The sequence below is a fragment of the Boleophthalmus pectinirostris genome, unplaced genomic scaffold, assembly GCF_026225935.1.
Source record: "Boleophthalmus pectinirostris isolate CB_2022bp ecotype Guang Dong unplaced genomic scaffold, ASM2622593v1 HiC_scaffold_10, whole genome shotgun sequence".
In the NCBI taxonomy this organism is placed as follows: domain Eukaryota; kingdom Metazoa; phylum Chordata; class Actinopteri; order Gobiiformes; family Gobiidae; genus Boleophthalmus; species Boleophthalmus pectinirostris.
In genome coordinates, this window is record NW_026570971.1 from 11,295,058 (window position 1) to 11,424,541 (window position 129,484).

The window sequence follows — 129,484 nt, forward strand, 5'->3', positions numbered from 1 at the left end:
CAACAGAACAGAACAAGTTTAACAAACTTTCCATCTAACCCTAACCATAAAGTCATTGAATTCTTCATCCTCGGTGGAACTCTGTGACCTCTGGAGCGCTGCTTTCTCTTCTGTGTAGCTGTCGTCAGACTCAGTATCAGTTCCAGTTGGAATTATTCCGGCCTTTCTGAATCCTGACAGGATGGTTTCAGTGTCACTGAAGTCCAGGCTTTGTCGATCCATCCAGTGGATTCCAGGAAAGTTTCATGGTGCATCCTCCCGGTGTCACAAGTTTCTCGCTCACTTTCGTTTCTCTCGATTATCGCTTTAGGCTGCAGATTTCGCTACTTGCAGCTTGTAACCTGCAAAATATGGTTTTCTTTTTGGGGGCATTTGTGTTTAGTGGTACAGAAGTAAATTTTCAGTGATACAGAAGTAATGGTGTGATCGACTGACATGATACAGACAGGACAGAGGCTCTTCCTGAAGGAGACATGCGCAGTAGAGCCAAGTGACAGTGGTACAGGAGGAACAGGAGCAGCAGATTCTGACACACAAGACTAGAGCCTCTCACGGATTCAGTGTGAAAATTTTAATATAAAAGTCGCACCGGAGTATGTTGCAGGACCACACAAACCATGAACAATAGTGCGACTTATAGTCAGAAAAATACAGTACTGAGAATGAGACAAACTTATATGTGTCCTCTGTCTGCTGAATACTAGACCTTAAAGGAATTCATTTTGTACCATAGTTTAAGAAACATTAAACCTAACACTTCTCTTACCCCTCTCTTCTCTCCAGTTATGTTTTACCAAACTTAATGGGCAGCCAAGTCCCCCACAAACCATCCAGTGCCAGTTTTTCCTTCTCGGGCCGGAGGGGGGTGGGAGCCCCCTCTGAGGACCTGTCCAAGAGCCCGGGGCCCGCCAAATACAGCAGCACTCACCCCGACGTCATGCACCGCCGCCAGCCCTCCTTCTCCATGCAGCCGCGCACCCAAAGGCCCAGCTACACCTCTGGCGTGCCCGGCCCCGGAGCCTACAGCCCAGAGAAGTTCTACCTGCACCTCCCCAAGAGGCCCGCGTTCACCATGGGTATACGACACTCCGAGTTTGTCACGCCCCTAGTGGTGGACGTGGTGAAATGACGATATATGCAAGTTACTGTAGTATTTTTACATTTTGTTGTATGTATGGCTGGAATAAAGTTGTTTTAAGTAAAGTGTAAGGAATCTTTCAATATTTTAAAGGTCTTATAGTAATTTACTGTTTTTGGGTCATCAAATACAGAGGTGGGTAGAGTAAACAAAGATTTTACTCAAGAAAGACAAACGTTACTTCAAAACAATAGCAGAAGTGCAAAGTAGCGGTCCAAGAAATTACTGAAGTAAGAGTAAAAAAGTACTACTGAAGGGGAACGAAAAGTACAGTAATTTCCAGACTCTAAGCCGCTACTTTTTTCTCACACTTTGAACCCTGCGGCTAATAAAACGGTGTGGCAAATATATGGACGGATTCTTTGTTTGGCACATTGTCCATTCATAAATACGGTCTATGGTTTGGTAACACAGCGGATACGTGCAGAAAATGCTGCTGTGTGTGAAGGTGCAGCGTTTGCTAGTGATAATATCAGTGCACTCAAACAGTTTATCGCTTGTGATAAAATAAGTTATGATGCTAAATGAACATTAGTGAGTGGGATACGTCTTACCCGTTTGCGTAAATGACGAGAAGAAATGTCTCAAACTTCAGTAGCTGGACGACCACTCAAACCTGATCGACACAACTAACCGAGACCTTTGGGAGAGTCTGAAATCTGCTGAAATCCTCCAAGACACTGACAGATACAGACAGGACAGAGACTCTTTCTACAGGAGACATGCGCAGTAGAGCATGGAGAGAGACGGGGGTGATATGCGGAGGAAAATGTTCGTTTGATTGTGTTTGAACAGTTATTTTGCGCTTCATACACACACCCTTCTCATGGAAAACACACGAAGAAAGAAGAAATGCAGCTTTTAAGTTGAAGGCGATTGATGTGGCTGTCGAAGCAGGAAACAGAGCTGCTGTACGTGAGCTTAACATCAGTGAGGCGATGGTTAGATTTTGGTGACAGCAGCGTGACGAACTGACTCAAAGCAAAAAAACTACAAAAACTTTCAGAGGCGATAAAAGCAGACGGCCCGAACTTGAAATCGTTCTTTAGTTAAAATTTTGTTGATGTGGAGTATATTCAGGTGCACTCAATAGTCCTGAAATTACGGTACTACTCAAGTAAGACTAATTTGAAGAGTAACTATCGGGCATAACATCCGATTTATAATTTTGCTTAAGTTAATGTAATTGGAAGGAAAAAGCATATTAAATAAGTCTCAAAATCTGATGTTTTCAAAGGACAGATGCAAAAATTGAGACAAACTAAATCATATGTGAAGGAGCTGCAAGAAACACAAATGTTCAAATCATTTCCTATTGTCACATAAAGATTTTGTCACTTTCTCAGAGTGGGAAGAGGAACCAAAACTTTTTTCAAGTTGAAGTACTGCTACTTCATAAAAAAAAAATACCTCTGCTAGAAAGTACTCTGTATTCTTTAAAAAGTTACTGCAGTAAATGTAAATGAGTACTATCCACCTCTAATCAAATATAGACCTGGAGTTGCGTGTTGTTTCTTTCATATGTTCGATAGATAATTCAGTTTTTTGTTGAGTCTCTGTCTCCAGAACCAAAAACTGTCTGTTCCACCTTGTGACATCACCAAGTGGTTTCCCAGGAAATGGCTAATCTGTATTTTTAAAGCACATTTAACTTCTTTAACTTATTCAACGCTGAAGTTATCTTGACTAAAATGCAACTTTGAAGATAGCAGCTATTGTTGTTAGCTTGATTTAAACAGCTTTTTATTTTATTTTTATTATTTTGTTTTTCTTTATTTGGACTTTGGGTTATAAGCTCACAAATCACAATTTATTAGCTTTTACTAGTTTTCCATCTGCATGCATTTAAACCAATTATGTTTTCCTTTTAATACGCACAGTAAATAAAAATAAAATTTGACACTCAACAAAATGTATTAAAATAGATTTATTATTTTAAAAAATCTAAAATAAATAATACATTAAATATTAAATAACAACAGTGGATTTCGTTATAGCTGGTCTAGACAAGTCAAGTTCACAGGTTTCAATTTGAGCACTTTTAACATTCGGAAATCAGAATAGTCATGTGTAATGTCACCAACTACTTGAAATTACAGAGAACACTGAAGGCAGCACAAACTTAGACACCTAAAATCGGACCTGAAAGCTGCAGATGTACCGAGCTTGCACCAAAATTGCCAAAAAATAAATAAATAAAAATAAGTAGGGGAAGCCACGTGCAACCACGGACCCACTGCAAGTAACAGTGGCGAAGGCCAGAGGTCTTTATAGAACTTCAACTGGTAACTCACAAATCAAAATAGTTTTATAACTACTTGGAAAAGATGTTAAATGTTAGTAAACACATAAGTAAGTTAGACAGTACAATTTAGTACAAATATAGTAGTACAGTAAAAGCAGCCAGTAGTAGTAATACAGTTAGTCAGTAGTAAGAGACAGTTGTAGTATAGTAAGTAGTATAGTAATATAATAGAAGTAAGTAAGTAGTAGTAGTAGTAGTAGTTAAGTAGCAGCTTCACAGTAGTAGTCAGTAGTAGTAGTAATAGTATACAGTAGTACCAGTTTAAAGTAGAGTTAGTCACAGTAGTAGTAGGGTAGTTAGTAGGTATGCAGTAGCAGCTGCAGTGTAGCCCAGCAAGCAGCAGTAGTAGTAGTAGTAGTAGTAGTAAAGTAGTAAGTAAAGTAGTAACAAGTAAAGTAAGTCTAGTAATAGTAAGTAGTAAGTAGTACCAGTAGCAGACAGGAAGTAGTAGTTAGTAGTAGTAGTAGTAGTAGTAGTAGTAGTAGTAGTAGTAGTACAAGTAGTAGTAGTATAGTAGTAGTAGCAGTAGTATACAAGTTGTACAATAAGTAGTTAGTAGTAGATAGTAAGTAGTAATAGTAGTAGTAGTAGTAGTAGTAGTAGAGTAGTTAGTAGAAGTAAGCAGTATAGTAGTAGTAGTAGTAAGTAGTAGTAGTAGTAGAATAGTAGTATACATAGTAAGTGTAGTTAGTATAGTATAGAGTAGTAGTAGTAAGTAGTAGTAGTAGTAGTAGTAAGTAGTAGTAGAAGTAGTAAGTAGCAGTAGTAGTAGTAGTATAGTAGTAGTAGAAGTAGTAGTACTAGTAGTAGTAATATAGTAGCAGTAGTAGTAGTGTGTAGTAGTAGCGTAGTAGTATTAGAGAAGTTAGTAGTAGTAGTAGTAGTAGTAGTAGTAGTATACATTTTGGTAGTACAGTAGGATATTGATGACATCAGTATTATCGATAATAGTTGTAAACTAAAGAGAAAATTTCAGTAGTAGTTGCAGTATCAGTATAAGCAGTACTATAAGTAGTAGTGCATGGTGGTAAATAGAGTAAGTAGTAGTATAAGTAGTAGTAAAAGTATGTCTTGTTCTTACATGGTTGGACCTGATCTGTCCTCTGCTCCTCCACTGGTACAGCAGCTCGTACTTCAGGGGGAAGATGTCCCTGTGAGCCCAGGTGGACGGGGGCTCCCACTGCACCAGCACGGTCCCGGGGTTCAGACATGACACCTGCACGGACTCTGGAGGGTCCGGCTTCACTGCACACGGGGAAGAGACGTTAGGACGGTTTGGATCATACAGTTATGTCCAAAATACAGAAAAACTGTTTTTCACTGGATGGAAGTATCAAAAGCAGATGAAACCAGACATGTTAACAGTTTAGGAGACCAGATTCTAAACTGGGACACACCTGGCTTGGTATAAATAAAGTTGTGAAAAGAGCGAAAAACATTGTGCATTCTTGTATCAGTCATGATTCTGACTCTTTGTTTGCTTTATGTTCATTCGCAAACACGTTTTTCTGTATTTTGGCAAAACAAATGACAATTTATGCTCCTCTTTACTGTTGGCAGGGATCAGATTAGTCAAAAATTGTGATAGTCCTGTTTTAGTCCTGGTTTAGACTACCTTGATTCATCAGCCAGTTTCACTTTGTGGAAACCATCTGACCTCGCAGCATTAGGATTCGTTCGCTCGACAGTAGGCGGGTACTTTTTTATTTAACCAATCGCTGCTATTTGACGTATGTGACGGAGCTAACTACTATATTAAGCTTTTTCCCCAAATCCTGTAGGAAGAAGGGCAATAACGTCTTTCCCCTTGATAAAATTCACCAAATATTCTCTTTGTTCCGGCTTTAAATCCTCGATCTCGGGAATCGTTGCCAACACAGAATGTCTGTCTTCGTCTACATCCATCTCGACCGCTTTGTTTAATGTTGTGCTTCACAGCTCTTCACTGATTGGCCAATGCATGCTCTACAACTTCCGGGGTTCTTGCAAACCGTCTAGTGTATTCCGATTCCTGACCTAGTCACTGGAGAGAAATGAAATTGAGTGGAGGCACTAGATGGCACCAGTCTGGCTAGGTTTAGATGTGGTGGTCAAATTGAAATTGGTCAAAATGGGAAAACCTGGGACATTTCTTGGATAAAAAAAACTAGGACAGTGGACACAGGGCTCAAAACTGGGACTGTCCCGGTAAATAGGAACGTCTGGTCACCCTATACACAGAGTATCTTTAATAACAGGGAGATAGTTTCAAATGTTGGTTTTGTATTTTTATTCTGTACATTTCTAAAAACATTCATGCTTCTTTTTGGGGAATTAAAATGTTCAACAATTTGGGGATTCAAACTCATCTTTTAGTAAAAACCTTCAAAATGATGTTAACATGATAATATGTAACAGGGGGTGGAAGGTCAGCTGCATCATTCCATGGAAATAGAAAGTTAAAGCCATAATTCGGAACATCCTCCATGGAAATAAATATGTTTTATGTCGTGCTGTGGAATATTATGGCCAAAGGAACAACACTGGAAACACGCAGGATAAGTAAGAGTCAGATTTGTGGAGATGAAAGTCCACTCACAGTAACAAGTGCAATAAATATAACTATAATGAAAAATCAAGCTGTTATTTTAGTTTAGTTTAGGGCAAAAAAGTAACAAACTGGAGCTTTAAGTCAAAGTCAAAGTTTGTAGGAGAGTGTGAAGTGAAGATGTCCCACATAGATTTTAGGGTGACTGTTGTGTAAACGTAGCACAGAAATAAAAGAGTATTTATTGTTGTTTAATGTTATTTACCGATGTCCTCCATCATGAAGGTGGAGAGGTGAGAGCTGCTGCCTCCTGGATAAACCGCCGTCACGTTCATGATGTAATCTGTGAGCAGCTTCATCTCGGGCAGGTGACAGTGCCACAGCTAAAACACACAAACACACACAAACACACACACAAAACACACACAAACACACACACACACACAGGGTTATATTAGTGCTTATGACAGATTTTCATCATTCTCTAACTTTGATAAAACCTGCTGTAAATGAGTTTTACACCAAACAAGAAGCTGTTTGAGAAGTGAATCCTAGTATACAATATAGTAATAGTAATAGTGATACTATACATTGGAGCAGTAGTAGTAGTTTACAATATAGCAGTATAGAAGTAGTAGTAGTAGTAGTACTAGTAGTAGTAGTAGCAGTATTAGTAGTAGTATTAGTAGTAGCAGTATACAATATAGCAGTATAGAAGTAGTAGTAGTAGTAGTAGTACTAGTAGTAGTAGTAGCAGTAGTAGTAGTACTAGTAGTAGTAGCAGTATACAATATAGCAGTATAGAAGTAGTAGAGTAGTAGTAGTAGTAGTAGAACTAGTAGTGGTAGTAGTGGTAATAGTAGTGTACAATATAGTAGTAGTAGTATACAATATAGTAATCGTAGTGATAGTATACGTTGGAGTAGTAGTATGCAATATAGCAGTATAGAAGTAGTAGTAGTAGTAGTAGTAGTAGTAGTAGTAGTAGCAGTACTAGTAGTGGTAGTAGTGGTAATAGTAGTGTACAATATAGTAATCGTAGTGACAGTATACGTTGGAGTAGTAGTAGTAGTATGCAATATAGCAGTATAGAAGTAGTAGTAGTGGCAGTAGTAGTAGTAGTGATAGTCGTAGTGTACAATATAGTAGTGTAGAAGTAGTAGAAGTAGTAGTGGTAGTAGTGGTAATAGTAGTGTACAATATAGTAGTAGTATACAATATAGTAACCGTAGTGATAGTATACGTTGGAGTAGTAGTAGTAGTATGCAATATAGCAGTATAGAAGTAGAAGTAGTGGTAGAAGTAATAGTAGTAGTAGTAGTAGTGATAGTCGTAGTGTCCAATATAGTAGTATAGAAGTAGTAGAAGTAGTAGTGGTATTAGTAGTAGTAGTAGTAGTAGTAGTAGTGATAGTCGTAGTGTCCAATATAGTAGTATAGAAGTAGTAGAAGTAGTAGTGGTATTAGTAGTAGTAGTAGTAGTAGTAGTAGTAGTAGTGATAGTCGTAGTGTCCAATATAGCAGTATAGAAGTAGTAGTAGTGGTAGTAGTAGTAGTAGTGATAGTCGTAGTGTCCAATATAGTAGTATAGAAGTAGTAGAAGTAGTAGTGGTATTAGTAGTAGTAGTAGTAGTAGTAGTACTGATAGTCGTAGTGTCCAATATAGTAGTATAGAAGTAGTAGAAGTAGTAGTGGTATTAGTAGTAGTAGTAGTAGTAGTAGTACTGATAGTCGTAGTGTCCAATATAGTAGTATAGAAGTAGTAGAAGTAGTAGTGGTATTAGTAGTAGTAGTAGTAGTAGTGATAGTCGTAGTGTACAATATAGTAGTATAGAAGTAGTAGAAGTAGTAGAAGTAGTAGTGGTAGAAGTAGTAGTAGTAGTAGTAGTATACAATATTGTAATAGTAATAGTAGTAGTGATAGTAGTAGTAGTAGTAGTACTAGTAGTAGTAGTAGTAGTAGTAGTAGTCGTATATACACAATATAGAAATAGTAGTAGTAGTAGTATACAGTAATAATAGTAGTAGTAGTAGTATGCAGTAATAGTAGTAGTAGTATACAGTAATAGTAGTAGTAGTATACAGTAGTAGTATATAGTAATAGTAGTAGTGATAGTAGTAGTAGTAGTATACAATATTGTAATAGTAATAGTAGTAGTGATAGTAGTAGTAGTAGTAGTAGTAGTAGTAGCAGTAGTAGTAGTAGTCGTATATACACAATATAGAAATGGTAGTAGTAGTATACAGTAATAATAGTAGTAGTAGTATATAGTATATAGTAATAGTAGTAGTGGTATACAGTAGTAGTATGCAGTAATAGTAGTAGTAGTATACAGTAATAGTAGTAGTAGTATACAGTGGTAGTATACAGTAATAGTAGTAGTAGTATACAGTAGTAGTATATAGTAATAGTAGTAGTGGTATACAGTAGTAGTATACAGTAATAGTAGTAGTAGTATACAGTAATAGTAGTAGTAGTATACAGTGGTAGTATACAGTAATAGTAGTAGTAGTATACAGTAGTAGTATATAGTAATAGTAGTAGTGGTATACAGTAGTAGTATGCAGTAATAGTAGTAGTAGTATACAGTAATAGTAGTAGTAGGATACAGTGGTAGTATACAGTAATAGTAGTAGTAGTATACAGTAGTAGTATACAGTAATAGTAGTAGTGGTATACAGTAGTAGTATACAGTAATAGTAGTAGTGGTATACAGTAGTAGTATACAGTAATAGTAGTAGTGGTATACAGTAGTAGTATACAGTAATAGTAGTAGTGGTATACAGTAGTAGTATACAGTAATAGTAGTAGTGGTGGTTGTTGTAGTTTTACATCAGGTCAAGAAGCAGTTTGTGACGAAGTGTTGAAAAAAAGTGTTGAAAATGACAGTATGTGGAAAGTTCTAAACACACTGCTGACATCACACTGGGGAGATTTCAGATTTATTTTTTATTTTTTTCGATACTTAAAACATGGTTTCATCAAGTGTTTTGTTATATTTGTATTTGTCACTTAATCATTTCTGTACACAGTAAAGGAGTTTTGCTCGGAAATGGTTAAGTTATGAAATTCCCTACTGTGTCATGATTTCCAAATAAGAAGTACAATTTTAAAATGTTAATTTGCAAATTTGCAAAAATGTTAAATGTAAACTTTTATCTTAACTGTGTCAAATGAGTCGACCTGGGTCTGGGTGTATTTGCAGCTATGTGGTCAAACGTGTGAAAATGTGTGGCCATTTACAAAAAAATAAAATAAAAAAATAAAAAGAACATAAAATCATGTGCCACTTTTTGTATTTTCTGTACAAATATTTACATAAATAATTTGAAAAAAGTAAAATAAAATTAAATCAATCAATAAATCAATTATAACACCTTTAATTTATTTTAATTCTAGTGTTAGTCTGCGTTAACTATAAATTCATTTCAGTCTGTGAATATATTGAGATTTCTGATCTCTGGAAATGTTTTTTCTGGAATATTCTGCATTTTGGCTTTAAACATATCTATGCAAGGTCAAGTTACAAGTCAGATCTGTGGAGAGTCCCGCTCACAGTTACATAAGGCATGTTTTTTTATGGGACTCGCCACCAGAAAAGTTACAATTTTGTGCAAAAACAGTGGTTCATAGATAAAAATGCATTCAATTTGAGTTTTAATTTAAATTGTTGACTGAAATCCCCAACTCCAAAACTCCAAAATAAGTTTTGCAGGTCACTTGCGGATAAAAAATGACAAAATATTTTATCGGAATTGCATTTTTAGATCAGGGGTGGGCAAACTTTTTGACTCGTGGGCCACAAAGGGTTTTAAAATTTGACAGAAGGGCCAGACCAGGGGTAGATGGATGGAATTTTTTGGTAATCCACCTCATAAGAGAAAAAATATATCCCATAACTGAAAATCGTTACAAAGCATTACAACAAAATATCTGTCTTTCAAGTCCCACGGTATTTACTGTTTACTGAAATGACTTTTAAAACACTGAAAATTATTATTATTCGAGTTTGGCAGGCCGGATTATAAAGATTAAAGGGCCGCATATGGTCCCAGGGCCTTAGTTTGCCCACCCCTAGTTTAGACGGTGACGGTGTTTCTGGGTCTTAAAAACGCAAAAATCTGAAACCACCCGCCATAGTGAGCTCTTACCTCGCGAGCAGAGGGCGGCAGGGTGACGTTGAGTTGCGAGTGGGGGTCTCCAGGGGGGATGAGGACACACGGTCGGGTCTCTGCCTGCCTCTGCCTCTCACTGAAAAAGAACCCAATAAAGAGCACGTATTAGAAGTGCTCCACCGTGTTATTTAAACTCCACACACCTTCACTGGAATCATTTGGATCATTTCAGCCGAGAAATTGACGATCTTTACTGAATTAACTGTAAAAAGGTAACATTTTGAGCTTTGGAAATGTAGACAGACTAATAAAAATGAAACAAAACACAAGTCCAGGTTTGTTTTTGATGAAGTAAGAGCATTATAACATGACTTAAAGCTCACAAGAGTCAATTTTCAAATAATATAGCACTACAAATAGGGCTGCTCGATTATGGAAAAAAAATTATTTTGGTCAATATTAAAATCACAATTATTCAAACGATTATTTTTTAGTTATACAATGCATTTTTTTCAGCATTTCTCTCAAAAAACAACACTTTGTTATCAATAATTTACGCATAACTTTCAAATTAAAAATAAATATAAGCTACAAATATGAAACTTAGAGCAGTTTTGCGATGTTTAAAATGAATAAAATATACTTTGAACATGAAATAAGGCATAGAAAAAACATAAATAAACTATATATCCAGCTGTTCTACAAATAAAATACTTGTTTATATAAAAAATATCACAAAATAAACTTTGTTAAGCTTTTTCGTTTCAACTTGATTATATGAGTTTTGAGATTGATTGACACACAAATCAAAATTGTAATCAAAATTCAATTAATTGCACAGCCTTAACTACAACACTGTTATATTATTCTGTTATAAAGTATTTGGGTTTAGACAGGTACGCGCAGGTACAGAGGACATGACTGTACCTGTACGTGGCGATGTAATGCAGGGGCGTGGCTTGTGGAGGCTCCGCCCACGAGCACAGGGTCTGGTTGGGGACGCTGGAGCACACGCACTGGACGACGGGAGCGGGACGAGCAACTGAAAGAACCAAGGAAAACAATAATGTACCGCAGAGTTTAGTATAGTTTAGAGCAGCGGTCTCCAACTTTTTTCTTCTATTGAACTAGATTTATAAAACAAAAACGCCCGAGAACTGAGACGATTAAGAAAGAGGGTGAGCCTTGGGGTACAGTTAGATGCCAATAAAACATAAACCACTGTCCTTTTATTAGTGCACAAAGTTGGGATTCAAATTGATACATTTACAATAACAATAAGCATGTAATTAAGCACATTTTTGTTATTCAGCACAATGGTATAATCCCGAAACCCCTTGATGTGCTGTTTGTAAGGGGGTGGAGAGTTCCAGAGCAATAACAGACAAAGATCACTCTCGTTAACGCTAGGAACAGGTCACACATTGACAGCGTTGCTAGGGCCCGCTCCCTGTTTAATGAGCCTCACTACGGACTGGATCTTTGGTTGCCACTAGCAGAACCACCAGCCTCACTGAGCCGCATTTGACTGGAGCTGAACACTATGGGGGCTCCCTTAGTCCGCGTCTTTATACAGTCTATGGTTTACATGAGGGGTGTCAAACTTAAATTCACAGAAGCCAAAATTAAAAACTGGGACTAAGTCGTGGGCCAAACTAAATATTTATTGAAAAATTTCAACCAAATCTGCATGTTTTCTCTTCTTTTGAGATATGTAATGTTAAACCTTTTCTCATTAAAATAAATGTTTAATAATAGTTTTGCTTAAACATTGAATCCAGAACAAGTATAATATAAAATAATAACAATATTTTAAATATATAATGTCTCTGTAGTTGGTGGGCAGCTCTAAAACATATTTGACATGATCTCGTGGGTCAAATATAATTATATCGATGACCAAATTTGGAACCTGGGCCTGAGTTTGACATGTCTGATCTACACTAACTATGAAGAGTAATCAAACTGAAATGAAACAAAACACAACTCAAAGTATGTTTTTTTATGCACAAGCAACTAATGATATAGTATAAAGTTAGTTTATCAGAATATATCGCCTCTCAAAGCCAGTGGTCTAGTGGTTAATAATGGAAACAGTAATTGGTCACATTTTTACACAGTGCTTTTCTACTTTCAAGGCACTCAAAGCATTTTATGTCAAGGAACCACTCACCAGGAGCTGGAATTGTACCGTCAACCTGTACGTCAGTGGATCTAAGTGCTCAACTAATGATGTTTATGTCGAATTGCCAACCTTCGGATCAGTGGCCAAACAAAAATGGAAGATAATTTAGAATTTTAAATGCTGTTGAATTTCTCACTTTGAAATGTTCTACTCTGAAAAAGCATGTTTGAATTATTTTTATTATGAATTTTTTGTTTGCTGAAATTTTAAGTGTACATTTTCAGTGTATAAAATTCAATATTAAAAAAAATCACCTTTTACATATTCAGCACAAATATTTTCAAGCCTTCAAATTCTACAGTCAAAATTCAGAGTGTAAAATTCACAGTGAAGAAAATTCACAGTAATTGCTTGCCAAGGCAGAAGCAATCGATCCAAAGTGATCCGATCTAACTTAGTAAGAAACAGAAGATCTGATTGGTCAAAATTAGCCTCATCGAAACCTCATCTTTTTGACTTCTTAAGTGTAAACCCCGCCCACAGACGAGAACAACCAATAGGAAACAGCCTCCGTCCTCCTCGCTCACACGATCGATTGCTTCTGCCTTGGCAATTTGGATTTTTGCGAACTTTACAAGCTGAATTTCGACTGGTGAATTTGAGGGCTTGAAAATATCAGTGGTGATTTATTTATTTTTATTTTTTTGTTTATTTTGAATTGAAAGTAAACAAAAATTCAGGATAAAAATAATTCAAACATCTTTTTTGCAGAGTTAAACGATTCAAAGTGAGAAATTCAGTCGTATTTAAAATTCTAAATCTGACGGAACAAATGATCTTCCATAAACAAACACCCTGCCAACTGAGCTACTGTCGCCCCAATAATAATAATAATACTAACATTACTTCAAGCTACTACTACTACTTCAGTTCAGATAGTTACCTGTGGATGTGGTGTGGCCGACTCTGTGCAGCTCTACGGCCTGAGCTCCCAACACACACAAAAGAGTCACTACATGGACAAACATGACGGCAGCAGACGAGCAAACGACGACCAAACCTGCACATACGTAAATACAACGATACAGTGACAGATTCTGACTCATTTACAATCAGAAAATGTAGAAGAAACATTGTATATTACGCCAAAAAATCTGACTCTTGTGAGATATAAGCAGTGTTGGGGAGTAACAGATTACATGTACGGGAGTTATGTAATCAGAGTACAAATTATGAGTAACTGTATTCAGTTACAGTTACTGTTTCAGTGAGTGGTAATTGGATTACAGTTACTTTGTTGAAATAAATGGATTACACAGAGGTATTTTCCTGTTTTCACATTTTGGGCTAAACCAGGAATAAAACCATAACTAAGACCAGGACTAAAGCAGGACTAAAACCAGGATTAAAGCAGGTCTAAACCAGGACTAAAGCAGGACTTAACCAGGACTAAAACCAGGACTAAACCAGGTCTAAACCAGGACTAAACCAGGACTAAAACCAGGACTAAAACCAGGACTAAACCAGGACTAAAGCAGGACTAACCAGGACTAAAACCAGGACTAAAGCAGGACTAAAACAGGTTAAACCAGGACTAAAGCAGGACTTAACCAGGACTAAAACCAGGACTAAACCAGGTCTAAACCAGGACTAAACCAGGACTAAAACCAGGACTAAAACCAGGACTAAACCAGGACTAAAGCAGGACTAAACCAGGACTAAAACCAGGACTAAAGCAGGACTAAAATCAGGTTTAAACCAGGACTAAACCAGGACTAAACCAGGACTAAAACCAGGACTAAAGCAGGACTAAAACCAGGATTAAAGCAGGTCTAAACCAGGACTAAACCAGGACTAAAACCAGGACTAAAACCAGGACTAAACCAGGTCTAAAACCAGGACTAAAGCAGGACTTAACCAGGACTAAAACCAGGACTAAAGCCAGGACTAAACCAGGTCTAAACCAGGACTAAAACCAGGACTAAACCAGGATTAAAGCAGCACTAAACCAGGACTAAAACCAGGACTAAAGCAGGACTAAACCAGGACTAAAACCAGGACTAAACCAGGACTAAACCAGGTCTAAACCAGGACTAAAACCAGGACTAAACCAGGACTAAACCAGGACTAAAACCAGGACTAAACCAGGACTAAACCAGGACTAAAACCAGCACTAAACCAGGACTAAACCAGGACTAAAACCAGGATTAAACCAGGTCTAAACTAATACAATATGACACTTAACAGTCAGATGGACATAAAAGTGAGTTGTGATCTCATATAAAAATAATTTCTCTATTAATAATATTTTTATATGGTCAAATAAAGACTGAACAAACATGAATTTTCAGGATGTGGTTGATACATTCATGTAGTTTTAAAAAGCATGACAATATCAAGTAATCCAAAGTATTCAGATTACATTACTCACTTTATCTGTAGGGGAATACATTTTAAAAGTAACCTTCCCAACACTGGATTTTAGCCATGTTATAATGTCATTAATGCCTCAAAAACAGACCTGGACTTGTGTTTTGTTTCATTCACATGTTTCAGCAAGTCTTTATTATTAGTCTGTCTACATCTCCAAAGCTCAAAACGCTCTGATCCACCTTGTGATGTCATGAAGCGGTAGTTTTCAAGTTAAAATCATCTTTTTTTACTTTTAATACAGAACAGATTGGCAATTCCTGTGCTCAAATAATCCAAATTATTCAAGTTAAAGTGTACGGAGTTTGGGAGAAATACTCAAATAAATAAGTAACATGTGAATGAAACAAAGCACAACCCAGGTCACTATAACAAAAATCAGAAAATAGGAAAATATGGGCCCTTTAAATACATTTTTCATTTGTGTAAAAAAAATATACATAGTGCAGCTTTATTGTTTTGTATCTTTAAGTTAACTTTGAGTAAAAAAACTACCAACAGTCTAACTAAACCAAACCACAACAAACAAAAATAATAATAAAAATACATGACTTATTGAATATTTGATACCACATTTTCGTTGTAAGCTCTGATATAAAATATAAATACACATTTTTGTCAGCTTTAGCCACACTTACCTTAAAGTACCAGCTGCTTCTGTCTGAAAATAATCCGCTGATACCTCCCCTTGCTCCTCAAGACAAAGTTCAGAGATAAGACTGAGGAAACACCTGCTTCCATTTCTGCCTTTAAACTGTCTGAATGTGTCAAAGTGAAACAGGAATCTCCTTGAACCACAACACAATTACCTCAATTTCCCCCAGTGTGATCCTCTGCCTTCTCTCTCTCTACGTCACATCCTCCAAGATCTCATGTCGTCTACGCTAAGGAAAGTGGGGCAGACGAAAAAAGTACTTGGTACTTGGAAGTAAAAATAAAGACGTAGTAAGGGACAGTACAGGTTTTCAAAGTTTCGGTGGTTGAAGTATTTCCTGCTTATCGATTAACCCCAGATAAGGAGAAGTAGATAGTAGAAGTAAGACGGGAAATGAGCAAAATAATATATCTCAAGTAGAAAAGTAGTACCAAAAAGGTGGTCCAAGAAATTAAGAGTAAAAAGTATTTGGAAAGAAGATTTTTGTCACTTATAGACTTACTCACAGTGGGTAAAAGGAAACAAAACTCAAGTAAGAGGACAAATGTGCAGCAGAAAAGTAACATTTCTTTAAAAAGTACTGCAGTAAATAAAGTACTTGCTGTTGTACTTTAGGAGTGTGAAAAGATAATCATAAAAAACTACAAAAATGGCGGTTTTGTCTTGATACTACATGAGCAGCGGAACTTATTTCAAAACTCCTGACACCTGAAATGATGGGTTTTTCAACAAAATTATGTAAAATCTGAACGTAATAAAACAGTTTCACACGTTTTTGGAAGTTTGAATGAAGTTCTGAAGTTTTGTATTAATAAAACAACATTTAAAAATTCTGATTAAACACAGTACAGTTGGAAAACGTTCCCAAAAAAGACACAATGTACTTCTAAAAATAGACAAAAAAGATGATGACACACTAGTTTCGAGACACACTTGCCCGTCCGTGCTGTAATAACGGACTTCTACTTTTCGTCCTCGGATCTTTTTTCGAGACGTTTCCACATCTCTGGGCAGTTGTTGTACAAGAGAAGAGATAGATGACGTAGGCTTGGGACAGAATCGTACTCCTAACCGTAAGGAGAGTTTACAAAGAAGATGAATAACCTCTAAAACCAGTTCAGACATGTTTTTGATGCGGGAACAGCTTTATAACACGGTCAAAAAATCTAAAAAAAAAACAGATTTCGCATGGTATATTGAACTGAAATAAAAACTACAATTGAGCAACTACAAAATGTGTTTAATTTTGTAACAACCCGCATAACTTTAAAGTACAATGGAACCTCCAAACATTACGAAGTATCATTAACACACACTTATTTACATAGCTTGCCTTACATCATGTTGTTCATTCAGTTGATCCTAGAACTATGGTTTAGAGTCTTTACAATCAAATAAATATCATGCCTCTTTTCTTGGTCCAAAAACAAATATAACAACATTCACAAATATAGTTCATGACTTACAAATAACTAATTAACTGTACATGTAACAGATAATACTCCCTACAACTGTACAACACCCTTATGTAACAGATAACGTTCTGTTAATCATCATATCTTTGTTGTACCATTTACATTTTTACTCTTTGTTGTTATATTATATGATTATTGTGATGTGAGAGCTGCTGTGTCCAAATAATTTCCCTTGTGGATCAATAAAGTTTGTCTGAGTAAGTCAAAGTTTAAGTAAATGGAACAACATTCACAAAAAGTATTTCTCGACTCAAAAGAAAATGTTACGCGATCCACAAATGTCAGTGCAGTTACATTTATTTGCAAATGTTTAACCTGCATTTACAAACCACTGTACCCTGTTTGTGGGTTTTTGAGACCTTCCTGACAGCGTTCGATTTGAGTTTGTTGTTTTTTTTTGGGTTTTTTTTAACAGTCAATCACGTCTGCTGAAGTTCTAGCACATTGCGCTACTACTGTGCAGAGTAGTAGTAGTAGTAGTAAATTGCTTCATAGGTTCCAGATAATTTTCAGGTTGAGTGGCGAGAAAGGCAGAGGAAGGTTGTTTATCTCCTTGTAATTTAACATGTTTAAAGTCCTTTATTCGTGACTGAATTTAAAAGGGAAAATTATCTTTCAGGTCCTGTCATTTTGACTTTGCATTGACCATTAACCAATTTAATTAAATCATTTCCCTTATGGATCAATAAAGTTCATCTAAGTCCAGGTCTAGCTGGGTTTAACTGCTTCATAGTTTTATACATCCATGGCTGTTCAAAGGAGTTACCGATTTTGTTTATCAATTTAAGACTACAGCCCCTGTTATAAGTTTGTTGTTACCAGAATGACAATAACCAAGTCATAATGTATTACTAAAGACTTTCAAACACTGTGTCCTGTTTGTAAGTCCATTCATCCATACATTTTCTTCTGTTTATCCGGGGCCTGGATTGTGGGAGCAGCAGTCTAAGCAGGGACTCCCAGACTTCCTTCACCCCAGACACTTCCGCCAGCTCCTCCAGGGGGACCCCAAGGTGTTCCCAGGCCAGCCCAGAGACATAGTCCCTCCATCGCGGCCTTCCTTTCGGTAAGTCATACATTATATTTGTGAATGCTGTTATTAGGGGTGTGCAAAAATATCAAAATATTAATAGTATTGTTTAATGTGATGATGCATTATCGATATGAGTCACTGCTGTATCGATATATCACCAAGAGTATTTTTTGGTGTATTTTACTGTGTTATTTTGTTATAGCACTACAGTTTTGTTGTTTGTTTAGAGGAAGTAAACTTGTTTATGCAGCACATTTGAGATTTTCACAGATTTTTTTGATGAGTAAAATGTTTGTGTTTCATATGAACTTTGCACAAGAAGTGGTTTAACAAAGACTTTTAGTATCACAGCCATGATTTAGCTGTTATTTTTATGAATCATACTGAATCAATTTGAAATATATCGTATCAAATCAAAAGTGTATTGAGATATGTGTCTTTATATTTGATTCTGGACCAAGAAATGTATTTGTGGTGTGATATTTGTTTCGTAATAAAGACACTACCGTATCTCCATATATAGCACTGTTCATTCCACTGTTCATTTTCCCATGACTTGCCGATACTCTGACTCATATTTACACACATCTGCCCGGGCCTGCGCGACCCCAGGACCAGCCGGAGGTCACGGGGTCAAGGGGTCACTGGTTGTGCTGGAGCTCTCTTTGATGGGGCCACGTGATCTTCTTCATGTTCCACACGGGCGCCTTCAGTCCGGCCCTGCTGAAGAGGTGCTGTGCCTCTTTGGGCTCGGCGCTGTCCCCCGTGTGCAGCGCCCCCGTGTGGAGGTGCAGGGGCAGGATGGAGGAGGAGGAGGGGGGGCGCAGGGACGTGAAGGCTTTACTCAGCCAGTTGTTGCGGGCTTCCTGCAGGCTCGTGTTGAGAACGCTGGTTTCGTGCTCCAGTTCCTGAGAAAGACAGAGGAACACAAGTCAGTACATTAAACGCAAAATCCACTTTTCTTTTGCTACTAAATTGTCAGTGTTGGGAAGGTGACTTTTAAAATGTATTCACCTACAGATTACAGATTACATACCCCAAAATGTAGTTTGTAACGTAATCCATTAAATTATTTAAAGTGAGTAATGTAATATGAATACTTTGGATTACTTGATTTGCTGTACAGAAGCAAAGACCAGGAAATCTTCACATAAGAAGTTTTGTCTGTTAAATGAAAATAAAAAATAAAAAGCACAGACTTTACTGAACCAAATTAAAAAATATTATTGATTGAAGAGGAGGAAGAGGTCCACGCGGCATAGTTTTATCCTGTTAAAGCATGTTTTAGTGCTGTTTTAGATCTAGTTTAGACCTGGTTTTAGTCCTGGTTTAGATGTGGTTTAGACCTGGTTTAGACCAGGTTTTAGTCCTGGTTTAGTCCTGATTTAGACCTGGTTTTTAGTCCTGGTTTAGACTTGGTTTAGACCTGGTTTAGACCTGGTTTTAGTCTTGGTTTAGTCCTAGTTTAGTCGTGGTTTAGACCTGGTTTAGACCTGGTTTGAGTCCTGGTTTAGTCCTGGTTTAGACCTGGTTTTAGTCCTGGTTTAGACCTGGGTTCAGTCCTGGTTCAATCCTGGTTTAGTGTCCGGCAATGAGTGGAATTACCAAAAATAAATAAATTAAATTAAAAAGGGATTTAGCCCAAAATGTGAAAACAGGAAAATCCTGCTGTGTAATCCATTTATTTCAACAAAGTAACTGTAATCCAATTACCACTCACTGAAACAGTAACTGTAACTGAATACAGTTACTCATAACTTGTACTCTGATTACATGTAATCTGTTACTCCCCAACACTGTAAATTGTTTCTATGGTGTTTTAATGGCATTATCATGAACCTGCACAAAAGTATTCAAACTTTAGCAATACGTTTTAAACTTGTTTTCATAAATATATTTAAATAGAAGCTTCTGACATCACATGACTCAACTTATCAACTCATCACATGACCTAAACCACAGTGTTACAGTATTTGGTACTTAACAGTAACAGTAAGATTGGAAAATACCCAAAATACAGAACAACAGGTTTCTTTCTTTTGAACAGGGTCAGAATAAACAAAACCCCAGCATCAGCTCGTTTACTTTCACTTCAGTTAAACCAGGTTAACTTTCACTTTAGGTTCACTTTCTCTGGTGAAGCTGTCAGGTAAAATCTATGGCATGTTTAATTACTTTTATTTGCCCCAAGATATTCTCAATATTTAATTTTTTTAATATAACAAAAACTAATTTACGCTGTACTCTTACTTGAGTGATATTTGATTGCATTTTCAACATTTTAACACAACACACAAAACAAAGTGGAGCAGTCTGAGCACATGTTTGAGTTTTCCTCATTAAATAAACATTAACCAATTAAGCAAGACACACCGACCGGGTCAAACAGGTAAACCAACAGCGATACTGAGCCTGTACACTGAGCCTTTACCTCTCTGTACAGTGACACTGAGATCACCGGGCGATTAGTCAAGCAGAGGTCCCCACAACTCCATAAAGAAATCATCATTACTTTTCAATTTTGCACTGACTCTTTCCATGGGTAAGACTCTAAAAATATTTATACCACCGGGTGACAGTCGGTGGATTCTCATTTATCCAGTTAAACAGCACACACTTCCAGAAATAGTCATTTAGCCACTAATTTTTATTTACTTTTGTGGCAGCCCCGAGAGAAACCAACCCAGATCCTTCACCAGTTTTAATTTCACTATTCTGCTTATTTCTTTAGCTACGTAACCAAAATGTGGAGATTTTTGGGCAAGTCCAGACAGTGTAAATAAGTCCCATCTGTTGTCTTATATTTAAGACAAAAAGGTGATCTACTTTGGTTTATCTTGCTCAAAAAAACTGGTGTTCTGTGCTGCCTGTGTAAAATTTTAAACTGGGTCTCTTTATGTTTGTTGTTGAGGAATAGTGAATAAGTGGACCGGATACTGTTCTTCCAACTACGTTCCTCATAGTGGCATTGGAGAGCTTCTTCCCAAAGCCCTTGAGCAATTTCTAGGACCACTATTTTGTTATATTTTAATTTATTCACTATTTTACCAGGTAAGTGAGTTGAGAACACCTTTTCATTTATAATAACGACCTGGCCAAGAGACAGGATAAACCAAAAGCACAAACAGAAATCACTCACACATCAACTATAACATGAAACAGTGAATAGAGATATAAGACAGTGAAACAATTGCATATTAAAGATATAAAAGTGCTAAAAACATGTGCAATTATCCTGTAAAATACTCTGGATGGAGTTTTTAAAAATCGACAGGTAAAAACAAACTAAGTTTTAAAGTCTGTTGAAGGTGGTTCCAGTCACTTGCTGCAGAAAAGTGAAATGGCCCAAAGCTGTGTGGGCTTTAGGAATGACCAGGGTTATGTATCAATCATCTATCAACTTGATTATTTTGACCATTTACCATTTACCATAATTAAAATATTGTTTACATTCACAAAATTCTTTGGATTTGGAAGAATTTTCTCATAATGTTTTTTGAGAGGGATTTATTTAACAGCACAAATCAGATCACCTGTTGTAGTTCCAACTAAATCAATTCGTTCTGGTCAGATTGTGTTAAATAAAGCTCAGATTAGAGTCTAAACAAAGCCTCAGACGGAGCAGTGCCTACAGTTAGCATCACACTGAAAGCTGATGACAAATCTGAGTCCTGTACCTGTATCTTACACTTGGCCTCCACCATCTGCAGCTTGGTGCGGGCCAGCTCCTGCTCCAGTTCTCTGATCTGGTTCCTGAACGACTCCTTCTCTGTGCCGTCTCTGCTGCTGTCCCCTGGAGCCTGAGGACGCGTCCCTGTAGTGGGGCTGGACATGTCGCCCTCCTCGTGTCCACCAGGGGTCTCCAGTGTGTCCAGCACATGTGAGCAACTGCTGCACGACTTCACTGCGTTCTGAGGAGAGAGAGGGGACTGTGACTGTGACTAACTGGTGTGGGCTCATTTAGACAGAAGATATAATGGTACTTAAGACAGAATTATGACAGTGAAAGTCCAGTACAGTGCAGTGTTCTGTAGTAGGTTAATAGCAGCAATTAATTCTGAGCACAGCGGCACAGGGCTACTTCTGGTCAGTGCGACGGTTCACCTTTTCCACAGGAGCATACTTATGTTCCCACAGCCCTATGTTCCCTCATTTCTACGTTTTTTTTTTTCTTTCTAAAATTAGGCCCTACGTTCCCTCATTTCCACATCAATTTGAATCAGATTTTATCCCCATTTCTCCCAATTTGGTCGTCACTTACACCCAAACTATTCTCCAGCAGCAGTAAACTTCAGGTATAATGTGGAGCTCCTGGTGCAAAGGCTCCTAGGTTGAAATGACCCTGAATCATCCCTTTATATGCGGAATAAAAATGACTTGAATTAGAGTTTCATTTGGCGAAAAATCTTAGAAATAATAAAAATCTTAAAGGGCGGTGGGAACAAAGGACTGACCCCATTTCCACTCTCATGTCCCTATGAGATTTTTGTCAAGTGGAAAATGCCAAAATCCGTAAATCCTGACAGATCAGACTGTGGACTGGGAGCCGTGTGTGGATGTCACTGACAATGTGTTAAACATTTTACAAATGCAGGGAAAACATCACCGCAGGACACAGTGTTTACAAAGAAACTTCTGTGTCGTGCTAATGCTGATTCTAATTTCAGAGCCTAATAAATATTTAAATAACGCCACATTCTGAAGTAATCTACACTCACAAATAATCTGTACAACAACAACAAATGTAATTCTGTTATATTAAGTCCTGATTTTAATTTTGTCTCACTATCTAGTCTCACTCCGTTGCTGCCCCCACCCTCTGGAACTCCCTGCCCAAAAACTTCAGAAACTCATCCACACTCCTCATGTTTAAAAAAAAGCCCTGAAACCCATCTCTTAAAAAAAAACAACAAAAAACCTTTCCACTAACTTTTCTTGTTTGCCTTTGTTTGTCTTCTCATGTAAAGCGTCTTTAAGTATCTTGAAAAGCGCTATACAAGTGTTATGTATTATTATTATTATTAATATTATTATTATTATTGCTGTTGTTGTTTTGTTGTTGTTGTTATTATTATTATTATTATTTATTGCTGTTGTTGTTTTGTTGTTGCTGTTATTATTATTTTTTATTTTATTATTATTATTATTATTTATTGCTGTTGTTGTTTTTGTTGTTGTTGTTATTATTATTATTATTTATTGCTGTTGTTGTTTTGTTGTTGTTGTTATTATTATTATTATTATTATTTATTGCTGTTATTGTTTTGTTGTTGTTTTATTTATTATTATTATTATTATTTATTGCTGTTGTTGTTTTGTTGTTGTTTTTATTTTTATTTTTTTATTATTATTATTATTATTATTATTATTATTATTATTATTGCTGTTGTTGTTTTGTTATTATTTTTATTTTTATTATTATTATTGCTGTTGTTGTTTTGTTATAATTTTTATTTTTATTATTATTATTATTACTATAAACAAATAAAATGCCTTTCAAAATTAATTCCTTCAACAGACAACAACAACAAAAACATTTAAAACAAAAATTCGCACAATTGTGGTCTAAAAAGTTGTACAGTTTGACTAATGTTGGGTAAAAGTAAGTGTCAGCTGTTTCATCTAATATTAACAGTTTCTTAACCATTTCTTTTCTTATTATAACTGTTGCGACATGTCAGACGTAAAGATGTTAATCCTATATAATTAAAAGCCATTTTAAAAGTTACAGAATATATCATGATAAAATTTAAATGAGATTTCAGAGGGATATTTGAATAAATTACACACACATTTGAAAACTAAAACCAAAATCCATGTACATTCCATGGTACTTTTCTATTTCTAATTACAGGATCAAACATGTTGCACTCTCGATGGAGTTATGATGCAACGTAAACGATTCCCTCACATGATGATTGTGCTGCAGTGTAACGTGTCACCACCAGATGCCGCCAGAGAAACAAAAACACCTCATTGTCGTTTCCCATAGATTTCATTGAGTGATCAGTTTTAATACCTTTATTGAGTCGATCTCGTGCCTGTGTGCGGCCTGCTGCCTCTCCAGACGCTCGGTCAGCTGGGAGCAGATCTGAGGAGACACAGAAAACACAAATACTTATTATTATTTGTACATATGCCCCAGTTAAAGAGCATATGACAGGTTTTTACGCTTTTCTAATTTTAACTTAGGTGGTTTGGTGGAAAGTACCTATGCTCAGTTTGTTATAGTTTTACATAATGTTTTACTAATCAAAAACAGACCTGGAGTTGTGTTTTTTTTTTTTCATTCACGCATGTTTAACACACAAACCCTGCATATTTAAGTTACAATCATTTAGATAATTTCAACCCTAGGATCTCTGTAGCTGGTAACTTGAAAACTACCACTTCGTGACATCACAAGGTGGAGCATTTTTGAGTTTTGGAGATGTAGACAGACTAATAAAAATGGAATACTGAACAGAACAGGATCTTAAAGAGGAAATAAAGTTGAGAAGAAAAGTACAGAAATACAGGAAGTTGAAAAAAAAATTTGCACGCAAAGACAGAATAAAATTTCCCTAAAACAAAATAAAGTTGGTGTTATTTATTTTTATTGGTCAAAACAAAACTGTTGTGTAATTTAGAGAAGTTTTGGCTCTTGTTTACATTATGGCTGCTGGGAAAAAGTTATTGAATTCAATGATAAATTTCCCCAGAATTGTCAAATTAGGTACGAAGTTGAGTAAAATCTGAAATATATTAAGAAGTTTTAGTGAAATGAGGAGTTTAAACTGTAGTAACCCATGTAAGCCCGGCTCTGGTCCAGTCCTGGTCCAGTACCTGTTTGTAGTCCGCTATGATCCCCGAAGACCTCTCGATGCTCTGGTCGGCTTTCTCCAGCTCTCTCCTGAACACTTCTTTTAACTGTAGGAAATAAGACGTTTTTAAAGGTGCACTGCGTAACGCTTTTGTGGTGATACTTGTCTCCACGGAGATGCAATTGCTATGCCTGGAATGTTCCACAGTTCAGAGTTTGTTCCATTACTGCTACAGATGTTTTTGTTGCTGAAAGTACGTTGAAAATACAGACGGTACCGCTCCAGAGTTCTGATCTGTAACTCAGCCGGGTGTTGCATTTGAACCTCACCTGCTCGTCTCCCTGAAGATATATATGTTTAATGCCATACCGTGGAACATTCAAGACTAGGGGTGTTACAGTTCACAAAAATCACGGCTCGGTATGTGCCTTTGTTTTGAGGTCACAGTTTGGTTCATCAAAACCATTTACTTGTTGTTTACTTATGTGTTTATTAAACCAACAATTTGTTTTAACATTATACAAACAGGAAAATAAAATAAATGCAAAGTGCTGCTTGGTAATACTAATAAGTTAAATTAAACATTCTCAAATAAGCAAGAAATGTAAGAAATATTCTAAAAAATAAATTCCTTGTCAACCGTAGTTGCAGCACTAACAGTTCCAGTATGAAGTTTTACTCAGTCTTCATATTTTTGGCCAGAAAAAAACAACTTATCCACATTGTCTGCAGTAAGTGCAGATCTGCTGCAGTTAAAATGTCCCAAGCGGCTGAAAATACACTTTTGCTAGAGACAGAGGTCGCGGGTATGGGAGGGATGGGTGGTTTTGGGAGGGAGCGGAGTTTCTGTCCTGGTAAAAGGCCAAAGTAAGGACCAGGGCGCGATGACTGTAGTTTTGTGAGGACTCACGTGGTTCGGAGGGATATAGTCAAAGCGTTGGGACAATTGTTGTCAAGGCTCTAACGATAAAGCGCTGTGGAAAACACTGCCACCCCAATCATGGAGTTTCCTCGTGAATATTAAAGAGTCGATTCTTCCATGTAGCCGCACATGTAGTGGCGGAATGTAAACACATACACACAAATTGCACAAACTCACTCGTTCACAGCCCTGCACCAAACCGAACGTCTCATACCGAAACAGCTCGGCATGAACACATGTACCGTTGCACTCCTATTCAAGACACAGCAATAACATCTCCATGGAGACAAGCAGAAAGTTACAAAGCGGATCTTAATTTAGTCTTGTATATTTATATTTGCATAATTCTTACCATGGCTGCTTCCTCCTCTTTGCTCCCCATCTGCTCCTGTGTGGTCTGAAGTTTGTGCTGAGTGAAGATGAGTTCTTTGGAGAGCGTGTCGACTTGATCTTCTGCCTGAAAATGGAAATCTTTATTAAGTCACGTTGTCTCAATTTCGACGACACTCCATCCCCACTCATCCCTAACCTCGGCCTCCTCCTCGAACCCAACCTCTCGTTCGAATCCCACGTTAAACAAATAACCCGGGCTGCCTTTTTCCATCACAAAAACATCGCTCAGACGCCGTCCATCACTCCTGGAATCTTAATCCACGCGTTCATCACCTCCAGAAGCGGCTACTGCAACTGTGTTCTTTATGGCGCACCCTCAAAAACTCTCAATAAAAAAAACTCCTCCCGCAAACCTGGTCCCACGAACACATCATCCCTGTCTTCCGGAACCTCCACCAGCTCCCCACGCCTCAGTGCAACCTTCTGTCCATCCCCTGCTCCTGTCTGCACCTGTCCCTCCCCTGTGGGACCAAGCTCCAAACCTTAGAAAACGGAACCTTCTCCACCTGGACCTCTCTACCTCAGCAAATCCACGACTCTCCTGAACTCTCCACCTTCAAAAAAACGCTCAAAACTCATCTATTTAGAACTGATTTCGAAGTTTAACCCGCTTTTATTGTCATATTTGCTTTTTTTATATCTACTCTATTGAGCATCTTCTTTGTACAGCGTCTTTTGAGTCTCTTAAACCTAATCGCTGCTCATCAACGCAACAGCAGCAGCAGAAACATCAGCTTCTCCATCTCCTCCTCTTCACCAGTATTTGCATTTCACTCCCCATATCCTCCATCACATTGTTAACATCTCTAGCTGCTGGGGTTTAAGCTCCAAAGTTTACCCAATCAATACCATTCCTTTCTCGCTCCTCATTTGAATGTCGTCGGCTTCGCGTGCGCCATTTTGAGGACGTTTTCCTGCGTTCGAAAGATAATAATAACGCGTTTTATTTAATTGCACCTGTCCGGACTCTCGAGGTCACCTTGCAAGTAAAAAAAAAAAAAAAGAATCACGAAGATACTAAAGTGAAAACAATAAAAGATCAAGAGGACACAGGAGGACACGGGACAATCAATCAGCGGATGGATCCAGGGAATTCAAGTGGAAGTGGATTTTTCATTGGGTTTTGGAGGAAAAGAGGGAGTTTGTGTCACGGACGGATGATGGACGAGAGCGACTGAAGGCTCCGGACCCCAAAGAGGACAGACGGGCGCGAGGGACAGACGAGACGTTGGCAGAAAATGAGTGCAAGGAGTGTCAAGGTGTCAATATAGTGGAATATATGTGGAATCTGAAGATATAATATTTAGTTTTAAATTGTTAAACGCTACAGCAACGGCGCTCATTTTCATTCATCCTCCAGAACCCCGTGGATACATTTCTTTGCCTCAGGAGCTATCAAAGGCTGCCCGGCGGATGGGAGTGCGTCATGAATACTGACACGACCAGATGGCATTTAAGATACCCAATATTTACTCTGAATAATCCAGAGCTGATTTTGCATTTGACATTTAAAGGGGAGTGAGACTGTGAGTGGCAGGTAGCGGGTGAACGTCCCGGATTATGATTGGTCACAGTTATGGCAGATGTGGAGAAATGGAAATGATGTCTTTATAACGGGTATTTTATCAACGAGGAAAGGTCCAGTTTGATCAGGTTATGTGAGTTTCTTTTCAGTATTGATACTTGCTTTAATGAGTATCTCTTTTTTGATACTTTTGACCATCCTTTAAACTGAAATCGTCTGACCTCGCAGCATTAGGATTAGTTTGCTCGATGGAAGGAGGGTACTTTTTTTTATTTAACCAGACGCTGCTGTTTAGTCGTGACGTATGTAATGCACCAAATCCTGTAGGAAGAAGGGCAATAACGTCTTTCCTCTTGATAAAATTCATCAAACATTTTCTTTGTTCCGGCTTTAAATCCTCGATCTCGGGAATCGTTGCCAACACAGAATGTCTGTCTTCATCTACATCCATCTTGACGCTTTATTTACTGTTGTGTTGTACCACAAAAGGGACCCAGACAGGCGCTTGAGTTTGACGTCATGGCTTCACAGCTCTTCACTGATTGGCCGGTGCACAGTCTGCAACTTCCGGGGTTCTTCCAAACTGTCTAGTGTATTCCGATTCCTGATCTAGTCGCTCGAGAGAAATGAAACTGAGCGGAGGCACTAGGTGGCGCCGGCCTGGCTAATAAATTGTACACACCACATCAAAATTGGGATTAAACCTGGACCAAACCCAAGTCTACATCAGGACTAAATCAGGCTTAGACCAGGATCAGGACTGTGCCGTGTGAGGACTCTAATAAGGGTTGTCAAAAATTATAAATCAACACTCAGATTAGTATAAAAACTATAGCATTTGAAGCATCAATACTGCAAAACTGAAAAAAAATAACACATATATTTTATAAAATGTCAGTCTAGGCCTCCCCCTTCCAAGTAGCTCACCAAGGGATTTTGAAATTATACCATTGTTCTGAATAAAACTTTATTTTTTGTGTGCAAATAAAGCAGATGTCACAGAGAAAAACAGTTTGTAGTAATATGGTGTGTCATTTTTTTAATTGCCCCAGTCCCCCTCTCATTACCCTCCCCCACTGTCTCCAGAGAAAAAAATAAATCAATAAAATAAAAATAATGAATTAATAAAAATAAAGTAATATGTAAATAAAATAAATAAGTAAATCTAGGGGAAAAGGGGGAAATACTTATTTATTTACTTTCTGAATAGCAAAATTTGGTTAATTATATACTTATTACTATTGTAAATAATAATAATTTTGAGGAACAACTTTGTGCACTAATAAACTAATAAATATACCCATCTAACAGTACCCAAAGGCTCCTCCACCCTCTTTCTTACAATCATCAAAATTTTATGTGGGCGCTAAAATGAGTAGATCTCTGGCATTTTTGTTTTGTAAAGGAGCTCACTGGAGGAAAAAAGAGATGGAGACCCCTGCTCTAAACAATACTAAACTCTGCTCTACATAACTAATTTCCTTGGTTCTTTCAGTTGCTTGTTCCGCTGATCATCTAGGGTTATCAAAAGTATTGAAAATCAGATACTAATCAACACTAAAAAACTTGTGAATAGCTTTAGAATAATCTTGACAGATATAAGGCCACATGGTAATATCAAAGAAAGTACTATGATTTAATGTTAAAAAATTATATTGTCAAATTTTTTTATATATTTGGCAGGTCTTAAGATGAGGGCAAGTCAACTTCTAGGTAAAATTGTGTGAAAATAAAAAAGAAAACCCCTCCAGAAGTTGTAGTTGACATATAGGGCTACATATTTTCTATTGGTGTCGTTGAGGTCGGGCGTGTCTCTCATTGTCAATTTCAGGTTAAAATATAGGTCAAAAATTCTCAAAAGTGCTCAAATGCATTCTAAAATTTCGGGATTTCGGCTTTCTCGGCTATGACTTACCCATACACCAATTTTCTTTGCAATTGGACAATGTGAGCGTTCAAATTGTATTTTTTTGGGGATGAATTGAGGTGGAATGAGCCAGTATCAAAATCCCAAGTTTGAAATTTTTGTATTGTGAAAATACCAAACTACCCCACAAAAATATAATGATCACTGTCTTTTTCCCATTACTGCATGTGTATATGAAGATAAATTGTGAATTCACCTTACTTCTATCCCAACCCATACAGACTGAACTCAAATCTCTTCTGAGTCTCTTGTCTAAACCTGCGTGCCCCCCTCTGGCTGCTTTAGTCTGGTGTTATCTGCTGAGTCCAGCTCGTGTGTGGGCACTGCTCCATGATGAGAGCGTACCTGGTCCAGAGCGCTCCTCAGGGCCACCTTACTGGAAATGAGCCTGTGGGCCAGGTTATCGTTCTCCTGCTCCAGACGCAGACTGGCCTGCTGGAGGCGCTGGTTCTCCTTCTGAAAAACAAACAATGAAACATCTCACTCAGGGCTTCAGTGAAAAAAAACACATCAAGTGAAGAGAGGGACGGTTAAGGCAACAAAAGATCATATAAACAAAAGATACTCTAGTCCACAGGTGTCAAACATGCGGCCCGGGGGCCAGATCCGGCCCTCCAAGACCTTCAATCTGGCCCTTTGCTGATTTTCTACTAAAATATTTTAATTATATTTTCTATTAAAATCTTGTTAATTTTCTGTGGTGTTATCACAGCAGCATCTCCAGCGTCTCTGTACGTGGCCCCTCCCACCAGAGCAGCACAAATGAAGACTTGTTTTTTTCCAAACGCTCTTAAAGGACGATCGTTTTTGACTGTTGCAAAATGTCAAAAATGAGAAAGTGGAGCCGAGTGCAGGATTTTCCAAGAAAAACTGACTTATTCCTATTTGCATACAAGTTAATGTTAAAACATTGTGTTGAAACTGCATCTTTTCTCAAGTTTCAGGTTGTTCATAATATTATAATATTTTGTAAAAGTAAGAGTTCATCAATTAAAACAAGATTTCTGTAATAGATTTGCGATTCTCTGCACAAATATTTGAACTTATTGTTATTTTTGGGGTTTATATGCCATGAGTTTTCTGATCCGGCCCCTTTAGGATCAAAGTAGGTTGGATACGGGCCCGGGGGCAAAATGAGTTTGACACCCCTGCTCTAGTCAGTCCAGCCCCCGGAGGAGCTGGAGGACGTGTCTGGGGTGAAGGAAGTCTGGGAGTCCCTGCTTAGGCTGCTGCCCCCGCGACCCGGCCCCGGATAAGCGGAAGAAAATGGATGGATGGATGGATACTCTAGTCAATTAAAACAGTGTTTCCCAAACTTTTTTTCTGGGGACCCGTATTTTAAAAGTCACAAACCTTCGCAACCCAAGTCAATAAACATTAGGAGTGAGCAAAATATCAAAATATCGTATCATTTAATGTAATGACACAGTATCGACATCATGGGCTGCTGTATCGATATATCGCCAAGAGTATTTTTTGGTATATTTCACTAAATTATTTTGTTGCAGCACTACTGTTTTGTTGTTTGTTTAGAGGAAGGAAACTCATTCATGTTACACATTTGACATTTTCACTGTTTTTAATGATTAAAATGTTTGTGTTTAATATGAACTTTGCACAAGAAGTGGTTTAACAAAGACGTTTAGTATCACAGCCATGATTTAGCCTTTATTTTTTATTGAACCATATCGAATCGTTTTGAAATATATCGTATCGAATCAAAATATCGAGATATGTATCGTATTGGCAACTTCTTAAAGAAACCTAACCCTAATAAACATTTGTAAATCCCAAAATAAAGGTGGATTTGACCATTATTGAACATTAATGAGGATATTTTTTTGTTGACTGACTGATTGTGTCTCTGAACAATTAGTATTAGTCATTGAACCGGCAATAAAAGGATCCATAAGCCACCTATTTGGACATTGAATGCAGCTCATTTCTTTTTCTTTTCAAACTTCAGTTGACCTACATGCAGATTGTGACAAGGTGACCCAGAAAAAATCTCTTGTGACCCACCTGAGGGTCATGGCACAGTCTTTGGGAAACAATGGATTAAAGGTTCTATACTGAGCAAAATTGACTCTCGTGCGCTTTTAGTCATGATGGAATCTTGTTACCTCCTCAAAAACAGACCTGGAGTTTAACTTCTTGGGTTCTTTTTAAAGACAATTCAGTAAAGTGCATGTACCTTGTTGACATGTTTCGACTGCCCACCCAACCCAACCCAAGAACCCAAGAAGTTTAAGTATATAAGAAGACAAAATGAACATCTTTGGCTTAATAAGACCTGGAGCTGTATTTTGTTTCATTCACACATGTTTGAGTAACACTTTATTATTAGTCTGTCTACTTCTTCAATGCTCAAAATGCTCTGTCCCACCTTCTGTCATGAAGATTCAAGTTAACAGCTATTTTTTACCTTTTAGTTCAGTAGAAATTGGCAATTCCTGGGCTGAAATTATCCAAATGAAGGTGTATGGAGCTTAAAAACACAGTGGAGCCCATCAAAAAGTGTAACTAAGTATTTTTAATCTGCCTAAATATGCAGGATTTGTGTGTTAAACATGTGTGAATGAAACAAAACACAACTCCAGACATGTTTATGATGAGTAAACAACATTATAACAGAGAAAATGGCTCAACATGGGCCCTTTAATCACTGTTTTGTAGTACTTTTTGGCATAAATTGTAGTTTTTGCATGACCTTTATGCAGGTGTAGGCTCAGATACATAGAAATACAGAATAACTTAGTTGACCAAGACTTTCTTTAGTTGACTACAGCTCTCTAAAGTACAAAGTAAAGCTTGTACAGTACGTGAGCCTATTTAGTACACATTTTTATTAATTGAAATGTTTTTGTAGGACACGTATTTTTGTTGAATGGGCAGAACGGTCGCTAATTTACTGTCACAAGTTTATAAATGTGCTTCCCTTGTTTATTACTAAAAGCTTCATACATCACAATAGAGTTTTACTTCCTCTTTAGAGACGTTTTACAGAATCTGACAGAACTTGGGCCATTTATCTTAGTTATTCCAGGGTAACACGTCAGCTGAAAGACTCGTTATTTATTGCATAACAACTCCGCCACTAGACGAGGACAAAACTGCGTTGCGTTGCCCTTTGAGTGATCACATGATATTATGATAACAATATTACAAGCCACAAAATGTTCATGTATTTGTGGTGATTATTTATTGTGTAATCACGTATCCTGGGTGTTGAGACTTTTGGGAGCCACGCTGTAATAATTAATTACAGTTTTAGAGTTATTTCACGCCACAAACAGATGGTTTATTAAGAATGACTCAGGCTTAGTAAATACTTAAAGGATTAGGAGTTAGAGTTACGGTTTTAATTGGGTAGTTACTAAGCTGACTCATTCTTAACAGGCAATTTGGTTATTGTGGTTCATGCTTTGAAACTGTACACATTATGAGGGCTTACTTGTGTTTCTATTTTACATTTTACATATTTTTACTTTACATATACAATATTACGCAAAATTGACTCTTTTAAGCCACGTTCTTAAGTTGTTGCTTCCTCAAAAACATACTTGGAGTTGTGTTTTGTTTCATTCACACATGTTTCTGTAACTCTTTTACTGTTTTTTATTAGTCTGTTTACATCTCTAAAGGTTAAAAAGCTCCTTTCCACCGTGTGATGTCATGACGTGGTAGTTTTCAGATACTTTTTAAGCTTTACTGAGTAGAGATCGGTAATTCCAGGGCTGAAATTATCCAAATGATTCTAATAAATGTGCATGGAGTTTAAAAACACAGTGGAGAACAGAGTATTTTATGTTTGAGAGAAGAACTCAGCCTAAAAATCCAAGGTTTGTGTGTTAAACATGTGTGAATGAAACTACTGTATTTTTCCGACTATAAGTCACACTTTTTTCATGGTTTGGGTGTTTCCGGTGCGACTTATATATTAAAATTTTCAGCAGCAAGAGGCTCTAGTCTTGTGTGTCAGTATCTGCTGTTACTCCTGTACCACTGTCACATGGCTCTACTGCGCATGTCTCCTGCAGAAAGAGCCTCTGTCCTGCTGCAAGTAGTGAAATATTCAGCCAAAAACGGTAATCGAGCAAAGGAAAGAAAGTTTGGAGTGAGCGAGAAACTTGTGAGGGACTGGGGAAAAGCAGCGATGGAGAACACAGATTCATGTGCACCTCGCAACTTTCCTGGGAGTCACTGGATGGATCGACAAAGCCTGGACTTCAGTGACACTGAAACCATCCTGTCGGGATTCAGAAAGGCCAGAATAATTCTAACTGGAACTGATGCTGAGTCTGATGACAGCTACGCAGAAGAGGAAGTGGTGCTCTGTTTACCTCCGGAGGTCGCGGAGTTGCTCAGAAGTGACACCGAGGATGAAGAATTGAATGGATTCAGTGATTTGGAGTGAGATGGAGAGTTTGTTAAACTTGTTCTGTTTGGTTGTTTATTCTATAGTTTATCTGAAGAACTGTTCATATGTGATGTTAACAGTCTGTTGTTCTCTCTTCTATTGTTATTACTGTAACTTAACTTTCTAGATGAAATGTCGGTTCCTGGTCTCTGATTTTATAAAATACATTTCCCCCAAAAAGTGTGACTCCGGTGTAACTTATACATGTTTTTTTCTTCTTAATTACACATTTTTTGGCTAGTGCGACTTATACTCCAGAGCAACTTATAGTCCGAAAAATACGGTAAATATTATAAGACAGAACAGAAAATGGCATAATACAGGCCCTTTAACACGGACTGTTTTATATCATGGAAAATTATCTTGTATCTGGTGTGATAACATCTTAAAAAAACAAAACAAAAGCTGTTTTTAAAATCACATGACTTAAAAAAAAAAAAAACTATTGTGTGATTTTCTTCTTTTTTTCCTCTATTCCATCACCATTTCCTCACCAGATACTTGTCCAGAGGGTCCTCCTCCTCCTCTTCTTCGATGCTCATCATCTGCAGCCTGCTCTCCCTCAGCTTGGCCTTCTTGGTCGGCACCTGTGGGCGTACGTCAGGACTGATTAACACCACAAGCGCACGCAATACAAACCCAAGTGACACCTGATGCATTGTGACAAATCTGACGCCCGGCAACGCAGAGGAGATAAGTTATGAAAGACGAGATCAGCGTGATTAAAATGGTGATCGAGAGAGCGTTAAGAAGTCACGGCGAAGAATTATTTCCCTATCGCAGACGACGTCGCCGAGAGTCATTTGAATGGGTTTTGTGTTATCTTGGAATTGTGCGATAAATTTCACGCCTGTCAACGAGAATTATGTTCGTGGGTATTATTTTTATGTTAACAGCTGCGTAGTGAAGGGAGACGGCGGATTGGAGAGCTCCCTGAGTAAATGCAACAGTGTATAGAGGCAAAAGAGGCAAAGCAAGCGAAGTGTTTTGCTTAATGACACAACTACAGCATGAATCAGTCAAAGCTGGGATCAGGTTTTTCACATTTCGGACTGAAAGCCAGTGGTTGTCAAACTTGTTTACAATCTGTTTACTTGTATTTCACCAACAAGAACAAGTGGTGCATGAAGTACTCTTGTTACTTAACCAAAGCAAATAAATACTTGAGTAAAAGTATCACGTGAGTAGTAAAAGTACTTTAAGAGTAATGTACGTCAGAATTAGAATCAGAATCAGAATGTATTTGTCATTTCAGTATAAAAATACACTAAAACGAAATACTGCACTCAGGTCCAGGTCAACAGCAGCATAAATAATAATAAGAATAAATACTTTAAAGTAGGCATGTCCAAACTATGGCCCGTGGGTCAAATGAGGCCCTCAGACAAATTTTTCTTGGCCCTCAGGTTTCCAGGTGAATTGGCCCAAATTACCTTGCATCAATTAAAAATGAACTTTTTACAGCAAGTTTTTTTTTTAAAATCTACCGTGATGAAGCTAAAGTTTAATATTTAGTGTTTGGTTTTAAGGATCTTAGAATGAACAGACGAGTTTCAGCTGACGTCATTGTTATTAAAAGCCCGCGTTGCATGCTGGGAAATATTTTGGTCGGAGGCAAGAAACACGATAGCGTCAAACACAGTTCGTAACCTCGCGTATTTATCCCCGATAATGGTAAATTCCTGCTGCATTATCGGATGCACAAATAGAAGCACGGAAGAAGGAAAATGTCTTTTTCGTATTCTGAGTGAAAAGAACCACTAACGGTGAATTAAACGGCTTTCAAACATCCGCAGAGCAAACGTAGAAGATCCTAACAAACCGTGGACTCCAACAAGTTCAACAACACATCGAGACTCTTGGAGGTTTTCATCTTTTCTGCTGTGAACGACCCAGGAGTTTCCACCAAGTCACTGTGGATATCGCTGAAGTGAATATTTGATCAGGTAGTTGGCGATTCTGACCAGAAATGTGGTTTGATCCAGGCTTTGTAGGGGTTGAAAAGAGTGATTTGGCTCCATCGATGCTTATGACCAATTTCTGGTTAAATCGTCTTGGGTCCTCTGCCGTTAGAGTGGATAAATAACCGGGATCAATACCCTTTACGTGCTTTCTCGCTCCGTCCGTCTTGTTGAATTAGTGTTTCTTGCCGCCGACCAAAATAATTCCCAGCATGCAACGCGCGCTTTTGTCAACAATGAAACTCGCCTATACAGGACTGGTGGCTCATTCTAACGTGTTAAACTTGCACATATTTCAATTATTCACTGTATTGAGCACCAATCTATGGCCCTCGATCAGTCCTCTGCTTCGTCTGTGTTTAGATATGTGGCCCTTAAAGGTTGTATAGAAGATTTTTTAAAGGGAAGACAAATACATCGACAGTCCTTTTTCAATTGTTGTGTATGCGTGACACCACCTTCCTCCTCCACAGCTCCCTTTAGAAATAATTTAGAGACCAACACGTCAGTCTTTAGACTCTTCGTTTGCTTCAGTCGCGTCATCGCTGAAAGGAATCTCCAAGAATCACCTCAGTTTGTCTTCACTCCTTTTCCACTTCCCTTCTTCTTTCGGCGACCTCATAAACTGACTTTCTTTTGCGGCGAACTGGTCGTGGGTTCTCGTCCGCCATCGCGATAAACTGTGCAAATTGTGAGGAAGTGACAGTTTGAAAAAGCCTCTAAGAACTGCTGCATAAACCACATAATCACGGGACGCTGGCGAGTCAGTTACACTAGAAACGTAGGGAGTTTGATTGACAACCTAACAGCCAATAGAAAATGAGGGAGCCTCGTTTTCTATTGGCTGGTGTTTATCTGGCCTCAACACGTCCACAGTTGATAAATTTTCTTTTTTTTTTTTTTTTTTTGGTCATCATAATTACAAGGCGTCTCTGTAATGGTATTTTGAACTTTCATTGACAATTTGAAACTAAAAAAAAAATCCTCCATACAACCTTTAATGAAAAAAGTTTAGACACCCCTGATTTAAAATACTGTATGTCAAATAAAGTCTTTAAAAACAGCCGCTCTCGCCCCCATTTTTCTAGAGTGCGTTCCAAGTCAGGGCTATTTTGTAAGGTGCATTCGATCTGCCTAATGTCATCAGGGTAAAAGCTGTCGTGGCCTGTAGGTGGCGCAATCTTCTGCCTGGGAGAGCTGTAAAAAGTTCATGTACTCGATGGGTGGAGTCCTTCATGATGCTGTAGGCTTTTGTCCTGCACCTGCTGATGTAACTGTCTTCAATGTAGGGCAGACTACACTTTTTACTTAAATAGTAAAAAGTAAAAGTATTTTGTGCAGATTTTGAGGTCTTAAAGCTTCAATTGTACACTGCAAAAAACAAATCTAGTCAAGTTAAGATGACTTGAATTAAGAAAGTTTTATCGTGATTTCAGTGAATTTCACTTAAATTAAACTAAACTAAAATTATCTACCTGTGGAACAAGACTTTTTGTACTTAAAATATGAAAATATATCTTGCTACACTTAGAAACACTTAACTTTTTGCACTTAAAATAAGAAACAAAATCAAATGTTGCTCAAATTAAGAAAAACACGCTTATTCCATTGGTAGATAATTTGACTTGTCAAGTTGAATCGACTCAAATAAAGTCAAATGTTCTTAATTTAAGTCATTTTTAATTACCTAGATATTGTTTTTTTCCAGTGTAGTGATTGTGATATCTTTAGATTTTTTTTTTTTCCTGGCATTTTTATTCTCATATTTTTGTTTGCCCAAACTACAAATGCGTTAAAAAGGTTCTCAACCAATAATAAAAAATACTTTTACTTTTCAATCCTGTTCCAAGAATCTAAGAATCTAGTGGAGTAGAAAGTACAGACACCTGCTCTCAGATATAGTGAAGTAAAAATAAATAGTATCCAGTTTAAAATCGATTTAAGTAAAATACAGATACCTCAAATTTATATTTAATGTGCAGTACTTTACTACATTGACTTTGTTACATTTCAGCGCTGATTATCTTATTTTAATGCTATTTGGCGCAACAAAAACATTATTAAAGATGTAAAAATGTACTATAAATTTCACGTTTTAGATTTGTCGATGCCGTAATTTAAGATGGACGACACGGGCCGATTAATCATTGTTTGTTTGGGATCGGCTCCACAAACCTGTCATCTTAATCTTACGTCTTAAAGTCCTTTCAACAGACTTCAATCTGGTTTTGAATGGCTGAATAATGCCACCACTTTCAGAGGCCATTGTGTAAAAAGCATTAGACTTTTGTTTATTCGTACTGACGTTGAATTTTGTGCGTGTTTTTGTTGCGTGTGAATAGAAATACAGCGATATGAAGCATAAACCAGGTCAATAAATCTGCAATTTGACATTAAAAGGTGCATTGTGTAACTTTTGGAAGAGTTATTGCTTGGTCTGGAATGATTCACAGTATGACATTAAACCTTTCTATCGACATGGACACCAAACTAGACCAAGTTAGAGGTCAGATCTGTGGAGAGGCGACCTGCACAGAGTCAGAATGTCTGTTTTTAAGTTATTTTTGAGCTTTAAAACTATGGAGTAAGAAAGCTGTCAAAAATATTCGTGCGCGTAAAATAGAAATCCGTGCATATTTGGCTGTAGTTGCGCATAAAATAAATATTTGTAAACTCTCAAATGACTCCAGTCGTACATAAAATATATTGTGTGTATTTTATCCATCAGAATACGAATTGAAAAATTACGACGTCATGAATTACAATCACGAAATGAAAATTTACGATTACGCTTTCATCAGTACGAATACGAATTCACAGACGGAACTTTACTGTCAAAAATACGTCATCACTTCACAGACATTATTCATCGAGCAGAAGAAACATCGATCAAGATCAAGACTGCGCAGCTCAAGTTTGTAGCAGAGGGTAAAAACAGAGTAATAGCACAAGGAAGCTACAACAGCGACCAACAAGTGGGTTAATTAAAATCTATTGTAAAAATGTCTTGAATTCGGGAACCGAACGCTGCTGTATAATATTGTGTAGAAACACCTCCTTTGAACGGGAAATTGCACCTATATGTTAGAAAACATAGTGGAGCCAGTTGGCGAACATCCGACGTAACGTTATCCCAGGGCTAATTAACAAATATCAGGTTCTCTGTATGTTTAGATTAAAACATTCACGGCTACAGCCACAGCGAGCATCAGCCACTCTGTTTTTACCCTCTGCTACAAACTTGAGCTGCACAGTCTTGATCTTGATCGATGTTTCTTCTGCTCGATGAATAATGTCTGTGAAGTGATGACGTATTTTTGACAGTAAAGTTCCGTCTGTGAATTCGTATTCGTACTGATGAAAGCGTAATCGTAAATTTTCATTTCGTGATTGTAATTCATGACGTCGTAATTTTTCAATTCGTATTCTGATGGATAAAATACACACAATATATTTTATGTACGACTGGAGTCATTTGAGAGTTTACAAATATTTATTTTATGCGCAACTACAGCCACAAATATTTTTGACAGCTTTCTTACTCCATATAAAACCACCTGTAATTGAATAAATGTAAAGTAGAGCTGTTTAACGACATAAACATAGTGACGTACGCCCAAAAATTTACACAATGCGCCTTTAAACAGCAAACTCCACCCATTTCTGACCAGTCCTCCAGCTCAGTTTTAAATGACAGAGATTCTAGGATGTTGTGACGTGCTTACGGAGAAGTGTGGTCCGGAATCGGCCACCAGACAGGCCAGGATCTCCTCCTCGCTCAGCTCCTCGTCCATCAGAGCGTCGTTGGAGATGATGGCGGACACCTCCTGCATCATGGTGCTCTCAGCTGGAGGACAGGAGCTACACGCACTTTAAAACCGGAACTGAGAAGAGAAGAGAAGAGAAGAAAGGGGCCAAAACCTGTCATGAGAAGAAGACGATAAGGATAATTAGTAAAAATGGAGCATGAGCAAACCATTCTGTACGTGCTGTAAATATGTTTCTTTGATTATGAGACATTTCAGAAATAGAACCAAACCAAACATTTATTATATTTAAACAGAGGCAAATTTTATCTCAATTTTATCTCTTATAGCTGAATTAGTTTGAAATTGTGTTTATTGTAGAGCAAAGGTGGGGACTTAAGTCACTATTTTTAGGACTTGAGACATTGAGGCACTTTTAAATCTGAATTATTTCTATTCTGACCGTAAATATTCACACTAAGATCTTGTCAAGGCATTTAAAAAGAAAACATTTGCATTTCTACAACTCTTATATAAATACTAATCTATAAATATACCATGACTTTTTCAGCACTTTTTAGTTTAAAATTCATGTAAATTGCAAAAATCTAAGTTCTGGTTTAAAGACTTGAAAAGACTTGAAGACTTATGGGCCATTGACTCGAGACTCGACTTGGACTTTTCTGTATTTGACTTGGGACTTGACTGGGACTTGAGGTCAAAGACTTGGGACTTACTTGAGACTTGCAAAACAAAGACTTGGTCCCACCTCTTTTGTACAGTAAAAAAATATTAAAAAAAACAGTGTAAAGTAAGAGCAAATGTAAAAAAAAAAAAGTATAAAAATGAATTGGGTGCATAAAGGAAAAGCACTTTTAAGCACTTTTAACTTTGGTTATAAATGTGTTGAACTTCTATAAATGACCTGCTCAGGGACAACATATGGAAATGAACAACTTTGTCATAATCTGGAATATTTACACTGCAACTGTTTCATTTTATTTGTTTATTTCTTAGTTTATTTGAATGGGAATAATGCACATGAATAAACATTGCTGTAAATATGCAAGTATCAAACAGACAATAGCTACCAAAAAGTCTACAAATACAATAAATAATTATAAAGTTAAGTTATTTGGCTGTAAAATCTATAGAACTATTTACATGTGGCCAGAGGTGGGTCGTATTCCGCCACATTTACTCGAGTAACTATTTAAATTTAGTGTAGCCTACTTTTCAGAGTACTTTTCTAGCAGTGTGCTTTTACTCCTTCTTGAGTAATATTTAGTTTGAAGTAACAGTACTATTACTTGAGTAAACGTCCTGACAGTTCGGCTACTTTGAAGTAACTCTAACTTGAGTAGTCGGCCTGCTTTTCACAAATATTATTTTACTCCTAGCTGAGTAATTTCTTGGACCACTACTTTGTACTTCTAGGCTACCTGAGTAATATTATTTTGATATAATTGAGTAATGTTACCCTTACTTATCTTACCTTAATTAGTTTAGTCTAGTTTAGTTTAATTAGTTAGTTAATTGATAATAATCATTTAAAAAAAACGTGAATTTCTCCTTTGTCATAGTTAGTTAATAGTTTTATGAGATATTCTACCCATTTCTGCATGTAACAATCTAAAACGAAAATACATTTGTTAAAGCTGCACTGTGTAACTTTCTATTTGGGAGTCCGTCACCCGCTTGTTTCTATGGATACGTCACTGCTCTGCCTGGAATGTTCCACAGTATGACATTAAACAGCTCTACCTCACATTTATCCAATTACAGGTGGTTTTATAGCTCAAAAATACCTAGAAAAACAGACATTCTGACCGCGATCGGGGTCGCCTCTCCACAGATCTGACCTGTAACTTGGTCCGATTTGCTCTCCACGAAGATATACTGTGAAACATTCCAGACAAAGCAATAACATCTGCACGGAGAAAAGCATTTTGACTGACCCTCAACCTGAAAAGTTACACAAGGGTCAGGGTGAGCAGATTTTCAAAGTAAAAAACTGGAAGATCCCTGGTTTGGGTGGGTTTGTAATAATAATAAACTTTTATTGTGAAAAGAATGCGTAATTAAGGGAAGTTGTTACACACTAGTCACATTTTCTTACAGTTTTGGTATTTTACCTCAACAAATGACACTTAATGCCTCTTTTTACTATTGGCAGGGCTCAGATTGGTCAAAAATAAGCAATTTCTTGTATAAAACTGGAACAAATCACTAGTTTTGGATAGATCTGCTGGGACAGGGGACACAGGGCTGAAACCTGGGACTGTTTTAAGTAAAAAGGGACGTGTGGTCACCCTGACAAAGCACCTTGAAGTCGCAGTAGCCCGTGTAATCCTCACCTTTGCTCTGCTCGTCCGCCCCGGCGTCTCCTGCAGATGGGACCGACACCTGCAAACCAACGCGAGTATCCGGAGCTCATAAATATCACAAAACAAAGTCACACGGTATATTCCAGGTTGTAAAAGATGGTAAAAACAGGTTTGCTATGCTAGATAACCCAGCCGGAAAACAGGTCCTCGCGCGCGGCTCGTCCGGTCAGGTGCACGGACGGGAATGTGTCGGTATGCACAGGTTAGTCCGGGTTTATACGGGAGCAGAGGCACACCCACTGCTCACAGCGCCTTGTCTTTTGTCCTGTGATATTCCTCAGGTCATTGCTGCGCCGCTGAAACGTCCCCTAACGCAATGCTTTAATAATACATGTGTTATTTTTGCTGCTTGTTACGCGCTTCGTGCGACCGTAAACAGCGAGGGCACGTGCTCTGTTTGGACTCTTAACACCTGCGGGTTTTTTGCGTTAGCTTAGTAAAACCAAAATAATTAGCTTAAAAAAGTCTAAGGAAGCTAGAGAAAACGTTTTAATGCTTACATTAAAGGTGCAATGTGTAACTTTTCTCGTGAGGGGGTCGGGTCACCTGCCACTGGATTCCTAATGATCAGTTCATTGTCAGTTTTGCTTTCAGTTACACAGCAGGTCAAATATTGCTGGAAAAATACGCGGATTCACCTCTACACAGATCTGACCTGTAATTTTGTCTCCATGGAGATATAGTCAACATATTTGTGTTATTGTATCACCTGGAATGGTCTACAATAATGCATTAATAGAGATGAATGCTGTAGTGTGGAACATTCCAGGCAATGAAATAAAATAAGATGTACATCATGGAGACAGGCAGGTTACTGAAAAGTTACATAACCCAGTGTATTTTTAAATAATTCATTCATGCTTTAATGGTTTAGTAGAAGTTTTCTAGAAAATTGTTGTAACTTAAAGTTTTAGTTACCAAAAAAAAAAGCAAAAATATCAAAATATCGATATATCGTATTGTTTAATGTGATACAGTATCGATATCGTGGGCTGCTGTATCGATATATCGCCAAGAGTAGTTTTTTTTTTTTTTGGTATATTTTACAAAATTATTTTGTTACATTGCTACAGTTTTGTTGCTTGTTTAGAGAAAGGAAACTCGTTTATGCAACACATAAATGAGTTTATGTGTTGCACAAAGTCTTTGTTAAACCACTTTGCACAAGAAGTGATTTAACAAAGACTTTGTGTCACAGCCATGATTTAGCCTTTATTTTTCATTGAACCGTATCGAATCGATTTGAAATATATCGTATCGAATCAAAACTGTATCAAGATATGTATCGTATTGTGGCCTATGTATCGTATCTGCAACTTCTTAATGATACCCAACCCTAGTTACCACATAGCTGATTAGCCCTGATATATATATATATATATATCCACCAAACATAGTGGTGGTGGATAAGAAACAGAGCAGAGCCGTGGTGGTTGACATCGCAATACCAAGCGATGGTAATATCAGGAAAAAGGAACACGAGAAACTAGAGAAATACCAGGGGCTCAAGGAAGAGCTGGAGAGAGCCTGGAAAGTAAAGGCATCAGTGGTGCCTGTGGTGATTGGAGACTCGGGGCTGTAACCCCCAAACTGGAAGAGGCTACAACAGATACCGGGAAAAACAACAGACATCTCAGTCCAGAAAAGTGCAGTACTAGGAACAGCAAAGATACTGCGCAGAACTCTCAAGCTCTGCACTATATATATATATATATATATATATATATATATATATATATATATATATATATATTTACATACATTTCTTTTTTGGAAAGTCTTGGAAAAATAAATGAGAAATGTGTTTTTACCTAGGGGGTGGGTATTTACTTTTGAGCTCCATTGGGATTGGTCACTGCCCGCCTACATAATGTGGCCACTGGTCACACCTCACAATTATTTAAGTATTTTAACAACACATCTATTTGAATACAGATTTTAGCCTCTTCATATGCAAATCAATAATAATTCCAATGGCCTTATTTTATTTTATTTATTTATTTAAATTTATTATTTGTCATTTTTGAGGGAATGGACACCCAGCACAACAATAACAAAGCAGACATAACAAAATACAAGACCAATATGCATACAAAAAGAGAACGAAAAAAATAGATTAAATTTAAAAGATAAATAAAAATGTAAAAGTTCGGGGTTATGTGCCTTATTTTATTTTTATGTATTTACAAATGTATCATTCCATTGCACTGTATGATGTGACCTTTAGTCTACTCATGATACTAAAATTTCAAACTTGATTTCGATACTAAGGAATAGATTCGATACCGGTTCCAACACCACAACCATATTTAAAAACAATCTTTCTTTAGACAATAAAAGGTAATTTTGAACATTAAATCTTAGTATGTTTTTATTTGCTGTTATAATTGTTCTGATACAGCTTAAGATCTGTTTAAAACCATTCAGAAAAGTTTGATTTCAGCCCTGTGAATGACTTTTTTAATATCAATACCTGCTCAAATGAGTATCTAGTTTCAGTACTAATATCAAGTACCATTTGATTTACTTTACTTTACTTTCAACAGCTCTAGTCGCCACAGTAAACCCTCTTGCGTGTTTGACCTGTAAACCATTAACCTCCATCATAATACACGGCATTACTCATTCTAATATGTGTGTCTTGTTTAGGTTTGTTTTCCCACGAGGCGTGAGAAGAGTCCAGTCCAGGACCAGGTGTCGCTGAGGCCAAGTGGAGCGGTGATGTCAGACAGAAGCGGTTTAACATGCAGAGGAACAGGCCCAGCAGGTAAAGCGAGAGAACGTCTTACCGGCACATATGAATGAATGAATGAATGCATCAGAACAACGTAACGCCACGCCCGCATGACCCCGACGAGGATCAGCTCGACCTCGTTTCTTTTTCTTGCTTTGTAATGGTTTGGTCTTAGCATAGGTTGGGTTACAATTAGAACAAGACTAGCTTTGCTCAAACAGTGAGAGATCCACATCCAAAGTTTACAAAGAGCTGCACAGAGATCATGAAAAGGAAGTCAACAAAAAGGTGAATTGCTAAAGTTTGGTCATACAAGTCCTAAAACCAGTAAAATCAAGTAAAAGCAGAACCATAAAAATAATAAAATAGCAGTAAATAAGTCAAATAAATAAAAGATACAGAGGACCACACAAGAATAAAAGTGGGTCTTAATACGAAACTTAAAACTTTAAAGATAAACAGGACTACATTCATACAATACTGCATAAAACTAAACAACAACTCACCCTTATGTAACAGATAAACCTCTGTCCTGTCAATCATTATATCATCTTCGCACTGTTTTTTATATAAACTGCCCTACAAAGGCAAAACACCATAATATGTTTGGTCAAAAATTTGTTCATGTCATTTTGGGGGTATTTGGAGCCTCCTTTATCATGTGAATAAATATTGTGAAAAATATTGAGCTCAAATACTGAGCTGAATTATACTTAAATTAACTAATGTGAAAATATTGAGTCTATTTATTCATACTGTACACACTATACTGCAAAGTCACTTGTATATCAGACTGTTTAACTGTGTAAGTGTCGCCGCATGATCCTGATCAGCACTAAACAGGAAATCCAAAACTCTTCTATATCATTTCAGACAAACTCCATGATGACTGGAGCTTGGTGAGGTGTTCTTATAACCAGTGTTGGGAAGGTTACTTTTAAAATGTAATCCCCTACAGATTACAGATTACACACCCCAAAATGTAGTTTGTAACGTAATCCATTAAATTACTTAAAGTGAGTAACATAATCTGATTACTTTGGATTACTTGATATTGTCATGTTTTTTTAAACGACATGAATGTAGCAACCACATCCTGAAAATTCTTGTTTGTTGTCTTCAAATTGTCTGAGCCCAAGTCTCCATGAATAAACAACTGTTTACTGTAGAGAAACAAAGACCACGAGATCTTAATATAAGAGGTTTTGTCTGTTAAAAGACAGTAACAAGATCAGCTTTTCCTTCACCAGATTAAAAAATATTATTGATAGAGAAATTATTTTTTATGAGATCACCTTAAATTATTTCAACCTACTGTTAGGTGTCATGTTGTTTAGACCTGGTTTAGTCCTGGTTTAGTCCTGATTTTTAGACCTGGTTTACTCCTGATTTTAGACCTGGTTTAGACCAGGTCTAGACCAGGTCTAGATCAGGTCTTTAGTTCTGGTTTAGTCGTGGTTTAGTCCTAGTTTAAACCTGGTTCAGTCCTGCTTTAGTCCTAGTTTAGTTCTGGGTTAGTCCTGGTTTTAGTCCTGCTTTAGTCCTAGTTTAGTCCTGGGTTAGTCCTGGTTTTAGTCCTGGTGTTAGTTCTGGTTTAGAGGCGCACAGGGGGAAGCGTGATTTACGCGAGAAAACACAGTCCACACACGGCGCACGAGACGGCGGTGTCCGCGAAGTAACTACGGAAGGAGACGTGGTCCGCGGGTTCTCAGGTTGATGACGATGATGAAGGTGTGTGTTTGTGTGTTTGTGTTTGTGTTTGTGTTTGTGTGTGTTTGTGTGTTTGGGTGCGCGTCCACTCATGTCGCAGGTCATTTTATGACAGTAGTGCAGATATTATGAGTCTATGCAGGTTGTTTTCACCAGTGCCAGTAGCTCCTGTTTCACATTTAAGTTGTAGGCGATTTTATATTTGTTTTTTTTTTTTATATATCTCACATCGGGAGAAGAATTTCCAAGACACAAATGCGTTTTTACCAATGCACTGCTGCTTCCACTGTGTGACTGACACCGCCAACTTTAACATGACGTTTCCATCGCTCTTATTGCGCGCGTTCTGTTTGGGTTTCCGGCAATGAGTGGAATTACCGAAATAAAAAAATAAATAAATGGGATGTAGCACAAAATGTGAAAACAGGAAAATACCGCCTTGTAATCCACTTATTTCAGCAAAGTAACTGTAATCCAATTACCACTCATTGAAGCAGTAACTGTAACGGAATACAGTTACTCATAATTTGTACTCTGATTACGTAACGGCGGTACATGTAATCTGTTACTCCCCAACACTGCTTATAACGGATGGAAGTCTGGGGAAAATCAAGCAAATAATGATCATGTCAGTTTCTGCCTTTTGCCTTTGCATGACTTCTTATTTTTGGCTCATGATACAAAGGCAGAGAACAGAAACTGACAAATAAGGATCAAAGGTCAATTTTGAGCTCAATATTTTTCACATACAAATATTTCTTCATTATAGTGACTAGTTGTCAAATTTTGGGAATCCTATCTATTATACTTTTGTCTGGACAAAACAGAAACTTTGAAGTCATTTTTCTAAGTTTCACACTCAAGTGGCAAGTTAAAGTCTTTTGCCTCTGTAGTGCAGGACAGCTGAGGTATACACAATATTTGAATTTATTTGTTTGGAGGATAAGCCCCTTGAGACGTGTCACCATCTCGTTTTCAAGGGGGTCCTCATAAATAAATACAACAACAAAAGACAGATACAGTAGGGCAGACGGTAGGAGACATCAATTCAAATAAGCATCAAAACAACAAAATCAACACAACCACACAACACACACACACACACAGTCACACTCACTCACGCTTGACTGTTTCACACATAATAAAACAAATTTGAAAGAAAAAAATAAAAATAAATAAATAAATAATAATAATAATAAATAATAATAATAGACAGAGTTCAAAGATAATCAAAGGATACAACAAGATAAACAACAAAATTCAGCAAAATAATCAAAAACAATGACATGGGTTATGTAAATGTTGAACCAGAGCATTTTTAAATAAAGGGACAGAAGTTAAAGCTCGAATCGATGAGGGAAGATTGTTCCAATCAGAAGGAGCTTTATATTTAAATGAGTATTTTCCTATTTGTTTTTTGACTCTTGGGACAACAAAAAAATATCTGATCTGCATGACGTAAACTATAAGAGGATCTGAATGGAATTAAATACTGTTTAAGATATTCAGGAGAACTGAGATTAATACATTTAAAAATAAATAATAACCAGTGAAGTTGACGTCGGGAGGACAGATGAAGCGGGGACAGTTGGTGATACATCGTACAGTGGTGAGTTCTGAAGGGACAGCGGAGAATGAATCTGCACAGACTGTTATAGATAACGTTGAGTGGTTGGAGAATAGAAGTTGTAGTATTTTGATAAATGATATCGCAGTAATCTAAAATGTAATATATATATAAATATAATTTTTTTCAATCAGTCAACTAGTCAAATGATTGTTAAAGGGTCCATGTTATGCAATTTTCTGATCTATGTTATAATTTTGTGTTCTCATTAAGAACATACCTGGAGTTGTATGAGAGTTTTTTCATTCACGTTTTTAACACGCAAACCCTGAATTCTTCTCTCAAACAGAAAACACTGTTCCACCTTGTGATGTCATGTGGTCATACAGGAAGTGTGCCACTGTTTTTAAACTCCACACACCTTCACTAGAATCATTTGGATGATTTCAGCCCTGGAATTGCCAATCTCTACTGAACTAAAGGTAAGGCCCCGTCCACAGTAGTACGTATTTGAGTCGTTTTCGTTGCGGATGCAGTGTTCGTTCGCACTAATACGATGGGAAATGGCTCCAGAGACGGAACGATCTGGTGCCGCCAACTCCCACGAATTCATCTGAGTATGGATCTGAAAAAGCTGATACACTGATGTAGTTCTATGCACCACAAACTAGCTAATTCACCACCAAAACGCGAAGAGGCTAGAATATATTCATCTATACGGTCTATGTGTACGACCTGCAGACGTATAATCTCTGAAATGTTTAACATGAGCCATCTACAACGCGATAGAAACACAGAACAGACTCACCATCAGCAGAACACCCCTCTGTCACAGAAAGAACACTCATATTCCACTCAGTTGTGTCCTTTAGTCCGACAGAAACTGAACCATATCAGCGCACAAGGAGCGAGCTGTTTTTTGAGCGCTCAGTTTATGCAAATGAGCCATGTGGTTTTAAGTTTCTGTAAAACGTAAACACATGCTCAAAGCCGTGTGGATAAAGAAGGACTGCGGACACATAAATGACGTGTGTGGATGCAGATTTCCGTTTCCGATACGGTGATACGTGGATTTGTTTCAGTGTTAACTTGAAAACTACATGACATCACAAGGTGGAACAGAGCATTTAGAGCTTTGGAGATGTAAACAGACTAATAATAAAGAATTAATTAAACATAAATAAATAAAATAAATAACTCTAGGTATGTTTTTGAGGAGGTAACAACATGGCTTAAACCTCACAGGAGTAAAATAAGACCTTTAATTTAAATACATTATCAACCAAACAAAGGTTAAAATACAGTATGAGGACTGAAAGCTCTAAATAGATTTAATTAACAAATAAAAAATAGGATTAGTCACGATGAGTCAGGTTTAAAACCAATACTAGGCTACTCCCACCTACTAGAATTAGGTCATAAGTAATACAAAAATGACAGTAGGTTGGACTTCCCTCTTCGCTCTAGTGTCTTCCAGTCACCAGTTTCTCAGTTCCTTTTTGTGACCACAAGTCTTTCCTCTACCCAGAAAAGAAACTCAGCTTCAGTTACTTCATCTTGAGCTGTAACTTCCAGATTTATTCCTCCTTAAAAATGAAAGAATATACAGTGAGTGTCAAAAATCACACAGAGGTTTACAAAAAGTACTTTTAATTTATTTTGTGGTTGAGAAACTGAACTTTGAACTTTCACTTGCCTATGGAATCATCTCGTGTCAGACATAGATTTATAAAGACAAACCTGCGACAGTTTTGTATTCACATCATTTTTCAGTCATGTACTTTTTCTTCATGTACACATTTTGAAGATATTAAAGGTGTTATAATACGCAAACTTGGGGGGGTTTAGTCAAGTTATAGTGTTGTTACTTGTGTTTTGTTGTTATGTCATGTGATAGTTATAAATTTAACAGCTATTTTTAGCCTCATTTGAACTGCTTTACTCTAGAATACACTAGAACAAGGGTCTCGGGAGCTACCAGTAACTCTCCACCTCGTACCAAGTAGCTCGCCAAAGATTTATGAATTATACGTACTGTGCTGAATAAGTAGAATTTAATTAATTACCATTGTAAATGCCTAATTTTGATGCCTGACTTTGTGCACTAATGAATGGATAATTGTTCATGTTTTACAAAGATCTAAGATGTTCCCCATCTAAGTCTTATCATGGCTCTTACACTGTATCATCAGTATATCAGACTCAAACTCAAATTCACAAAGGCCAAAATTAAAAACTGGGACTAGGTCGTAGGCCACACTAAATATTTATTGAAAAATTTCAACAAGATCTGCATGTTTTCTCTTCTTTTGAGTTATGTAATGTTAAACCTTTTCTTATTAAAATAAATGTTTAATAATAGTTTTGCTTAAACATTGAATCCAGAACAAGCAGAATATAAAATAATAACATTTTAAATAAATAATGTCTCTATAGTCTATCTGTAGCCGGCGCGCAGCTCTAATACATATTTGATATGATCTTGAGGACCAAATATAATTATATCACGAGCCAAATTTGGCCCCTGGGCCTGAGTTTGACATGTCTGCTGTATATGCTTAATTTCTTGTGACCGCTGTTTGTTGGTTTTAGTTTTGTTAAGGTAGCTCACTGAAGGAAAAAGGCAAGTTTTTTGAGGCAATTTGTTGCCTTAAAAAAAAGTTTACATTTTTATTCACTTGAGGTTACAACATGAAGTCTACATTATCCTCTCGTGCACAAAGAGTTTCAACAAGGCTAAAATAGTAGATGTAGTTTCAAAGTTTGGCAATTCTAGTGCTGCAAATTATTTCATTATTGTGTTGATTCTAGTCAAATGCCCATCCATCCATCCATCCATTTTCTTCCGTTTATCTGCGGCCGGGTCGCTGTTTGTTTGGGGTTTTTTGTCCTCGCGAAATGAAATGTTTGGAGTTTTAAACTTCATCAGTAGCTTTTAAAATCTGTGTAACAATCTGAATTACCACTTGATGACATCACAAGGGGAACAAGAGTTTTTTAAGAGAGAAGAACACAGCGTTAAATATGAAGGAATTGTGTGTTAAATTTGTGTGAATGAAACAAAACACAACTCCAGGTCTGTTTGTGATGAGGAAACATTAAAACAGATAAAAAAAATGTCATAATAAAACTTAACTCTTAACCTTTAGTTGGATTTTCAAGATTCAAATGTCTGCAATCATTTATAGTTTTCTGTGCATCAATTTGAAAATGTTATGTTTATTAAAAAAAGCACAAAATCAAGTGTTTGGAAATCTACAGGTACAGGAAATTCATCTATGGTGTCTTACCTTAAAGCATAATCAAATCAATATCATATGGACCGGCACAGTACAATAACCAGGACGTCATTCCCGGAGGCGCTGTAGAGATTTCCCTGTTCAAATGTGTAATCCGATTCCAACAAAGTTCCCGTAGAGCCAATATGGAATGTCAACATGAAATATAAGAAGACAAGGTATTCTATATTAGCTTTTGTCAGTTGGTAAGGTTTTTGTTCACTATACCAATTTCCTGTAATGGTTAGAAGATTTAGTTTGGGAAATAGTCAGTTCAGAGAAGATGTGAAGGAAGTTGTTTATATTTGAAGGAAAAGTAAAAAAAAAAGTATGTGGAAAAGAATGAAAGTACATTATACTTAAATAATCTAATGTGAAAATATTCAGTGTATTTATTCATACTGTACATAAATCCATGTGTCATTCGTTCATTAGTTTTTCAATATAAAACCCAAAAAATAAGAAAACAAAAAAACAACTGTTTTCTTCATTATTTGTCTCCAAAACCAAAATGAAAAAACAATAATGATTCGTGTTTCAGTTTTCGATTTTGTGTTTGTGGAAAAAACGAATAATGGTTGTTTCCCGTTTCCGATGCCGGACTTTTGTGACGCATACGGAACCAGGACTGAACCAGGACTAAACCGTTTTCAGTCCTGGTCTAGTCCTGGTCTGGTCCCGGTGTCAGTCCTGGTCTGGTCCCGGTCTGGTCCTAGTCTGGTCCTGGTCTCAGTCCCAGTCTGGTCCCGGTCTGGTCCAGGTCTGGTCCAGGTCTGGTCCCGGTCTGGTCCGGTCTCAGTCCTGGTCTGGTCCGGTCTGGTCTCAGTCTGGTCCCTCATGGTCTGGTCTCAGTCCCGGTCTGGTCCAGGTCTGGTCCCGGTCTGGTCCCTGGTCTCAGGTCTGGTCCCTGTCTCAGTCCCGGTCTGGTCCAGGTCTGGTCCCGGTCTGGTCCTAGTCTGGTCCCGGTGTCAGTTCCAGTCTGGTCATGGTCTGGTCCTGGTGTCCGTCCCGGTCTGGTCAGTCCTAGTCTGGTCATGGTCTGGTCCCAGTGTCAATCCCACTCTGGTCCCGGTGTCCATCCTGGTCTTGTCCAGGTCTGGTCCAGGTCTGGTCTCGGTCTCAGTCCCAGTCTAGTCCAGGTCTGGTCCTGGTGTCAATCCCAGTCTGGTCCAGGTCTAAGTCCTGGTTCAGTTCAGGCAGTTGTTTATATTTTAAGGAAAAATAAACAAAAAAAGTGTGTGGAAAAGAATGAAAGTACATTTTTAAAGACCTATTTTTTGTGTCTGATATGTATTTATAATCTACATCTGCAATAATGAAATCACCAACAGTAAAATTAATTTCAGTTCACATTTTATTCATGTTATATATTGTATACAAACACCCACAAGAACACATTCATCAAGTGCCAGTTAAAAAAGATTATACAAATTCATAGGCTTTTTGTCTCAGATATCGTGTATTGGCTTTTACGGTCCATTATTTGATGATTAAACTGGAACGACATGATCAATCGCCACAAAATGTCCATTAAATCAATAAAGAAAAGTCATTATTATATTGTTCTGTGTGGAAGACATTGCAGATTACGATGTCTTGTGTTGATTTACCTTGATAAATACTACTCACTATTGATATTTTGCACTTAATGTTGTCAATATTCCCGAGGGGCGTGATGCTAACTAGAGGCACTGTTAGCATCATGCTTGTTAGCATAACTGTTACTCGTGTACGATCTTAATTTGAGTTTTGTTTGAACACAATCTGACCGTAAAGAACTAACTTAATTGGAACTACAAAAAAATATCTGATTCGTGCTGTTAAACGAGTTATTTTCAGAATTAATTACAAGCTAGCTAGCATAATTACAAGCTAGCTAGCGTTAGCCAACAGTTTTTCAGTTAGTCACGATCGCCGTTTTGTTTAAACTCAAACTACGAAACAAAACCATAAACGTTCGTATTGATCACAGGCTCCTGAAAATGCGCTGTTGTTTAAATCATTTTGTGTTTTTTCGTGAGTGTTGTTGACTATTTTAAAACGTATCAGGTTGTGTTTGCTAGTGTGTGCGTTGCGTCATCATGGTAGCTGTTGGCCATTTCAACATAGACATACATGTAGAACCTGCCCAGCGCGATGTCACTGCAAAGTATCAATAGACCTTCTAAAAGTTCATAAACAAAACCATTCTAAATAGACGTTTTTTCACGAAGTGCCACGACGTAGATGTCCGGTTAATGGTTTTCTACGGCAAAATAATGCCTCGGAAATGTCTCGCGTATTTTCCACCAGCTTCTTAAATCTGCCCCATCACCAAATCTTCAACCAACAATGTTGACAAAAGATAAACATTCTGTCCATGAAGAATTTAAAGAAACGTAAAGGTGAACAACGACGACGCATTAGTGAACTACTGAGCAAAACTAATATTATGGTCATGAATAAAACATAAGGAGCTCGTGAACTCAGACTGATTCTACAATTAAAATTAAAAATCAATTTCATGATGTAGATATTTGCATAGACAGAGAGATTTGTGCAGTTCGAGTGCTACACATGTTCACAGATTTAACGTCGAGCATTTAAATTGCACAAATCTCTCTATCTATGCTGATATCTACTTTATGAAATCGATTTTTAATTTTAACTGTAGAATCAGTCTGAGTTAAAAAAGTTACTTATGTTTTATTCATGACCATAATGTTAGTTTTGTTCACTAATGCGTCGTTGTTGTTCACCTTTACGGTTTCGTCTTTATTACCTTGATAGTTGTGGATAAATTCTTCATGGGAAGAATGTTTATCCTTTGTTGACCTTTTTGGTTAAAAATTTGGTGATAGGGCAGATTTACGAAGCTGGTGGAAAATACGCGAGACATTTCCACAGATATTTTGCCATAGAAAAGCATTAAATGGGAGTTAAGTTTTCCCTACATTGCAGCACTTCCGGACGTCAATTCGGAAATGGAGGCAACTGGAGACAAAAATGAATTGGAACATAATGTGATGTCAATGGAGAAACTTCGGTTCACGTCAAAATATTACAACATATGAAAATAAAGCAAACTAAGTGATGTTTTTCTACCCAGACATTGTGGTGTGGTTGCCTCTATTCCTTAAAGGTTCTATATTACACAAAATGGACTCTTGTGAACTTTAATCCATGTTATAATGTTGTTACCTCCTCAAAAACAAACCTGAAGTTGTGTTTTGTTTCATTCATACATGTTTGAGTAAAGATTTATCAGTCTGTCTACATCTCCAAAGCTCAAAATGCTCTGCTCCACCTTGTGATGTCATGTAGTGAGCAGTAGTTTTCAAGTTAACATCTACATTTTACTTTTAGTTAAGTCGAAATTGGCAGTTCCAGTGGTGAACTTAGCCAAATGATTCTAGTGAAGGTCTATGGAGTTTAAAAACACAGTGGAGCCTTTCCTGTGTTACCACATGACATCACAAGGTGGAAGAGAGTGTTTTTAGATCGAGAGAAGACCTCTTAAAGCGTAAATATGCAGGTTTTTTGTGTTAAACATGTGCGAATGAAACAAAAGTCCAAAAATAGTGTCATATAGACCCTTTAAATTTGAACATTCTGGTCACATACGATATTAAAAAAAGGTCTACAATATAAATTTCTTCGTGTTGGCTTTCAGGAAAACCGAGCAGAATTCCCACGATGGCCGTTAGCCCTAAGGTGGAGGATGTGAGAAAATGGGGCCGAGTCTGGAGAATGAGAGTGAAAGAGGTAAAAGGAGAAGGGAGAGTGGAAAGAGCAAGAGCAGAGGGGACTACACAGATACCATTGTGACTGTCACTAGTCATTCACAAGGTCCTCTGTTCAGTTCTGCTTTTATTGCCGGGTATCAGATGACGTCACTGCATTCTCTAAAGTCTGCAGACGGGGGCAGGTAAAAGGTGTAGCTGGATAAGTACAACCAGACAATTTGAGGTTCGTGATACAGTACATTGGAATCAAAACGAAACTGTGGCTGCTTTATGTTTAATTTACAAAGCTACAAATTAAACCGGAATTTTCGTTGACGTCACTTGAAATACAGCAATTCATCAAGTAAATAATTGTATCTTCTTTTTTTTTTTTTGTGCCAAGCAGAAAAACAACAAAACGACCTTGAAAACAGTGAAACCGAGACAAGATAAAGGTAGAAAAGAGAGCCCGTCTAGTTTGTATTCATTCAGAAGTGGAATTCAACTAAATACACAATCACTAAGTCAAGTAGCTTAAATTGTGATTAAACCATTGCTTCAAAACACTTTATGATAGAAAAAAAAATACATGTAAATAACATTTTAAAGGTGCACTATATTTTTACTTTGCCTGAAATATGACACAGTATGGCATTAAACACATCCAGCTTGTGTTTATTCAATTATAGGCGTCGCCAAACAATTGAAAAGCACGCATTCTACTATGAGCAAGCTCGCCTCTCCACAGATCTGACCTGTAACTTGGCCTGATGACGTCGCCTGCTTGTGTCTGCGGTGTTTTCAAGGCAATTATTAGTTATAATTTCATATTACTGGATTTCAGATGCTTGAATGTGATTATGTCATTCTCCCAGACAGGGGTGTACAAAAATATTTAAATATCGTATCGTTTAATGTGATGATACAGTATCGATATCGTGGGCTGCTGTATTTTGCTAAATTATTTTGTTACAGTGGTACAGTTTTGTGTCTTGTTCAGAGGAAGGAAACTCGTTTATCCAACACATTTGACATTTTCACTGTTTTGACGATTAAAATGTTTGTGTTTCATATGAACTTTGCACAAGAAGTGGTTTAACAAAGACTTTTAGCATCACATCCATGCTTTACCCATTAATTTTTATTGAATGCCGTATCGAATCAATTTCAAAATGTATCATATCGAATCATATTGAATCAAAAGCCGTATAAAGATATGTATAGTATCTGCAACTTCCTAATGATCCCCAGCCCGACACCCAGATGAGGGAAACAGTTTTCCTTATCGATTACATTGTACTTTACCATGAAATATCCAAAAGGTAAATTCACAAATGTTGAACCTGAACATTTCTATCAGTGTTTAGACAAGACATGGGCATTGTGCAGCTCCCAGCCCACATACGATCCTTTAGTTGACGGACGAGAAGTGAGGAGCAGGGAGAAGAGCGGAGCGGGCAGCGGGGACAGGAGCAGGAAAGGGGAGCAGAGAAGGTTGCGCGGAGATTCAGTGCGAATGAACTAGCTACAACACGCAGCAGCAAGCGGACTCTTTCTTTGCCTTGAAAATTACGTTTTCAGACATAGGATATCGCTTTCGTGTCCTGAAAAACGTTTGTCTAGCTCTTGGAAATAAAGTATGTTTTCATAATAAGCAGAAGTGACCTGTCCAGGAGTAATTTGGCGACCAGTGCGTCAGTCTTTAGACCCTGCGTCTGCTTCAGTCGCGCCATCGCTGGAATGAATCTTCAAGAATCACCTTAGTTTGGCTTCGCTGCTTTTCCCCTTGTCTTCTTCTTTCAGCGACCTCAAAAACGGACTTTCTTTTGCGGCTAACAGCTCCTGGATTCTTGTCGCCATTGCAACAAACTTTGTGTGAACTGCGAGGAAGATATAGGTCAAAAAAGCCGCTAAGAACTGTTGCGTTGGTGGAGTAAACAGCGTCTGTGCGTCTTGCGTCTGTGGACTGCGTGACAGGTGTACGTAAACCACGTAACGGCAGCGCGCAGGCAAGTCAGTTACGCTAGAAACGTAGGGAGTTTGATTGACAGCCTGTCAGCTCACAGATAACGAGGCAGTGTCGTTATCTATTGGCAAATGTTTAGCCCCACCACGTCCAGAGTTGATGAATTTTTATTCTCTTTTTTTTTGGTCATCATAATTACAAGGCTACTGCACCTCTATAATGCTATCATTGACAATTTGAAACAAAAAAAATCCTCCATACAACCTTTAAGCTAATTTGGAATTACAAAATAAACATAATTTATCATTTTACCTCCTGCATGAACTAAAACAGCATTGCTTTTACTTTAGAGGTGTTTTTTATGACATTTTTTGTAAGGCAACCTCACTTTTTCATTGCTTAGTCATAACATAAACTCTTACCAGTCTCACCAGCTTGTCAAAACAATCCTATTCACTGCTTTTTTATAAAGAAATGCAATAAATATTATGCAGAACTGAGCTGACATTTTGACATTTTGGCCCGGCCCTCCACAATATTTTCTGTTTTCTGGCCTCACAATGCAAAAACTAAAATCTATCCATGTTACGATGACTTGAATTAAGAAAGTTTAATGAAAGTTTGAGTAAATTTCACAAGTAAAATGATCTGCCAAGATTTTTCGTACTTAAAACATAAAAATACATCTTGCTACACTTCAGATAAGAAAAACAACAACTCTTTGCACTTAAAATCAAGTTAATTTAAGCCAAGATATTGCTTTTTGCGGTGCGTGAATGAAAATAATTGCCCACCCCTGGTCTAGACACAAGAATTCACTGTATGGCAACAAAAATCTGCATTTTAACAATATTAATTTTAGCCGCTCCCCATATATATTTAATAACATTGGTCTATAGAATGTTGTGAATTAATCTGAAACACAGCAATAGGCCAATGATGTGGTTCAACATTTGTGAATTTACTTTTTGGATATTTCTCTTTCTTTTTTACAATGGAATCTGTAGGAAAAACTGACCTTTGTGCCTGTCTCAAAGTATGGTATCATCTAATTTTGGAAGTTGATAATTGTGGATAGCAGGTGGCAAACCCTTCACAAAAAAAGTTACACCTTCAAAAAATAAGTGAAGAAATTATTAAATGTTGAATAATGTAGTTGGTTACAGCGACAATAATTAAAATACCAGCTACTATATAATTAAACCTTTTCTCCTCTCATTTTGGCTTTGGGTTCAGCATCGTAAAAGTAGGATTTAAACATGTGGTGTAAAACGGAGCACTCAGAAAACTACCGCCATAACCACGAAACTGGAAATAAAGCGTCTCTAAAGTCTGTTTCCGACGCTCATTTTATCACACATCAAGCCTCCAGTGAGCCATGGGTTTAAAGAATTAAATTAGAATTGACAACAGGATAATAAATATGTTAAAATATTTCGTACAAAACAAGGTAACGGCACAATTGGGTCATATTAGTGCGCGGTAAGATGAATATAGAGGTCCCTTAGGGGTACCCCAGAGGAGCGTAGTGGGACTCTTTAAATTGTCACTCAAGTTTGAATGTCTTTTTCACAATTAGCAGCTCCCAAGGGAAAGACCGGAGAGTTTTATGGTTTCAATAAGACTGTGAGGAGAGAAATAGGCTGTCACACATCACTTCAGCTGAAAAAGTTTAATCCGAGTTCATTTCTCTAGACTTAAAATACGAAGTTTCTCGAGAAGTAGTGACGTAAATGTGAATCTGCTTTGTGCTCTCACCAAAACATACTAAAGATTGTGTTGGGATTCATTTAGTATTTCAAATCCAGTGCATTTAAATTTATGTTTGTGATGATTACAATTTAAAGGTAATAAAAAGTTAATTAAATACCTCTATATATATTTAAAGGTGTATTGTGTAACTTTTCTGGTGGCTGGAAGGGTTCGTCAAATGTGTTTTTCCGTGCAGATGTTGTTGCTTTGTCTGGAATGTTTCACAGTTTGGCATTAAACCTTTCTATCTTCACAGAGACCAAAGCAGACCGAGTTACAGGTCAGATCTGTGGAGAGGCGACCCCGCTCAGAATCAGAATGTCTGTTTTTCTTTATATTTTTGAGCTATAAAACCATAGCCCGAGTCATCAGCCGGTTTCACTTTGTGGAAACAGTCTGACCTCACAGCATTAGGATTCGTTCACTCAACGGTAGGCGGGTACTTTTTTTTAAATTTAACCAATCGTTGCTATTTGGTCGTGGCGATGTAATGCATGTAATACTGGGGCTAACTGGTATATTAAGCTTTTCCCAAATCCCGTAGGAAGAAGAGCAATAACGTCTTTCCCCTTGACAAAATTCACTAAACCTTCTCTTTGTTCCAGCTTTAAATCCTCAATCTCAGGAATCGTTGCCAACACAGAATGTATGGCTCTTCGCTGATTGGCTGGTGCCCGAACTCGCACTTCCGGGGTTCTTGCAAACTGTCTAGTGTATTTGATTCCTGACCTAGTCGCTGAAGAGAAATTAAACTGAGCGGAGGCACTAGGTGGCGCCAGCCTGGCTAATAAAACCACCTGTAATCGAATAAATGTAAGGTAGAACTGTTTAATGTCACACTGTGGAACTTTCCAGGCAGAGCAATGACATATCCATAGAAACAAGCAGGTGACGGACCCCCAACTAAAAAGTTACATAGTGCACCTTTAACATTTGAATACAAACCAATACTGTGTAATCTCCATAAATAATAAAAACTTACTTTGTGCTAAATCTACTTGAAATGTAGAAACTGCACTTCCACAGTCCCCTTATTTATCGAGTGTCTGTATAATCATTAAGCTTATGTTTTTAAACAATGTTATAATTATTGGCATTGTGAACTGTGAACTGTCAAAACAAAATTGAAATTAGTTATAGAAAAAAAATCTATTTGAACACACCTCACAAACAGTTGTGGCTTCATTTCTGTGTGCTGTACAGCGTCATTGTAGCACTGCAACATCTGAAGTTAAAATGTGGAAGATAATTTGTTCCATCGGATTTTAAATTTTAAATACCGCTGAATTTCTCACTTTGAATTTTTGAAATCTGAAAAATGAACTGAATTCTTTTTATTCTGAATTTTAGCTGCTGAAATTTTAAGTATACTTTTTCAGTATATTTCAAATACAAAATTAAGATTTCACCTTTTAAATATTCAGTACAAATATATTCAAGCCTTCAAATTCCATCCATCGATTTTCTTCCGCTTATCCAGGGGCACAGGGGCAGAAGTCTAAGTAGGGACTCTCACACTTCCTTCACCCCAGACACTTCCTCCAGTTCCTCCAGGGTGACCCCAAGGCGCTCCCAGGCCAGCCCAGAGACATAGTCCCTCCAGCGTGTCCTGGGGCCTCCTTCTGGTGGGACTTGCCCACTTGTATCTGTGATCTCGTCCTTTCGGCCCTCAAATTCTACAGTCAAAATTCAAACACTTTGAAAATGTACACTTACAATTACAGCAACTAAAATTCAGAATAAAAATAATTCAGACATGTGGCATTTAAAACTCAAAATCTGATGAAACAAATTATCTTCCATATTGAAATAACTTGAATTCAGAATATGTAGTAGTTTGATTCACTGTTTGATTGTTTAAAGTGGGACTAAACGCCTAAACTCTGCCCACAGCTACAGTGAAACTAGAGCTGTTAGACTGGCAGTGTGTGTGTGGACTGAAGCAGAGCGTGAGAGCGGGGGAGGGGCGTGGTCTGAACTTATGAGGTACAGTGTGATTGGTCCAACAAGTATCCACACTTCAAACCCCGCTCCTTAACCAGGGCAGTCATGCGTAATGTCACAAAGTACTTCAAACTGAAAGGGCCACAGCATGCAGCACACTCACTTAGTTTTTGTATGTTTTTAACCACAAAGCTACAAATGACAAGGAACAGTAAACAGTTCTATTAAAACACCATGTACACAGTTTAGTCCAGGGGTGGGCAAACTTTTTGACTCGTGGGACACAAAGAGTTCTAAAATTTGACGGAAGAGTCGGACCAGGAGGAGATGGAGGGAGTTTTTTGGTAAACCACCTTATAAGAGAAAAAAATAACATGGGATATGACTTTCTCTGACTTCCTGCCAGCATCGTCAGCATGTTTTGTGGTAAAGCGTCGGCTGATATTATATTCTTTAAAAACCGCAACAGTCTCTTTGCATATCGGGCATACAGCAGTTGATCGGTGTTCAGTAAAAAAATATTTAGTTATCCGCTCGACATTCTCTATCTTTACAGAAGGGTTTAGGGGTCAGTACAGCATAATCTGAATGCATCGTAATACGACGAACCTCGATAAAGGTGAATGTATCTAAAGTGCCCTCTATTGGTAAATGCTGGAATTGCAGGAAAAATAAAACATTAACAAGTTTTTTTTTTTTTTTTATTATTATTGTTGTATTTTATTTGTTATTTATTCAAGTTCGGCGGGCCAGATTAAAAAGATTAAAGGGCCGCAGTTTGCCCACCTCTGGTTTAGTCACACTAAAAGTTAATTTAGTGTTTAGTTCCACTTTAAGTTGAAGTAAGATGATTAACAATGAGAAAGTTACATTTGTGTTATTTTGAGTGCTATTTCCTCACTCCTCTGACAGATGATTGAGCTTAATGTTAAAAGGAAAAATCTGTAATAGCCAAGTTAAAAAAAAAAAATTGTTCAAGCTACTTAAAGAGCGTATATTACACGCTTTTCCAATCTACGTTATAATGTTCTTTCTTCGTCAAAAACAGACCTGGAGTTGGTTTTATGAAACAAAACACGTGTTTAAAACAAAAATTCTGCATTTATAGGCTGGTTTCTTGTCACAAACAGAAACAAACTCCATACACTTTCACCAGAATCATTTGGATTTCACCCCAGGAATATCCAAACTCCAGTGAATAAAAGGTAAAATGCAGCTGTTCACTTGAAAACTACAGATTCATAACATCACAAGGTGGAACAGAGCATTTAGAGCTTTGGAGACGAAAACTCAAACGTGTGAATGAAACAAAACACAACTCCAGGTCTGTTTTTGAGGAGGTAACAACATTTTAACATGACTTAAAGCTCACAAGAGTCAATTTTGTGTCATATAGGAGCTTTAAAAACAAATATTCAGAATTCAAGTCATTTCCTCAAACGTAAATCACCCTCTTTTTTGCAGTGCGTGTGAGTGTGCTGGAATTGTCCGTCTTGTGGCAGTCAAACATCCGTGCTGTAGGACTGGAGCGGGGGCGGGGGAGGGGGGAACATCTCCGAAGACCCGTAGAAACTCAGGCTGAGGGGGGAGGGCGTGTGCGGCAGGGTGGAGCCGTGGGACGGGGGCTCGTAGTAGGTGTGGAAGCCCAGCCGCTCGCCCCCGTTGAGCAGCTCGTGGTGGTGGGCCAGTCCCGGGGAGCAGGAGGGGCACAGGCTGAGGGGGGAGGCGGGGGACAGGGGCGACAGGGGCGAGGGGGTGCACAGCTGGTCCAGGGACACGGGGGTGATGTCGGTCCCGTCCATCTCCAGAGCGGCGCAGGCGTCGCAGGGGAAGTGAGAGAGAGGGTCGGCCCCCAGAGAGCCCAGGCCCACCTCCGCCTCAGGCTTCTTACAGCAGTAGTACTACAGACACACAGAAACACATGTCATAAATCAAGAACTGAGCTTTGGGAAACTATAGGTGGACAAAAAGAGTTACGTTCAATATATCAGATGAAAAACTTCAAATGAGTTAACCTTAAGATACAAGCTCGATTGTCAAACTTACAAAAATCCTTCTTGTACAGCTCCACAAAACTTTAGGTATGGAGCAAAACGTTCTCTACAAATACATGCACACAACTAACCTCCTGAGAGCTGTAATAAGTTAAATTAAATAGTAATTAGCTACTTTATTCTGAGCAAGATAGCAGTTTGACAAGACTAAAGCACATGTCAGCCACCGGGACGAGGGAGGGGGTAAAATAAAAAAAAACTTACAGAAATTCTTACAAAAATACCTACAAGACTAGAGCTACTGTAGACCACGACTATTGATTAAACACATGCTTTTCTTGAAATTTTATTTTATTTTTTTTAGCATTACCTTTTATTTTTATAAACGATAAACTTTTGTGCCTCTTTTAACATTAGTATAGGCGAGTTTCATTGTTGACAAAAGCGCGCGTTGCATGTTGGGAACTATTTTGGTCGGCGGCAAGAAACACTAATTCAACATGACGGACGGAGCGAGAAAGCACGTAAAGGGTATTGATCCCGGTTATTTATCCACTCTAACGGCAGAGGACCCAAGACCATTTGACCAGAAATTGGTCATAAGCATCGATGGACGACAAATCACCCTTTTCAACCCCTAAAGAGCCTGGACCAAACCAAATTTCTGGTCAGAATCGCCAACTACCTGGACAAATATTCACTTTGGCGATATCCACAATGACTTGGTGGAAACTCCTGGGCCATTCACAGCAGAAAAGATGAAAACCTCCAAGAGTCTCGATGTGTTGTTGAACTTGTTGGAGTCCACGGTTTGCTAGGATCTTCTACGTTTTGCTCTGCGGATGTTTGAAAGCCGTTTAATTCACCGTTAGCGGTTCTTTTCACTCGGAATACGAAAAAGACATTTTCCTTCTTCCGTGCTTCTATTTGTGCATCCGATAATGCAGCAGGAATTTACCGTTATCGGGGATAAATACGCGAGGTTACGCACTGTGTTTGACCACTACTGTGTTTCTTGCCTCCGACCAAAATATTTCCCAGCATGCAACGCGGGCTTTTAATAACAATGACGTCAGCTGAAACTCGCCTATTAGTTTGTACGACCATAAACAAAAAATCCTTACATTTTTTTCATTCTCATTATGGTTTATTTTGTACGATCATAAACGATAATCTTTTGTGCCTTTGTTAACATTGCTATTACAACCATAAATGAAAAAAAATTTATAAAAAAATCAAAACGGGCATCTTTAAAAAAAAAAAAATGAACATAAGAACTAAGAAAAGAAGTGATTGTATTTCTGTTGGAGGGGGTTAGTTTATGGAACAACGTGAGGTCCAGCACTGTAAAAACCTTCGAAAAATGTATAAAGTGTAAAGTGTAAAAGTGTTATGCATTCAATTTAGTTTGTTTTAATTTATATTTTGTCACTTATATGTACAGTGAGTCATAAGTTAAGCTGTAAATGCAAACTTTTCTTTCTTGGAATTCTGTTTTTAATAGGGTTTGGTTCTTTTGCTTCAGCTTGGACTCTTTCTGTCATGGTCCATGTAGTTGTGGTCTGTTTTGTTTTTGTTTTGTAAAAAAAAAAAAAAAAAAAAAGAAAGTCTATTTCAAGTGAGTATAAGTAGCATATACTCAAAATAAATAAATAAATAACAGACGTACTGTATATTTTATAAATGGTGAAACTATTGTTGGATTTATTCATCTGTTGTTCCCAAAGCTACTTGAAAATCAGAAAATTTTTTGAGACTACAGGTTATATTTTCTTTATGATGTCAGTAATTCATAGTAATATAATAAACTAGTAGTAGTATTTAAGAAACACATCTACTAACAAAATCCATGGCACTATCACTTACAGCCTCCTTACCAAAAGAGTGGATTTGAGCATTTCAGCTTCTACCAACAGCGGTCTGCATATTTGACCAACGGAACAAAACTAAATGATCCCTGCTGTATATTTAGATAAAGAGTGACATGTACCTGGAGTCTACAGTAACAGAGCACCGCTATGATGCACAGCAGGATGACTCCGGCCAGTATTCCCCCGGTTATCACGATCGTTCCAGCGGACATTCGACCTGTTCTCCATCCAACCTGCACATCAAAAAACCACACGTGCGTCACATAAGAGCACCGCTTCAGCTGCAATAATAACACTCTGTACTTACATCCAAGGAAGGCTTCTATAATACCTGGAAAGACACAAAACAGAAATGAAACTAAATGTGTAAGATTGTTAGTTGTGATTATAATGTAAATAGGCCACTGATGTAACCCACGGTAAACACATGTTATCCAGCTGCCCCTCCACACGTCCACATGTGAGTGTTCAGTGTTCAGATGCTGCGCTGAACACTTACATGTGGACATGTGGTAGGGCACATGTCCACATGTAAGAATTACTTTTATTCATCCCCAAGGGGAAATTCTTTTCATTTTAGACATGCAGCTGAGCAGCAGAAGTTCAAATATAAAACATATATATATATATATCAGTAGCTTAAAGAAAATAACTGCAAGTCTTAATCAATTAAACCCACAATAAAATAAACTTCAATGATAAAAATGTAGTACTTCCATAACATTTTTACATCAGTCCAGTTTTACAAAAAGGAGGTGTGAAGAGAATATTGCAGAAGGTTGTACAGTAAGACTTTACAGCACAGAGTTGAGAAGATGCAAAAGTGACGTCTCATCTTCACTTTTTATTCCGCGTTTAGACGAGCGTTTTCGGGAGGAAATCTGCATGCATACGGTGATGCAAATGTGTCTGGAATTCGATTGGGTATGCATGCCGGGCGGCTCGGCGCCTAGGTGTTGATGTACGTGACGTAAACCAGATCTGACCAGAGTTTTGCGTCTTGGGCAATGTAGACGGAAACACTACAGCGGAGTGTATTAAACTTTTCCACTCTGGAGGTGGTTTCAGATTTTTGAGTATTTAAGTCCCAAAACGGGCCCTCGGTGGAGCAGCGTGGCATGAAGAGTCTATGGTCGAACGAGCTCTTGTAGCTGACCAAGTGGAGTGCGGGGAGGGAGAGTCCAGAATAGTCCTGATTTTGGACAACATTGTCCTGTCCGACACTACAGTCACAGAGTCCAGCTCCTCCCCCCACAACATGGCACCTTCTTCATGATCTTTCTGAGTCTAATAGTGTCCCTCATGTGCAGACTTCCCCAGCAGACCACAGTGTACATGATGCCCCTGGATGCTACAGGCTCATAGAACATCCTGAGTATTGTCCTGCAGATGTCAAAGGACCTCAGCCTCCCCACAGAGTAGAGGCGGCTCTTGTTCCTCGTTCCAGTCCAGTTTATTGGCTGTTAGACATTGCCATATTGCAGGTTTATTCAACTTGTGGCATGGAAACCAGATGAGGCCTTCAAAATCGAGTTCAAACTACTGTCCAAATGTAAAAATATTTTCTCTTTTTCACTGCTTTAGAATTGCTTTAATTCTGGGTTAGTACTACTTTAGTCCTGGTTTAGTGTTTGTTTAATTCTGTTTTAGACAAGGTTTAGTCCTGGTTGAATTCTGCTTTAGTCCCATTTACCACTAATTAAGTCCTAGTTTATTTAACACTGGTTCAGAACTGGATTGGCAATTTCAGAAAGCAATGTCAGTGAAGCCTTTTGCATTTTATTTTTCACAAAAATCAAATATAAGAATTGTTGTGTTTGATCTAGTGTTGGAAATATTCAGTGTTGGGGAGTAACAGATTACATGTACCAGAGTTACGTAACCAGAGTACAAATTATGAGTAACTGTATTCAGTTACAGTTACTGTTTCAGTGAGTGGTAATTGGATTACAGTTACTTTATTGAAATAAATTACACAGCGGTATTTTCCTGTTTTCACTTTTTTTGGTCTTTTTTTGGTACTTCCACTCATTGCCGGACACTAAACCAGGTCAAAAACCAGGTCTAAACCAGGTCCAAACCAGGTCTAAACCAGGATTAAAACCAGGTCTAAACCACGTCCAAACCAGGACTAAAACCAGGTCTAAACCAGGGCCAAACCAGGTCTAAACCAGGACTAAAACCAGGTCTAAACCAGGTCTAAACCAGGGCCAAACCAGGTCTAAACCAGGACTAAAACCAGGTCTAAACCAGGTCTAAAACCAGGGCCAAACCAGGTCCAAACCAGGTCTAAACCAGGACTAAAACCAGGTCTAAACCAGGTCTAAACCAGGTCCAAACCAGGTCTAAACCAGGTCTAAACCAGGTCTAAAACCAGGTCCAAACCAGGTCTAAACCAGGATTAAAACCAGGTCTAAACTATGTCTCAAACAGGATTTAACAGGACTAAATGATGCTGCGCGGTCGTGTCTCCTCCTCTTCTGTCAATAATATTTTTAATTTGGTCAAGTAAAGTCTGGTCTTTTTTAAATTTTCTTTTAGCAGATAAAACATCTTATGTGAAGATTTCCTCATCTTTGCTTCTCTACAGCAAATCAAGTAATCCAAAGTATTCAGATTATGTTACTCACTTTAAGTAATTTAATGGATTACGTTACTAACTACATTTTGGGGCATGTAATCTGTAATCTGTAGGGGAATACATTTTAAAAGTAACCTTCCCAACACTGGAAATATTTCGTCCGACCCAAAATTGTGCTGAAAGTGTTGGTGTGAAAGTTGTTGAATTGCCCTGTCATAAAGTGAACCACTTGAGCGCACCTAACGCTCTAATTCTCAGCAGTAATTAATCTGCGCGGTGACAGAGTGCTTAGCGTTGCTGGCTCTCAAGTAGAAGGTTGCGGGTTAGATTCTCTGCCTCAATTAATGTGGCAGAGATTACGGGACGACGTTCCTGGAGACAAGCAGGTGGCGAACCCAGAAAAGAAATAAATAAATGACTGCTGTTACTCTGCTTCTGCTGCTAATTTTACTTTTACTTCAAACATAATCCTTCAAATCCCCGCGCGTTCTTTCTTTGTGTGTGTCCCTGCGCATGATAAAGCCCAGGTCTGTGTCTGCGGGCTGTTTATCCCTCTCTGTTTATTTGCGCATTAACTGCTCTTTGTTGTCGGCAGAGGTCAGGGACGTTGACAAGGAGCAGAGTGCCCCCTGGAGGCAGCAGCGTAAACAAACATAAGCCCTTACATCAGAGGACAGCGGGACATCGAAGGAGGTCGGGGGTCAGGCTCGGCAGGTGGACGGCAGGCGGGACTTCGCGGGTCAATCTGGAAGACACGTGCGAGAGAGAGTTAGGAGAGGGAAGAAAGATAAATCAAAAATGGAACAAAAATGCGGTTTGAAGTGTTGGATCAGAAAAGGAGGAGCGTGAGAGGAGTGGGCACGTGTGGGGAAGCTGGACAATGTGGTTGCACACGGCAAAAAACAATATCTAAGTAAGTTAAAACGACTTAAATTAAGAACATTTGACTTTATTTGAGTGGATTCAGCTTGACAAGTAAAAGGATCTATCAATGGAACAAGTGTGTTTTTCTTAATTCAAGCAGCATTTGATTTTGTTTCTCATTTTAAGTGCGTAAGAGTTGTTGTTTTTCTGATTTTAAGATCTATTTTCATATTTTAAGCACAAAAAGTCGTATTCCTCTCATTTGTCAAATGAAATTTACTCAAATCATGATAAAACTTTCTTAATTCAAGACATCTTAACTTGGCTAGATTGTAGTTTTTGCGGAGTAAGTAGGAGGCAGACTCAGACAAAAAAAAAAAGAAATGTACAGAAAATTTGCAAAAATGTATTAAAGAAGCAACAGAAATGAACAAAATTGAGGAAAAACCCATGTGTGCAGTTACCAGTGTTGGGAGTAATGCATTATAAAAGTAACGAATTACTGTAATGTGTTGCTTTTTGCTGTAACGGAGTAATGTAAGACAATACAGGGAAAAATGGTAATATTTTAGTTGGTACAAATGTCAGTGATGCGCGTTACAAAGCTTTTTTAACCTGGATTGAAGTGGTGGGTTTTTCGTTTTTCTTCATGCAAATTCACTAAAATCACCGCGATATCAGCAGCGGTGAAACGACATCGTTACGGTTCCGAATGTCGGGACTGGCCCAAAGGTCGCCAGCGTAGACCGCGGGCAAAAGGACCAGAGCAAAGGCCTGTGCTCCACGGTGGTAACTGCAGCTGACGCCCTGTCACGCTTTGAGGACACCTGCTCCACGCGCTCGAGGTTCTCTCAGGGGCGGTCCTAGATTCCAAGTCCTAGTCCAAGATTTGTCCTGTTTTTGTCCTGTTTTAGTCCTGCATAGTCCTGGTTTAATCCTGGATAGTCCTGTTTTAGTCCTGGTTTAGTCCTGGTTTAGTCCTGGTTTAGACCTGGTTTAGTCCTGGTTTAGACCTGGTTTAGTCCTGGTTTAGTCCTGGTTTAGTCCTGGTTTAGACCTGCTGGTTTAGTCCTGGTTTAGTCCTGGTTTTAGTCCTGGTTTAGTCCTGGTTTAGTCCTGGTTTAGTCCTGGTTTAGTCCTGTTTTAGTCCTGGATAGTCCTGTTTTAGTCCTGGATAGTCCTGTTTTAATCCTGGTTTACTCCTGGTTTAGTCCTGGTTTAGTCCTGGTTTAGACCTGGTTTAGTCCTGGTTTAGTCCTGGTTTAGTCCTGGATAGTCCTGTTTTAGTCCTGTTTTAGTCCTGGATAGTCCTGTTTTAATCCTGGTTTAGACCTGGATAGTCCTGTTTTAGTCCTGGTTTACTCCTGGTTTAGTCCTGGTTTAGACCTGGTTTACTCCTGGTTTAGACCTGGTTTAGTCCTGGTTTAGTCCTGTTTTAGTCCTGGTTTAGTCCTGTTTTAGTCCTGGATAGTCCTGTTTTAGTCCTGGTTTACTCCTGGTTTAGACCTGGTTTAGTCCTGGTTTACTCCTGGTTTAGTCCTGATTTAGTCCTGGATTTAGTCCTGTTTTAGTCCTGGTTTAGTCCTGGTTTAGACCTGGTTTACTCCTGGTTTAGACCTGGTTCAGTCCTGGTTTAGTCCTGGTTCAGTCCTAGATAGTCCTGTTTTATTCCTGGATAGTCCTGTTTTAGTCCTGGATAGTCCTGGTTTAGTCCTGGTTTACTCCTGGTTTAGACCTGGTTTAGTCCTGGTTTACTCCTGGTTTAGTCCTGATTTAGTCCTTGATAGTCCTGTTTTAGTCCTGGTTTACTCCTGGTTTAGTCCTGGTTTAGACCTGGTTCAGTCCTGGTTTAGTCCTGGTTCAGTCCTGGTTTAGTCCTGGTTTAGTCCTGGTTTAGACCTGGTTTAGACCTGGTTTACTCCTGGTTTAGTCCTAGATAGTCCTGTTTTAGTCCTGGATAGTCCTGGTTTAGTCCTGGTTTACTCCTGGTTTAGTCCTGATTTAGTCCTGGATAGTCCTGTTTTAGTCCTGGTTTACTCCTGGTTTAGTCCTGGTTTAGACCTGGTTCAGTCCTGGTTTAGTCCTGGTTCAGTCCTGGTTTAGTCCTGGTTTAGTCCTGGTTTAGACCTGGTTTAGACCTGGTTTACTCCTGGTTTTAGTCCTGGAGTTTAGTCCTGGTTTAGTCCTGGTTTAGTCCTGGTTTAGTCCTGGTTTAGTCCTGGTTTACTCCTGGTTTAGTCCTGGTTTTTAGTCCTCAGTCCTGGTTTAGACCTGGTTCAGTCCTGGTCCTGGTTTAGTCCTGGTTTAGTCCTTTAGTCCTGTTCAGTCCTTTCAGTCCTGGTTCAGTCCTGGTTTAGACCTTGTTTAGTCCATATATGGCAAAAGTTCAACATCTTTGCAGTTATTTTGGTGAGAGTAATTTAAAAGTGCTGTAAGAGTCATGTCATATTTTACATTTTAAAAACCGTATCATTGTAATGTAACGAATGACTTTGAAATGAGAGTAACAAGTCATAAATAACACATGACAGTTTTGAAGTAACTTGCCCAACAGTGACAGTCCCACTGATGTTCACCTCGACTAAAGCAGACTTTAATAGTCTCTCCAGCCGGTAAAACCTCCCTGGGGTTAGTACATTTCACTTTGCAGGTGACATTTTAGCAGCAAGCCAAATGTAGCTGTAACATTTACGTGGATCTGAGTCTCATAAACAGAACAGAAAACGAGAAACACAAGAATACTTAAGCATGTGACGGGTTAAAACTAAAATACAGTTGACATCAGTAGATTGAAGATTTCATTTGGAATCCAGCCTTTTCTGTTTTTGTCATTTATTTTGGTGAAGTTTATCATTTTACTTCTTAGTGTTGAGTATCATAAAGAAGTTGCCGATACGATACATACCTCGATACATAAGCCACGATACGATACATATCTCGATACAGTGAGCTTTTGATTCGATATGATTCAATACGATATATTTCAAATCAATTCTCTATGGTTCAGTAAAAAAATAAAGGCTAAATCAAGTCTTTGTTAAACCACTTCTTGTGCAAAGTTAATATAAAACACAAACATTTTAATCATCAAAACAGTGAAAATGTCAAATGTGTCGCGTTAATGAGTTTCAACAACAAAACTGTAGCGCTGTAACATTAGTTCTGGTTTCCTGTTTAGTCCTGGTTTAGTTTAGTCCTGTAACTGGTTTAGTCCTGGTTTAGAACCTGGTTTAGACCTGGTTTACTCCTGGTTTAACTGGTTTAGTCCTGGTTTAGTCCTGGTTTAGTCCTGGTTTAGTCCTGGTTAGTCCTGGTTTAGTCCTGGTTTACTGGTTTACCTGGTTTAGTCCTGGTTTAGTCCTTTTAGTCCTTAGTCCTGTTTTAGTCCTGGATAGTCCTGGTTTAGTCCTGGTTTAGACCTGGTTTACTCCTGGTTTAGACCTGGTTTAGTCCTGTTTAGTCCTGTTTAGTCCTGGATAGTCCTGTTTAGTCCTGGTTTACTCCTGGTTTAGTTCTGGTTTAGTCCTGGTTCAGTCCTGGTTCAGTCCTGGTTCAGTCCTGGTTTAGTCCTGGTTTAGTCCTGGTTTAGACCTGGTTTAGACCTGGTTTACTCCTGGTTTAGTTCTGGTTTAGTCCTGGTTTAGTCCTGGTTCAGTCCTGGTTTAATCCTGGTTTAGTCCTGGTTTAGTCCTGGTTTAGTCCTGGTTTAGACCTGGTTTACTCCTGGTTTAGACCTGGTTTAGTCCTGGTTTAGTCCTGTTTTAGTCCTGGATAGTCCTGTTTTAGTCCTGGATAGTCCTGGTTTAGTCCTGGTTTAGACCTGGTTTACTCCTGGTTTAGACCTGGTTTAGTCCTGGTTTAGTCCTGTTTTAGTCCTGGATAGTCCTGTTTTAGTCCTGGATAGTCCTGGTTTAGACCTGGTTTAGTCAAGTTATTTCAAATCAATTCTCTATGGTTCAGTAAAAAATAAAGGCTAAATCAAGTCTTTGTTAAACCACTTCTTGTGCAAAGTTAATATAAAACACAAACATTTTAATCATCAAAACAGTGAAAATGTCAAATGTGTCGCATTAATGAGTTTCAACAACAAAACTGTAGCGCTGTAACAAAATAATTTAGTAAAATATACCAAAAAATACTCAGCATACAGCAGCATTTCAATATTTTTGCACACGCCTAATGCATATGAGTATCAGAAGTGAAAAAGCTGGATCTGTAAAAGGAGCTTTGTCACAGCGTGCTCTGCAGAGACAAGAATAGAAGCATAAAAGCTCTGAATATTGTCCTGTTTTACTGCAGTTTTACCCATTACGTTTAAAGGAAGGGAACGCAAATAAGCCGCTATTCTACTTCAGTAACAAAGAAATGACTTAATAGCGAGAGTGTGATTAGTTCGGTGCCACGGACGCACTGCTTGTAATTACCTGTCGCACGGATTGGATTATCTCAAGCAAAACAAAAGGAGAACCTATAGCTGGAGGACATTTTGCAAGCTTTTGGTAACAGGGCAGCTGCGAGGTCTTAAAAGTCTTAAAAAGGTCTTAAATTTCATGTTCCTAAATTAAGGTCTTAAAAAGTCTTAAATTATGTTGTCCAAGTCTTATTTTTTCACAAAGGTCTTAAATTTCATTATCCTATTTTTTTGTAAACTCAACCGGGCTGCAGTGTAATGTGAAATGGAAGGAGAGTAAAAAAAACAACGTGAAATAACGTAACATGAATGAACGTCTAATTTGGAGTATGCGCAAACAATACTTCGTTTTTTGGCACCGGCGGCAATGAGTAAACAATCAATTCCGTATACAATGACCAAGACTCAAAACTCTGGTCAGATACGTACGTGTTTACGTCATCGCCACCGAGCGTCACCACCGAGCCGCCTGGTGGGGGTGGGCGATATCTCAATATTTTAAATATATCGAGATATTTTTTAAACTCAGTATGGATTCTGACATATCGTATATATCGATATGATGCTTATATTCAATTTTGATTTCGCCGCTTCGCTTGTTTACCTTCTCTGTCGTCGACTCCGCGCGCCTCCGCCTCCCTGGTTTTGTTCGCTTGTGTCTCATTCACTCGTCACTATCGCCGTGAACGCCGAAAGTTGGTGCCAGTGAAAAGCTTCTAGCGCCACGAAACTTTTCCACCATTTACAGACAAGAACATCAGCAGCACATCCTCACAGAAAGAACACTCATGTTCCACTGAGTCGTGTCCTTTAGTCCAAAAGAAGCTGAACCAATTAGCGGTGCTGTTTATGCAAATTAGCCATGCGCTTTTAAGTTTCGTTTCTGTAAAACGTAAACACGTGTGCAAAACTGCATTAAACACATTAGAATCTCACATGGGCTGATGTGGCTCTAGAGTCGTTATGTTTTATATGTTGTAAAGTTTAGTAATATAAAGTTTATTTATGCAGAAGATTTTAATGAATAATCTGCTGCAGTGTCACTTGTATTGTATTGTTTTGTTTGGAAACGTTGGGTTTGATCTGCAGTGGATTGTGGGAAACCTCAGAGCTCCTTACACTGGTGAGGAACATGGATCTGTTACAATAAGGAACCTCCCAACGTTCCTCTGCTGAAGGAGCTCATGGTTCTGGTTCTGGTTTGGGTAACAGAGTTAATGCAAATGAGATGAGCTTGAGTTCAGCTGTTTTATTTATGAATGAAAATAAGGCAATATGTATTATTTCTTTTATTTTACAGTTAAATTATTATTTATGTAATTAGAGATTTTTGTAATCTTAAATGTGGCAGAAGCACTTTGTTCCTACATGAACTTCCTCTTTGCACTACAATTAAAAAAAGACCTTGTGGAATTTGGCAGATTTGTCTTTGCAATTTTCAGTTTTAGGGGGTTATTTTTTCCTGTACAGATATCGAGATATATATCGTATATCGAGATATAGCAAAATATATCGAAATATATTTTTGATCCATATCACCCAGCCCTACTGCCTGGCTTTCATACCCAACCCAATTCCACACACTTTTGCATCACCGTATGCACGCAGTTTTCCTTCCAAAAACACTCATCTAAATGCGGAATAAAAAGTGACTTCAGTGTCTTCTGTTCAGACCGTCCTCATATAAACGTAGCCTTAGACTCTAGACATAGTACCAGTAGTTGGTTGGTCATTATTAGAATTAGACCTGGTGCTTTTTGCCCGTATAATGGGCGCGACGTTGGTCTTAATTTTCATTGAAGTGGTCTTTAAAAGGTCTTAAAAAAGTCTTAAATTTGGGGTGGTCAAACCCGGGGATACCCTGCACAAACTCCATACATTTTGACGAATTTCTTTAACTTTGAAGATAGTTCTTACATCGTAAAATATCTCTATAATATCTTTAAAGTCCAGTTGTGCCCACTTCTGTTCAGATTTAAGATTGAGACTTTTGAACGACTCTCGCAGGTCCCTGGTGCTGCACTGCGGTCACTCGTTGCAGAGGAAAAAACGACACACTATGGAACAATCAATGACTGCCGTTGGAAAAAAGAGAGCAGAGATTCAACTTTCAATCGCTTTTTAATTTAAATTTCATCCGGTGTGACATTAAAAATTATTCAAATGTAACTTGAGTGTTGAAAATGCTATCTCGGGCTTGTGGGATGTCTTTTGTACACGTGTAAAACCATTATTTTTCATATTAATACCATATGAATAATAAGCACCAGAACGGCGTTAGATACGAACAGGCCCCGTGTACTCTGAGGGGAATTGGAAACATGGCCGACACTTTCCAATATATCGCAGCAGCGGCTCTTGATAGCGCGGCAGGTGATTAACATACTGAATGTAGCCACACGTTAACCATATGGCCACAGAGCTATAGGCAAACGCACCGAACACCTGAAGCATGCTAATGTGAGGGCCACGCCGAGCTCGGGTTTAAGTCTTGTGCATAATTAGTCTCATTTGGTGGACTTGGGATGTGCAGATTATATAAACATGACAAAATTACACCACATGGCACTGGAGAGGGTGTCTTCCTCTGCAGCTTCTTTCTAAGGTTTTCTCAAAAGATACAAAAGTAAAGCTACGGACGGCTACAGAGAATGCCACTATTTTTTTTTTTTATCTTGTGATATAGTTTTGAAAAAGGGGCTTAGATTAATTTCTGAATTCCTGAATTTCCTCCTTCACCAATCAAAGCTGTTCGAATTAGGGGATTGCAAAAATATCAAAATATCGATATATCGTATCGTTTAATGTCATGATACAGTATCGACATCATGGGCTGCTGTATCGATATATCACCAAGAGTATTTTTTGGTATATTTTACAAAATTATTTTGTTACAGGGCGGCAGTTTTTGGTTTTTTTTTGAGGAACGAAACTCTTTTATGCAACACATTTGACATTTTAACAGTTTTGATGATTAAAATGGGCGTATTTCATATTAACTTTGCACAAGAAGTGGTTTAACAAACACTTTTAGTATCACAGCCATGATTTAGCCTTTATTTTTTATTGAACTTGTATTGACTCACTTTGAAATATATCATATTGAATCGAAAGTGCACTGTATCGAGATATGTATCGTATCGCGGCCTATGTATCGAGGTATGTATCGTATCGCGGCCTATGTATCGAGGTATGTATCGTATCGTGGCCTATGTATCGAGGTATGTATCGTATCGTGGCCTATGTATCGAGGTATGTATCGTATCGTGGCCTATGTATCGAGGTATGTATCGTATCGTGGCCTATGTATCGAGATATGTATCGTATCGTGGCCTATGTATCGAGGTATGTATCGTATCGTGGCCTATGTATCGAGATATGTATCGTATCGCGGCCTATGTATCGAGGGATATGTATCGTATCGTGGCCTATGTATCGAGATATGTATCGTATCGCGGCCTATGTATCGAGGTATGTATCGTATCGCGGCCTATGTATCGAGGTATGTATCGTATCGCGGCCTATGTATCGAGGTATGTATCGTATCGCGGCCTATGTATCGAGGTATGTATCGTATCGCGGCCTATGTATCGAGGTATGTATCGTATCGCGGCCTATGTATCGAGGTATGTATCGTATCGTGGCCTATGTATCGAGGTATGTATCGTATCAGCAACTTCTTAATGATACCAGCCCTAGTTCAAATGCAGCTCTCTTTTTTCCTTTGTCATTACTCGTTTCAGCTTCTAACAAAATCTTTTCCAGTCTTCCTTTTTTCACAGATCATATTATCTGTCTCCCTACATTCCTGTTTGGTAAGACATAAAATTCATCTATGTCTAAGTATGTTTTTATTTATATAGCGTTTTTCACAGACATATGTCACAAAGATGCTTTACAGAGCATTATTCATTCACTCCAGACCCCATGGTGGTGAGCTTCTGTTGTAGCCACAACTGACCTGGGGCAGACTGATGGAAGCACGGCTGCCAATCTGCACCATCGGTCCCTCCAACCACCACCATCACTTACACACACAACCACAGTCATACTAGGCAACATGGGTGAAGTGTCTTGCCTAAAGACACAACAACAGTGTTTCCGAATGGCGCCCCCCTGTGGCACCTGATTTTCCCAGTGGTCTCCCATCCAAGTTCTAACCAGACCCGGCACCGCTTAACTTCTGAGATCTGACGGGATCAGGCTTTGATATGGACACACACCAATCATACACCTTCACTAAACTTGTGCTGGTCTTTCCTGTGAAGATGGAAGTAACAACTCTGCATGTGTAATACAAAATCAAGCTACGCAGAAGTTGTCACATACATTATTTGACGATTTAAAAGCAGTTTTACATGATTGTAATGACGATATCAGATGTTGGTCAAACTCCAGTCCATGAGTCTGAAGTGACGGCTCATGTTCATTGGTGCTGCCATCTTGAGGACTGAAGCTGGTCCCGTCTGCTCTGCACTGTAGGCTGCACCAACAACAAGTCTCAAAGGAAAAGTTTACCGCTCGGTTTTCCAGGATTCATCCATGTGGTCCTCTTTGAGCAGGCTGATCTCCTCCTCTTTAGCTTCCAGCTTCTTGCTGTGCTCATTACAGACACGTACCAACCGGTGCTCACGCTGAGCTTGGTGACGAGCCTTGAATTCCCACATCTCTTCCTCCTTCTCCCTGTTGAGCTGCTCCTTTTACTTCTTTTTCCCTTTAACTGGCTTCATCTCTTTGAGCAGATCTTCTTGGGAGTCCTGGTGGTCGTGGACCCTCTCACACCGCTCTGGGGAGGACAGCTCTCCCTGTTGACCACAGACAGGTTACTCATGTGTGCAGGATTTTCCGTGGCGTCTGCTTCTCGGGGGAGGCTCTGCTGCTTCTGGCTCGTTTTGTTTCCAGTTGAGCTGTCGTTTTTTTGTTACGAACTGAGGTTTGGGGTTAATATTCTGACTCTAATTATTTTAACAAATTGAAATGAACCAGTTTGAGTTCATTAGGATATTTCTAGTTTCAACTGATAATTTTTACAACGTGAGATAGAAAATTGTGATTCTGTAAAACTTAACTATGTAAACCTGAGATGAAGAAGACGCAGAGGACGTGTGTTCAAGGACACTGTTTTCATGTTTTGTTCATAAATGTGGCACTTATTGAGCAGAATGATTGCATGGTTATGAGAGACATTTCATTAGCTCATTGCGCTAATAACAATGTTATGCTATCCATGAGGATGATCTGCATGAAATACTTAATCAACTCCAGGAGAAGATAAACGAACTCATTAGTACTTACAGGCCGCGCTGAAACGGATCCCCCCCACCCCCGATCACAAAAGCCTGCCAAGCGTCTGCTCGGAGCCTCAAGCGCTGGCGGAGTTTTGGAGCTTCTGAAAATTGCTGTGTCAAAAATAGCATCGTTCTCACTCACCAGCTCCTCACAGTCTTTATTCCAGTCATTTGTTTCAGTTTGTGTCAGCCCCATGCTCTGTCTCTCAGGTCCACTCTCCTAACTCCATTGTCAGCTGACTCATCTTTTTCTTTACCCTGTCGGACTAGATTCTAACGCACTTTTGACACAGAAAACCTTTGCCTTGACATTTCCTCTAGTATAACTTGAAATAACGTATGTGCCAGAAAAACACCTCAGGCATTCAATTACAGGTATTTTTCTTGAATAAAAATACTTGGTTTTGTAGATTTACTCGCTCGTCTCCATGGAGATCGTCAAGTTTTATCACAGAATGACACAACAGCGACAGAGTGCGCTCGCCTCCCCGCAGATCTGACCACTCACTTGTATCATGGAGATCATTTTACGAAGTTTCACAGACCACAAGTTACACAGTGCAAGTCACTGCCTCACAGAGATTAGTGCTGCACGATTATTGCAATTGTAACGAAAACACAATTTGAAAGGACGTAATTAGCAAATTGCAAAGGCTGCAGTTTTTGAAGTAGTCGTAATTTTCACTACAAAATCCTCGTCTCATACTGCATTAAAGCTGTTAACCCTGTACTTTATATTTGCACAAACGTTCTCAAATGATTCTTGTATTAGTTATTCAGTTCAGATTTCAGTGTTTTTGTCAGTTCTTCTAAATATGTATAAAATGTGTACAGAAAAAATGTACTTTTCAGAGCTTTCAGCCATGTTATAGGTGTTTCCTCTTCTCATTTACCTCCTTAAAGTTGTATTTAGATTGATTTGTGCATATTTACGTAATCTTGATTTTTATCTTTAATTATGTCGTTGCGCCAATCTACCACGGTTGTCACTGCGGCTGGTACTCGTCTACTGCTCTGTACGTACTTTTATCGTATTTCTTATTTGGTATTAAGCGTAGGATTTATCAGATATTCGCTGGCGTGATCAGCAGCTATCCATCGGAGTTGCGGACAGCTACACGACTCTTTATTGTGATGATGTTTTCGGTGCCGTCAGCTCCCATTCGGCACCGCAGTTTTCTAACGCAGAAGTTAGTGGGCTTGTTTCTTTTATTAACTCTTAACTTTAGATCAATATAGACCTTTTTCGCAATGACAGGAAGTGCCACGATGTAGGGTAAATGTTACTTCCGGTTAATGGTTTTCGATGGCAAAATGTCTGTGGAAATGTCTGGCGTATTTTCCACCAGCTTCATAAATCTGCCCCATCAACAAATCTTCAACCAACAAGATTCAAAAAGGATAAACATGAAGAATTTATCCACAACTATCAAGGTAAGAAAGATGAAAACTTAAAGGCGAACAAGGACGAGCATTAAATCAGTCTGAGTTCACAAGTTACTTATGTTTTATTCATGAGCGTAACATTAGTTTTGCTCAGGAGTAGTTCACTAATGCGTCGTCGTTAATCCGTGTATCATTCGTTCATTCGTTTTTCAATATAAAACCAAAAATAAGAAAACGAAAAAACAACAGTTTTCTTCGTTATTTGTTTCCAAAACCAAAATGAAAAAACGGATAACGATTTGTTTTTTCAGTTTTCGATTTTGTGTTTAAATGAAGAATGGAAAAACCGGGACCAGAGCGGGACCAGAGCGGGACCAGACCGGGACCAGAGCGGGACTGAGACCGGGACCAGACCGGGACCAGAGCGGGACTGAGTCTCAGTAGCGCTCTGGTCCCGGTCCCGGACCTGGTCCATCTGAACCAAAAGCTCTTAGTTCGGTTCGTTTTCGTTGGGGTGAAAGCTCGGAGTCCGGTCTGGTCTCGGTCTGGTCTGGGTCTGGTCCCGGTCTCGGTCTCAGTCCCGCTCTGGTCCTGGTCTGGTCCCGGTCTCAGTCCCCGTCCCTCTGGTCTCGCTCTGGTCTCGGACCTGGATCAGTCCCGGTTCAGTCCGTATGTGGTGCAAAAGTTCGGCATCGCAGTCACAGAAGTCACGTAAACGGGAAACGGCCGTTATCCGTTTTTTCCATTCTTCATTTAAACACAAAATCGAAAACTGAAAAAACGAATCGTTATCCGTTTTTTCATTTTGGTTTTGGAGACAAATAACGAAGAAAACTGTTGTTTTTTCGTTTTCTTATTTTTGGTTTTATATTGAAAAACGAATGAACGAATGATACACGGATTGTCGTTGTTCGCCTTTACAGGCCTGTTTACACAAGAAAGTTTGCGGGTAGAAATGACAAAATATTTTATCGGAAGTGCCTTTTGTTTAGACGGTGATGCTGTTTTTGAGGCTTAAAAATGCAAAAACCTAAAACCACCCTCCAGTGTGGAAAAGCTGAAAACGCTCCGCTGTAGCGTTTCCGTCTACACTGCCCAAGACACAAAACTCTGGTCAGACCTGCTCATGTCACTTACGAGTTATGTCACATCTGGCATGTATACCCAATCAAATTCCACACACTTTCGCAGATTTCCTCCCGAAAACGCTCGTCTAAACGCGGAATAAAAAATGAAGATGCAACGCCACTTTTGCATCTTCTGTTTAGACCGTCATCATATAAACGTAGCTTAAGTTTTCATCTTTCTTAACTTAATAGCTGTGAAGAATGTTTATCCTTTGTCGACCTTGTTGTTTGAAGATTTGGTGATGGGTCAGATTTATGAAGCTGGTGGAACATTTCCTCAGATATTTTGCTATAGAAAACGATTTCCCTTACAGCGCGGCACTTCCGACCGTTGTGAAAAAAGGTCTATTGCGCTATTAAAACGTCCAAACTCTAACATAATGATTCACAGGCGTCACATTTTAAATATACAGCATTCGCAATCACAATATGTCTCCTTTAAAACATAAATCACAAATGTAAGGCCAATCGCAATGCAGAGACAACCAAAAAACTCTAAATGACCATCGATCAGAGAAAGACACATACATTCATTTGCAACATCGTTATAAATAAATATGCATCGTGTCCGGAATATTTTTAATCACAAAGTTCATAGTGGTGAACCCTGAGCCGTGTCTCTTTGCCGGTGCAGTGACAGCCCCCCTCGTCTCCTCTGCTCCAGCCGACAGGAGCAGCAGGTGATGGACGGAGCTGATTATAGCACACCAGCCATGGACCAGCATGCACCTGGGCTCCCCCGCCGTTCCGGTACAGAGCGGCGCAAACAGTTAGCCACATGCTTAGGGTTCACTGTCTGTTTGCCCACATAAACCGGACGCACAAGTCACAAATAGCTGTTTATTTTTACCCGGGTTAAAGCAGAAAGCGTCATTAGCTGCACCGTAATACTGCAAATTCATATTTTTTTTACTATCATCAGTGTTGGGGAGTAACAGATTACATGTACCGGAGTTACGTAATCAGAGTACAAATTATGGGTAACTGTATTCAGTTACAGTTACTGTTTCCAGTGAGTAGTAATTGGATTACAGTTACTTTGTTGAAATACATGGATTACACGGCGGTATTTTCCTGTTTTAACATTTTGGGCTATATCCCCCTTTTTTTTTTTTTTTTCCCGGTAATTCCACTCATTTCCAGAAACTAAACCAGGTCTAAACTAGATCTAAACTAGATTCCAACTAAACCAGGATCTCCTAGATCTAAACAGGATCTAACAGGTCTAAACTAGATCTAAACAGGTCTCTAGATCTAAACTAGATCTAAACCAGGACTAAACCAGGTCTAAATTAGATCTAAACTAGATCTAAACCAGGACTAAACCAGGTCTAAATTAGATCTAAACTAGATCTAAACCAGGACTAAACCAGGTCTAAACTAGATCTAAACCAGGTCTAAACTAGATCTAAACTAGATCTAAACCAGGACTAAACCAGGTCTAAATTAGATCTAAACTAGATCTAAACCAGGACTAAACCAGGTCTAAACCAGGTCTAAACCAGGTCTAAAACAGGTCTAAAACCAGGACTAAAACCAGGTCTAAACTAGATCTAAACTAGATCTAAACCAGGTCTAAACCAGGTCTAAAACAGGTCTAAAACCAGGACCAAAACAGGACTAAACCAGGACTAAACCAGGTCTAAACTAGATCTAAACCAGGTCTACACCAGGTCTAAAACAGGTCTAAAACCAGGACTAAAACAGGACTAAACCAGGACTAAACCAGGTCTAAACTAGATCTAAACCAGGTCTAAACTAGATCTAAACTAGATCTAAACCAGGTTTAAACCAGGTCTAAAACCAGGACTAAAACCACGTCTAAACTAGATCTAAACTAGATCTAAACCAGGTCTAAACCAGGTCTAAAACTGGTCTAAAACCAGGACTAAAACAGGACTAAACCAGGACTAAACCAGGTCTAAACTAGATCTAAACCAGGTCTAAACTAGATCTAAACTAGATCTAAACCAGGTTTAAACCAGGTCTAAAACAGGTCTAAAACCAGGACTAAAACCACGTCTAAACTAGATCTAAACTAGATCTAAACCAGGTCTAAACCCGGTCTAAAACTGGTCTAAAACCAGGACTAAAACAGGACTAAACCAGGACTAAACCAGGTCTAAACTAGATCTAAACCAGGACTAAACCAGGTCTAAACTAGATCTAAACCAGGTCTAAACTAGATCTAAACTAGATCTAAACCAGGTTTAAAACAGGTCTAAACCAGGTCTAAACTAGATCTAAACCAGGTCTAAACTAGATCTAAACCAGGTCTAAACTAGATCTAAACTAGATCTAAACCAGGTTTAAAACAGGTCTAAAACCAGGTCTAAACCTGGACTAAACCAAGCCTAAACCAGGACTAAAACAGGACTAAGTCATGCTGCATGGACCGTGTCTCCTCGTCTTCTATCAATAATATTTTTAATACGGTTAAGTAAAGTCTGGGCTTTTTAGCAGACAAAACATCTTACGTTATGATACCCTAGTCTTTCAAGTCAGTAATCAAGTAATCCAAAGTATTCAGATTACGTTACTCACTTTAAGTAATTTAATGGATTACGTTACAAACTACATTTTGGGGTATGTAATCTGTAATCTGTAGGGGAATACATTTTAAAAGTCACATCATAAACATATACTGTATCAAATGGTAAGACAGTTTTATTTATTGTAGCAGAAAGAAAATGAAAAGTAAAGCGTAAACTACATAGACCATGATCCTTTGCTTCATTTCAGTGAGAAACTATAGATCTACTGAAAATTTACTCTTACATTTCAAACATACTTGTAGTTGTGTTTTGTTTCATTCACAAATGCTCAGTTCCACCTTGTGATGTCATGAAGTGTTAGTAATCTAAGTAGGTCCGGCCAGTTTAGTTAATGAAGTGTTAGTTTTCTAGTTAACAGCTTTAGTTTCAGTAGAGATGGGAAATTCCAGAGCTCAGACGATCCAAATTATTTTAGTGAAGGTGTATGGAGTTTAAAAACACAGTGGGGGCACTTCCGGTATTACCACATGACATCACAAGGTGGAACAGAGTGTTAAATATGCAGGGTTTGTGTGTTAAACATATGTGAATGAAACAAAATGATATCATAATAATAATGATACCATATCGCTTTTGTTTCTGGTTCTGATATTGTCATATTTTAGTTTTGGGATTCGGACATCGTCATTGTGTGGTTGTTGGATCCTAACAGCGGAAAACGGCTCGAGAAATGTGTTTGCGAACTCCATAGATGCAAAAGAGAATCGGATCTGTGTGATTGCAAACCTCTGTTCAAACTGTTTCCCTTCCCAACGGAATTGAAAAATAGTGAAAGGTGAAGGCGATGGGCAGGACTGATCTACGGGAAGGATGAAAAGGAAACCTTCAGCTGCCTAAGAAATCATCCCGAGTTTGCAGTGAACATTTTGTATGTGGAGCGCCAACAAAGCAAAACCCCGATCCCTCGCTCAACCTCGGTTATGAATTTAAAAAGTCAACGCCAAAGCAAAAGGCACCAGCTGTTCACCAAGAAACACCTTCCACTGCAAAGAGACCAAGACGTGATGTTGCTGTAAAACCACAAGAACAAGAAAGTGCAGCTCAGCCTGTTTGTCTTCTGTACCTCTCGATTAACAAACAGGATCCCGCTTTGATTCACATACAAAATGTTCACTGCAAACTCGGGATGATTTAGGCAGCCAAAGGTTTCCTTTTCGTCCTTCCCGTGGATCAGTCCTGCCCATCACCTTCACCTTTCACTATTTTTCAATTCTGTTGGGAAGGGAAACAGTTTGAACGGAGGTTTGCAGCCTCACAGATCTGATTCCCTTTTGCATTTATGGAGTTCGCAAACACATTTCTGGAGCCGTTTTTATGGAGTAAGAAAGCTGTCAAAAATATTCGTGCGCATAAAATAGAAATCCGTGCGTGTTTGGGAAATTATGCATATTTGGCTGTAGTTGCGCATAAAATAAATATTTGTAAACTCTCAAATGAGTCCAGTCGTACATAAAATATATTGTGTGTATTTTATCCATCAGAATACGAATTGAAAAATTACGACGTCATGAATTACAATCACGAAATGAAAATTTACGATTACGCTTTCATCAGTACGAATACGAATTCACAGACGGAATTTTACTGTCAAAAATACGTCATCACTTCACAGACATTATTCATCGAGCAGAAGAAACATCGATCAAGATCAAGACTGCGCAGCTCAAGTTTGTAGCAGAGGGTAAAAAGAGTAATAGCACAAGAAGCTACAACAGCGACTAGGGATGGGCATGATTAGTCGATTAATCGATAATTGATCATTAAGAATTTCATCGATTACGTAAATTTTAATCGAAAAACCGAATGTAGGTTGCTGTGCGTAGCGTGACCAAACAGGGGTCGGACATGTGTCTCTGCATCAGAAGGAGCGAGCAAACACAGTCAGTCCACCTGCAACGTACCGAAGTGCACATGCGTATTTAACGATGACTTGTATAAGAAATTCCACACTTTCTGTTGCGTTCGGGACAAGTGGGAGTCCTTGTGCACAGTGTACAAAGCAGCACATATGTTTCAGTGTCCAGTGGGAAAAAGCTTTACCAGGTGAGAGTCGCGCAATGTCGATGACGAGTCCCCACCTCCCTCCCCCCGTACGGTGTCCTGGTTTTGACAAACGCAAATATGGTCACACTAACCTGTATTCACCTGATCATGTCTTTTAATCCGACAGAAGTTTGTAACCGCTCTAGATCGGTTACGTTTACTAACAATAGATGCATGTATAAATTATTTAATCTCGACGATCGATTAAGAAAATTTCATCGAATGCCCATCCCTACAAAATCTATTGTAAAAATGAATTCGAATGCATTGTGTAGAAACACCTCCTTTGAACGGGAAATTGCACCTATATGTTAGAAAACATAGTGGAGCCAGTTGGCGAACATCCGACGTAACGTTATCCCAGGGATCATTAGCAAATATCAGGTTCTCTGTAGGTTTAGATTAAAACATTCACGACTACAGCCACAGCGAGCATCAGCCAGTCTTCACTTCGACTTCACTCGATGGATAATGTCTGTGAAGTGATGACGTATTTTTGACAGTAAAGTTCCGTCTGTGAATTCGTATTCGTACTGATGAAAGCGTAATCGTAAATTTTCATTTCGTGATTGTAATTCATGACGTCGTAATTTTTCAATTCGTATTCTGATGGATAAATACACACAATATATTTTATGTACGACTGGACTCATTTGAGAGTTTACAAATATTTATTTTATGCGCAACTACAGCCAAATATGCACGGATTTCCCAAATACGCATTACGATTCTATTTTATGCGCACAAATATTTTTTGACAGCTTTCTTACTCCATACGTTTTCCTCTGTTAGGACATCCAACAATCACACAATTAACGATGTCCAAATCCCAAAACTAAAATATGACAATATCAGAACCAGAAACAAAAGCCATATGGTTCAAAAGACTAGAAAAGATCGGCTTTGTCAGTAGATGCATCCCACTGGGAAAACAAACATGGCGATTTGATGCTCACTTTTTCGGAAAATCCTTCCCAGTATGAATTGCACAGTGACCGGAAGTCTGAGACTCTTGATGCGTGTATTGTATATTTACTTTTGTACTACTGCAGACACATTAATCATTAGGTAACCGAGCCACGTGCCTTTTTAACTTATTATATCATAGGTTTCTTAGCTGCAATCTCCCACCTCCATTTTCAGCCCTTGAGGATATTACACTTTCAAAAGCGCCTTCATTAGTTTCAGCAGCGCGTCTGAAACAACACGATTACAGTTCACTGACCAGTAGGTATATGCAGCTTATTATTTCAAGTACGCTATCAACAATCAGCCCAGCGTGGCCCAGGTATGATTCACAAAGAGTGGGTTTAGTGTGTGTGCTGCTGCTGCTGCCGCTGTGGAGAGGGCCTCCTACACACACACACGAACACACACGCGAATATGTGAGCACACAGACGCACACAGACCCCTTCTCTGCGCTCGTTCTATTCTCCATGACGTCATTCTGTTAAATTATATACGCACGGATAATGCCGTTAAAAGCCAAGTCGAGTCTGCGCTCCTGTCTGTTTCTCCGGGCTCCGGTCGACTGTGCTCAGACCTGCCTCCGACCATCACCGTCTCGGGCCAAATCACTCCAATGTACGACTCTAAAATATTATTCATTTACCTCAAAGGCGCATTGTGTAACTTTTCTGGTGGAGGGTCGGTCAAACGCTTTTCTCCACGGAGATGTTATCGTTTTGTTTGGGATGTTTTACAGTTGCCGCGTTTACATGAGAGCTTTAATTCCGAATAAAAATGTATTAACACCCAAAACATGCTACACAGGTCTCCAGGAAGAATAGATAAGGCCAATTAAATACAATCAATCAATTAATCTGCCCAGGGATGAAATTATCTCTGGTGCTACAGCCTGGTACAATGCATCTCTCCTGTTAAGGTTAATGTATGTTGTGCACTGTCCCTGTCTCATTAAATAAATCAACTAAACTTAACTTAACTAACTCTGAATAAAAATAAAGTCCGCTTTAAAAAGACTATGTAAACACTAAATTCCTAATGAAAATAATTATTCGTAATTAAACTTAATTCAGAAGTAAGTGGGTGGTTTATTCAGATTTTAAAGGTTGCATGGAAGATTTTTTTGTTTTGTTTCAAATTTCAGTGAAAGTTTAAAATACCATTACAGAAACACAGCAACCTTGTAATTATGATGACTAAAAAAAAAAAAGAATGAAAATCTATCAACTGTGAACGTGTTGAGGCCAAATAAACATCAGCCAATAGACAACGAGACTACCTCTTTTTCTATTGGCTGTTAGGTTGTCAATCAAACTCCCAACGTTTCTAGTGTAACTGACTCGTCGGCGTGCAGGGATTACGTGGATTATGCAGCGGTTCTTAGAGGCTTTTTCAAACTGTAGCTTCCTCACAGTTCGCACAGAGTTTGTCACAATGGCTGACGAGAATCCACGACAAGTTCTCCGCAAAAGAAAGTCAGTTTTTGAGGTCGCTGAAAGAAGAAGAGAAGGGGAAAAGGAGCGAAGACAAACTGAGGTGATTCTTGGAGATTCCTTCCAGCGACGGCGCGACTGAAGCTGACGAAGGGTCTAAAGACTGACGCGACGGTTGCTGAATTACTTCTAGACGGGTCACTTCAACAGTAATTCTGAACGCGCACTGGATGTAAACAAGTGTGATTTCTAGAGTAAAGAGGCGGGAGGAGGAGGTGTTTCTACTGAGGCTGTGGAGGAGGAAGGTGGTGTCACACATGCACAACATTTGAAAAAGGACTGTCACTGTATTTCTTTTCCGTTAAAAAATCCTCTATACAACCTTTAAAGCCAAATTGATGTATTCCTCGATCATGTAAGCGTTTATTCTTCTAAAAATATTCTGGTTGTTCAGTGTATGCTCGTTGGGTCGCCCTTCTGACGTGATCTGGACGATCTGGCTCCACCAGTCGTTGCTTCGGACTTTCATCCACTGCTCTTTGGATTTGCGAGCGGCATGCGGGAGTGGGCTGAGGTAGAGCAGCTGTTGACTCAGTTTGTCTTCTTCCTCCTTTCTCCGACGCTCTTCCCTTCTCCTCCTCAGCCGACAGACCTACAGCGTGATGAGAGAATTCTCCAGTTGCTGCTTAATTATCATCGGAACGACTGCGGAAAAAGCTTGGATCATGTTTGTGTCCATGGCGTAACGACAAACATGTTTTCTTCCAGTCGACGTAAATACGCTCGTTTCTCTGTCCAATCAGAACCCTTCCCGACTCCCAGACGTTGAGCAGAATTAAATAAAGTTTAACGTGTTTTCCATGTAAACCTCAATTTGGAATTATTATTTCCATGTAAACTCCAGGATAATATTTTAATCCAGAACTATTTAATTCTATTCAATTAACTCAAAAAAAACATCATGTAAATGTGGCCAATATTGTGTTAAAAGTTTCTATCTTCATGGAGACCAAACCACAGTCAGAATGTTTGTTTTTCTAGGAATTTTTGAGCTATAAAACCACCTGTAATTGAATAAATGTAAAGTAGAGCTGTTTTACTGTATGTCACACTGAGGAACATTCTAAACAGAGCAATGACATATCCATAAAAACAAGAAGGTGACGGACCCCCCCAACTGAAAAATTACACAGTGCACTTTTAATAAGAATAATGTAACACGTAATAATACATGACCCAACCCCACTTGCAAATATATCAAAATTGGGACTGAACTGGGTAGAGCTGTAGTCAACCTTTTACATACTCTAGTACAGGGGTGTCAAACTCATTTTGGTCCGGGGGCCGTATCCAACCTACTTTGATCTCAAAGGGGCCGGATCAGAAAACTCATGTCATATAAACCCCAAAAATAACAATAGGTTTAAATATTTGTGCAGAGAAACACAAATCTATTACAGAAATCTTTTTTAACTGATGAACTCTTTTACAAAATATTATAATATTATGAACAACCGGAAACTTTAAGAAAAATACAATTTCAACACAATGTTTTAACATGAACTTGTATGTAAATAGGAATAAGTAAATTTTTCTTGTAAAATCCTGCACTCGGCTCCACTTTTCTCATGTTGGACATTTTTCTGATGAGGGTGTCACGGTCAACAGTCAAAACGATCGTCCTTTAAGAGCGTTTGGAAAGAGACAAGTCTTCATTTGTGCTGCTCTGGTGGGAGGGGCCACGTACAGAGACGCTGGAGACGCTGCTGTGATAAACACCACAGAAAATTAACAAGATTTTAATAGAAAATATAATTACAATATTTTAGTAGAAAATCATCTGAGGGCCAGATTAAAGGTCTTGGAGGGCCGGATCTGGCCCCCGGGCCTTATGTTTGACACCTGTGCTCTAGTAAATTCCAAGAAATACCAAATCTTAAGCCAACTCACTCACTAACTTCTCCTTTCCGCTGTAAATACTTATAATACAAAGAAAATTTGTGATGCACCGATACAATATACTGATTAGGAGTGTGCAAAAATATCTAAATATCGATATATCGTCTACATTTCCCTCAAAAAGTGCAACTTATATATGTTTTTTTCTTCTTCATTACACATTTTTTGGCTGGTGCGACTTGTACTCTGGAGCGACTTATAGTCCAAAAAAAAAAAAAAAAAGTCCAGTCCCTACACTAGTATTGGTTAAGATTGGGTATCGGTGAATACTTAAAGTAAAAGTATCAATATTGGTATATATATACTGGTCGACTAAGACATGATCTAAAATCCTACAGTCCTAGAACTGAGACAAAACTCATATCAAAACCTGGACTAGACCTCAACAAAACCAAAACTAGAACAGGACTGAAGCAAACCTACATTTAACTAGGACCAAACCAGACCAAAGTATAAACGCACCAAACCTGATTTTGTGTTACCCGTTATCTATTACAACTTATAAATTAAATCAGGACAACAGATTATTAATTTATTTTAGAGGGGGGCCCATGCATTGCTTCTTGCCCCCGAGCCCTGAAATTTCTGTTGACGGCCCTGCTTTTTTTTACACTTTATTAAATTTATTTATTTTTCAGTGCAACAATAGTGTACGTTTGCAAATAAAGAACATTAAAAATATCTTCACTCTTCATTATCAGCTCTTTATCCAGGATGTGTGACGGCAGCGCTCCCACTCATTAACGCGGCGTTCTCAATGACCTGCCTTTAAAACTTCAAATATGAACATGTACTGCTCTTTATAAGCATTAAGTATACACTCACTTGAAGAGCACTCAGGTTTTATTCATCGACCGTGTTGTGAAGTTTGATCATTTAAAAACAAACTGGAGTTATTGTGTCTGATCGTGACAGGATTTAAAGCTCCTACGTGACGCAAAATTGACTCTTTTGAGCTTCAAGAATCTGTGTATGATTCGTTCATTCGTTTTTCAAAATAAAACCAAAAATAAGAAAAGGAAAAAGCAACTATTTTCTTCATTATTTGTCTCCAAAACCAAAATGAAAAAAAATTTATAGTGATTTGTTTTTTCAGTTTTCGATTTTGTGTTTAAATGAAAAATGGAAAAAAACGGATAACGACCGTGAACCGGACTGAACCAGGACTGAACCAGGACTAAACAGGACTGAACCAGGACTAAACCAGGACTGAACCAGGACTAAACCAGGACTGAACCAGGACTAAACCAGGACTAACCAGGACTAAACCAGACTAAACCTAAACCAGGACTGAACCAGGACTAAACCAGGACTAAACCAGGACTAAACCTAAACTAAACCAGACTAAACCAGGACTAAACCAGGACTAAACCAGGACTAAACCAGGAACCAACTAAACCAACTAAACCAGGACTAAAACTAACCAGGACTAAACCAGGACTAAACCAGACTAAACCAAACTGAACCAGGACTAAACCAGGACTAAACCAGGACTAAACCAGGTCTAAACCAGGTATAAACCAGGTCTAAACCAGAACTGAACCAGGACTAAACTAGGTTTAAACCAGGGGACAAAACCAATCTCACTCCTGATTCAGTCCTGGTTTTTATCCTGGTTTAGTCTTGGTTTAGTCCTGGTTTAGTCATGGTTTAGTTCTGGTTTAGGACTGAGACCGGGACCAGACCTGGACCAGGACTGAGACCAGGACCAGACTCAGACTGGGACCAGACTGGGACTGAGACCAGAACTGAGACCAGGACTGAGACCAGGACTGAGACCAGGACTGAGACCAGGACTGAGACTGGGATAAGACCAGGACAAGATCAGGACTGAGACCAGGACTAAACTGGGACCAGACCAGAACTGAAACCAAGACTGAGACCAGGACTAAACTGGGACCAGACCAGAACTGAGACCAAGACTGAGACCAGAACTGAGACTGGGACCAGACCGGGACAAGATCACGACTCAGACCAGGACTAGACCCGGACCAGATCGGGACTGAGGCCAGGATTGAGATCGGAACCAGGCCAAGAGTGTGACCAAAACGGGACCAGATTGGTACTGAGACCAGGACTGAGACCGGTTCAGTCCTGGTTTAGACCTGGTTTAGACCTGTTGTAATCCTGGTTTAGTCCTGGTTTGGACCTGGTTTTGTGCTGGCTCAGTCCTTATGCAGTGCAAAAGTCCATCATCACAGTTTAAACCACGGTGACGGGATTTTTCCATTCTTCATTTAAACACAAAAACGAAAACTGAAAAAACAAATCATTATCAGTTTTTTTCATTTTGGTTTTGGAGACAAATAATGAAGAAAATAGTTGCTTTTTCTTTTTTTCTTTTTGGTTTTATTTGGAAAAACGACTGAAACAAATGATTTTAAAAGAAAGTTCTTGTGGATTTTTTATAAGTTATAAAAAAAAACCCACAAGAACTTTCTTTTAACTTCCACTCTCTCAAACAACACCAAACACTTTCCCCGGCTAACGACCCACCTCCCCGCTCCCCGCACGTCGCACCTTTCCCTCCGTCAAACCCGTGCACTTCTTCCGGCGCGCAGCGTACAGCGTTTTAGCACATCTGCAACCCCGTATATATTTCAAAACCGCAGATTTCCTCCTCGCCGCCGAAAACGCGAAGGTGAGACCGGGCTATATTTAGAGTGTTTATCATCTGTTGACACCGCGAGGGCAGGAGACGGAGGCAGTGCTAAGAGGTGTCACATTTTAATTTGTTTTCCCCCAGCGAACCGAACTGGATCACGCCGTTACATAAAAGCGAGATCCGGCCCCGCGCGCACACAACAAAGCTCCGTGTGAAATACAGCGCGGGTTTAATAGAAAGACGAGGGCTTTTCAGGTGCTCCGAGGGTCCAAGTGGGAGGAACGGGGAGAAGGCGGAGGATAATTAGCCGTGAATCATTACAGCGGCGCTTCGCTCGTCACTCGGCTCTGCTAAAACTAATGTGAAACCGAAATAAGCGGGAGAATTTATAGTGCTTGTATAGAGGCTTTGCGCCGTCACGTGTTCCCCATGGCAACGGTACCTACGCCGCCGTGACACCGGGCACGACATGTCATTGACTTCAGCAGCGTCGGAGAAACATGGGCAGGTTTTGTCGAGTATTTGGTTGTTCTCAGTGTTGGGAAGGTGATTTTTAAAATGTAATCCCCTACAGATTACAGATTACATACCCCAAAATGTAGTTTGTAACGTAATCCATTAAATTACTTAAAGTGAGTAAAGTAATCTGATTACTTTGGATTACTTGATTTGCTGTAGAGAAGCAAAGACGAGGAAATCTTCACATGAGATGTTTTGTCTGATAAAAGAAAATAAAAAGCCCAGACTTTACTTAACCAAATAAAAAATATTATTGATAGAAGACGAGGAGACACGTCCACACAGCAGGATTTAGTCCTGTTAAATCCTGTTTTAGTCCTGGTTTAGAAGTGGTTTTAGACCTGGTTTAGTCCTGGTTTATATCTAATTTAGACCTGGTTTTAGTCCTGGTTTAGACCTGTTTTAGTCCTGGTTTAAATCTAGTTTAGACCTGGTTTTAGTCCTGGTTTAGATCTAGTTTAGACCTGGTTTTAGTCCTGGTTTAGACCTGGTTTTAGACCTGGTTTAGTCCTGGTTTATATCTAATTTAGACCTGGTTTTAGTCCTGGTTTAGACCTGGTTTTAGACCTGTTTTAGTCCTGGTTTAAATCTAGTTTAGACCTGGTTTTAGTCCTGGTTTAGATCTAGTTTAAACCTGGTTTTAGTCGTGGTTTAGACCTGGTTTTAGTCCTGGTTTAGACCTGGTTTTAGACCTGTTTTAGACCTGTTTTTAGTCCTGGTTTAGACCTGGTTTTAGTCCTGGTTTAGACCTGGTTTTAGTCCTGGTTTAGACCTGGTTTTAGACCTGTTTTAGACCTGTTTTTAGTCCTGGTTTAGACCTGGTTTTAGACCTGGTTTAGATCTAGTTTAGACCTGGTTTTAGATCTGGTTTAGTCCTGCTTTATATCTAGTTTAGACCTGGTTTTAGTCCTGGTTTAGACCTGGTTTTAGACCTGTTTTAGTCCTGGTTTAAATCTAGTTTAGACCTGGTTTTAGTCCTGGTTTAATTCTATCTTAGACCTGGTTTTAGTCCTGGTTTAGACCTGGTTTTAGACCTGTTTTAGACCTGTTTTTAGTCCTGGTTTAGACCTGGTTTAGATCTAGTTTAGACCTGGTTTTAGTCCTGGTTTAGACCTGGTTTTAGATCTGGTTTAGTCCTGGTTTAGACCTGGTTTTAGACCTATTTTAGTCCTGGTTTAAATCTAGTTTAGACCTGGTTTTAGTCCTGGTTTAGATCTAGTTTAGACCAGGTTTTAGTCCTGGTTTAGACCTGGTTTTAGACCTGTTTTAGTCCTGGTTTAAATCTAGTTTAGACCTGGTTTTAGTCCTGGTTTAGACCTGGTTTTAGACCTGTTTTTAGTCCTGGTTTAGACCTGGTTTTAGACCTGGTTTAAATCTAGTTTAGACCAGGTTTTAGTCCTGGTTTAGACCTGGTTTTAGACCTGTTTTAGTCCTGGTTTAAATCTAGTTTAGACCTGGTTTTAGTCCTGGTTTAGACCTGGTTTTAGACCTGTTTTTAGTCCTGGTTTAGACCTGGTTTTAGACCTGGTTTAAATCTAGTTTAGACCTGGTTTTAATCCTGGTTTAGACCTGGTTTTAGTCCTGGTTTATATCTAGTTTAGACATGGTTTTAGTCCTGGTTTAGACCTGGTTTTAGATCTGGTTTAGTCCTGGTTTATATCTAGTTTAGACCTGGTTTTAGTCCTGGTTTAGATCTAGTTTAGACCTGGTTTTAGTCCTGGTTTAGACCTGGTTTTAGATCTGGTTTAGTCCTGGTTTATATCTAGTTTAGACCTGTTTTAGTCCTGGTTTAAATCTAGTTTAGACCTGGTTTTAGTCCTGGTTTAGATCTAGTTTAGACCAGGTTTTAGTCCTGGTTTAGACCTGGTTTTAGACCTGTTTTAGTCCTGGTTTAAATCTAGTTTAGACCTGGTTTTAGTCCTGGTTTAGACCTGGTTTTAGTCCTGGTTTTAGTCCTGGTTTAGATCTAGTTTAGACCTGGTTTTAGTCCTGGTTTTAGACCTGTTTTAGTCCTCGTGACAGTAAATCTCTTCGTGAGATTTACGTCATGTTATAATCTTGTTATCTCCTCAAAAACAGACCTGGTGTTGTGTTTTGTTTGAGTAAAGGTTTATTAGTCTGTCTACATCTCCAAAGCTCAAAATGCTCTGTTCCAACTTGTGATGTCATGTAGTGGCAGTTTTGAAGTTAATAGTTATGTTTTTGTTCAGTAGAGCTTGGAAATCCCAGGGTAAAAATGATCCGAAAGATTCTAGTGAAGGTGTATAGAGTTTAAAACAGGGTTCCCACAGTCATGGAAATCCTGGAAAATTCGTGGAAATTGAAAACACCATTTTCCAGGCCTAGAAAAGTCATGGAATTTTAATATCTCTTTCTCGCTTTCTCATTAGGCTATTATGATTATTTCTGAACATCTGCGCCTTTTGTTTAAACGAGACGACAATAAATGCACTGACAGGATTATGAATGTTAAAAAACTAATACAAAAACAGAAAACGTACACCAAAATTCTTGTAGAGGTGCAAATGGAAGGAGCAGCAAGACAAAAGTGAAAAAATACATCGCACGCTCAGATGGCCGACGTTCGAAAGCTTTTTTATTTTTAAGTGCTTTAGTGAAAAAAAAAAAAGCCGTCGTCAGATATTTTTCTTGCTTTGGACCACAGTATATTAAAAAAACTAACACCAAACCATAATGTGAGTGGAAAGAGTTCACATTTCATATTTAGCCCTAAAAGTCTGATCAGTTCTACACATGAAGGTGCCGTAAAATCATGGAAAATTCACTTCAGGTCATGAAAAAGTCATGGAAAAGTTTTGAAATGTCGTCAGTGAAAAAGAGCGTTTTCAGTTTTAGAGAAGAACTGGTTCGTGTGTGAATGAAACAAAACACAACTCCAGGTCTGTTTGTGATAAAGAAACATTCTAACATAGATGAGAAAATAAACGAATATGAGCCGTTTATTCTTGTATTAGTTTGTGAGTTCATATTTCAGTGTTTTTCTCAGTTGAACTTTGAATAAAATTCTTTTATTAAAACATAAAATCTGAAATCTAATCACAGCGGCTTGTCAGTTCTTGCCCGAAAAAATCGCAGCCGCATTCGCTTCCAATAAAAATATGAAACTTTTTAGAATTTCATCTCATGTTTTATTCATTCAGAGACGCCACCGAGACTCAACAGCCAAACAGTGAGATGTGCTCTACGCCAGATGCCCTTCCTGACACTAAAAGTTGAGACGGCGGTGTTGGGAAGGTGACTTTTAAAATGTAATCCCCTACAGATTACAGATTACACACCCCAGAATATAGTTCGTAACGGAATCCATTAAATTACTTAAAGTGAGTAAAGTAATCTGAATACTTTGGATTACTTGATTTGCTGTAGAGAAGCAAAGACGAGGAAATCTTCACATAAGAAGTTTTGTCTGATAAAAGAAAATAAAAAGCCCAGACTTTGCTTAACCGTATTAAAAATAGTATTGATAGAAGACGAGGAGACACGTCCACGCAGCTTTAGTCCTGTTAAATCCTGTTTTAGTCCTGGTTTAGACCTGGTTTAGATCTAGTTTAGATCCAGTTTAGACCTGGTTTAGACCTGGTTTAGATCTAGTTTAGACCTGATTTTAGTCCTGGTTTAGACCTGGTTTTAGACCTGGTTTAGACCTGTTTTAGACCTGATTTAGACCTGGTTTAGATCTAGTTTAGTCCTGGTTTTAGTCCTGGTGTAGACCTGGTTTAGACCTGGTTTAGCTCTAGTTTAGACCTGGTTTTAGTCCTGGTGTAGACCTGGTTTAGACCTGGTTTAGCTCTAGTTTAGACCTGGTTTTAATCCTGGTTTAGTCCTGGTTTAGACCTGGTTTAGACCTGGTTTAGATCTAGTTTAGACCTGATTTTAGTCCTGGTTTAGACCTGGTTTTAGTCCTGGTTTAGACCTGGTTTAGATCTAGTTTAGACCTGGTTTTAGACCTGGTTTAGACCTGTTTTAGACCTGATTTAGACCTGGTTTAGCTCTAGTTTAGACCTGGTTTTAGACCTGGTTTAGACCTGTTTTAGACCTGATTTAGACCTGGTTTAGCTCTAGTTTAGACCTGGTTTTAGTCCTGGTTTAGACCTGGTTTTAGTCCTGGTTTAGACCTGGTTTAGATCTAGTTTAGACCTGGTTTTAGTCCTGGTTTAGACCTGGTTTAGATATAGTTTAGATCCAGTTTAGACCTGGTTTTAATCCTGGTTTAGTCCTGGTTTAGACCTGGTTTTAGACCTGGTTTAGACCTGTTTTAGACCTGGTTTAGACCTGGTTTAGCTCTAGTTTAGACCTGGTTTTAGTCCTGGTTTAGACCTGGTTTTAGTCCTGGTTTAGACCTGGTTTAGATCTAGTTTAGACCTGGTTTTAGTCCTGGTTTTGGTCTTGAAGTGTTCACTATGAGGGAGCGTCTGTCCTGTGTGTATCCTGTTGGTTTCTTGCGGGGTTTCGGGTTCTCCTGGGGTCTAGGCTCGTTCTGTCGCTCGGGTTTGGGTTTATGTCGGCCGTTGGGGTTTGAGACATTTCTTCTCGTCGTTTACGTTTCGCTCGCTGCATTTGACGCACGTGGCTGTCGAGACGTGTCCCGTTCACTCGTGTTGATTCGGCATCGTGACTTGTTTTGATGAACGGAGACGAACGGTTTTGTGGCTCTGAAGCGGCGCTGGCTTGTGTTGCCGGCGCAGCGCACAAGACAGCGAGCTTTCTACATTTGTGCACATCCGTTGGTCAGTGTTGGGGAGTAACAGATTACATGTACCAGAGTTATGTAATCAGAGTACAAATTATGAGTAACTGTATTCGGTTACAGTTACTGTTTCAGTGAGTGGGAATTGGATTACAGTTACTTTGTTGAAATAAATGGATTACACAGAGGGATTTTCCTGTTGTCACATTTTGGACTAAACCAGGACTGAAACCAGGTCTAAACCAGGTCTAAACCAGGTCTAAACCAGGACTAAACCAGGACTAAACCAGGACTGAAACCAGGACTAAACCAGGTCTAAACCAGGTCTAAACCAGGTCTAAACCAGGACTAAACCATGTCTAAACCAGGTCTAAACCAGGACTAAACCAGGTCTAAACCAGGTCTAAACCAGGACCAGGTCTAAACCAGGTCTAAAACCAGGTCTAAACCAGGACTAAACCAGGTCTAAACCAGGTCTAAACCAGGACTAAACCAGGTCTAAACCAGGTCTAAACCAGGTCTAAACCAGGTCTAAACCAGGTCTAAACCAGGACTAAACCAGGACTAAACCAGGAGTAAACCAGGACTAAACCAGGTCTAAACCAGGACTAAACCAGGTCCAAACCAGGTCTAAAACCAGGACTAAACCAGGTCTAAACCAGGACTAAACCAGGTCTAAACCAGGTAAACCAGGACTAAACCAGGACTAAACCAGGTCTAAACCAGGTCTAAACCAGGACTAAACCAGGACTAAACCAGGACTGAAACCAGGACTGAAACCAGAACTAAACTAGGACTAAACAATATGACACCTAACAGTATGTAGTTTTAAAAAGTCATGACAGTATCAAGTAATCCAAAGTATTCAGATTACGTTACTCACTTTAAGTAATTTAATGGATTACGTTACAAACTACATTTTGGGGTATGTAATCTGTAATCTGTAGGGGATTACATTTTAAAAGTAACTTTCCCAACACTGCTGTTGGTTCAAGCATCATTACGCTTGTTAAATGAGAGGAGTCAGAGCGACAGAAACCTTCTAACATTCAGTCTCTTTGAGAGCGACGAAAACAAACAAGCTGCGAATAGAATTTATCGCGGCCGGAAAAGTTATCGAGCTCGTTAAAAGTTATCGTACGATTAACTGATTTATTGATTATCGTTACAGGCCTATTCATGCCTATCATTAAGAAGTTGGCGATACGATACATACCTCGATACATAGGCCATGATACGATACATACCTCGATACATAGGCCACGATACGATACATACCTCGATACATAGGCCACGATACGATACATACCTCGATACATAGGCCACGATACGTTATGATACATACCTCGATACATAGGCCACGATACGATACATACCTCGATACATAGGCCACGATACGATACATACCTCGATACATAGGCCACAATACGTTATGATACATACCTCGATACATAGGCCACGATACGATACATACCTCGATACATTGGTCACGATACGTTATGATACATACCTCGATACATAGGCCACGATACGATACATACCTCGATACATAGGCCACGATACGTTATGATACATACCTCGATACATAGGCCACGATACGATACATACCTCAATACATAGGCCATGATACGATACATACCTTGATACATAGGCTATGATACGATACATACCTCGATACATAGGCTATGATACGATACATACCTCGATACATAGGCCATGATACGATGCATACCTCGATACATAGGCCACGATACGATACATACCTCGATACATAGGCTATGATACGATACCTCGATACATAGGCCACGATACGATACATACCTCGATACATAGGCCACGATACGATACATACCTCGATACATAGGCCACGATACGATACATACCTCGATACATAGGCCACGAAACGATACATGCCTCGATACATAGGCCACGAAACGATACATACCTCGATACATAGGCCACGATACGATACATACCTCGATACATAGGCCATGATTCGATACATAGGCCATGATACGATACATACCTCAATACATAGGCCATGATACGATACATATCTCGATACACAGGCCATGATACGATACATACCTCGATACATAGGCCACGATACGTTATGATACATACCTCAATACATAGGCCACGATACGATACATACCTCGATACAATGCACTTTCAGGCTAAATCAGGCATGTCCAAACTATGGTCCATGGGTCAAATGTGGCCCTCAGACAATTTTTTTTGTTTTGCCCTCAGGCTTCCAGGTGAATTGGCCCAAATTACGTTGCATCAATTAAAAATTAACTTTTTACTGCAAGTTTTTTTTTGAAAATTTACCTTGATAAAGCGAATATTTAATGTGTGGTTTTAAGGATCTGAGCATGAATAAAAGGTCATTCTAACCTGTTAAACATGCACATTTTTCAATTATTCACTGTATTCAGCGCCAGTCTACAGCCTCGATCAGTCCTCTGCTTCATCTGTGTTTAGATATGTGGCCCTTGATGAAAAAGTTTGGACACCGCTGGGCTAAATCATGGCTGTGATACTAAAAGTCTTTGTTAAATCAATTCTTGTGCAAACACCTTAGGAAACACAAACATTTTAATCATCAAAACAGTGAAAATGTCAAATGTGTCGCATCAACGAGTTTCCTTCCAATAAACAAACAACAAAACTGTAGCTGTAACAAAATATTTGAGTAAAATATACCAAAAAAATACTCTTGGCAATATATCGATACAGCATCCCACGATATCGATACTGTATCATCACATTAAACGGTACAATATATCAACATTTCGATATTTTTGCACACCCATATTCATGACATCACAAAGTGGAACAGAACATTTTAAGCTTTGGTGACGTAGACAGACTAATAATAAAGGTTTAGTCAAAACAAAACACAACTCCAGGTCTGTTTTTGATGACGTAACCACATTTTAACATGATTTAAAGCTCACAAGAGTCAATTTTGCATAATATAAGACCTTTAAAATAGTGTTAAAGCTCATTTTTTCATTAAGTATAGGAGCTTTAAGTATGTTTCACACTGCACAACACAACCCACGCCCTGACTTGACGCCTGTCACAGTTAAAGTGTGAAGGCTACAATTTGGTCAAAAATAGTACAGCAAATATTAAAGCTAAGCAGAGTATAATAACTTTTTTCATTGGCATTATTAAAGGGGCTGTACCTGATTTCTTTCATGTAATTAAATAAAATCTTAATACAGTCTTCTTCTAATCTTAATAAAGTCTTTCCTCAGCACAGATAGATTGTAAAAGCCGTTCCTGAGGTGAAAATGAGCCCCACCTCTGCTATCTGCATCTAATTATAGAGTAGAGTTGTCGAAAGAATTGAAAATCAGACACTAACTAAAACTGGTATTGAGTATTGAAACTAAACTCTCATTAAAAATACTAAAAAAAAGTCACATTCGCAGGACAGAATGAACCTTTCCTGAATAGTTTTAGAATGAGCTTGAGCTGTATCAGAACAAGTCTAAGTAATTAAAGAAGGAACCTACGTGAACCACTGAGGGACACACAGATGTTAATATCAAAGAAAGTACTATTATTTAATGTATATTCTATAGCCTAAAGAAAGAGTGTTTTTATCATTGCAGTATCGGAATCTGTCTATCTGGAGTCTATTTCTTAGTCTTAGGCTACGTTCAGACTGCAGCCTGAAGTGATACAAATCTGATTTTTTGGCTCCTATGTGACCTGTATCTGATCTTTTAATGACAGTCTGAACGACACAGATCCGATTTTTTCAAATGCGACCCAGGACACTTGGATATGTGCTCCTGAAACCGATACATATCCGATCTTTTGACATGTGACTTCAGTCTGAACGGCCAAAGCGCATTCATCCGACCTACACGTTATCAACAAGCCACAAACGTCACTATTCTGCGCTGAAGTAGGCAAAAATTGTGATTGAACTCCGTGTTACTGAAGTGAAGCACATCACCACTCACCACTCTTGGCCACGTCTCCACATCCACACGTTCCTTTCAACGGACGTCGCTGCCGCTGTCCCACAAAACACCACGGCCAAAAACCTCGTCCTTCTCCTTCTCAATCTCCTCCTTAAAACAAGTTGTTCATGTTCTGACTCCGGTACGAGAGGAACTTTAAAATCTCCAGGTGCTCAATGCTGTGTCCATGTTTGGACAACTTCCGTAAACACAGAGACGCTCGCTGCGGTTGACGTCATCGTGTCTCCAGTGCACATGCGGGACACTTTCAGGCCATTTAAAGTTCACACAGGAGATCACATACAAGTCACATTTAATTGGAAATGTGAACGACCTCGCAAAAACATTGGATTTCACAAAAAAATCTGAATTGAGCGTTAAGCCCTGCAGTCTGAACGTAGCCTAAGACTCTCCGTGTGGCGTACAGGAGGGGGGATGGTCTGCTCCTTAAAATGTTTTTATTAATACCAAATAAGATATCTAGCACAAATTACGCACGATATGCTTTACACTCATATTTATTTTGTGGGACTGCAGTTTATCATCCCATTCGCCCGCGTTGTGTAATCCCACTCCTGCCTGCGCCCGCAGTGAGCTTTCAAAATGTGTCCCGTGCCACACTTTTTTGCATTGGGTCCCGCCTCCCCGGGAGGCCCGCAGGAGTGCAGGGCTCTAGTGTGGATTTGCCACCAAATAAAAACAAGAGCCATACGAAAGCGGATGTCACAGTGAGGAAAATAACAATCGTTGATCGCATCATCGACACCAGTGAGCGTTTGTACCAAGCCCTGGGGTTTCAAAACAGGGAATGGGCTGAGCTCAATGGCGCATGACTCCAGCCTTTAGCCGTGGCGAGGTACTTCCGGTGGCAGTGGGCTGATTGAGCATGTGCAGTAGTGCTCTTTTCTCCCGCGGCACACGGCAGTGTACTCGGGCCCACGCACAGAATGTGGTCTCTTGTATCACTTTGACCAATCAGAGCGAGAGGAGCCAGAGAGGAGCAGCTGGAGCTAATGATTATAAAGCGTTTTTTTTAAGACAATCTGAAGGATTTTGAGCTGAGAAAAAGTGATCAACCTGACCACTGCACAATGTTCTTCTCACTTGATTTCTCCTCCATATTCCACACACACGTTTTCTTTGTTTCTCTGAAGCTGTAGTTTTCAAATTAACAGCTCACAGGTCCGGTCAAGCAGAAGTAAACAACAAGGCCAAAAATTCAAGTTAATGCATCTGATATAAAAATGTATTCAACAGATACATATGTACTCTAGTTTATGAAACTGTTTACCTTTTTTTTCTGTACCATTTTTGGTTCTAAATTTACATATGTTTTAAACAGACCATGTATGAAACATGGAACAAAAATTATTTCCCAAATTTCAAAGACCTGCAAATCATATAAATAAATGGATGTATTTCATCATATCTTGTGTTATTCAATCTTTGAACTGTTGATGAAGGTACATGATTTAAAAAAAAAAAAAAGTATTTAAAATGATAAAAATTAGCTTGGAAGGACTGACATATTTTATAGAAATAGTTTCCTTTCATTTTGAAGTAATATTAAAGTATTCGGAAGAAAAAAGTTGACAAATTATGTAAAATCATGCACCTTCTACTTGTTTGCACAATTTTCCCTCCGTTACTTTTCCCTCCGTTACCATGACCTTTTCCTTAATAAAAAAATCTCATTGACTCAAAAAGTAAGAGGTTTTTCAACCTAATCTTGTACCATATGGTAGAAAACTATATGAAGCAAATATTCAAACCAGTTTGTTAAGGATATGTAAGTGAGAACCAAGAGTTATCACTGTTTGTATTTATTGACCAAAAAGTGCTGCATATTTCATTCCCTCCTGTTACCGACATGAGTTTTAAAATATTTTATCAACAACTTGAAAGAATATCACAGGTTTAACTTTACCCTGTTGGAGTGTAACTCTTTCCTACATTCTGATACTTTACTTGTTTCAATAGTCCCTCTAGTTTCTGAATAAGAGCTATTTGAATGTAAAAAAATCTGCCCGTTTCCCTCCGTTACCTCTTGACCGGACCCCCTTTCACTTTTAGTTCAGTAGAGATTGTCAGTTCCGGAGCTGAAATGATCCAAATGATGATGGTGTGAAGGTGTGTGGAGTTTAAAAACACAGTGGAGCACTTCCTGTATTACCACATGACATCACAAGGTGGAACAGATGAACTCCTAAATATGCAGGATTTGTGCGTTAAACCTGTGTGAATGAAACAAAACACAACTCCAGGTGTGTTTGTGATGATGAAACATTATAACGTGGATCGGAAAACGGCGTAATATGAGCCCCTTTAAACCCAGTCATGAAAAAGACTTGCATAAGAGTGGACATTTTGGGCGAACACTTGAATATGCAAATCCATGCGCACAGGAGACAGATGATTTGCAAAGATGACCCGGGCAGCGAAAGGCCAAGAGAAAAAGAAGGAAGCTAACTTGGCTCTCAGAATATCTAATCGCCCGCTTCTGTCTGAGCCTCGTCGTCAACCAGGAGCTGTGAAATCTTGCATGTTTTTTAATAGCCTATTATGTGTGTTTTTTTTGTCTCAGGGACCACGCGAGGTGCTGTGGGAGCTTTAAAAAGAAAAGAGAGACGGATTCTGCAGTTACGGCTTTCGTGCTGGTAGATCTGTACGCCTGATGCTCTTCCTGACGCAAATGGAGAGGAGGGTAATGAGCGTGGACTGCGAGGATACGACTGCGAGTATGAACCGAGCTGGGAATTTAACTCGCAACTTTCAGGCAAGAAGTCGTTTATAATTTATGATGTTGTTTCCTCATCGCAAACAGATCTGGAGTTGTGTTTTGTTTCATTCACACATGTTTAACACACAAACCCTGCAGATTTAGGGTGAGTTCTTCTCTCAAACTGAAACACTCTGTTCCACCTTGTGACGCCATGTGGTAATACAGGAAATGCTCCACTGTGTTTTTAAACTCCATACAAAATCAAACAAATATGAAAAAATGAAACCACAATTATGTTATGTATGTATAGACAGAAATTACAGATGACTAAAATTAAGAGAATAACCTGATTTAAGGGCTCATATTACACTATTTTCTAGGGATGTAAGGATATCCAAATCTCTGTACGATATTATCACGATATGCATCTCACAGTACAGTATTTACTGTGATAATTTGAAGAGGCTGATATAATTGTAGATGGGATACTTTTTTGCTTTTAAAATACTTTGACAAGAATTTGGTGTGAATTTTTTCTGTCATAATCCCAAGAATTCAAGTAACAAACATGTTTCTTCATTTGTCTGCACTGAAATGAATCATGGGATATGTAGTTCCCGATGTTCATAAGCTGTTGCTACTATAAAACAATGTATTTAAGCAAAGGAATTTGTGATTCGATATATTGTGATGGTCCACGATATTATTGTGACACTTTTGACGATAGGATATCGCGATATTTTGGTTACTGTAACAAATAGGGGTGTAACGATATCCAAGTCTCACGATACGATCACGGTATGAACCTCACGGTACGATATTTATTGCGGTATCCTAGGAAAGCTCACGATACGATTGGGAGGTTCACAATATTACAATATTAAACATAATAACAAGACTGACATTATAAAATGCTTTGACCAGTCATTTAGTACAACATTTATTGTCATATTCATATCAATGACATTTTGAACAGCTTGAAAAGTCTTTAAGTTGAAGTGCAAAATTCAAGTAACAACTAAATAATTGTAATAAAACTCTGGGTCACTCTTCAGTGATAAGTGAGTTGCTCTCTGAATACTTAAGGCTCTGTAGTACATCAGTCTTTGGCTGTAGACAGAAGGGAACACTCTTTTTTCAGACTATAAGGTGCACTTAAAATCCCTTCTCAAAAATTGACAGTGCTGCTTATGTATTAATTCTGGTTGTGCTTACGGACCTTGAACTGATTTTATGCGATACACGGCGCTCAAAAATCTCTCAAAATGTTTTAGTACGACTTTGGTAAGTTATGAAGACACACCGCTTGATGGATTGTCGGCGCGTTATGCCTACTGTAGTCAAGAGTCTCGCAGAGTTGTGTCCTTGACTATGTTCAGACTGTAGGGCTTAACGCTCAATTCCGATTTAGTTGTGAAATCCGATGTTTTTGCGAGGTCGTTCACATTTCCAATTAAATGTGACTTGTATGTGACTCCAGTTTGAACAGTAAACGGCCCAAAAGTGTCCTGCATGAACACTGGAGGACACGATGACGTCAAGATCGGATATGTATCGGTTTCAGGAGCACATATCCAAGTGGTCTGGGTCGCACTTGAATAAATCGGATCTGCGTCGTTCAGACTGTCATTAAAAGATCAGATACAGGTCACATAGGGGCCAAAAAATCTGATTTGGGTCACTTCAGGCTGCAGTCTGAAGGAGTCCTTTAGTTCGACAGAAGCTGAACCGCATCAGCACACAAGGAGCGAGCTGTTTTTTTCAGCACTTATAGTTTATGCAAATTAGCCATGTGGTTTTAAGTTTCGTTTCGGTAAAATGTAAACAAATGTGTCGGCTTATCAAGTGACTTCTCATGTTGTAGTATTTCCCGAGGTGAACCACACGGTGCACTGGCCGCGTCTGCACACTGTCTGTTGTTTGTCCGTCACCTTTTCTCCTTTCTCATTTCGTGTCATGACAAACCCAAAATGCTTCTAGACCTCAGACTTAAAAGCCGCTGGCGCGTCCACAACAGGCGCACTGGCCGATGACGCGGCCGCAAAGGATTATGGTCCATGTAGTTTACTGTGCTGTTTGTCTAAAGACACTAGGCGTGTGCAAAAATATTGAAATATCGATATATCGTGTCATTTAATGTGATGATACAGTATCGATATCTTGGACTGCTGTATCAATATATCACTAAGAGTATTTTTTTGTATATTTTACTAAATTATTTTGTTACAGCTACAGTTTTGTTGTTTGTTTAGTGGAAAGAAACTCGTTTATGCGACACATTTGACATTTTCACTGTTTTGATGATTAAAATGTTTGTGTTTCATATAAACTTTGCACAAGAAGTGGTTTAACAAAGACTTTTAGTATCACAGCCATAGTTTAGACATTATTTTTTATTTAACCGTATCGAACTGATTTGAAGTATATCGTATTGAATTATATTGAATCGTAAGCTCACTGTATCGAGATATGTATCGTATCGGCAAATTCTTAATGATACCCAGCCCTAAAAGACACACAGTTTAACACCGTGACGAGACCACGACGATTTCATGGCAATTTTACTACAACAATATCGTGATATCGCCAATATCATTACAGTAGTATTAAATAATTCACAAAATCAGATATTTTCCAAGAACAGACACAAATATCAGACAAAACTAAATCATATCTGAAGGAGCTGCAAGAAACTCAAATGTTTAAATCATTTCATATTGTCACATTAAGTTTTTGTCACTTTAGATTTACTCACAGTGGGAAGAGGAACCAAAACTTTAACCCAAGTAAGAGTACTTCAATAAAATACTACTCAAGTGGGAGTAAAATTCTGCTTCACTCTGAAAAGTACAACTTCTGAGTAAAAGCACCTGAGCTTCACCCACCTCTGTTTACTCGTGGCTCTCGCTGATTAATACCGTCACAAAAATGAGAAGAATTAACATCCATCTCCTCTGCCTTACGGGGACAGGTCTATGGAGAGGCGAGGACGTGGCTGGAGGCTGCTGTCCCGTTCGCCCATTGTGAAGCGTGATGGATCCAGACTCTGCCTCAAATCACACTAAGTCTCTGCAATTTTAAAACCTCAGGGCCTCAATAATTCAGGTACGACTCCCCCAGGAACACTATTTTCCCATCAGAATAAGCAGCGGCGGCGGCGGCGCACGGGGGGACGGACGCGATGGTGTGAGAGGAGGAGGAGAGGAGAGAGAGAGAGGGGAGAAAGAGAAAGGAGAGGGGAGAGAGAGGAAGAGAGCAAAGGTGAAAAGGGAGAGAGATGAGAGAGTGAAAGTGAAGGAGAGAGGGGAGGAAGATGGAGAAGGAGAATAAGAGAGGGAGAGAGGGGAGGAAGATGGAGAAGGAGAATAAGAGAGGGAGAGAGGGGAGGAAGATGGATAAAGAGAGGGAGAGAAGGAGAGAAGGGAGAAAGATGGAGAAGGAGAGGAGAGAGGAAGAGAAGATGGAGAAGAGAGTAAGAGAAGAGAGAAGGGAAGGAAAGATGGAGAAGAGAAAGTGAGGAAAAGAGGGAGGAAGATGGAAAGAGTAAGGGAGGGAGAGAGGGAAGGAAGATAGAGAAAGAGAATAAGTGAGGGAGAGAGGGAAGAGGAAGATAGAGAAGGAGAAAGAGGGAGAGCAAAGGTAAAAAGAGGGAGAGAGATGAGAGAGTGAAAGTGAAGGAGAGAGGGGAGAAAGATGGAGAAGGAGAATAAGAGTGGGAGAGAGGGGAGGAAGATGGAGAAGGAGAGATAAGAGAAGGAGAGAGGGGAGGAGATGGAGAAAGAGAGGGAAGAGGAAGATGGAGAAAGAGAGTAAGAGAAGGAGAGAGAGAGGGGAGAAAGATGGAGAAGAGGAGAAAGTGAGGGAAAGAGGGGAGGAAGATGGAAAGAGTAAGGGAGGGAGAGAGGGAAGGAAGATAGAGAAAGAGAATAAGTGAAGGAGAGAGGGGAGGAAAATGGAGAAAGAGAATATGTGAGGGAGAGAGGGAAGAGGAAGATAGAGAAGGAGAAAGAGGGAGAGCAAAGGTAAAAAGAGGGAGAGAGATGAGAGAGTGGAAAGTGAAGGAGAGAGGGGAGAAAGATGGAGAAGGATAGGGAGAGAGGGAAGAGGAGGATGGAAAGAAGGAGAAAAGAAAGAGAGTGAAGGGAGAGGGGAGGAAAATGGAGAAGGAGAGGGGAGAGGGAAGAGGAAGATGGAGAAAGGAGTAAGGAGGAGAGAGGGGAGGAAGATGGAGAAGGAGAGGGAGAGAGGGAAGAGGAAGATGGAGAAAGAGAGTAAGAGAAGGGAGAGGGGAGGAAGATGGAGAAGAGAGAAAGTGAGGGAAAGAGGGGAGGAAGATGGAAAGAGTAGAGGAGAGAGGGAGAGAGGGAAGGATGATGGAGAAGGGGAGAGCGGGTGAGCTAAGGTAAAAAGAGGGAGAGAGATGAGAGAGAAAATGAGGAAGAGAGGGAAGGCAGAGAGAGTAAGTGAGGGAGAGAGGGAAGAGAAATACAAAGAAACAGAGTAAGAGAGGGAAGGAAGATGGAGAAGGAGAGAGAGGGAGAGCAAAGGTTAAAAAAAAGGGAGAGATGAGAGAGTGAAAGTGAAGGAGAGAGGAGAGAAAAGATGGAGAAAGAGAGTAAGTGTGGAGAAGAGAAGATGAGAGAAAGAGAATAAGTGAGGGAGAGAGTGGAGGAAGATGGAGCAGGAGAAAGAGGGAGAGCAAAGGTAAAAAGAGGGAGAGAGATGAAGGAGAGAGGAGAGGAAGACGGAGAGAGAGAGTGAGTGAGAGAGGAGAGACAGACGAAGAAAGAGAGAAAGTGAAGGAGAGAGGGGAGGAAGATGGAGAAAGAGAGAGAGGGGAGAGCAAAGGTATAAAGAGGGAGAGAGATGAGAGAAAAAGTGAGAAATAGAGAGAAGGGAGAGAAAGCGAGTAAGTGAAGGAGAGAGGGGAGAGGAAGATGGAGAGAGAGAACGTGAGAGAGAGAGAGGGGAGGAAGACGGGGAAAGAGAGAGAGTAAGGGAGAGAAAGAGAAGTGAGAGAGGGAAGGGAGAGTACGTGAGGGAAAGAGAGGAGAGAGAACAAGAGAGATGAGAGAGAGAGAAAAGTTAGAGAGGGAAGGGAGAGTAAATGAGGGAGAGAGAGAGGGGTGAGAGAGGGAAGGGAGAGAGAAAGAGGGGGAGAGAGAGAGAGAGAAGATGTAGGATGAAGAAGAGAAAATAAGAAAAGGGGGTGAGGGGAAGAGCGGAATAGTAAAAGAGAAGAGAGAGAGAGCGAAATAGAAGGAAGAGAAAGAAAAGCGGGTTATAGGGGAGAAAGAGACGGAGTAAAAGGGAGAGGTGTAAGATAGAGAGGGGGGTCGAAAAGAAAAAGAGAAGGAGAGAGGATGAGCAAGTGTGGAGGAGAGAGGGAGAGGCAGAGAGAGAGAGAGAGAGAGAGAGAGTTGGAGCGGAAAAAAGAAGTAAAACAAAGACAAAGAGGGGGATGAGAGAGACAAGAGAAGGAGAGTGTGGGAATAGAGAGGGAGGAGAAGAAGAGACAGAGCGAGGAGAGAGAAAAGAATGTGAGGAGAGAGAGAGAGAGAGAGATAAAAGAACAGAGGGGGGAAAGAGAGATGAATGGATAAAGGGATTGTTAGAGAGAGAAAAGAAGAGGAGGGGAAGAAAGAGAAACAGGTGAAAGGCGAGGGGGAGAGAGTAACGAAGATGGAGAAAGACAGATGGGGGAAAGAGAGAATGAAAAAGAGGGGGATTTAGCGAGAGAAATGGAAAAAGAGGTGAGAGGAAGATGGATACAGGAAGAGAGAGAGAAAGAGAGAGCCAAAAGGTGAGGGAAAGGAGGATGGAGAAAGACAGATAGAGAAGAGAGAGAATATGAGAGTAAGACGGAGAGTAAGAAAGATGGAGAACGACAGATGGGGGGAAAGAGAGAATGAGAAAGAGAGGGATTTAGCGAGAGAAATGGAAAAAGAGGCGAGAGGAAGACGGAGAAAGGAAGAGAAGAAGGAGAAAGAGATGAAAGGTGATGTGGGAGTGTGAGGAAGATGAAGAGAAAGAGAGAATATGAGAAAAAGAGGGAGTTAGCGTGAAAGAGAAAGAGAGTTGAGAGGAAGAGAGAGAGAGAAAGACAAAAGGTGAGGCGGAGAGAAGGAAAGAAAGATGGAGAAGCACAGAAAGGGGGAAAAGAGAACGAGAAAGACGGGGAGTTAGGAAGAGAAAGGGAGAAGGAGGTGAGAGGAAGAGAGATGAAGGAAGAGAAGAGAGAGAAAGAGATGAAATGTGAAGGGGAGAGAGTGAAGAAGATGAGAAAGACAGATGGGGGAAAGAGAGAATATGAGAAAAAGGAGTTAGAGAGAGAAGAGAGAAAGAAGTGAAGAAGGAAAAGAGATGAAAAGGTGATGGAGGAGAGAGTAAGGAAAAGGGAGAGAGACAGATACGGGGAAAGAGACATGGAGTTATGGAAAGAAAGAAGAGGAAGAGAGATAAAGGAAGAGAAGAGAAAGAGAGAGACAAAAAGTGAGAGAGTAAGAAAAATGGAGAAGCACAGAAAGGGAGAAAGGGAATATAAGAAAAAGAGGACGTCAGACAGAAAGGGAGAGAGAGACGAAAGGAAGAGAAGAGCGAGAAGAGAAGAAAATATGGGAAAAAGAGGGAGTTAGAGTGAAAGAGAAAGAGAGGTGAGAGGAAGAGAGAGACTAAGATGAGAGGTGAAGGGGGAGAGAAGTGAGAAAGGGAGGAGGAGGTGAGAGGAAGAGGGATAAAAGAAGAGAAGAGAGACAGAAAAGGTGACAGAAAGGAGGATGGAAGATGGATAAAGAGAAAAGGAAAGAGAGGTGAGAGGAAGAGGAAGAAGTAGAAAGAGAGACAGAAGGTGAGGAGGAGAGCGTAAGGACAACGGAGAAAGACAGATGGGGGGAAAAAGAGAACACGAGAAAGAGAGAGAAAAAAGAATACGAGGGAGAAAAGGTGAGGGAAAAGGAGGAAAGAAGGTGGAGAAAGACGGATGGCGAGAAGAGAGAGAATATGAGAAAGACAGAGTTATGGAGAAAAGGGGAAGAGAGATAAAGGAAGAGAAGAGAGAGAGAGACAAAAGGTGAGGGGAGAGAGTAAGAAAGATGGAGAAGCGCAGAAAGGAAGAAAGAAAATATGAGAAAAAGAGGGAGTTAGAGTGAAAGAGAAAGAGAGAATATGAGAAAGAGAGAGATTTAGAAAAAAGAGGTGAGAGGAAGAGACATGAAAGGTGAGGGGAAGAGAGTAAGGAACATGGAAAAGAGATGGAGGAAAGAAAGATGAAAAACAGAGGGAGTTAGAGTGAAAGAGAAAGAGAGAATATGAGAAAAGAGAGAGATTTAGAAAAAAGGTGAGAGGAAGAGAGATAAAGGAAGAGAAGAGGGAGAGAGATGAAAGGTGAGGGAAGAGAGTAAGGAACATGGAAAAGAGATGGAGGAAAGAAAGAATATGAAAAACAGAGGGAGTTAGAGTGAAAGAGAAAGAGAGGTGAGAGGAAGAGAGATAAAGGAAGAGAAGAGAGAGACAAAAGGTGAGGGAAAGGAGGAAGAAAGATGGAGAAAGACAGATAGAGAAGAGAGAATATGAGAAAGAGAGGGAGTTATGGAGAGAGAGAAGAGGAAGACAGATAAAGGAAGGGGAGTGAGAGAGAAAGAGAGAGACGAAAAGTGAGGGGGAGAGAGTAAGAAAGATGGAGAAGCACAGAAAGCAGATGAGAAAAAAGGAGTCATAGAGTGAAAGAGAAAGAGAGATGAGAGGAAGACAGATAGATAAAGAAAGAGAAGAGGGAGGGAGACGAAAGGTGAGGAGAAGGAGGAGGAGAGAGTAACGAAGATGGAAAAAGAGAACGAGGGGAAGAGATTTAGAGAGAGAAAAGGGCGAAAGAGGTGAGGGGGAGAGAGTAACGACGACGGAGAAAGACGGAGAGGAGAAGAGAAAGAAAGAGGAATGAAGAAATACAGAGAGAGAGAGACAAAAGATGAGGGAAAGACACAGTGAAAAAAAGAAGGAGAGAAAGATGGAAGGACGGTAAAAAGGAAGAGAGCGGAGGATTGTACGGCCGACTCTTATCTAAATCTTGTAAAGTGACATTTGGGCCGATCTTGAGTCTTATTTATCAAAGGAAAGGTTAAAACGGTTTGTGTTGGAAATATCACAAAAATATGATCCCTATAAATTTGGCGATATCGATCGGAGCTGTCAAAACGAGAACAGCGGGCGGCGCGGAGGGGTTTTTTAAAGGACAAAACCGCAGGGCCTATGACTTCTTTTACCCAACCTTTTCTTTTCCTTTAATATCGCTGTGTTGTAATCGTCATTTTTGATTTTCTAAAGGTGCATTGTGTAACTTTTCTGATGGAAAGTCCGCGTTACCTGCTTGTTTCTACCGGAATGTTCCAGAGTGTGACCTTAAACAGCTCTTTCTTTACATTTATTTAATTACAGATGCTTTTATAGCTCAAAAATACCAACAGAAACACAGGCTGCCTCTCCACAGATCTGACCTGTAACTTGTCTGAGTTGGTATTTAAGAAGATAGAAAGGTTTAACTCCAGACTGTTTTAGTCACGATACTAAAAACTCGATTTTGATTAGGGCTGGGTATCGTTAAGAAGTTGCCGATACGATAAATATCTCGATGCATAGGCCATGATACGATACATATCTCGATACATAGGCCACGATACGATACATATCTCGATACATAGGCCACGATACGATACATATCTCGATACATAGGCCACGATACGATACATATCTCGATACATAGGCCACGATACGATACATATCTCGATACATAGGCCACGATACGATACATATCTCGATACATACGTCATGATACGATACATATCTCGATACATAGGCCATGATACGATACATATCTTGATACATAGGTCATGATACGATACATATCTCGATACATAGGTAATGATACGATACATATCTTGATACATAGGTCATGATACGATACATATCTCGATACATAGGTCATGATACGATACATATCTCGATACATAGGTAATGATACGATACATATCTTGATACATAGGTCATGATACGATACATATCTTGATACATAGGTCATGATACGATACATATCTCGATACATAGGCCATGATACGATACATATCTCGATACATAGGTACATGATACGATACATATCTCGATACATAGGTCATGATACGATACATATCGATACATACATGATACGATACATATCTCGATACATAGGATGATACGATATCGATACATATGATACGATACATATCTTGATACATAGGTCGTGATACGATACATATCTTGATACATAGGCCATGATACGATACATACCTCGATACATAGGTGACGATATGATACATACCTAGGCCACAATATGAAACATATCTCGATACATAGGTGACGATACGATACATATCTCGATACAGTGCTCTTTCGATTCAATACGATACATATGCCACAATATGATACATACGTTGATACTAGGCCACGATACGATACATATCTTAAGACAGTGCTTCTTTGATTCTATACAGTATATTTCAAAACGATTTGATACAGTTCAATAAAAATAATGTCTAAATCATGGCTGTGATACTAAAAGTCTTTGTTAAACCACTTCTTGTGCGAAGTGAATATGAAACACATAGACCGAGACAAGACTGAGTCCAAGAGCCTTCAAGACCGAGACAAGAGCGGGTCGAAGCACCATCAAGACCGAGACAAGACCGAGTCCAAATATGGTCAGGTAAACGGTCCCAAGGCCGGTCTCAAGCACTACGACTCTAGATTACGCAGATATAAGACCACATGAACTATAAAAGAACATACTATGATTTAATGTTGAAAATCACATTCTATTGTCTAATAAAAATGTATCAGAATCTGTACTGAGTATTGAATCTTCTTAGTATTAAAATCAAGTTTGAACTTTTAGTATCGTGACATGAATCTCTACAAATCTTTCATTCATGCAAAAACGGCAACACTGATGAATCACCGTTTGATAAAAAGCAAATGAGAAGAGTCGTGGGCATGCATGAGGGGTAAGGGAAAACTGGCGAACTTGTTTGTAGGCGAACTCAAACATGCACGAATCACTCCAAATTCAACTTCAGTTCAGGTAAATAAGCTGAGACAATCACAACAAAGCTCTGAAACACCAATTCCGCATAATAGGCCTGCTTTAAAACGGATTATTTAAGATTACATAATAGTGCAAATACAGCTCGTAGGTATTTGCTTCAGCGACTTCAAAGCGAACGCCAATTGAAGTTTCTATTGCCGTTGTGTAAAGCCCAGGGTAGGCAATTTGGCCCGGGGCTGGCCCAGAGGAGAGCATCGGCACAACCCCGGGGCTCCGCTTTGGCTTTCACTCCTTCTCTGTTGTCTAAAATCCACCGCAATACAAAACGAACGACGTGACAAGAGGGACTTCGCCTTACCTGAAGAAGCCACCATCTGCCCCGGAGGAAGACACGGCGATTAGTGAGCCGCTTTCTAATTTTAGCGTTGATAATTATTCACGATGACAAACGACAGAGAGATCTCACTTGCGTTTCGTTTACATCTAATATAGGTGATGACTATTTTATAATTGTTTTATTATATTATGCTTGGATAATGTCGTGTTTAAAGGTCCCGTATTACGCAAAATTTAATCTTGTGAGCTCGTTTTATCGTCGAAAAACAGACCTGGAGTTGTGTTTTGTTTCATTCGCACATGTTTGAGCACCTTTTATTATTAGTCTGTCTACATCTCCAAAGCTCAACATGCTCTGTTCCACGCTGTGATGTCACGTAGTGGTAGTTTTTAAGCTGACAGCCGGCTTTTTACCTCGTAGAGATTGGAAATTCGAGGTTCAAAACGATCGAGATGATTCTAGTGAAGATTAAAAACACAGTGGAGCACTTGTATTACCACGTGACAATGCCTAAATGTGCAGGTTTTGTGTGTTAAACATGAAATTAATGAAACAAACTACAACTCCAGGTATGTTTTTGGCGATAAAACAAGCTCACAAGATTCAATTTTGCGTAATGTGGGACCTGTAAACGATATTTATTGCGATATCGTGGGAAAGCTCACGATATGGTGGTGGAGGCTCACGATTAAGGGATGTGACAATATCTAAATCTCTCCTTACGATATTTAGTTCTTTCGATTAAGTCTTGTCAATGGCATTTTAAGAGAAAAAAGCAGCAAATTAACAGTTTTTGCTGTTTAGCCTCGACAAAATATCGCAATAAGACTTAAAAGTGCTTAGAACAGTTATTTCTTCTTGTAGTCTGCACTGAAATGGAGCAAAGGATCATGGTCTATGTAGTTCCTCTGTCTTTTTTTTTTAGCTATTGCTGCACCAAAACTCTTAATTTAAGCAAAGACACTTGTAATTCGATATATTGTGATGGTCCACGATATTATTGTGAGAAGTTTGACGATACGATATCACGATATTTCAGTTATTGTTACATCCCTGCTTTAACCATTTCGCTGTAGTTTGTCATCGTGAATAATTATCAACAGGAAAATTAGAAAGCAGCTCACTACGGTGTGTTTGTGATGAGGAAAAAACATTATAACATTTAGGTTTACAGTTTTGATTCTGTTTTGATTCTAAACTTCCCACGATACGTTTTAGGTATTGTGACCTCAATAATCACAATTATCAATTAACCAAATGACATCTCTTAGTTTAAAATAGTTCGTAACTTAATAACTAGGCAATTTTTAGGTGGTGTATTATTATATTATGATTTATTGTGTGTGTTTTGTTTCATTCGCACATGTTTGAGCACCTTTTATTATTAGTCTGTCTACATCTCCAAACCTCAACATGCTCTGTTCCACGTTGTGATGTCATGTAGTGGTAGATTTTTAAGTTGACAACCAGCTTTTTACCTTGCAGAGATTGGAAATTCGAGGTCCAAAATGATCCAGATGATTCTAGTGAAGGTGCATGGAGTTTAAAAACACAGTGGAGCACTTGTATTACCACGTGACAATGCCAAAATGTGCAGGTTTTGTGTGTTAAACATGAAATTAATTGAACAAAACACAACTCCGGGCATCTTTGTGATGAGGAAACAACATTATACCACTTTTTTTTTTTTTAGGTTTACAGTTTTGTTTGGTTTGATTCTAAAATTCCGAAGAGATTTTTTGATACAATTAGGTATTGTGATCTCGATAATCGCAATTATCAATTAACCAAATGACATTTCTTAGTTAAAAATAGTTCGTAACTTAATCACTTGGTAATTTTTAGGTGATGTGTTGTTATTATTATGATTTCTTTCGTGTGTTTTTGTTCGTACAAGTATCACGATCGTCACTGCATTACAAAGCACGACTTTTGGAAAAACGCGTAGTAAGTCATCAACGAGCATTTCTGCGTAACCATCCGTCTACGAGTGTGACAACGTTGCTCTCCGTGGCATTTCTACGCAAACAAATAAATCACGAGCCGGGAGAGAGGCAGCCCGGCAAGAACACGGGTCTCTATCCCCGCGGGTGCAATGACTTTCCGTTTTACGCGCGTACAAATTCGCGTCTTTCTGAACGATACGCTGAAAAACTTGATGGCACATCGCGTTTAAGAGCACGAATATGTTTCCAAGAGCCTAGATTTGACTTACCTCGACTGCGCGTTACGTTAAACAGCCAAAATAATTCGCTTTTGGCGTCGTTAAAGCGAGTTACAGCCGCGTTCGTTCGTGCACAAAGCCCCGTATTCACACCGCGAGTGTCTCCACGCACTTCCCCGCATGTTCCAGCTGTAGCGCGGCTCTGCACATCGCTCCCCCCCCCCCCTCACTGGAGGCGTCACGGAGCCCCACGTCTTACCTCCGGTCGTAGCAGCGGACAGTAGGGACAGTAGCCACCTGTTCCACGCGGACAGTCAGAGGCGCCGCTCCGGCCAGAATCATCGCGTCATGATACATCCGTCCACCCGAGCGCCGAGGAGCCTGTGGGACTTGTGCCTGCTTCGCCTGGCTCTCCCCCCGCCTGCCCCCGCTCTGCCGTACCGTCGCCTACCCCCCCCTTTTTTTCCTCCGGTCCCGGTGGGAGGGGGCAGCGCTGGGGGTGACGCGGGCGATGCGCTTCGGAAAGGAACGGGGAGGAGAGAAAGAGAAAAAGAGACTAAGAGAGAGAGAAGGAGAGATGGTCCAAGTAGAATGCGCGACGACTTCATTTGAGGTGGGATAAGAGATGTGTCATTGTGGTTTTTTCAGTCATCTTCTGGTAGGCTACGCTTTTCTGGAAACATCCTAATACATAAAGATGACAACTAGAAAGTACAGTTTGTGTTTGGTTCTTTCACAGGAGCTGGACACAAATGTCACAACACCTACACTTACTGAGACTTACACAAACTTTATCGATCCACAGGGGAAATTATTTGGACACAGGAGCTCAAACATCACAATATAATCAGTGTTGGGGAGTAACAGATTACATGTACCGGAGTTACGTAATCAGAGTACAAATTATGAGTAACTGTATTCAGTTACAGTTACTGTTTCAGTGAGTGCTAATTGGATTACAGTTACTTTGTTGAAATAAATGGATTACATGGCAGTATTTTCCTGTTTTCACATTTTGGGCTAAACCAGCACTAAAAGCAGGTCTAAACCAGGACTAAAACCAGGACTAAACCAGGACTACTACTACACTTCTGTCAGTCTGCCCCAGGGCAGCTGTGGCTACAATAGTAGTTTACCATCACCAGGTATAGAGTGAATGAATAATGCTGAATAATGCTGAATAATGCTGAATAATGCTGAATAATGCTCTGTAAAGCATCTTTGAGGACAAAAAATGTCTGTGAAAAGTGCTATAGAAAAAAAGACTTATTTACTTACTACTACTACTACTACTACTACTACTACTACTATTACTGCTACTACTACTACTACTGCTACTACTACTATTACTGCTACTACTACTACTACTGCTACTACTACTACTACTGCTACTACTACTATTACTGCTACTACTACTACTACTGCTACTACTACTGCTGCTTTTACTACTACTACTATTACTACTACTATTATTACCACTACTACTTCTACTACTACTACTACTACTAATGCTACTGCTGCTGCTTTTACTACTACTACCACTACTTTGTTCATTACTACTACTACTACTACTATTACTACTACTTCTACTACTACTACTGCTTTTACTACTACTACTACTACTACTACTACTACTACTACTTATTACTACTACTTCTACTACTACTACTATTACTACTACTTCTACTACTACTACTACTATTATTACTACTACTTCTACTACTACTACTACTACTGCTGCTGCCTTTACTACTACTACTACTACTACTACTACTATTATTACTATTACTTCTACTATTACTACTACTGCTGCTGCAGCTTTTACTAACACTACTACTACTTTGTTCATTACTACTACTACTACTACTACTACTACTACTACTACTGCTGCTGCTTTTACTACTACTACTACTATTATTACTACTACTTCTACTACTACTACTACTTTTATTATTACTACTACTACTACTACTACTACCACTGCTGCTGCTTTTACTACTACTACTACTGTTATTACTACTACTTCTACTACTACTATTTTTACTACTACTACTACTATTACTGCTTTTACTACTACTACTATTACTATTACTACTACTACTACTACTACTACTACTACACCTTCCAATATACTTCTAGTAATGTACTCTACTGATATAAATACTTTTTTATGTGTTGTACAGAAAATATAAAATATGTCACATGATTATATATATATATGTATAATTTGATTATGATGATGATTTATTAGTTTGAGGTGCTTTAGGCTCCAGCAGGAACAACACACTGGAGTCCTTCTTGTTCTGTTGTTGCTCAGAAATCGGGGCTGAAAAGCTTTGAGTTGTTTTCTATATAAAAACTTCTCCTCACTCCCGTTGAGCTCGTCAAATGTCCTATAACGAGAACGCGCTGATGTTTGTATTTACGTCGGGTTTTTCTTGTGCACAGTTCTCAGCCTGCTGCCTGTCCTCAAACGGTTTGGTGACAGCGCCTTAAAAATCCAACTTTCAGGTTTCAGAGCGTGCCTTTAGACAGCTGAGGGACAGTTCGCGGGAGAAGCGGGTCAGATGTTTTTCTCCGCACGCTCTGACAGTTCGCGTGGAGCTCACCTGGAGGAACCTCAGATGATGAAGACGATGATGAGAACAGGAGGAGGAGCAGATGTGCAGACGGAGCGCCGAACTAACCCTGACAGCGGCACAGAGTCGAGTCTGTTTGATGTGGAGAGTCTGTGTGTGTGTGTGTGTGTGTGTGTGTGTGTGTGTGTGTGCGCTGTGATCACTGTCACCGACGTGTTTGTGTTTGTGCAGAGGCTGAACACGCACGCAGGGGGCAGTAGTGAGCGCAGGTGGACTCAAACATGGCACTTTTGATAACCTGCTTTGAGAACGTTGCTATGACTACGCCTTAAGTGTGTAACTTTTCTGGTGGAGGGTCCGTCAAAAGCTTTTTTCCATGAAGATGTTACTGCTTTGTCTGGAATGTTTCACAGTATGGGATTAAACCTTTCTATCTCCATGGAGTTACAGGCCAGATCTGTGGAGAGGCGACCCCGATCACAGTCAGAATGCCTGTTTTTTGAGGTATTCTTGAGCTATAGGCGAGTTTCAGCTGACGTCATTGTTATTAAAAGCCCGCGTTGCATGCTGGGAAATATTTTGGTCGGAGGCAAGAAACACGATAGCGTCAAACACAGTGCGTAACCTCGCGTATTTATCCCCGATAACGGTAAATTCCTGCTGCATTATCGGATGCACAAATAGAAGCACGGAAGAAGGAAAATGTCTTTTTCGTATTCTGAGTGAAAAGAACCGCCAACGGTGAATTAAACGGCTTTCAAACATCCGCAGAGCAAACGTAGAAGATCCTAACAAACTGTGGACTCCAACAAGTTCAACAACACATCGAGACTCTTGGAGGTTTTCATCTTTTCTGCTGTGAATGGCCCAGAAGTTTCCACCAACTAATTGTGGATATCGCCAAAGTGAATATTTGTCCAGGTAGTTGGCGATTCTGACCAGAAATTTAGTTTCGTCCACCTTTTGTCGGGGTTGAAAAGGGTGATTTGTCGTCCATCGATGCTTATGACCAATTTCTGGTCAAATGGTCTTGGGTTCTCTGCCGTTAGAGTGGATAAATACCCGGGATCAATACCCTTTACGTGCTTTCTCGCTCCGTCCGTCATGTTGAATTAGTGTTTATTGCCGCCGACCAAAATAATTTCCAGCATGCAACGCGCGCTTTTGTCAACAATGAAACTCGCACATAAAACCACCTGTAATTGATGGCAAAGGAGAAATTCAGTTTGTCAACTGGACAAATGTGTAGTGAAGACTGCAGTGATCGTTATGTTGGAGAAACAAAACTTCACCAACACAGACGAGAGAGCAACACAGGACCTCAGTCTGCTGTTCATCTCCACTTAAAAGCCTCGGGCCACTCATTTGAGGACAGTGGGGTACAGATCTTAGCCAGAGAAAAGAACTGGTTTGAGAGTGGAGTTAAAGAAACTATTTTTGTTAAGAAAAAGAATCCTTCTCTAAAAAGAAATGGAGGCCTCAGACACTATTGATCTCCTATTTACAACTCCATCCTCAAACCTAAATCAAAACAAACAAGAAAACAATAGGTGTAGTCAGGTCAGGCTCAGAGGTGTGAAAACTCCATTACAGCCCTGAATGATTCTGCAAATAAGACCCCACACTCAGTGCAAGTTCAATAGGCCTAAATAACAAACAGAAACTGTAAACAAGTAGGTGTGTTAGTTTCAGAGTTATTTAGCTCCTCCTTGCAGCAGATATAAGGAAGTGTCCACCAGCGTCTGACCAGAAATCAAGAAGCAGCTTCGATGAGCTGAGAATCAGTCGACAAATTGAATTTCTCATTTGCCATGGATTCTACCTGGACGACTGAGGGATTTTTCACACACCTGTAACTGAATAAATGTAAGATAGAGCTGTTTAATGTCACACTGCGGAACATTCTCAGCAGAGCAATGACATCTCCATAGAAACAAGCAAGTGACAGACTCCCATCTGAAAAGATACACAATGCACCTTTACGTCATAATGAATAAACTGTTAATTATTTACTCAGCCTTTCCTAGTCTTTCTTCATGTTTTATTAAGTCTTTAAATAGTGTAGTTAATGTTAAGTAAGTATCACACGATTTATTTTTACTTACAAATGTTTTCTTTTCTCTTTCCATTTTATGAGCGTGTAACAAAAGATTTTTGGAGACAATTTTACCGTTTACCAGAGCCACAAGCAGAGGTGGGTAATGTTAATTAATTAATTAATTTTAATTAATTTCAAAATAATGTTACTCCAACAGAAATAATGAAAAGTAAATGCAAATGTAAATCAAAGTAATGAATCCAAGAAATTACTCATCTAAGTGGTGCAAAAAACATCACTTGTAGATTTACACACAGTAAGTCTACAAGTGATGTTATATATGTTTTTATTTTTTTATATATATATTTTTTTACCTAAATTGTACACAGTGTTGGGGAGTAACAGATTACATGTACCGGAGTTACGTAATCAGAGTACAAATTATGAGTAACTGTATTCAGTTACAGTTACTGTTTCAGTGAGTGGTAATTGGATTACAGTTACTTTGTTGAAATAAATGGATTACACAGAGGGATTTTACTAAACCAGGTTTTAAACCATATTTCTAAACCAGTCTAAACCAGTCTAAACCAGGACTAAACCAGGTCTAAACCAGGTCTAAACCAGGACTAAACCAGGGGACTAAACCAGGTTCTAAACCAGGTCTAAACCAGGTTCTAAACCAGGACTAAACCACTAAACCAGGTCTAAACCAGGACTAAACCAGGTTCAGTTCTAAACCAGGACTAAACCAGGTCTAAACCAGTCTAAACCAGGAACTAAACCAGGACTAAACCTCTAAACCAGTTCTAAACCAGGACTAAACCAGAACTAAACCAGGTCTAAACCAGGATTAAACCAGGTCTAAACCAGGACTAAACCAGGTTCTAAACCAGGACTAAACCGACTAAACCAGGTCTAAACCAGGACTAAACCAGGTCTAAACCAGTTCTAAACCAGGACTAAACCAGGACTAAACCTCTAAACCACTTCTAAACCAGGAAACCAGGTCTAAACCAGGACTAAACCAGGACTAAACCAGGACTAACCAGGACTAAACCAGGAGGGCCTAAACAAACTAAACCAGGACTATTAACACAGGACTAAATCAGGACTAAACTAGGGCCAATGTTTTGATTTTTGAGAACAAACAAGAATTTTTATTTCATTCATGTTACATTCATGCAGTTTTAAAAATCATGGAATATTATTTCCCTTCAGCAATATTATCAAATCTCTTCTTATTTTAACAATAAATAACCAATAAATCATTTTCAGGAGAATAATTTAGTTTGTTCTGAATAAAATTATTTTGTGTGTTATGTGTTTCTGTTCAGACTTTTGAATAAAGGCTTAGAACAAATACTGTTTAACTCACTACTACTACTACTACTACTACTACTACTACTGCTACTACTACTGCTACGAGTACTACTCTACTACTACTACTACTGCTACTACTGCTGCTACTGCTGCTACTACTACTACTACTACTACTACTACTGCTACTACTACTGCTACGAGTACTACTGCTACTACTACTACTGCTACGAGTACTACTGCTACTACTACTACTTCTACTGCTACTGCTGCTGCTGCTACTGCTACTACTACTAGCCTACTACTACAAAAACTACTACTACTGTTGTTGAGGTCTGCACTATTATTACTGTTTTCCCTTCTATTACTAGTACTACTACTGCTACTACTACGAGTACTACTGCTACTGCTACTGCTACTGCTGGTTTAGTCCTGGTTTATTCCTGGTTTAGTCCTGGTTTACACCTGGTTTAGTCCTGGTTTAGTCCTGGTTTAGACCTGGTTTACCTGGTTTAGACCTGGTTTAGACCTGGTTTAGACCTGGTTTAGTCCTGGTTTAGAGTCCTGGACCTGGTTTAGTCCTGGTTTAGTCCTGGTTTAGTCCACCTGGTTTAGACCTGGTTTAGTCCTGGTTTAGTACTGGTTTTAGTCCTGGTTTAGTCCTGGTTTAGACCTGGTTTAGTCCTGGTTTATCCTGGTTTAGTCCTGGTTTAGACCTGGTTTAGTCCTGGTTTAGACCTGGTTTAGTCCTGGTTTAGAACTGGTTTAGTTCCTGGGTGGTTTAGACCTGGTTTAGTCCTGGTTTAGTCCTGGTTTAGACCTGGTTTAGTCCTGGTTTAGTCCTGGTTTAGACCTGGTTTAGACCTGGTTTAGTCCTGGTTTAGTAGTCCTGGTTTAGTCCTGGTTTAGTCCTGGTTTAGTCCTGGTTTAGTCCTGGTTTAGACCTGGTTTAGTCCTGGTTTAGTCCTGGTTTAGTCCTGGTTTAGTCCTGGTTTAGTCCTGGTTTAGTCCTGGTTTAGTCCCTGGTTTAGTCCTGGTTTAGTCCCGGTTTAGACCTGGTTTAGTCCTGGTTTAGACCTGGTTTAGTCCTGGTTTAGTCCTGGTTTAGCCCAAAATGTGAAAACAGTAAAATACCTCTGTGTAATCCATTTATTTCAACCAAGTAACTGTAATCCAATTACCACTCACTGAAACAGTAACTGTAACTGAATACAGTTACTCATAATTTGTACTCTGATTACGTAACTCCGGTACATGTAATCTGTTACTTGAGTAGTATTCTTGGCCGCTCTTTCATCACTCCAGGCAGTCTTACATCATCTTCTGTTTTGTCTCACCCTGGTTCATTAAAGCCGTGTTAAAAAAGCATAACAGACTTGACGAGCTTTTCCGGGAATCACACAGAACTAATAATTCCCATTCTCTTCCTATAGTTTGGAATGAGTCTTAATCCCGGCGCTGTCCTTGGTCCTGAAGCTCTCCGCGCTACAAGGCCAAACACAATGCAATCTTTCCCCGGGATTATTACTCATTCTGCTCTCTACACGCTTGGCTTTAAGTCGCCAAAGCTCCAGGGGGGAGCGTCCTCACACAGAGACGCTCTTCTGGTCCATAATTCCTCCGTAATGAGACGTTCGGAGCAGGATACGCCGGTTTAAGGTCTAAAGGCGACGGACATAAAGGCTCAGCGCTTTATGTGGAGTGGCTAAGTTAAGGTAGCTTTGGCGGCGTTGGTCCGGTGGGGAGTTTTAGATTACAGCTCGAACTGGATGAAGGAACAAGAGACAAAAGTGCACGAAATGACAACAGACAGAGAAAGAGAGACAGAAATATGAAAACTAAAGTGAAATTTGGAGATTTTGATCTAAACTAAACCAATAAATCATTTTCAGGAGAATCATTTTTGTTTGTTCGTAGAATCAAATTATTATGTGTTTCTGTTCAGGTTTTTAAATACAAGACCTAGTACAAATACTATGTGACTCACTTCTACTACTACTACTACTACTACTACTACTACTACTAGGGCTATTACAACTATTACTATTACTGTTGTTGAGGTCTGCACTATTATTACTGCTTTGCCTTCTGTTACTACTACTACTACTGCTTTTATTACTACTACTACTACTGCTATTTTTACTACCACTACTGCTTTTATTGCTACTTTTACTACTACTGCTTCTACTGCTACTACTTCTATTGCTACTACTACTACTACTACTTTATTACTACTACTGCTACTTCTACTACTACTTTTATTGCTACTACTTACCACTACTGCTTCTACATTTATAATCACTACTACTACTACTACTACTACAACTACTACTACTACTACTACTACTACTACTACTACTACTACTACTACTACTACTACTACTACTACTACTACTACTAACTACTACTACTACTACTACTACTACTACTACTACTACTACTACTACTACTACTACTACTACTACTACTACAACTACTACTACTACTACTACTACTACTACTACTACTACTACTACTACTATACTACTACTACTACTACTACTACTACTACTACTACTACTATAACTACTACTACTACTACTACTAACAACTACTACTACTACTACTACTACTACTACTACTAACTAACTACTACTACTACTACAACTACTACTACTACTACTACTACTACTACTACTACTACTACTACTACTACTACTACTACTACTACTACTACTACTACTACTACTACTACAACTACTACTACTACTACTACTACTACTACTACTACTACTACTACTACTACTACTACTACTACTACTACTACTACTACTACTACTACTACTACTACTACTACTACTACTTATTACTTATTACTAAAGCTACTACTACTAGTACTACTACACCTTACGATATACTATGAACAGTTCTTCAGATAAACTATAACATAAACAATAGAACAGAACAAGTTTATCAAACTCTCCATCTCACTCCAAATCACTAAATCTATTCAATTCTTCATCCTCGGTGTCACTTCTCAGCAACTCCCTGACCTTCGTAGCTGTCGTCAGACTCAGCATCAGTTCCAGTTAGAATTATTCCTGCCTTTCTGAATCCCGACAGGATGGTTTCGGTTTTCGGTTCTCACTCATTCCAATCTTTTTACCGTTTTCGGCTGCAGATTTCGCTACTTGCAGCTTGTAATCTGCAAATTATGTTTTTCTTTTTGGGGGCATTTGTGTTCAGTCTTCTCAGTCGTCTTTATAAGTTTGTTTAAATTGCTACAGAAGTAATGGTGTGATCGACTGACATGATACAGACGACAGAGGCTCTTTCTGCAGGAGACATGCGCAGTAGAGCCAAGTGACAGTGGTACAGACGTAAAAGGAGCAGCAGATACTGACACAGAGGACTAGAGCGCTTTCTCACAGCTGTCAGTGTGAAAATTTTAATACATAAGTCACAAAACCACCCAAACCATGAAAAAACTGCGACTTATAGTACCAAAAATACGGTAATATAATTCTGCCTTATTTCACATTGGTTTCTTGCCACCTATTTTGCCACTTATTTAGAATTTATTATTACTATTTATATTTTCTACTCTTTGTTATTATATTATATTGTGTTGTGTGAGCTCCTGTGTCTAAATAATTTCCCTTGCGGATCAATAAAGTTTATCTAAGTCTAAGTCTACTTCTACGGAGCCCGCCCGATGACATCCCGATCACGTACGCGAAAAAAGATATTAAATCGTGGCCTCAAAATACTATTTTGTTCCCACAATATATAATTCGTTCCCACACTTTAGCTAAATCGTTCGCACGTTTTGACTAAATCGTTCCCACATTTTAGCTAAATCGTTCCCACGAATTAAGAAAATGCCGCCAATTAAACAAACAGGGCGTGGTGTTCGGTTGATTTGGCAAGTCCTTCTTGCATGGCTAGCTGGACCTCGGACTTCAGCAGACACAAATAAAGGTAAGATATATCATTATTTATATGTTTCCCCCCCCATTTTGACAACGTATATTGTTCCCTACTCAAATGTATGCTTATGTAAATGTGGGCTTATATAAAATCCAGGATCGTGTAGTAGCGTGGCATAGTGTGCATGCTATAGCTAAATAAGAAAACAAAACAAAATGCTAGCTTAAATACTAGCGAGCTAATGCTGCTTGCTTATAGTGGAAATGTTATGGAGTAAAGTGACAGTAAAATTGTCCTAATTGTTTATTTTGTTTTGTTTTTAGTACAAGCAACCGCATCACTAGTAGTTAAAGCATTAGTCTTCTTAGTAGTAGCAGAAGTAGTAGTAGAAGTTGTAATAGTAGTAGTAATAGTGGCAACAGTAGCAGCAGTACTGGGAGCAGCAGAAGTACTAGTAGCAATACTATTAATCTTAGTTTTAATAGTAGTACTATAGTAGTAGTAGTTATAGTAAGAGCCTTAATTGTAGTAGTAGCAGAAGTTTTATAGTTTTAGCAGTATTACTATTTATAGTAGTAGTCTTAGAAGTAGTTATAGTAGGAGCCTTAGTAGTAGTAGTAGTAGTGGTGGTGGTAGTAGTAGTAGTAGTAGCAACAACAGCAGCAGCAGAAGTGCTAGTAGTTACACTATTAGTCTTAGTAGTAATAATCTTAGTAGTATTAGTAGTAGTTTACCTGAAGTCTACATAAACACAGTGAGCACACAGTCACAGTGTACTTTCCTGCCTTCTTTTTGCATATTCTCAATCTAATCCTTCATGTGAGCCGTAACCCTCTGGAGATGCCTCTTAAAGGGGAGGTCCGGGTGGAGCCCAGTGGAGCAGAGTGATTTAAAGGCATCAAAAACACATTACATATTTCCCATAAAACACCAGGAGTATTATGTGTCCCAGGTCCTGCGCTGTGGTCGGCTCTGAGGCTGCTCCTGAAAGAGAGAAAAACTACACCACAGAAGTGCAGGACATACAGTAAATGTCATTTAGGGAGAGCTACTACTTTTTTATTAGTACTTTTATTGGGACTGTTCTAACTACTATACATACTTCTGTTGTGCTAATGACTTCAACTACCACTGCTAATGACACTTCTTCTGATCTTCTGTATATAGATCTACCTGCACAGCATAAACTGGAGGGAGTTGTTTTTAACACAAAAACAACATTTTAACTCTTTGAAAGTTAAATGGGGGTTCGAGTTGGGGTTATTCGCCAGAGTTGCCTTCCTCTAGTGTTAATTCAGCTTCTCTTAGTGTTAATTTGGGACCCCCCACTTCAAACTCCCACGAGAGAAGACCAGTTTGAACCAGTTTTGTACACAATTTCATCTTAAATTAACTAAAATAAAGTGTAAAAATCAAACCCCTCTGTGTGTTGTTTAGCTAAATCAGGAGTGTTATCCATTTACTCTCAAAACTTAATTTTATATCTGTCTCTTGATTTCAGGGTTGTACAGGAACTTTGGTCTGGTGTTACTTAATTAACATTTCCGAAAATGTTAAATTAAATCTAGAATGGATAAACCCTGAGAAAATGTTAAATCTGATTCTGTGAGAGTCAATTACAACTGCTACTACTACTAATACTACTACTATTATTATTACTACTACTTCTACTATTACGATTACGATTACTGCACCAACTATTGCAAGTAGTACTCCTCTAGTACAAAACAAGAGCTTCACAAAAACTACTACTACTGCTACTACTACTACTACTACTACTACTATTACTACTACTACATTACTATTATGTTTACGATTACGATTACGATTACGATGACTACACCAACTATTGCAAGTAGTACTCCTCTAGTACACAACAACATCTTCACAAAAACTACTACTACCACTACCACTACCATTACTACATTACTACTACTATTACTATTACTATTACTATTACTAGTACAATTATGATAACGATTACTACACCAATTATTGCAAGTAGTACTCCTCTAGTACACAAGATCGTCACAGAAACTACTACTACTACTACTACTACTACTACTACTTCTACTACCAACCAGGCCTTTTGGCTGTGGTCAGGTCTGAGGCAGCTTCTGATCAGAAAAAAACAAACAAACTCCACCACAGAAGTGCAGGAGATATGGTAAATGTCATTTAGGGTAAGTAACTACTGCTTCTATTATTGCTACTACTACTGCAACTACTACTACTACTTCTACTACTACTACCAACCAGGTCCTGCGCTGTGGTCTGCTCTGACGCTACTTGTGAAAGAGAGAAAAAGTCCACCACAGAAGTGCAGGAGACACAGTAAATGTCATTTAGGGAGAGCTCGGCTGCAGTAAAAGACCATTAAGTTCCATTTTACATCAGTATGTGATTAACATCTTAACTTAAATTCATTTGACTATAATAATGATAAACAAACATGAGGTAAGAAATAAAAATTCCATAGTATCTTATTTTGAACGTGCACATGCCTTAACACTGTTCTGCTTCAGTGTCTGTTCCCATGGTGACTGGTTTGGAGGGGCCAGCTGAGCCCTGTGGTCCTACGATCTGATGAAGCTGACGAGAAGAACCCTGTCTCCAGAAGATGAAGAACAGAGAGATGGAGCTGATCAGAAGTGATGTGATGAAGCTAACAAGAAGAACCCTGTGTCCAGACAGTCATTTGGGTCACTTTTGGCTGAACTATCAGAGCACAACGCACAGCCAAGCGCAAAGTTTACGCAGCAGCACAATCTGAGCCCCAACAACACAACACACTGCTCACAACCCGCCCCAACAATGTCAACAAAACTACAATAAGAGGCTACGGTCCCAACACAAACACATCAGCGCTGCTCCTACAGCACATGGCAGAACACCGGAGCAGCTAGGGGTCTAATCAGAAGTGATGTGAGGACGCTGACCAAAAGAACTGTCTTTAGCAGATGAAGGACAAGAGCAGATCAGAAGTGATTTGATGAAGCTGACCAGAAGAACCGTGTTTCCAGAAGATGAATAAACCTTTATTTTAGCATATTCTCTTATATTTTGAGCATATTCTGTGCTTGCACACCTATTTCACACTTTTGCTGGTGCATTTATGTTAGAAAAAAGTTCTTTATTTCTGTTTGACTTTGAAATGTTCACAGTTCAACTTTAAATGTTATAGATAGGATAGTAGTTGCCGTTTTAAATCTAGTCTTGTCTTTTGTAGTCTTTTAAGGACATTTTATATGGTTGGGCACTTATCCATTTGAACCATTGTTACACTGTAAAAACTAAACATGAGTAACATGTAGGCCTGTGTAAAGGATGCTTGTAAAAGGCTTAGGCCTACATCTAGCCTAAAGAAAGATAGAGCTTTCTTTTACTATACAGTTCAAGTTGTTTAATAATAATGCGATGTGCCTACGTACGATGTCGGATGAACAGAACACACAGAAAAGCTACAGCTGACATCAGGGCTGGGCAATTCTGTTTTTCACTCAATTCT

General features: G+C 39.0%; 4 protein-coding genes and 1 pseudogene across 8 annotated transcripts in view; 2 read left to right on the forward strand and 3 right to left on the reverse strand.

The window, feature by feature from the left end:
- The window catches only part of odf3l2a (outer dense fiber of sperm tails 3-like 2a), an 11,104-nt gene extending 9,975 nt beyond the window's left edge, over positions 1–1,129 (forward strand). The window contains exon 6 of the mRNA XM_020928882.2: positions 784–1,129. Within this exon, the coding sequence (XP_020784541.1) occupies positions 784–1,129 (346 nt within the window). The remainder of the gene's footprint in view (positions 1–783) is intronic.
- A 3,257-nt stretch (positions 1,130–4,386) lies between these two features.
- Positions 4,387–15,437, reverse strand: ebi3 (Epstein-Barr virus induced 3). Its single transcript, XM_055156811.1, has 6 exons — positions 15,279–15,437; positions 13,154–13,270; positions 11,013–11,127; positions 10,122–10,221; positions 6,236–6,353; positions 4,387–4,688 (listed from the first exon to the last, which is right to left on the reverse strand). Exons 2-6 carry the CDS (start codon positions 13,236–13,238, stop codon positions 4,402–4,404), a joined length of 705 nt encoding a protein of 234 aa, XP_055012786.1. The 5' UTR covers positions 13,239–13,270; positions 15,279–15,437; the 3' UTR covers positions 4,387–4,401.
- A 1,083-nt stretch (positions 15,438–16,520) lies between these two features.
- LOC110163877 (rab GTPase-activating protein 1-like) lies at positions 16,521–42,052 on the reverse strand. 2 transcript variants are annotated; one of them, XM_055156797.1, is made up of 9 exons: positions 41,858–42,052; positions 39,480–39,675; positions 34,288–34,380; positions 29,719–29,829; positions 25,881–25,985; positions 24,629–24,712; positions 23,823–23,894; positions 21,481–21,714; positions 16,521–18,711 (listed from the first exon to the last, which is right to left on the reverse strand). In XM_055156797.1, exons 2-9 carry the CDS (start codon positions 39,588–39,590, stop codon positions 18,445–18,447), a joined length of 1,077 nt encoding a protein of 358 aa, XP_055012772.1. In that variant the 5' UTR covers positions 39,591–39,675; positions 41,858–42,052; the 3' UTR covers positions 16,521–18,444. The 2 variants fall into 2 exon arrangements, with proteins under 2 accessions (XP_055012772.1, XP_055012779.1); XM_055156804.1 differs by lacking the exons at positions 39,480–39,675; positions 41,858–42,052 and adding an exon at positions 36,324–37,031.
- Positions 42,053–56,805: 14,753 nt separating this feature from the next.
- LOC129411267 (protein FAM163A-like) lies at positions 56,806–116,818 on the reverse strand. Of its 4 annotated transcripts, XR_008633228.1 has the most exons (6): positions 116,390–116,818; positions 67,654–67,733; positions 64,715–64,738; positions 64,527–64,640; positions 60,008–62,443; positions 56,806–59,823 (listed from the first exon to the last, which is right to left on the reverse strand). XR_008633228.1 is itself a non-coding variant. In XM_055161639.1 (5 exons), exons 4-5 carry the CDS (start codon positions 64,617–64,619, stop codon positions 62,045–62,047), a joined length of 492 nt encoding a protein of 163 aa, XP_055017614.1. In that variant the 5' UTR covers positions 64,620–64,640; positions 64,715–64,738; positions 67,654–67,733; positions 116,390–116,818; the 3' UTR covers positions 56,806–62,044. The 4 variants fall into 4 exon arrangements, 3 of the variants coding, with proteins under 3 accessions (XP_055017614.1, XP_055017619.1, XP_055017626.1); XM_055161639.1 differs by having other exon boundaries at positions 56,806–62,443; XM_055161644.1 differs by lacking the exon at positions 116,390–116,818 and adding an exon at positions 116,182–116,294 and having other exon boundaries at positions 56,806–62,443.
- LOC129411060 (golgin subfamily A member 6-like protein 22) lies at positions 103,264–111,277 on the forward strand (annotated as a pseudogene).
- Positions 116,819–129,484: the final 12,666 nt, after the last annotated feature.

Bases quoted from the DNA above. Each gene is read 5' to 3' on its own strand.
- LOC129411267 (XM_055161639.1), bottom strand. From the start codon at position 64,619: ATGTCCGCTGGAACGATCGTGATAACCGGGGGAATACTGGCCGGAGTC. The intron at 62,444-64,526 runs GTACATGTCACT...GTGTGTCTGTAG, and splicing joins TCTGTTACTGTAGACTCCAG to TACTACTGCTGTAAGAAGCC.
- ebi3 (XM_055156811.1), bottom strand. From the start codon at position 13,238: ATGTTTGTCCATGTAGTGACTCTTTTGTGTGTGTTGGGAGCTCAGGCC. The intron at 10,222-11,012 runs GTACAGTCATGT...GTTCTTTTTCAG, and splicing joins CATTACATCGCCACGTACAG to TGAGAGGCAGAGGCAGGCAG. The intron at 4,689-6,235 runs GTAAATAACATT...CCCCGTGTGCAG, and splicing joins CTTCATGATGGAGGACATCG to TGAAGCCGGACCCTCCAGAG.
- LOC110163877 (XM_055156797.1), bottom strand. From the start codon at position 39,590: ATGATGCAGGAGGTGTCCGCCATCATCTCCAACGACGCTCTGATGGAC. The intron at 29,830-34,287 runs GTGAGGAAATGG...TTTGTTTTTCAG, and splicing joins ACCCTCTGGACAAGTATCTG to AAGGAGAACCAGCGCCTCCA. The intron at 21,715-23,822 runs GTATTAAAACTG...CTCTCTCCTCAG, and splicing joins ACGAGATCGACTCAATAAAG to AACGCAGTGAAGTCGTGCAG.